Genomic DNA, 144,179 nt, shown 5'->3' with positions numbered 1-144,179 from the left:
TGCTGCCTCATTTCCCGGTGTTTCTGGAGTGCTGGGCTCGGTTGCTGATGCTCAATGTGGTGAGAAAGGCCCTGAAAAAAAATGACTGAGACCTAGCTTAAAGCGGAGTTCCACCCTGGATTTGTTTTTTTTTTTTTTTTAATACCCCCGGGACAGTCAGGGCTAGTGCATTCCACAATGGCTAGCCTCTGATCTGTCCCGGGTTGCACTTACCTGCAAGACGAAATACTTACCTTGCAAACGTCTTGTCCAGCGCTGCCATCTCAGATGTGGGCAGCTTGAAGCCAGCGCGTCCTCTTCGGCGTCTTCTTCCGCCTTCTGTGGTCCCACGATGCTCTGCGCCGGCCCCGACGTCACTTCCGGGTCGCGCGCGTCACCCCTCCACAACTTCTGGGCATGCCCAGAAGCTGTTTAGAAGGGGATGACGCGCGCGACCCGGAACTGACGTCGGGGCCGGTGCAGGCGCAATGATTCCTGGGAGCTATGACGTCCAGCTCCCAGGAATCATTGCAGAGCCAGGAAGTGACGACGGGCCGCGGCCGAGGAAGGAGGAAGAAGGAAGTAAGGTAAGTATATTTTCTTCGCTACGAGGTAAGTAAAAAAAAAAAAAATATGCGATTATCCATTTCTTTTTCAGGTGACCCGGAGCGAGAAGATGGAGGTAAGTATAAAAATAGGGTGGAACTCCACTTTAAAACTCCCAAGCATGGAGAGCTGCAGGTAATGCATACAGCTGGCTGTAGAAGTATATGGCTGTGAGTGTTTGTACTTGTGTAAATGCTAATGCTTTTTTTTACATCAGTGTTTACTATGTATGTGTGTGTAATGAAGGCCTCTTGACCCCTGTAGGGAAAGAGAGCCTTGACTGATGGGGGCATGGCCAGAAGTTGGGACCAAGCAGGAAGATACATGGATCAAATGGATTGGACGGAGCCTTGGGTATGGGGATGGGCCTGAGCTCAGTTAAGAGGACCTTCCCAAGGAATTCTGGTCCTTTTGAGAAGAATCGCGGTGAAGAGCTGCAGCATGGACACTGCATTCCTGCTATCCAGGGTCCGGGAGCTGGTGGATCAGGGTCAGGCTGAGTGGCTGGCTTCCCTCCTTTCCCCTGCACTGTCTCCCCCTCTCACTGCCCCTCCACCTGTGTCCCCCGAGGGGAGGCGTACGGCCTCTGGTGCCCGGAGGCGCTCCCGCCCCCCATCCCGTTTGAGCCCCAGTCCTCCGCGGTCTCGCCGCGGGGAGGGGGGCTCCTCTCTGCATCCCGTTGCCACTGGCTCCGCCGGGGCTGGCACTGCTTCCCGCACATCCACCCGCTCATCCACCCGGCGTGGTTCTTCCCGGCGAATCCCTCCTCAGTCTGGGGCTGTCCCTGCTCGCACTGCCCGCTCCAGAAGGCCTAGGTCCCCCCCCCTGCTGGACCCAGTACCTGCAGCTGTCGGGTCTGCGCCGCCTCCTCCATTGTCTCCGCTTCCCTCTGTGCCACTTCCTTCTTCTGCGCTGCTCCCTGCGCCCTGCTGGGCGGGTGCTGTCCCTCTGGTCGCCGCACATTCTCCCCCTCAAGTGCCTGGCTTGGGATCGTCTGTCCCCGGGCTGCATCCAGCTTCTTCTACCTGCTCTGCTTGTGTGGAGCGTTCCTCGGCTGACCGGACAGCGCCACCTGCTGGCTGGTCGGGGAATTGCACCTCCTCACATCTCCCTGCGCCCTGCAGGGCGGGAGATTTAAATACTATGCCCTCTACAGTGCTCCTGCCACATTTGTCTATACCATCTGATCTCCCTGCGCCCTTCAGGGCGGGAGATGCGCCTGCTGACCATGCATCTGGATGTTCCAGAGTGACCAGTGCTCCTGTACCTCTCCCTGCACCCGGCAGGGTGGGTGAGGTAAGGGAGTCGCATGCAACTGCGAGTCGCTTTGTTGCGACAGCTCATCCGCATCTCCCTGCGCCCGGCCGGGCGGGAGCGTCCCATGCCACCCATGATCCTGCTGGGCTGGCGCTGCCAGTCTACCCTCCTCCTGCGCCCGGCAGGGCGGGGGATGACCGCATGTCTGCTGACCCTTCCCGCGCAGTGGTTCCTGCTGCACCTGCCCCGGGTCCCACTGCTTCGGACTCTGAATGCTCCTGCTCCTCTGCAGCTCATCGCCGCCTGGGCCCGCCGGGGCCGCCAGCTGGACCTTCACCTCTGGATCTTTCCCTACAGCGTCAGGTTCCGATGGATGATGGATGTCATGGGCGTCTAACGGCCCCACCCTCCGATGGGGCACCCAGGCCATTTGGATCTCGTGATGGGCAGCCCGCCCTGGCACCTCCTCCGCAGCTCAGTGAGTATGATTGTGGGGTGGTTTGGGGTAAGTCCAGCGATGCTGCTGTATCGGGCCCGCCAGACGAACGCATTTTCGCGGCGGTCAAATCGGTTTTGTCTCGCATGGGCGTGTCCGCCCCACCTACTGGTCCGGGTGTTTTTTCGAGTGGACCATTGTGGGCGGTTTCGTCGACCGGTGTTCACCTCCCCGGTGAGGTGCGGGATAAGATTTGGCGTCGCGAATTCGTAGATTTTCTAGCGCTGGTTCCTCCTGACCGGGAAACAGTGGATAAATCTCGGCGGGTCGACGTTGTGGTACAAGGTGACAAACCCAAACAGCTTCCCCGCACTTTCGGGAACTGGCTGCAGGGTTTCTGTGCTTACGCCGGGGTGCTTTGCGAACGTTTTCCAGAGTTAGGTCCTTCCCTGTTCTGTTACCTGGACCTGATTTGGGGTGCCTACAAGGTTTATGGGGGCCAGTGTTGGTTCCATTACGATACTCAGTTTCGCCAAAAGATGGCGGCACGGAAAGAGTTTCGTTTTGATTGTCAGGATGGGAGCCTGTGGTTGCTGCTTATGTGTCCCCACAGGCCGTCGTCCTTTCCATCCCCGGCCGGCGCTTCCTACGGAGCGTCGGCTGCCCCAAAGAAAGGTGTCTGCTGGCTTTTCAATGAAAGCCATTGCAAGTGGTACACCGCGTGCCGCTTTAAACATGAATGCTCGTTCTGCGGAGGTGCTCACCCCGCCGTCCGGTGCTTTAGGAAGACCAAGCAACCGCTTGCAAAACCCGGGGCCAGGCCTGACGTTTCTAAACCGGAGGACTCCGGTGAACGTGTCAGAGATGCTTCCCTGGTTAGACCGTTACCCTCTGCTTAGGGAGGCTTTGATATTGCGTGATGGGCTGGTCCATGGTTTCTGGATTCCCTTTACATTTTCGGACGAGCCTACCATGGCATCGAACTTGAAATCGGCTTTACAGTTCGAGTCTGTCCTGGCCGAGAAGCTCCGCAAGGAGCTGGAATTGGGACGGATGGCGGGCCCGTTTGATTTTCCCCCGTTTCACAATCTGCGCGTTTCTCCGCTGGGTGTGGTTCCCAAGAAGGAGGCGGGCAAATTCCGTCTTATCCACCACCTTTCCCATCCTGCGGGCTCCTCGGTCAACGACGGCATTGATAAAGAGGAATCCAGGGTACAGTACGCCTCTTTCGACAAGGCACTTTGTTTGGTGAGGTCTGCTGGACCGTCAGCCTTGTTGGCCAAAGCGGATGTTGAGTCCGCCTTCCGCCTTCTTCCTGTTCACCCGGAGTGCTTCCACCTGCTGGGCTGCTACTTTCGAGACAGCTACTTTTTCGATATGTGCCTCCCCATGGGCTGTGCGATTTCCTGTTACTACTTTGAGTTATTCAGTAGCTTCCTCGAATGGGTGGTCGCCCAGTCGGCTGGTCTGCATTCCCTGTTGCATTATTTGGACGATTTCCTTTTTGTTGGTCCGGCCGGCAGTGGACAGTGCCAGCGGCTCCTTTCTATTTTTCAGTCTACATGCGAGCAGTTTTCTATTCCGCTGTCGGCTGACAAAACGGAGGGCCCTGTGACGGTGTTGTCTTTCCTGGGCATCGAAATTGACACGGTGGCCATGGTCTTTCGCTTGCCGGGCGACAAACTGGATAAGCTGCGCTCCCTGATCTCTTTGGCCAAAGGGGCCAAAAAGATCCGGTTGAAGCACTTGCAGTCCCTATTGGGCCATCTTGTCTTTGCCTGCCGGGTTTTCCCCATGGGGAGGGCCTTTTGTAGGCGCTTGTCATGGGCCATGAAAGGTGTGTCTGCCCCCCACCACCATGTTCGTATTACCAGGCCCATGCGGGATGACTTGGAGGTTTGGCTCTCGTTTCTCCAGACGTATAACGGTCATTCCTGTTGGCTGATGGAGGAGGTCCCGAACTCGCAGCTGGAGTTTTACACGGATGCAGCAGGCTCCTGTGGCTTCGGGGCCTTTTTCCAAGGGGAATGGTCTGCTGCGCGTTGGCCGGCCTCATGGGCCCAACTGGATTTATTGCGCAACCTTACCTTGCTGGAGCTTTTTCCTATTATCGTTGCCATCGAGCTGTGGGGTGAGAAGTTGCGTAATCGCCAGGTCATTTTTTGGTCAGATAATATGAGTGTGGTGCAGGTGGTCAACCGCCAGTCTGCTAGATCTCCTCCTGTCGTTTCCTTACTGCGTTTTCTGGTTCTAAGATGTTTGCAGTTTAATGTATGGTTTAGAGCTAAGCATGTTCCTGGGATGGCTAACGATATTGCTGATGCTCTCTCTCGCTTTCAGCTCGATCGCTTCCGCTCCCTGGCTCCTTCTGCGTCCCTGGAGGGTCTGCCCTGCCCCCCCTTTTTGTGGAACCTCGTTTCCGACGTTTGCTAGACCTTCTACAGGCATCCCTTTCGCCTCGGACGTGGTCGTCGTATCTCCGGATCTGGGATGAATGGGTGTCCGTTTCCCGAGGTGAGTTTCTCCTTACCTCACATTATGATAGACGCCTTGCTTTATTTTCTTACCTCGTGCATTTACTCCACAGGGGTTCTTCGGGTTCCACAGTCGCTTCTGCCATGTCCGCCTTATCTTTTTGGTTCCGTCTCCTCGGCTGGGAAGACATCACAAAGGATTTTCCGGTGCGGCGGGTTTTGCAAGGCTGGCGACGCACTACTCGTTTTCCTGATTCCCGACGACCGGTTTCGCTCCCCATTCTTTCTGATATTCTGTCCCTGTTGCCGTCAGTGTGCTCCTCCCCTTTCGAGACCCTTTTGTTTAGAGTGGCTTTTTCTTGGGCCTTCTTCGGCGCCTTTCGTATCAGCGAGCTGGTTGCGAAGTCCAGAACTTCGACTGGTGGCATCCGCTCGGATGACGTGTCGTTTTCCGACCATTGCGTGACGGTTTTGCTGCGCACCTCAAAAACAGACCGCCTCGGTAGAGGCAGACGGGTCGTTTTGTATTCTTGCCGGGGCCCCTTTTGCCCGGTTTCATTATCGTTGCACTTCCGGTCGGTTCGGCCCTCGTCGCCCACTTTTCTTGTTCATGCTGATTCATCCTCTCTCAGCAGGTTTCAATTTTTGAGAGTTTTTCGTCTTTGCCTTAGCAAGTTGGGCCTCCCCGCATTGGATTTTTCGACGCACTCTTTTCGTATTGGTGCTGCTACTGCGGCGTCTGGCATGGGTTTTTCCGATGCAGAACTGCAGCGCCTGGGTAGGTGGGAATCTTCCCGTTTTTCTTTATATGTTCGCCCACACCTTTTGTTTTGATTTCAGGCTACCTCCCCTCCTTGATATGGATCATCGGGGATTCCTTTGTGTACTGGGCCTCCCGTCGGTCTGCGGTTCGGTGCGCTGGACAGAACTTGGGCTTTGACGATGCTGTTGCCAGAATCCGTTGGCGTGGTTTGCGTGGATTACGCTGGTCCCAAGTCCTCCCGGAGTGCCTGAAGCTTCGTTCACATGTTTCCGGCCCTATTATTCTGATCCTGCATGCGGGTGGGAACGATGTTGGTCATTCCCGGACGGTTGACCTCATCTCGGCTGTTAAGCAGGATATGGCTCATTGCTATGCAATTTTCACCAATTTGGTTCTCGTTTGGTCCGAGATTGTGCCTCGCCTACTTTGGGCCCGTGACATTCCGGGCCCTTGCCTGGAAGGTTCCCGCCGGAAGATCAATGCCCAGGTGTCAAAATTTGTTCGACAACTGGGTGGAGTTGTGGTACGACACAGGGACCTGGAAGGTGATAATAGTGATTTGTTACGCCCGGATGGGGTGCACCTTAATGATATTGGCCTGGACATTTTCAACCTCGGCCTTCGACAAGGTGTGGAGCAGGCGCTGGCTTCGGTGGGGCGCACGTCAGTTAAATCCTGACGTGCTGGTGGCGGTTTTGACCTTGCCAGCGCTAAAGTTCCGGTAATGAGTTACGCCATTGTTTATAAATTGGGGGGTAGGCTGTCTGTCAAGCACTGATGGTAAGGACAGCCCCTTCCCCCTTACCCCTTTTTGGAAGTTATGTTAATGACTAAGAGTTCTCACAGTACAACTGTGACTGGCACTGGTCTAGACGTGTTCTGGTTTATTAGTGGAAAATAAATAAAGCTGTGGCCTTGCCCTTTCCAACTTAATTGTGGTAAGCGTGGTTTTTTATATGGGGAGGGGGCAAGGGGGTGTTGGGTCATTATGTTAACTTTGTTTCTGGGCCTATGCGCCTCAGCAGTCATGAAGGCCTCTTGACCCCTGTAGGGAAAGAGAGCCTTGACTGATGGGGGCATGGCCAGAAGTTGGGACCAAGCAGGAAGATACATGGATCAAATGGATTGGACGGAGCCTTGGGTATGGGGATGGGCCTGAGCTCAGTTAAGAGGACCTTCCCAAGGAATTCTGGTCCTTTTGAGAAGAATCGCGGTGAAGAGCTGCCCACCCCCCCACCCTGACGTTCGGTCGGTCTGTCACAGCTTTCAGGGCGGTTTTGACCTTGCCAGCGCTAAAGTTCCGGTAATGAGTTACGCCATTGTTTATAAATTGGGGGGTAGGCTGTCTGTCAAGCACTGATGGTAAGGACAGCCCCTTCCCCCTTACCCCTTTTTGGAAGTTATGTTAATGACTAAGAGTGCTCACAGTACAACTGTGACTGGCACTGGTCTAGACGTGTTCTGGTTTATTAGTGGAAAATAAATAAAGCTGTGGCCTTGCCCTTTCCAACTTAATTGTGGTAAGCGTGGTTTTTTATATGGGGAGGGGGCAAGGGGGTGTTGGGTCATTATGTTAACTTTGTTTCTGGGCCTATGCGCCTCAGCAGTCAAGTATATCCTGAATGGGAAACTTGCTCGTTCAATAAAATACATCATACGCACATGCATGGGTAATTGTTTAGACAAGCACACAAGTGTATACAACCATGCATTTCTTTGGTCAGCTGTAGACGCCACATGCAGCTCCCCACATGTGTGAAAATGCCAGGAGTGTAGTAGCAATGTTACCTGGTTGCTGTAAACCACAAACACAACAAATATACACCATATTACCAAAAGTAACGGGGTGCCTACCAATACACACGGCAATGGCATCCCACTCTTCGTCCATAGGATTCAATATTGAGTTTGCCCACCTTTTGCAGCAAACAAGGTTTAGAACTGTCCATGGGAATGTTTGACCATTGTTCCAGAAGCGCAAATGTGAGGTCAGGCACTGATTTTGGACAAGAAGGCCTGGCTTGGGGGGTGGAGTTAAGGACTCTATGCAGGCCAGTCAAGTTCCTCCATCCCAAACTAATTCATCCATGTCTTTAACCGGTTGCCGGCCGCCGCACAACTATATACTGCGGCGGTCAGCCCCGGCCAGGCAGCGTGACGTAGGGGTACGTCAGTTGCCTGTCACTGACTTGCGAGCCAATTGCGGGCGGGTGCGCGCCCGCAGAGGTGCGCGCCCGCCTCGTTCACAGACAAGTCAGTGCGTGTGACCGGCGGACCCGATCATCCGCCGGTCACTCACGATCGCTCCGGTGAAGGGAGAAAGGCAGAGCGGCTTATGTAAACAAGCCGTCTGTCATTCTCCCTGGTGTAAAAATGAAGATCAGACGGTTCTACTATGTAGGACCGTTGATCTTTGTTTTTACACCAATAGCCATGTCCCTTTACAGTTAGAAACACGCCCCTAGGACACACTTGACCCCTCCCTCTCCAATACAGTTAACGCCTTCCCTGCCAGTGTCATTTTTGCAGTAACAGTGCATATGTATAGCACTGATTACTGCAGTAATGTCACTGGTAACCCCAAAAGTGTCAAAAATGTCAGTCAAGGGTCCAATCTGTCCGCCGCAATGTCGCAGTACAGCAAAAAAAAACCGCAGATCGCCGCCATTACGCATTAAAAAAAAAAACACCAAAAATGACAAAAATCTTTCCCTTTGTTAGTAAACGCGATAACTTTTGCGCAAACCAATCAAAATACGCTTTTTGCAATTTCTTTTTACCAAACATATGTAGCATAAAACAAATTGGCCGAAAATGTTAAAAAAATTTAGATTTTTACATTTTTTTTTGGGGAATTTCATATAAAAAAATGTGAAAAATATTGTTAGTTTTGCAAAATTGACGCTCTTTTTTTGTTTATAGCGCATGATCAAAAAATCGCACAGGTGATCAAATACCACCAAAAGAAAGCTCTGTTTGTGGGAAAAAAAGGACGTCAAATTCGTTTAGGTACAGCGTCGCACAACCGCGCAATTGTCCGTTAAAGTCACGCAGTAAAAAATCGCAAAAAAAAACCCTGGTCTTTTGGCAGCCAAATCCTCCGGGGCTTAAGTGGTTAAGCGCCCTGCGTTGTGCACTGGTGTGAAGTCATGTTGGAACAGGAAGGGACCATCCTCAAACTGTTCCCACAAAGTTGGGAGCATTAAATCGTCCAAAATGTCTTGGTATGCTGACGCCTTAAGAGTTCCCTTTACTGGAACTAAGGAGCCAAGTCCAACCCCTGAAAAATAACCCCACACCATAATCCCCCTTCCACCAAATGATTTAGACCGGTGCCCAAAGCAAGGTCCATAAAGACATGGATGAGTGAGTTTGGGGTGGTGATACTTGACTGACCTTTGGGATGAATTTGAGTGGAGACTGTGAGCCAGGCCTTCTCATCCAACATCAGCGACTGACCTCACAAATGCTCTTCTGGAAGAATGGTAAAACATTCCCATAGACACACTCCTTAATCTTGTGGACAGCCTTCCCAGAAGAGTTGAAGCTGTTATGGCTGCAAAGGGTGGTCCAACTCAATATTAAACCCTACGGACTAAGACTGGGATGCCATTAAAGTTCATGTGCATGTAAAGCCAGGCATCCCAATACGTTTGGTAATGTAGTGTATATAAAATATAAGATTTACGTGCATACTGTAACCTTTTTCTTGGAGTCCGGTTTGATTTTTATATCAGATTGTAGAACTTTTCATGTCTACTATAAGCAGGGACAGATCTCATTGCCAGCAACATCATAGTTGCCAACATTTGAAAAAAATTTCCAGGGACACTTTGCAGCGCAGCTATCAATTACTTTCCCCACCCACTTCCCTGAAGCTCCGCCCGCTCCACATAATTAATCTCCGCCTACTTATCAGATTATAGGGTCTACTTCATAAAGAGAGAATTACAGGAATTGAAAAGGGAATTGAAAACTTGAGGCCAAAGTAGCAGAGTTGGAATAATTCTCCCATTCAGCTGCACTACTTCTGCCTAAAGTTTTATATTCTAATCACAATTCCCTGCAATTCTAAAGTGTGAAATGTGCTCAGGTGTGACCATACAAAAAATGTAATATGGAAATATAAAGTGCAAGGTGTAAATAAGTATGATTATACTATCTGGTATAATTAGGTTTTATTGTACTTATTTACACCTTGCACTTTATGTATATTTACATATTCCATTTTTTGTATGGTCACACCTGAGCACATTTCACACTTTATTCACCTGTCTTTGAATTCAGCCCTCTGTAGGGTAATCATTTTCATTTACATAAAACAATGTTGCATCCTTTCCTTCCTAACACATTACCCAGTCCATACCAGTATAGATCCTAACACATTACCCAGTCCATACCATCCTCACACATTACCCAGTCCATACCAGTATAGATCCTAACACATTACCCAGTCCATACCATCCTCACACATTACCCAGTCCATACCAGTATAGATCCTAACACATTACCCAGTCCATTCCAGTATAGATCCTACACATTACCCAGTCCATACCAGTATAGATCCTAACACATTACCCAGTCCATACCAGTATAGATTCTAACACATTACCCAGTCCATACTATCCTAACACATTACCCAGTCCATACCAGTATAGATTCTAACACATTACCCAGTCCATACCATCCTACACATTACCCAGTCCATACCAGTATAGATCCTAACACATTACCCAGTCCATACCAGTATAGATCCTAACACATTACCCAGTCCATACCAGTATAGATCCTAACACATTACCCAGTCCATATCATCCTAACACATTACCGAGTCCATACCAGTATAGATATCCAGCATGAGATTTTTCCCATTGAGGATTGAGGTCTGTTTTCACTTTTTTGAGCTATATATATATATATATATATATATATATGCACACACATACACATACACGGATATATACACACATTTATCTAGAGCTAGAAAACTATATATATGTATCAATTAACAGGTGTAAAAATTATATCTATAAAAAAACATTATTAATAGTAGTAATTAATGGAGTGTGAGGCCTCCAGCTTGTCGGAAGGTGCTCTGCCTCCCCCTGCTGGCGGATTTTGGAAAGTGCACCATGCTGACACCCTGCCTCCGGTGACACGTTAAATTTGCGACAGACGGGAAGAGTGAGCGGGCACAGAGAGAGAGAGACAACCTGCTGCCAGAACTATAACACCTAGCTGGGGTGAGAGCGACACTGTGTGGCACAAAATAAAAAAAAAAAAAATATATATTTTTTTTTAAATGATTTACATTGTCCCTGATTAACAGGGACAATGTAAATTACCTGGGACAGGCTCCTATTTGCCGGGATTGTCCCGGGAAAAACGGGACAGTTGGCAGGTATGCAACATGGATCTGTGTGCATGTGTATGGGCAGTGGAAAAGGTGAATGGGTTAGGATTCCAGCTCACAGGCAGGGCCGGTGCAAGGATTTTTGACACCCTAGGCAAAACCTAATTTTTCCGCTCCCCTCCCTGACTCCAGCCCCTTTGCCCTGTCCATGTATACAGTGAAGGTGGCAGGTGGCAGGGGTGGAGATTTTTGCAACTCTTCTCCACCTATTTCTTCAACCGTGGTCCACAGGCCCGCATCTAGTTCATAACACTTGTGACAAACATGTGAAAACAGGCAGACATTTGCAGATGGGTTGGAGACATGTTACTTAACAGAAGTGGTGCGGAACTCCCAAACCTTCAGCCACAAAAAAGTAGAATATTAACTGCAAAAGATTTTCAATTTGTAAGTATTACGTGTATATCTCTGAAAAATGTTTACTTTGTAAATAGGTTTTATACATGTGCATACTCAGTGTGTACATGTTGCAAATGTAACAATGTTTGTCATACCCTGGAAGTCTACATCAAAAGACTGGCACATGCAGATAACAGGCAGAAAAGGAATATAAGTGAAAATGAAATTCACATGCACAGAGGAGGTGTAGATGCAGTACGAATATTGGATAAGAGCTGCTTTAACCGTATAGGATCATTATTTTTTTTTTTTACCGTGCACCACAATGCCCAGAAGAATAAATGGCACCACAGAGTAATACAGTCGACGTGTTGCATTACAGCAGCGGCAACATATAAATCACTAACACTTTTTAAAGTCCATTTGAAGCCTCTCTTCTTGACTTTCCTTCTGAGTAATTAACAGGTGATTTCCAGGCAAGTTAAAGTGGTCCATATAGTGAACTTGGTGTACAGTTCTTTACTTTCAGGTCATTACAAGGACAAGGGGGACAAGGGGGCACTCTTTATCTGGAGGAAAAGGGATCTAAGTCTTATTCACATGGGGCACTGCAATAATTACACAGGGCTGTATCTGCCCGCAAGGAATGCACAGATGTTCCATGCATCCTCGTGTAAACAGTCCCATTCATGTCAACTGGGATGCAGCAGCTGCACGGACACAGCCGCTGCTCCACATTTGGCATCCATGCAGGTGTTTGTGTGCGCCCCTGAACACACAGAGCCTGCAAACATCAATTTGAATGAGGTCCTAACCGCCACATGCAGAGAGGCTTCTTTACAGTAAGAGCCATGAAAATGTGGAAAAGACTCCCTCAAGAAACAATTTCTGCCCAGTTCATAAAATCCTAAAATTCCTAAATGCACAAAGTATAACTGGACATTAACATTTACACGCACCAGTCACTTTATTAGGTACACCTGTTTAATTGCTTGGTAACACAAGTTGCTAATCAGCCAATCACATGGCAGTAACTCAATGCATTTAGGCATCTAGACATGTTGAAGACGACTTGCTGAAATTCAAACTGAGCATCAGAATGGGAAAAAAAGGGAATTTAAGTGACTTTGAACGTGACATGGTACCAGACAGACTGGTCTCAGTATTGCAAAATCTGCTGATCTACTGTGATTTTCTTGCACAACCATCTCTAGGGTTTACAGAGAATGGTCGGAAAAAGAGAAAATATCCTGTGAGCAGAAGTTGTGTGGAGGAAAATTCCTTGTTGATGTCAGGGGTCAGAGGAGAATGGGCAGACTGGTTCAAGGTGAGGGAAAAGCAACAGTAACTCAAATAACCACTCGTTACAACCAAGTTATGCAGAATACTATCTCTGAATGCACAGCACATTGAACTTTGAAGTGGATGGGCTACAGCAGCAGAAGACCACACCAGGTGCCACTACTGTCAGCTTAGAACAGGAAACCGAGGCTACAATTCATACCAGCTCATCAAAATTGGACAATAGAAGATTGGAAGAACATTTCCTGGTCTGTTGAGTCTTGATTTTAGCTGCAACATTCAGATGGTGGGGGTCAGAATTTGGCGTAAACAAAGTGAAAGCATGCATCTATCCTGACCTGTATTAATGGTTCAGGCTGCTGGTGGTGTAATGGTGTGAGGGATATTTTCTTGGCACACTTTTGGCCCCTTAGTACCAATTAAGCATCATTTAAATGCCACGGCCTACATGAGTATTGTTGCTGACCATGTCCATCCCCTTATGACTATAGTGTAAGCGTCTTCTGAATGCTACTTTCAGCAGGATAATGCACCTTGTCACAAATTCCAAATCATCTCTAATTTTTAGGGACTCATTAATGACCGAAATAGTACCACTGGTAGGGCCAATGTGGTGCCCATATTTAAAAAGGGATCAAAGTCTTTACCAATTAACTATAGACTTCTATAGTCGGGAAGATACTGGAGACTTTATTAAAAGACCACATAGATGAGTTCTTGCTGGAAAAAAACATTTTAAGCAACAGACAGCATGGATTCATGAAAGACAGAAGTTGTCAAAGAAATCTGATTTCTTTTTATGAGGAGGTAAGTAATACCTTGGACAGAGGGGTGGCTGTGGATGTAGTATACTTGGATTTTGAAAAAGCATTTAAAAACAGTTCCCCACACACGGCTAATGTGTAAGGTAATGTCTACAGGCTTGGAAAGATCAGTTTGCAAATGGATAGAAAATTGGCTAAAAAGTAGAATTCAGAGAATAGTGGTTAATGATTCTTAATCTGAATGGTCTAAGGTTTTGAGTGGTGTACACCAAGGTTCAGTATTGGGACCCTTATTTTTTAATGTCTTTACAAATGATATCGGGTCTGGGATTAAAAGTACCAATTTAGCTTTTTCAGATGACACCAAGCTTTGCAATGAAATAACTTCCTTACAGGATGTCTCCAACTTACCAGCTGACCTCAATGCACTGTTTCATTGGGCAACTATGTGGCAAATGAGATTTAATGTTGATAAATGTAAAGTTATGCACTGGGGGCTAAGAATATGCATGCATCATACATACCAGGGGAAGAACTGGGGGTTTTGGTAGATTATAAGCCTAATAGCATGCAATGCCAAGCTGCGGTTTCCAAAGCGAGCAAAGTCCTTTCTTGTATTAACAGAGGCATGGACTCCAGAGAGAGAGAGATATCATTTTGCCCCTGCACAAATCATTAGTAAGACCTCATCTGGAATATGCAGTTCAGTTTTGGGCACCAGTTCTCAAAATATATCTGGGAACTGGAAAAAGTGTAGAGAAGGGCAACCAAACTGATAAGAGGCATGGAGGAGCTCAGCTATGAGAAAAGATTAGAGGAACTGAATTTATTCTCTCTTGAGAAGAGGAGATTAAGGGGGGATATGATCAACATGTACAAATATAACGGGGTCTGAACTTGGCATTGAGTTATTCACTTTAAGGTCATCACAGAGGACAAGGGGCACTCTTTACATCTAGAGGAAAAGGGATTTCATCTCCAAATACAGAAAAGTTTCTTCACCATAAGAGCAGTGAAAATGTGGAATAGACTCCCTCCAGAGGTGGTTCTGGCCAGCTCAGTAGATTGCCTTAAAAAATTATTATTTTCTAAATGTACATAATATAACTTCCTCTGAATCAACTGTGGGTAAAGGAATGTGTCTATGGAAATGTACAATTAAGCAGAGGTCCCCAATCACCCAACCCCAACTGGTAGCGGGCCATGGACTCCCTGGAGCCGAGCTGCAGGTGCGGCGGGCAGGCGAGCCAGTGGGCCAGCGGGCAATCGAATGGCTGGCCGGCGGGTGAGCGAACAGGCCGCTAAACAGGCATGTGAGTGAGAGAACGAACAGGCCGGTAAATGGACGGGTGGGCGAGCGAGCAGAGAAATTACATCTCTCACCACCCACCCTGCATCATTGCAGTTCCGCCCTTACTGTGCAGCAACGGGCAGAAGAGAGATTACATAATTTCTCACTGCCCGCCCTAACACGCGCTGAAAGACTGGGGAGAGAAGCCTCTTTCTCTGCTGTCACTGTTGTTGGATAGTGACAATCTGCATCTGGTGCCAGGCGACGTGGCAAGTGACAATCTGAATCTGGTGGCAGGTGACGTGGCAAGTGAAAATTTGCATCTGGTGGCAGGTGACATGACAAGTGACAATCTGCATCCGGTGGCAGGCGACGTGGCAAGGGACAATCCGCATCTGGTGGCAGGCGACATAGCAAGTGACAATCCGCATCTGGTGGCAGGCAATGTGACAAGTGACAATCTGCATCTGGTGGTAGGTGACGTGACAAATGATAATGCACATCTGGTGGCAGGTGACGTGACAAGCTGTATCTGGTGACAGGTGACGTGGCAAGTGGCAAGCTGCATCTGGTGGCAGGTGACGTGGCAAGTGACCAGTTGCATCTAGTGGCAGGTGAGATGGCAAGTGACAATCTGCATCTAGTGGCAGGTGACATGGCAAGTGACAAGCTGCATCTAGAGGCAGGTGACGTGGCAAGTGACAAGCTGCATCTGGTGGCAGATGAGGTGATAAGTGACAAGCTGCATCTGGTGGCAGGGGACGTGGCAAGTGACAAGCTGCATCTGAAGGCAGGTGACGTGAAAAGCTGCATCTAGTGGCAGGCGACGTGGCAAGTGACAAGATTTATCTGGTGGCAGGTGACATGGCAAGTGACAAACTGCATCTGAAGGCAGGTGACATGACAAGCTGCATCTGGTGGCAGGCAAGGTGGCACACACTGATTCTTTATTATGGCGAGTTGAACTATTTAATTTTATATTACAATGTACAGTATCTCACAAAAGTGAGTACACCCCTCACATTTTTGTAAATATTTCATTATATCTTTTCATGTGACAACACTGAAGAAATTACACTTTGCTACAATGTAAAGTAGTGAGTGTACAGCTTGTATAACAGTGTAAATTTGCTGTCCCCTCAAAATAACTCAACACACATTAATGTCTAAACCGCTGGCAACAAAAGTCAGTACACCCATAAGTGACAATGTCCAAATTGGGCCCAATTAGCCATTTTCCCTCCCTGGTGTCATGTGACTCGTTAGAGTTACAAGGTCTCAGGTGTGAATGGGGAGCAGGTGTGTTAAATTTGGTGTTATCCTTCTCAGTCTCTCATACTGGTCCCTGGAAGTTCAACATGGCACCTCACAGCAAAGAACTCTCTTAGGATCTGAAAAAAAAGAATTGTTGCTCTACATAAAGATGGCCTAGGCTATAAGAAGATTGCCAAGACCATGAAACTGAGCTGCAGCACGGGGGCCAATACCATACAGCAGTTTAACAGGACAGGTTCCATTCAGAACAGGCCTGGCCATGGTCCACCAAAGAAGTTGAGTGCACGTGCTCAGCGTCATATCCAGAGGTTGTCTTTGTAAATTAGAGCTTTGAATGCTGCCAGCATTGCTGCAGAGGTTGAAGGTTTGGGGGGAGGCTGTCAGTGCTCAGACCATACGCCGCACACTGCATCAAATTGGTCTGCATGGCTGTTTTCCCAGAAGGAAGCCTCTTCTAAAGATGATGCAAAAGAAAGCCAGCAAACAGTTTGCTGAAGACAAGCAGGCTAAGGACATGGATTACTGGAGCCATGTCCTGTGGTCTGATGAGACCAAGATAAACTTATTTGGTTCAGATGGTGTCAAGGTGGCAACCAGGTGATTAGTACAGACAAGTGTGTCTTGCCTACAGTCAAGCATGGAGGTGGGAGTGTCATGGTCTGGGGCTGCATGAGTGCTCTCAGCCCTGGGGAGCTACAGTTCATTGAGGGAACCATGAATGCCAACATGTACTGGGACATACTGAAGCAAAGCATGATTCCCTCCCTTTGGAGACTGAGCCACAGGGCAGTATTCCAACATGATAACGACCCCAAACACACCTCCAAGACAACCACTGCCTTGCTAAAAAAGCTGAGGGTAAAGGTGATGGACTGGCCAAGCATGTCTCCAGACCTAAACCCTATTGAGCATCTGTGGGGCATCCTCAAATGGAAGGCGGAGGAGCGCAAGGTCTCTAACATCCACCAGCACTGTGATGTCATCATGGAGGAGTGGAAGAGGACTCCAGTGGCAACCTGTTATGTTACAACACCAAGAAGAATTAAGGCAGTCCTGAAGGCAAAAGAGGATTCAACCCGGTACTAGCAATGCGTGTCTCATTAAGTGGCTGGTGAATGTATAGGTGATAGCAACAGAGATTGCTGATCCTGGGAATATCTGATTGCCTCCTTGGGGGATGAGGAAATCATTTTTTTACCCACTGGAGCAAATTGGGCCATGCATTCGTGAATTGTTTTTGCTTTTCTCTAGATAAACTGTGGGTATAGGTTTGTGTATATGGAGGTTTTTTGTAACTATTGTAAAGGTCACCAAGGTTGGGTCCTGGACGGGTGATACATAGTACCAATATTTGGGCTGTGGTCCCTTTAAGGGAAGTATGGGGTTCACAGGAAGGCAAGGGTTAAGCTGTCTCCCAGAGAGATCAACTCTTGAAGACAGGAAGTAGTGTCAGTGGGTGTGGGGAGTAGGAGCTGGTTACACACCTGGGAGACTGAGCTGGTGAAACAAGTGTTTGTGTGCTGCATGGTGGCTGGAGACAAGATGCTACCTGGGACTGCTTACCTGGAGTAAACCCCCCGCCAGAAGCCAGTATTATATTATATCTGCCATTTATGCTGAAGTTAAGCAGACTTTTATGGTATGCCTGTTTTTGGACTTTTTGCTGCTGGAAGACTTATTTCTGTTGTGGAATTAAAAAAAAACACTTTTGCTTTAAATTTACCCGGCTTGTTCATGTGATCCCTTGGAGGTATCATCCCAAATATTACACTATGTAACTATTCAAAGTTGGCATATAAGGTGGGGTTCACACTGTAATGTTGCAGCAACATGCAAGAACATGCATTATTGATCTCTTGGATCACAGACTTAAAAAATGTATACGATTTGCAAACATTTTATATATATTTCATGGTTAAATAATATGTCTTGGATTGTTTAAAAGGTGCTAGTTTTTTGATTTTCTATTCAAATGGTCACCCTTAAAAATGCATGTTAATGCATAACACACTGCAAGAGTATAAATCCAGCCCTAATGTTCGTTAGTGTTGTAAATCTGTAAAATTGGATTTCCCCTGCATCTTGCTAGACAGGTCTAAAGAGGATGGGAGGGACCAAACAGGGCTTTTACAATATTTCCTGAAGCTCCAGCAAATAAGCTATGTGTGGCAGGTCACTGATCGGGCTATTAAAGGTGATCATATGGCGCTTTTCCACTGCATGGAACCGTACCGGGTCAGCACGCTTTTGTGTTTTTCCACTGCGGTACCGCATGGTATAGGGTCGGAACGGTTCGGTACGGTACGGTATAGGTTTGCTTTTCCACTGCATGGAACCGAACGGTACGGTACGGTACGGCTCTGAAAAAACAGTACCTACTCGATTGTGGTTCCAACAGGTACCAAACTGGTACCATATCCCACAATCCTTTGCATGCAGTCACTACTAGCCATTGATTGATCAGAGAATCACACCCACCCCGTTGTTATCCCACCCACTTAACTTTAGTACTACTTTAATGGAAAAGCAAACCTATACCGTACCGTACCGAACCGTTCCGACACTATACCATGCGGTACCGCAGTGGAAAAGCAAACCGGGCCAAGCAGGGCCGAGTAGAGCCGAGCCGGTACTAGCCGGTACTTGCAGTGGAAAAGTGCCAATAGACAACCTGTAGAGAACTTAAAAGGACCTTAAACAAAAAGCAATCTGTTGTCCCCTTAAAAGTTATTAGAGGGGTGGTACCACCGCATAGAGATCACTGCTATAAGGGACAGCTGGTTACCAGCTCCTCCAAGTACAGATGAAGTTACGTTACGTCTTTAGCGAAACGCGTTGACGGCATCAGCGTCACGTAATGCCACACTTGACTGGGATCCAGGGCCGTGCTGAAACCGGCATAGCCGCATACCAGAGGATCTAGCAACCTCCCGAGGGGTGGATAAGCAGCTGGGGTGACTGTTAAAGGAGCAAACAGGACAGAGCTTATGGCCTTCATGAGTGACACTTGATGCGATAAAGTACTGCCTGTCATTTCATCTCTTCGCCTAGCTCCAAGAAGGCTGTATTTAGCACACTGTTGAGACGGACTGATTGCTGAACTATAGGGGACGGGTGTTATAAAAAATCTGTTTTGTTTACCATTAGGATTACCTTTCCCAGTCCTACGCTGCTGTGCTGGGCTGCTGACATTGCACTATTGTCTTGCCGAGCCAGTATAGCTAGCAGTGATGCTGTTGCATGTCTTAACCATAATCACCAGCTTGATGTTATGAATAGTTAACTTGTGTTCATGCTTTATATCTTATAGCTTCATCATAGAGCTACCACTGGCTGGCTGATGAACTGTTGCTTTACCATCCAGTAACTGCAGCATTTCTTCTATTGTCACCCTTTACTTCAGATATAATTATCACGGTTTCCCCACAGCTCCACTGAGCAAGAGAGGAACTTCCCATTGTTCATTTAGGGTAATAGACTTTCAAGTGTGATCTTTCTTTTGTTTTGTCCATCTATATCCAGCCAAGCACTTTACCTAACAGGGAGGTTGTCTTCAAGCTCTATTCCCCAGGGGCTCTACACGCATTGACTGCTACTAATAATACATTGGCCTTGTACCATATTCATTTAATGGGCGATATTTATCACATAACAGCCCATGCATATATACTGTAGATATTTGGCATCCGGACGACAAGAATATTGTTTGTTATATGTTTGTGTCTTTTCTGTTTGTGAGTCCTGTATGCACCGTGATCAGTGGTGCCTGTTATTTATCTGAGTGATCTTGTGATGCTGGAAATTAAATGTTTTTAGAATACAAAACATTGCAATATAGTTACAATAACGTTTACATTATTGGGGGGGCGTGGCCGGATGTGAGCGAGGGTAGACGTGCCGGACCGGAGCTCTCTGTTCATCCTGCAACTTACCTCCGTTTTCGGTGTGCGGTGGGGCTGCTCTCCTATACCATCTTGTGGAGGAAGCTCTCAGGTCTCCAGCGATGCCATCCTCGACCCCAAAACCCGCCCGGCAGCCGCCACAGGACCAGCGCCAGACCCGCTCCGTCAAGAGCCAGGGCTCGGGCTCCGCCTCCGCCATCTTGGCGCCAACGTCTTCCCGGAAGAGCGGTGGTACGGGTGCAGGCATGGAGTCTCAGAAGCCTACGGACCCCGTGCTCTCCGGCACTTCTCGGGAACAGGCTCAGGAGGTGGTCGCGGACCAGCGGGCGATCACGGCCCCCATCCTGGAAGCCATAGATGCTTGCAAAGCGGCATTGATGGTGCGCATAGATCACCTGGCATCGGAGTGCACGCTCATCCGCCATGACCTGGATAAATTCAGGGGGAGACTCACTGCTGCAGAGGATCGCATCTCGGAGGTGGAGGACAGCTCACACTCCCATGGCGCTCAGCTGGCTGAACTCCAGAACATTGTGAAATCCTTGCAACACCGAGCTGACGATGCGGAGGATAGACAGCGCCGGAATAATGTAAGGGTGGTGGGGCTTCCTGAGGGGCTGGAGGGGAAAAAGCCTGCTACATTTGCGGAGCAGTTCTTCAAACAACTGCTCTCTCTGGAGAATTTACCCCCCACGTATGTGGTAGAAAGGGCTCATAGAGTGCCAACTGGGGCCAGACCCCCTGGAGCCCCCCCCCGTCCGTTCCTGGTGAAGTTCCTCAATTACAGGGACAGAGACATGCTCCTCTCGGAGGCGCGGAAACACCCTGAACTTCGCTTTGAGAACGCGCGTGTCATGCTATTCCCCGATTTCTCGGCGGAGACACAACGCCGCAGGCGTTCCTTTACGGATGTCAGGAAGCGCCTAAGGGCCAAGGAACTTATCTATAGCATGCAATATCCTAGCAGGCTCAGAGTGCAGTACAAGGGCTCGGTGAAATTCTTTGACACTCCTCAAGAGGCTTCGGACTGGCTGGATGGCGTGTGATGAATCCTGACTGCCAGTGCTCTCGGCTGGCTCCCCTTTGGATGTGGTCCGTTTTTTCTTTTTACTTTTTTTTTTTTTTTTTTTTTTGTTTTCCTGTTGTACGCTGCCCTGCTGTCTTTCTCCTCCTGTACCATTTTTTCTGGATATCTACGGCTTGTTGATGGTTTAGGAATGTCTACTTTTGGGGTTCCCTATCCTGCTATCTGGAGACTGGTTATTGGAGGAGGGGTGTGTCGTGGCGCCCTCCTTGCACACCGGGTGATCCGGTCTCAGAGACTCCATCGGAACTGTAAGAACATCTTCTTTACCGGACTGTTGCTCACATTGGAAAACTGACGTGCGTCACTGTTTTTTTTGGGCAGTTTGGGACTGAAGCCGCATACCAGACTACGTTTTTCACGTTTTGGGAAAGCTCGTTTTTGTTCAACTTTCCCTTTTTCTTTGTTTGTTGGGGGGGTTGTTCTGGTATAATGGCATGGGGAGTTCTGCACCAGCACCTGTTTTTGTTTGCTCATGTATATTTTGAGGGGGTTATTTATGGGTCCCTTTTTTTTCTCATCCTGCCCATAGCCCTTACCTGGGCTCTGTGTAATTTTTTTCTAGATTCCCATGGCTGACAATATAAAACTTCTCTCATGGAATGTGAGGGGCCTGAACAATAAGTTCAAACGTGCCAGTGTCTTTCAGTATTTAAAGCTCATTAAGCCACATGTCATCCTCCTGCAGGAGACCCACCTTGACGGGAACCTGATTTTGGCTCTCCGTAGGCCGTGGATACAAAGGGCGTTTCATGCCACGTACTCCACCTATGCTAGAGGGGTCTCCATCCTCATTAGTAAATCTATCCCATGTTCGATCCAGCGGGTGATCTCTGATCCAGGGGGCAGATATGTGGCTGTGCTTTTGGATATGTACTCTGTTACCATGCTGTTGGTCGCTGTTTATGTGCCTCCACCTTTTCAGATACAACTGCTATATGATTTAACTGATAAGTTGGCTGAATATTTGCATTTACCTGTACTGTTCATGGGTGATTTTAATGCCATCCTGGATGCTACCTTGGATACTTCCAACCCCAATAGACCGCCCTCGGTGGATCTGCTCACCTGGGCTTCCACGGTGGGCTTGACTGAACTTTGGAGATGGAAGCATCCGCTCTTGAGGGAATACTCTCACCTGTCCACCGCTCATCGTTCCTCTGCTCGCATAGATCTGGCGTTTGGTACTGCCAGAATGCAATCCCTTTTGACTGCCTCGGAATACAGGGCCGGGGGAGTGTCTGATCACAACCCGCTACTCTTGACAGTGAACCTCCAATTGGGGGCTGGAGTGCGGGGTTGGCGCCTGGCTGCGGGCTGGCTCCAACAGGATCAGGTCGCTTCCCACCTTGAAAAGTCGATCCAGTCATATTGGCCGGAAAATGTGGACTCAGCTGATCAGAGAGTGGTGTGGGAGGCATTTAAGTCAGTGGCGAGGGGAGAGTGTATATCGGCCATTAAATCCGCTAGGAAAGATCACAATGAGGAGGTGAGGATGTTACAGGAGATGGAGCGGAGATGTGCGGAGGAGAACGCGGCCTTGCCGTCTGATTCCAGCTATGCTGCATTGCTGGAGGCGAGACGCCTTCTCTCTCTTCACGTCTCTGATCTTGCTCATACAGAAGCTAACAACCTACGGGCTTCTATATTCGCACAGGGCGATAAGAATGGCAAGTTCCTGGCACTGCTGGTGGCTGACCAGCAGCCGCCAGTTAATATCCCGTTTATCAGGGCCGCTGGGGGTGTGCTCAGGTCGGATCCTCGTGACATTTTGGAGACATTTACTGACTATTTTGAGGCCCTGTACGCCCCGCTACCGGATAGTGACTCTGTGCACGCGGATGCCCTCCTGGAGGGAGTTGACTTGCCATCCTTGTCGGCGGAGGATAGCGCCCTCATGGATGCTCCGATAACAACTTTAGAGGTGGCAAGAGCCATTGCGGCCTTCCCACCACATAAGGCCCCGGGTCCTGACGGTTTCCCTGCTGACTTTTACAAACAATATTCCGAACATTTAGCGCCTAGACTTAGCTCTCTGTTGCAGCACTGTTTGGAGGTGGAGGAACTTCCTCCCTCTATGATGGATGCCTATATGGTGCTGCTTCAGAAACCGGGTAAGGACCCCCTGGACTGCTCCTCGTATCGCCCTATCGCCCTTTTAAATATGGACCTTAAAATCCTGACGAAGGTCCTGGCCACTCGTTTGGCTGGGGTTATTCACTCATTGATAGACCCGGATCAGACGGGCTTTATGCCGGGTAAATCTGTGGACACTAACATTCGGCGATTGTTCACCCATCTTCAAATTCCTGGGGAGGCGTCGGGGCAGCGGGTGGTGGTCTCAATCGACTTTGAGAAGGCCTTTGATTCGGTCGACTGGGCCTTTATGCACAAGACGCTGGATCGTATGGGGTTCGGACCCAAATTCAAGACCTGGATCCGACTCCTTTACGCAAGCCCTAGAACAGCCATAAGATTGGGCTATCTCACTTCTCCATATTTCCGGGTGGGGAGGGGGACGAGGCAGGGGTGCCCCCTTTCCCCATTCCTGTTTGCCCTTACCCTTGAACCCATCGCGACTGCACTGCGCAGCTCCCCGGCCGTGGGGTCGATTAAAGTCGGCTCTATTAAAGAATGTCTGGCGTTATATGCCGATGACATGCTGTTGTTCCTGGAGGATCCGGGTCCCTCCTTGAGGGCGGCCCTGTCCATCCTGAATGATTTTGGCAGGTGCTCAGGGCTTCGCGTTAACTGGAGTAAGTCCTCCATTTTGCCTCTCGATGACGGTGCTCGACCTGCTGCGGCCGGGGACCTGCCCCTTCGTTGGGTGGATAGCTTCACCTACTTGGGGATCAAGATAACTAGGCGTCCCCAGGATTATTTCTCGTTGAATTTGGCTCCTCTATTGCCTAAACTCCAACAAAATATCCAAGCTTGGAAGCGTCTACAACTTTCCTTATTAGGTCGTATTAGTGTCCTTAAGATGAAATTTCTGCCTGTAGTCTTATATTTCCTCCGCAATTCTCCGCTATGGGTACCACTGACCTTTTTCCGGAAGTTGGACAGCCTCGTCTGTTCATTCCTCTGGTCGCCCGGGGTTCCCAGGATTGGCCTTCGGGCCCTCCAGGAACCGTGGGGTAATGGAGGCCTGGCACTGCCCGATTGGCGCAAGTATTATTTGGCAGGGCAGATGGTGTTTGCGCGGCGCTGGCTGCGGGCGGACGGGGAGGATTCGGCAACAATCTTGGAGGCAGCCCACCTGGGCTCCTTCGAAACCCTTAGGTTGGCGCTGTTTAGGGGTCTGGGCTCAGATCTCCCTTTAACGCTCTCCATGAGGGCGACTGTTAGGGCTTGGGCCCAGTCATTGAAGTTGACATGCCCCAGTTATGTTGGATCCTCCCCGTCCGAGCCGTTGTGGATGAACCCTACCTTTCCTCATTTTCGTCACTTACCTGATTTGATGTTGTGGGCGACGCGGGGTATAAAAACCTTGGGTGATATAACAGCGGCGGGGGCTCTCTTGCCGTTTGACCGCTTGCGGGAGAAATTTGACTTGCCTAGCGGCTTTATATTCAGATACCTCCAATTGCGGCATGCCTTTCAGGCCCAATTTGCCTCATCCTCTGTTGAGCTGTCTCCTTCGGACTTAGAATGCGTGTTGACATGTGATACCACACTCAAAACTCTCTCCACTGTGTACAAGGATATGTTCCGACTTACACCCCCTGGCATAGTTAGATGTAGGGAAAAATGGACGGCTGAGGTGCCGGACCTACAGGGGGAGGACTGGGATGATGTATGGACGGAGCCTTTCAAATATTTAGTGGCTGCTAGGGACAAACTAATTCAATTTAAATTCCTCCACAGGATTTACTATACTCCGGCCCGTCTGGCCAGAATCTTCCCGACTTCGTCTGCGGAGTGTTGGCGTTGTTCCGCTTCCCCCGCAGATGCAACTCACATTTTTTGGGGCTGTGGCCAAATTCAGCAGTTTTGGACTGCGGTGACGTCCTGTCTCGCCGAGGTGCTGCTGACTCCGATTCCGCGAACCCAGCGAGTCTGTTTGCTGGGTTTGGTGGAGGAGGTGGTCCCCTCGGTGGCCCACAGGACTTTGCTGAGTGTTCTTCTATTCTATGCCAAAAAGGCTATTTTACTACATTGGAAGAAGGTTTCCCCGCCATCCTTACTGTTCTGGAAAGGCCTAGTGAATGCAATGCTACCCCTATACAAAGCCACCTATGTCTCACGAGGTTGCCCGAAAAAATTTGACAAGGTTTGGAGGGCGTGGGTGGACTCCTCAGACACTGTGGGCTGAACTGCATATGGTGTAACTGTTATGAAGCTGGTGGATTGAACGTTCTATAGAAGTGTACTTATGCTATCTTGTATTTTAGCTTTGTAGTCCTGCAAGAACAGCCAGATACTGGGTCTCTTTAATGTTGAATTGACATGTGTTGATCCCGGGTAGGGGGGAGATATGGGATGTTGTTTATGAGAAGGGACCGAAGGTTGTTTACTCCGGAGGCCGGTGGTAGGTCGTGCTGTCCTTGGACGGTGGCCTGCGCTGACCCCCTGACCTCGACGCTCCTGGTCTTCTCGGGGTGCTGGTGGTCGTTTTTGGGTGGGTGGGGGGGGGGGGGGGGAGGTTGTTGTTGGGTTATTGTGTGCCTTTTTTTTGGCTGCTGTGTGTGTCTGTTTGTGTTACTCTGTTCTTTCTTTAAAAATCAATAAAAAGAATTTTTCAAAAAAAAAAAAAACGTTTACATTATTCTATAATGAAACCCTAATATGACCCTTCTGTTACGACAGTAACCCCTTTTGCTTCCCGGGTAGTCTGTTACCAGGATTTTGTATTATATTAAGGGTGCCAACATATAGGCCACTGCAACAGCAGTAGGGGTGACAATGTTGCAACGATTTCACTGCAGATGCAAGAATCACTTCATCAAAGGTAGTGCCTTTTCAAATGCTCTACTGGCAGGATCAACATGTATCCACTAATAATTCCAAGGGGGACTAAACACAGAGCCAGGTCCTACTGGTATAATTAGCTTACACCACTACTGTAGGTGCTTTTTTTTTTTTCTTAGTTTGATCATTCTATCTTATCCCTTATATACATACTTAAGGGTAGGAAGGTTGTTTATCTTAATGCATTCTATGCAATGAGATAAAAAGCCTTCTGTGTGCAGCAGCCTCCCCACCACCCCCAAATACATACCTGTGCCCCCTCTCTGTCCAACGATGTCTACGAGTCCCTCAAGCGTCTGGGACTCTCCCTCCTGATTGGCTGAGATACAGCCATTGCGCCATTGGCTCCTGTGACTGTCTTAGCTAGTGAGCCAATCAGGAGAGGGGGGGGGGCAGAACGGCAGAACTCTGTGTCTTAATGGACACATGGAGCTGCAGCCCTCAATAGGAGGAAGGGGCCAGGAGCAGGAATGAGGGGCCCGAGAAGAGGAGGATCCGGGCTGCCCTGTGCAAAGCCAACTGCACGGAGCAGGTAAATATAATATGTTAATTTAAGAAAAAAAGAGCCTTTACAATCACTTTAACTTTAAAGCCCCTCCAAAGGAATATGTTGCTTTGTGTCAACCATTTTTGCAGGAATGGGAACATGTTCCATTTTTTTTTACTTGAATTGGAGGGTCTTTACTTAAACTATATTTAATAATGCCACTTTTATTTGGTCTGTAATTGTCTCATAGTTTCCGTGCTTGTCACTTTTTTGTCTCTCTAGTCAAATACTGTAATGTAGAAGGATGCACAAGGTGGCTTTAATTTTTCCTGTTTTTGATACTTCATAGTTACAGTAGATTTGATTGCCTTGTGCAAGAGTGCAGTGTGGGGGGTATAACAGCAGGTAGTATGTACAGTAGAGTATAACTCAGGGTATGACAGGGCAGTATGTGCAGGAGTGGGGTGTGGAGGGTATGACGAGGTAGTATGGGCAGGAGTGGAGTGCGGAGGTTATGATAGTGTGGATTGTGGAGGGCATGACAGGGGTTGAAAAATCAGGAGAGGAACGTAGAGAGTATGATGGGGGCAGCATTTGTAGGAGTGAAGTACAGAGGGTACGACAGTGGGTAGTATCTCAGGAGAGGGTGTGACAGCGAGGAGTTTGTGCAGTAGTGGAGTGCGGAGGGTATGACCGCAGGTAGTATGTCAGGAGAGGAGTGAGAAAATATGACAGGGGGTAGTATGTGTAGGAGTAGAGTGCAGAGGGTATGACAGCGGGTAGTAGGTTTGCAGAGGAATTCAGAGGGAATGACGGGCAGTATGTGCAGGAGTGCAGTGCGGAGGGTATGACAGCGGGTAGTATGTTAGGAGAGGAAAACAGAGGGAATGACGAGGCAGTATGTGCAGGAGTGCAGTGTAGGGGGGTATGACAGCGGTTAGTATGTACAGTAGAGTATTGCTGAAGTTTTACGTTTTGAAAAATATGTGCGCACAACTACATATAGGTGGCGGCTGTTACGCGTATATGGCGGTTTCTGTTGTGCAGACCTAAGGGCTTAAATATACTGCAGCTGTGGCATCTTTTCACAATACCAGTCATATACGTATTTCAAGAACCGATAAGGTGGCATTTGAAATCAGCTGCACTGTGAACACTGTACAGAAAAAAACAGTTTAAATGTTTTTGACCCAACAGCTTATTTGCAGATAGGGTGGAGATAAAATTTCATTCTTAAAGCACTTTTAAGGTACAAACAAGGAAGAGCAAACACCATAAAAACATGAATCTTAGAGAGTACAGTGGCATGATTTTGCATACTATTCTTCCTTGTTTGCACAAAGTTATCAGAAGAATATATTTGATCTACTAGGATTTGCTCTGCTCTCAGTTTTCTAGATCTTAATATAAAAACTGCAGGTCGGTTTATCTGCCAAAGATTAGTAGCTGTAGAACTGCTAAAAGGTTTCTTTGTGATTAAGAAGACCTATACAGAAACAGATTGCTCTGACATGCTCCAAAACCTCAACAGCATTTCTGGCACCCAAAGTGGGAGTTTATCAAATCCGTAGTAGCTGTGCACAGTTACCAATCCGCTTCCCTACCCACTTATTCTTACATAGTAATATCAGGACTATGCTGGTTCTTATGTAAACAGGGAAGCCTCTTCAAGCAAATGGATAACCATGGCAAGCACGAAAAAATCTTGAAATCAAATCAACTGTAACTATGAAGTATCAAAAACAGGAAGAATAAAAAAAAGCCACCTTGTGCATCTTTCTACATTACAGTATTTGACTAGAGAGACAGAAAAGTGACAAGCTGAGGGTATGACAGGGCAGTATGTGCAGGAGTGGAGTGCGGAGGGTATGACGAGGTAGTATGGGCAGGTGTGGATTGCGGAGGTTATGATAGTGGGTAGTGTGCATAGGAGAGGAGTGCAGAGGGTATGACGGGGCAATATGTGAAGGAGTGAAGTCCTAAGGGTTTGACAGTGGGTAGTATGTACAGGAGAGGAGGGTGGAGGGTATAACATCGGGTAGTATGTACAGAAGAGGAGTGCCGAGGGTATGACAGGGAATATTCTGTGCATGAGTGGAGTGCAGAGGGTATAACAGTGGTTAGTATGTACAGGAGTGGAGCGCAGAGGGGTTTGACAGGGCAGTATGTGCAGAAGTGGAGTACAGGAGGTATGACAGTGGGTAATATGTGCAGAAGTGGAGTGCAGAGGGTCTGACCGGGGGTAGTATGTATAGGAGAGGAGTGCAGAGGGTAGGACGGGGCAGTATGTGCAGGAGTGGAGTGCGGAGGGAATGACAGTGTGTAGTATGTGCAGGAGTGGAGTGCATACGCTCTGACAGCGGGTAGTATGCACAGGAGAGAAATGCAAAGGGTATGATGGGGCAGTATGTGCAGGAGTGGAGAGCGGAGGGCATGACAGCAGGTAGTATCTCAGGAGAGGGGTGCAGAGTGCGTGACAGTGAGGAGTTTGTGCAGTAGTGGAGTGCGGAGGGTATGACCGCAGGTAGTATGTCAGGAGAGGAATGAGAGAATATGACAGTGGGTAGTATGTGTAGGAGTGGAGTGCGGAGGGTATGACAGTGGGTAGTATGTTTGGAGAGGAGTGCAGAGGGTATGACAGGGGGCACTATGTGCAAGAGTGGTGACAGTGAGGAGTTTGTGCAGTAGTGGATTGCGGAGGGTATGACCTAGGGCTGAAACAGCTAATCGATTAATCGACAACTAATCGATTATAAAAATAGTTGCCAACTATTTTCGTAATCGATTAATCGGTCAGCCAATTAGTTGTCCTGCATACAGAATGCATTATTTGTTTACATATCAGAAAATACAGTGGAACGCACATGCAGCTCAGTACACCATCCATGCATGTATGTAGATGGCAGAGAACTTGTGAATGTGTGAGGAGCAATGCCTCATGGAAAATGTAGTCCTGGGCAAGAGAAGGATCCAAGTGAGCAGGAGGGGCCAGAAGTGGCGGGGGGGGGGGGGGGGGGGACAGAAGAGGAGAATCAGTGCTGCTCTGTGCAAAATCAGTACACAGAGAGGGTGAGTATGACAAGATTGTTGTTAAAAAAAAAAAAATTCCAATGTTTGTAATCACTTCAAGGGCTCTGTGCAGGGAAGATGGGCATCTGAACCCAGAGAAGGTGGAAGCCGATAGACTAGAGATGATATAAGGCATTTTACAATTACATTTAAAATAAAAGTTTACTAGTATTGTGCATTATATTTAAAATTATTATATCCATGAAAAAAAAAGTCTCAGCTTTTAGTACTGCTTTAATATAAAAATGTTATTTTTCCCCCACCCCACTTCATATAGCTTCATGTCTGACTCCCAGTTAAAATATCCTGCATATCAGACTTCTGGGCATATTTTTTTACATACATACACATGATACAAGATATCATACTTTCACTGTTTCACAGTAATAATTATAATTCTATTCGTTTTACTATAAAGGGCTATTTTTTTTTTTTTAACCACATCCTGACAGGTGATAAAAAAAAAAAACAAATAAAAAAAGCATGCTGCTGCTACTAAATGTCTTCTGCTGTCCATACATGTATTGGATTTTTGGACAAAATATTTGCATCTATATTTGTACAAAAATTAATTGTATATTCGTTGAATGGACGAGTGTGGTTTGAAAATTCTACTTGCTTTAACATACAATTTTAAAATGAATATAACTTCTGAGCAAAAACCACATACACTATTTGGAAATTTGTTTGATCGAGAAGTTTTCTATTCTGCTCCTTCAAATTTTCCTGTCACTGTGGTTGACACACGGACACCAAATACACTAATGGTTCGAAAAATCGGATAAATGTTTTTAAAAATTTTCTAAAAAAAAATGTAGTTTGTTTATGGCCAGCATAAGTGACAGCAGGCGTAGGGAGCTTGTATCAAGCTACCTGCCTATTAATAAGGGAGTCTATCATGAATATTATATACCAATCCGGTCTGAAAATTTGCAAACAGTGTTTTAGGTCTTTTAAAAATATTGATCTCTTAGTCTGATATGTACCACATTTAAACCTCTATATCTGTCTCAGAGTGGATTAAATATCCAACTATATAGCTGAATATTTATATTTACCACTATGTATAGATATTCAAGAATATTAACTAAATTAAACACCCTTTTTTTTTTTTTGGAGGTTTTTATCTGATTAGTTACTTCTCTGATGTGGCAGGTGATGACATTTTTGATTGTAAACTCTGTACACAATACACTAGATTTAAAGCTGGATGTTTTTAAGGTTTTTGAATTAAGACAGATCAGGGCCGTCTTTATTATTGATTGGACCCTGGGCAAAATTTTTCCTGGGCCCCCCCCAGACTCAAAATGAGTTTTTACTGCAGAAGATCAGGCATCGATTGTGATTGGCTGCCAGAGGTTACAGCACATCATTACCACTCACTGATTAGTTGCCAGAGGTTACTGCACATCATTACTGCTTACTGATTAGTTGCTAGAGGTTATTGCACAGCATTACCACTAACTGACTGGTTTCAAGAGGTTACAGACCATCATTACTGCTCACTAATTGGTTTCTAGAGGTTACTGCAAATCATTATTGCTCCCTGATTGGTTGCTGGAGGTTACTGCACATCACAACCTCTGCATCAAATTACGGGTGTGGCCAAACTGCACTAGCACTGAGGGGTATACTATGTACAGGGTGCAGAGTTGAGGGGTGCACTACATAAAGAGTGCATAGTTGAAAGGTGTGCTACATACAGAGTTGAAGGGTGCACTATGTACAGAATTCAGGGTTCAGGGGTACCCTAGGTACAGATTGCAGGGATTTGCTATGTACAGAGTGCAGGGTTGGGGGTTGCGCTACGTGCAGATTGCAAAGTTAAGGGATGCGCTATGTGCAGAGTGCAGGATTGAGGGGTGCAATACATGCAGAGTGCAGGATTGAGGGTGTGATATGTATAGAGTGCAGGGTTCAGGGGTGCGCTAGGTACAGAGTGCAGGGTTCAGGGGTGTATTACATGCAGGGATGCGCTGTGTGCAGATCGCAGAGGTATGCTAGATGCAGGGGTGCGCTATGTGCACAGCGCAGAGGTGAGCAAGGTGCAAAATGCAGGGGTGCACTAGGTGCAGAGTACAGGGGGTGAAGTAGGTGCAGAGTGGAGGTAGGTGCAGAGTGCAGGGTTGAGGTAGGTATAGGGTGGAGAGGTGAGGTAGGTGCAGGGCGCAGAGGTGAGGTAGGTGCAGGGTGCAGAGGTGAGGTAAGTACAGAGTGCAGGGGTGAGGTAGGTACAGAGTTCAGGGGTGAGGTAGGTACAGAGTGCAGAGGTGAGGCAGGTGCAGAGGTGAGGTAGGTGCAGGGTGCAGAGGTGAGGTAGGTGCAGGGGTGAGGTAGGTGCAGGGTGCAGAGGTGAGGTAGGTGCAGGGTACAGGGGTGAGGTAGGGGCAGGATGCAGGGGTGAGGTAGGTGCAGGATGCAGGGGTGAGGTAGGTGCAGGGTGCAGGGGTGAGGTAGGTGCAGGGTGCCGGGGTGAGGTAGGTACAGAATGCAGAGGTGAGGTGGGTGCAGGGTGCAGAGGTGAGGTGGGTGCAGGGTGCAGGGGTGAGGTGGGTGCAGGGGTGAGGTAGGTGCAGAGGTGAGGTGGGTGCAGAGGTGAGGTGGGTGCAGGGTGCAGAGGTGAGGTGGGTGCAGGGTGCAGAGGTGAGGTGGGTGAAGAGTGCAGGGGTGAGGTGGGTGAAGGGTGCAGGGATGAGGTGGGTGAAGGGTGCAGAGGTGAGGTGGGTGCAGAGTGCAGAGGTGAGGTGGGTGCAGAGGTGAGGTGGGTGCAGAGGTGAGGTGGGTGCAGGGTGCAGAGGTAAGGTGGGTGCAGAGGTGGGTGCAGAGGTGAGGTGGGTGCAGGGTGCAGAGGTGAGGTTGGTGCAGGGGTGAGGTGGGAGCAGAGTGCAGGGGTGAGGTGGGTGCAGAGGTGAGGTGGGTGCAGAGGTGAGGAGGGTGCAGAGGTGAGGTAGGTGCAGGGGTGAGGTGGGAGCAGAGTGTAGGGGTGAGGTGGGTGCAGGGTGCAGAGGTAAAGTGGGTGCAGGGATGAAGTGGGTGCAGGGATGAGGTGGGTGCAGGGTACAGGGTGAGGTGGGTGCAGGGATGGGGTGGGTGCAGGGTGCAGGAGTGAGGTGGGTGCAGGGGTGACGTGAGAGCAGAGTGCAGGGGTGAGGTGGGTGTAGGGTGCAGGGATGAGGTGGGTGCTGGGATGAGGTGGGTACAGGGTGCAGGGATGAGGTTGGTGCAGGGTGCAGGGATGAGGTGGGTGAAGGGATGAGGTGGGTGCAGGGTACAGGGTGAGGTGGGTGCAGGGTGCAGGGATTGGGTAGGTGCAGGAGTGAGGTGGGTGCAGGGATGAGGTGGGTACAGGGTGCAGGGATGAGGTGGGTACAGGGTGCAGGGATGAGGTGGGTGCAGGGTGCAGGGGTGAGGTGGGTGCAGGGTGCAGGGATTAGGTGGGTGCAGGGATGAGGTGGGTGCAGGGATGAGGTGGGTGCAGGGTGAAGGGATGAGGTGGGTGAAGGGATGAGGTGGGTGCAGGGTGCAGGGGTGAGGTGGGTGCAGGGATGAGGTGGGTGCAGGGTGCAGGGATGAGGTGGGTGAAGGGATGAGGTGGGTGCAGGGTGCAGGGATGAGGTGGGTGCAGGGATGAGGTGGGTGTAGGGTGCAGGGATGAGGTGGGTGCAGGGTGCAGGGTGCAGGGATGAGGTGGGTGCAGGGATGAGGTGGGTGCAGGGTGCAGGGATGAGGTGGGTGCAGGGTGCGGGGATGAGGTGGGTGCAGGGTGCAGGGATGAGGTGGGTGCAGGGATGAGGTGGGTGCAGGATGCACAGCTCTCTTTTCACCCCTGGTTCCAGTATAGAGCTCCACTCTCCCCAAGTACAAGGCTCTCCGCTCCTCCTCCCCTCCTAATTCCAGTGCAGGCTTTTCTTCTGTCCCAAATGTTACTCACACAGCAGCATGTAGTCTGATGTCCGTGCAGCCTTCCTGTTCCAGACGCAGCTGTCCCGCCCCCTCCCTCCTCTGCTCTCATAGATGATAGATCAGTGTGTAGTGTACTCGAGGGATCAGAGCGGCCGCTGCGATGGGAGAGCTGTCACCTGTAAATGCAGAAGCAGCGCTTCTGTATTTACAAGTGATAGTAGCGAGCAGCCAGCATGTGACCAGCACCAGAGGTGGCCGAACTTTTTGCAGGCTCAAGGGGCCCCCCAGCAATGACTGGACCCTGGGCAGGTGCCCCTTTTGCCCTGTGTTAAAGACGGCCCTGAGACAGATATTGTAATTCCGGCATGGATAAAATCCTTTAACCACTTCAATACAGGGCACTTTTCCCCCTTCCCGCCTCAGCAAATTTTCAGCTTTTAGCGATGTTGCAATTGGAATGACAATTGCGCGGTCATGCAACACTGTACCTAAACCAAATTTATGTCATTTTTTCCCCCACAAATAGAGCATTCTTTTGGTGGTATTGATCACCACAAGGTTTTTTTCTTTTTTGCTACACAAATAGAAAAAGACCGAAAAGTTTGAAAAATGTTATAAAATTTTGTAAATAAATATGTTTTTCCTGCACTGGCAGGCACTGATGGGTTGGCACTGATATGCAGCACTGAGCCCTGATTGCCATCCCTGGGGGCCATAGTGGGCATCCCTGGGGTCATGGGTGGGCATCCTTGGTGGCTCTAGTGGCACCCCCCCCCAAGGGTCTGCATTGGTAATCAATGCTCTGATTACCTGAACAGATCCCCCCCCCCCCCTGTCAGGAGAGCCGCAGATCGCAGGCTCTCCTCTACTCGTGCCTGCCAGGCACAAACTGAGGAAAGCCAATCAACGGCTCTTCCTATTTACTATGTGACCAGCTGTGATTTGACACAGCTGGGCACATTGTAAAGAGCCTACATCAGTAGGCTCTTTACCAAGATCAGAGATGCGGTGTGTCAGAGTGACACACCGCAGCACCGAAAGCCGCTCTGCGCGCCCCCCGGGGGGCGCAGAGTGCAATATCCTGCACGCCATCATATGACGGCGTGTCAGGATAATACAACCACCTTCCTGCCGTCAATCGCCTATAGGGCAGGCGGGAAGTGGTTAAGATTACCAAACATTACTGGTTGTACAGGCTTATCTGTTATTAGGAACAACCATATCCCTTAGGGAACGTGCTCTCCCTAAAATTATGTTTGGTTTATCTGGAAGAGTAGGCCCCAACACTCTATCCTCTTTCAAAACTCTCCAGTGTTTATTAATGATCTAACTGACCCATCTATGTTGATTAGAAAAGGTTGTTACAAATGCTGTCTCAAATCTGGAGTTTTTCTCTTTCGCTTTTTTCTTAGGGATCAATAAATCCTTATGATCCAACCAGGAGTATATCTTGTTCCAATCTACCCTTAAGTACCTTGACTTGTGCATTATAATCCTCAAGCTTTGAACAGTTTCAGCAAATTTGTTTAAATTGTCCCTTAGGAATAGCACTTCCTCAATGGGGTGGTGACAACTATCTACAGAAAATAAACCATTTCTATCCGTGGTTTTAAAATAAGTTTTGGTAGAGAAACTGTTACCATCCCTTGAAATGACCAAGTCAAGACAATTGATGGGAGTAGAACTGTAATTAAGTGTAAACTTGATCCCCCAATTATTGGAGATGAGGTCATCCATAAATTCATGTAGGGAGTTCTTATCTCCTGTCCATAACCGCAGGGCATCATCTATATAGCTCCTCCAAAAAAAAGTGTAGAATCACTTTGTGCAAAGGTGGTTTTATCCATTCATAGTGCCATAAAAAGATTGGCGAGGCTGGGGGCAAATTTAGCCCCCATCGCCACGCCCGTCTTTTGTAAATAAAAATCTCCACTAGAGTAAAAATTTAGCACTGTCCCCATAAGGCCTGCTGTAAAATGACTGCCTCCTCTGATTACCAGCACACAGTCACTTGGGATACATTTCACACATCCCTCCTTACTCCCGATGGCTCGTCACACAATAAACAATCCAGGGGGTATTGGTTTTTAGTGTTTATTTTGGAACTTGGATGGGAGAAGGGAGTAGTGGGATACTCCAACTGTAACTATTCACAATGGATAAGGACAACTCTCACTTGGCCTCACCAGGTTGCTTGTGGAAGCAGCTGCACTGGAAAGGGTTAAGTCTCCTTGCTCTTTTTCTCTCCAGCAATAGACTTAGTGAATCTACATTATCTTCGGGAAACTCACTAGCATCCCCTTTACTGACACCCGTCCACTGACTCTTCTAGCTACAGGGGTGGTCCCCCTCAGGTCAGGCCCCTTGACACAGATCTGTACTCACTATACTGCAGAATCAGATCCTCCAGTGTCACCCCTTTCAGTCAGCTTCACTGGACCTTTGGGTTCAGTTCCTCATTAGCACTCTCCAGGCCCTCCAGGCTGCATGGAACCTCTACAGAGGAGGAGGCAGCTGCCCTCTCCCTCCGGGACTCCGCTATCCAGCTGAAAGATCCTGAGGACATGTACTCATGGCTTTTATACAGTATCCCAGCATGCACTGAGGCACTTTACCTCTGCCAAATCAACCAGGGCTGTATCAAACGCCTGTGCACTCTTTTGTCAGGTTTCTTCCCACTGTCCAATATGCCTCCCTATTGGACCAGTGTGAAACACTCTGCAGACAGAACGAGTTGCACCTGAGCACAATAAGCAGACATCACTAACAGATCCTTCTCTCTGGTAGGCAGAGAACAACATATTTACCTGCAGCCCTTCTGGTAACAAGACAGGACTAAAAGATGTACTTTCTCTGTAGCACCTACCTAGGAGGGTGCTACAAAAATAATTCTGTTCTATCCCAAAATCTAAAAGTTCTTGGATGAAAGTTTTCTGTTTTGGGGGAACCTTTTCATTAGGCCCTAGAAAAATGAAAGGGCCACATAACCTCTAGAATGTGGGATAGCAGTGTACAGGGAGGATATATCTGCAGTAACTAGCAGTACATCCTCCTCTACCTTTGGGTAGTATGTGCAGGAGAGGAATGCAGAGGATGTGACAGTGGGTATTATGTTAGGAGAAGAGTACAGAGGGTATGACAGGGGGCACTATGTACAGGAGAGGAGTGCAGAGGGTATGGCAGTTGGCAGTATGTGCAAAAGTGGAGTTTAGAGTATATGACAGAGGGAAGTATGCACACGACAGCAGTGTATAGGGTAAAAAAAAGGGGACAGTATGTGCAGGAGAGGAGTCTGGAGTGTTAAAAGATTGTCAGTGCATACAGAAGAGAGCGGGAGAAGAGGGGTGTGAAGAGGAGAGCAGTAATCAGCATGTGCAGGAGAGGAGTGCAAAGCCCATTACAGTGGGCAGTATCTACAAGAAAGAAGAGCATGTATGCTGGGCAGCAGGTGGACAATCAGCAGAGTCTGGCTGGAGAGCAGGCGAAGGTTGCAAAACTAACATGTAGTAGGGGTGCATGACCTCTGGAATAGAGTTTTTGGAGCAAGATCAGGATATAAAACAGATTTGAGAAGAGGTTGAGGACCCCATTAAGCTGAATGAGCATGTTTGTCCCTAGGAGGGATGGAACTTTTTAGGAAGATGTAGGAAGGTGTTATTGCAGTAGAGAAAGACTGGGGTGCTGAGAGTAGCAACAGCCAGAGCAGGAACAGACACAGGAGCAGATTGGCAGAAGGCTGGCATGGTAACAGGCTGAACTGGAATCATTGGCATGGAGATGAGAAGTACTTGAGTAGCTTGCATCGAAAAAGGCAGGAGCAAAGCAGTCAGTCCAGAGACAGGCTGAACTAGGACTGCTGGGACAGAGAGGTTGAGTCCTAATTTTAAAAGGGACCCAACTTGGCAGTTAATGTAGGACCCCCAAAAGCAAGAAGTCTAAGCAATGACTGGTTTTTATTAGAGCACTTCACAAGGAATGATGAGCCAAAGACCCTTGTGGCCGCCTGAATATTCTGCACAGGAGTAGGCTGGACTGAGATTGCTGGAACAGGAACAGGCTGGAAAGAAACAGCTGGCATTGAGAAAGTCTGGTCTTGAGCAGCAGGGATAGAAGCCATCTGGACATGAACATGAGCTGACAAAAAGCCAGGACTAGCAGGCAGGTCCAAGGCTGGCAATGATTCAGGCTTCATGGATGCTGGTGGTGACTTACACTGGTCAGAGGCTGGTGCAGTAGCATGTTGATCAGATTGAATGCCTGGAATTGGTAAAGAATTTGGCTGAACAGTGCTGAGGTAAGGGGTAGGACAGTGGCTGAATAGAGTGGGTAAAAAAAAAAAAAAAAAACGTCTGCTCCTATTTGGGTTTGGATGCTGGCCTTGTTCTTGTAATTGCAGGGAGCAATATAATTGTTTTGTTGGCAGGAGAGCTGCATTGTCCATAAGAAACAAAGGATGTTAGTAGCAGGATAAGTTGTCTGAAGGGTTGTTGTGGGTAACAGGGCTAAGGAGAGAGACTTTAGAGGACTAGTTACAGCATGATCAAGTACAGAATGCTCTGATATACTGTATGATTGGGACTGCAGTGTACTGAGTAGCAGCTGCAGTTACTATGGGTAACAGAGAAGAAGTTAATGGCTAAGGCTGGTGTCTAGAAGCAGGAATGGATTGGCATAAGTTAACCGAGCATGAAGATAAGTCAGAACAGGGCTTGGAGTAGGGGCTGAACACAACTCACCTCATAATTCCCCAATTACTTCATGAATACAATCCAGCAGAGCCTTTTGTGAATATACTGAATAATGTAAAAAAAATAGGGTTTATCATCTTCCATCACCAATCTGCATGCAATCTGAGGCAAAGTAAAGAGATGCAATCTGAGGCAAAGTAAAGGGAGGTGAAAAATCACCACAGTTAAAGTTGTCAGATAAGACAACCTCAGAAGATATCCGAATCAGTGGCTTCACTAAACGAAAAGCTGCCTTGATTAAAATGAGCTGCTCAAATGTCTTCCAGCAGCTTCTCACCAGTTAGGTTTTTAGTAGCAATAATAACTTTAATTGAAAGCTAGTAAAAATGAATACCATATCATGATGCATCTTAAACAACAACACAGCAACTATTAAATAAATAAAAAAAATCACATATCCCCTGTGAAGCCAATCTGGTCAATACTGGTTTCAGTATTATGTTAGAACACTATGCACCGGTATCCTGTAGAACAGGTGTGAGAAGATACGTGAACTGCATAGGGTAGAGAGGACTCAAACCTAAAGTGCAAAAAAGGATGAGATTTGTTAAGCACAAAACACAGGTGAGAAACAACTTAAACATAGCAACCTATAGAACACCAGTGAACATTTGTGCAAAGTACAGGCCACCTATCAACATAGGTGTGCGAACAGGGTGTGCCGGGTGTGCCCAGGCCCACCCTAATCACCCTCATGCCCTGCGGTCCTTGCGGTCCCGCCGCTGATTCTGCTCTGCCCCTGGGCTGGCTCACTGCTGGCTGGCTTCGGCTTGGCGCCGCTCAGCTCCAGACTGAATCCGATCCAGCCGGCGCCGCCCGCTGTGGAGTGGTGGGGGAGACGGGTATGCAGTGCGGAGAGGGACTGTCTGGGGGAGGGACTGCCTGTGCAGCAGCCGCCCAGCGCAACCAGTGCGGGAGAGAACCAGGCAGGAGACAGCAGAGAACGAGCCAGCCGGCGCGGCGAGGAGGACCAGACATCAATTCAGCATCAGCATTCCGCAAAGATTAAGAAGGAGGGGGAGAGGCCAGATAGAGAGCCTGAAGTGTGGTGACGTGACGGTCTGTGGTGCTGGCAGCAGGAAAACCTTGCCTGGGGAGTTGGCCAGGTGAAAAAAAAGGTAAGAGTATAGTACTAGTGACTGACTAAACCATGGTAACTTGCCCTATATCTGAACAGTTTAATCTTAGGAAAATTGAGAGCCATTCAATTTTTGTAATCTAATGGACCTCTGGCTGTATACCCCCCACACTGAGGCTGCTGCACAAGCAAATCATTTGTATTGCGTGACAATGTCTCTCTGTATGTGGTTGCACAATTCCTATAGTTATATTCTGGTAATCCCCTGCATGCTGACAATCCTTTTTTCAGTTAATGTTTAAAAAGTTTACAGATATCTATTTGAGTCATTTCTCTTAAAACATATTTTACAGCTATAGGTATACATCTAAGATAGACACAATCACTTTTTATATATGTCTTAATAACTCAGTGACAAGGTTTAGTCACCAGAAATCTGGCTCTGCCCCACAGCTAATATAATTTCACCTATTCTACTACAATAACAAGAGTCTCCTTGCAAACACTGCACTTTGTAAAGTAAAAAAAGTAATTAAATGAATAAATGATAATAAATAAATGATCTATTGAGGACACCGATAAACTATTGTAACGCCTGCAGCAGGTAGGTGAAGGTGGGAACTCCAGTGTTGAAATCTGACAATGAAAGCTTCAGTGAACTATAAGAAGCTGATTCATAGTTAGCCTACCAGTATCTACTCAAAGTTGTATGTTCAATTTTGGATAGATTGGTCTTTTGGGCCCTTCTCACACTGCTGTTCCATTCAAATCCCCCCTGTCCATTTTTCAGGTGATCGGATCAGAAGCTCAATGTTAGTCTATGGAAAGGCAAATGTATACAGATTTCCTTTACATATGATTACTTCCAAGTCTGTCTAGGTCTCATAGGCGTGCCCAAGCGTTTGCCAGTTGTGCCTAAGCAAACCATAATGCTGGGGTTGGCAACCCCTTTAATCGTGATCTACCCGTCGATTGCGGGCAAGTGACAGGTAAACCGCGATTTTTCCTTGCTGACCCCTAGTACATGAGCAGGAGAAGAAGCAGGGTCGAAAAATTTAGTGAAACTGATCTGTTTTTTCTTCCTGTGGCAGCTGAAAGTAGGCTTATCCTTTTCTTCCTCTTGCCAACATTCAGTTTCAACAGAAGGAAAATACAGGGGATCAGAACCAAAATATGCCAACCCTCCTGTCCCTGTTCCTCTTTTTTCTGCTGCCCGGGTCTCCACTGTGTACTCCCTTGCTCCCCCTCCCCCCATTGTTTCAGGATGGAGAGCGGGATAGAGGCTGGTAGATATATGTCACACATGCATGTGTGTTGGAGTTTTGAGGTGCACACCCTAATGCAATCGGCTGCGCACACCTATGCCTATTAATCCAATGTTACAAACTTAGTTACAAACTATTTACAATTAGGGAATAAGAGGAGATAAGATAAGCAGGGACAGGCAGGTACACAAGGAGCAGTGGGTAAAACAGGTCAGGAAAGAGGCCAGAATGGGCTTCAGAATCAAAGGGAGCAGGTACAGGCAGTAGGATAAGATCCAAAGGATTACATTGAGAAGGTACAAGCGGCACAATCAGGGTCATGGGATCCAAGGACCAGAAAGCATACACACAAAGGCAAGGGAGATAACTTTTAAGGAGCTAAATACTCTTCCAGCAGCCAGCAACCAATACAGGCTAATTTCTGGGGACCTGTTGGCCACTGATAAACTTAGGTGGGTTCAGACCTGAGCCTGAACCATCTTAAGCTATCCTGCCAGGAAGCAAACAGCCTGTCATAGGCAGTGGAGGCATTCCCTGCTCCACAGCTGTGCATATTTACGCCCCTTGCATACATGCCACTGTGAGGTAGGGAATGCCGCTGTGAGGTAGGAAATGCCTCTGCCGCCTATGATTGGCAGTCAGCTTTAACAGCTTCCTAGCAGGCTAGTTGAGGAGCTCATCCCAATTGCTGGCTGCTGGGAGACACGTGCTGCAGACACAAGAACTGGAATCTTCAAGTCTGGCGACCCAAGTGCAATCAGCAAGTGGAGCTCCTAACAGTATGGCAGTGGGAAGTATGTGCAGGAAAGTAGTGTGAAGGGAAAGACATTTGACAGTATGTGCAGGAGAGCAGTGTGGAGGGTATGGCAGTGGGCAATATGTACAGGAGAGAAATGCAGAGGGGATGACAATGGGCAGGTTGTGCAAGAAAGGAGTGCAAAAGGTATGACAGCAGACAGTATGTGCAGGAGAGGACTGCTGAGGGTATGGCAGTGGACAGTATATGCACAAGAGTGCAGAGGGTATGAAAATAGGCAATTTTTGCTGGATAGCAGTGGAGATGGTATGGCAGCTGGCAATATGCACAGAGGAGGAGTGCTGAAAGTTTTAATGGGGTGCTATGTGCAGAAGAGCAGTGTGGAGGGTATGGCAGTGGGAAGTTTGTGCAGGAGAGTAATGTGAACGGTATACAAAGGCAAGTATGTGCAGGAGAGGAGTGTGGGGGTATAAAGATGGTCAGCATGTGCAGGAGAGGAGTGTGGAGGGTATATTAGCGATTAGTATGTGCAGGAAAGGAATGCAGAGCTCATGATGGCACTCAGTATATGTAGGAAGCTAGTGCAGATTGTATGCCAGTAGGGCAATATGTGGAGCACAGCATTGTGGAGCATATGATACATAGGGGGTATATGTGCAGTAGAGGTGTTGTAAATGTTATAATGGGGTAGAAAGGGTATGGGTTTTGAATTCTCTGTGAGCTGGGGGACTAGTTTTGAGAGAAGTGCTACAGATCTCTTGTAAGTAGAAATGTCCCTGCTGGGAGGGATGTGCTGCACACAGAAGTGGTGGTTTGCACTGTAAGGTGGCAGGGTAGGAATGCATTTGCTATGAGCAGAGGATGAGAGCAATATAATAATAGAAGTATATACACAGGTAGGGGGTTAGTAGGCTGGGGATGTGCTTTGACCACTTTTAGTAGAGGGGGCATGATGGGGTATGTGCTAGGGGGCACTCTGGAGGGGAAGGGGGCCAGGTTTAGGTAGGGTAGGCTTGGTGTGCTTTGACATTATGACCAAGGCAGAGTGGGGGAAGGATGGGGATGCACTGAGCCCACTGAGGGGGGAAAGGGGGCTGGGCCTTGAGAAATGTGAGCAAGGATCCACTGTGAGGCAAATTTGGGTGGTGCTGAGGAGGATAGTGATGTGCTGAAAATCTGCTGTGGTAACCGGAATGTTGTTCCATGAGGGGTGCTCATGCAATGTCTGTTGGCTCCCATGCCCTTCAGTCTCTCCTGCTCACACTGTACTGGGATTTGGAATCTCTTGGAGCTGGCTAGAGGCACCAGCACATAGGTGCACAGGAGGAAGAGAGGGAATCTAGGATACTTGACAATTGTCTGTCTTGACTGATCATCCCCCCTCCTTCGCCACCACCAACACTTTCTGCCCTGGGAACTGCCATCTCTGCTTCTCAGTTAACATTTCCTTAAACTGATGCCAGTTCTGGAGGTTTTCACTATCAGGAAGGCCTTTCTGATAAGCTGGTGTCAGGGGGTCTCCAAGGCTGCAGCTACTACTCATCAGTGGTGAGAGCTGTGTTCTGCCTTATCACCTAACAGGCATGCTTGGACACCAGGGAGTTTTTGAATATGGTGACTGGCTTTTGACAGTCACTAACTGGCTGCTGCACCTTCATCTCACTGCTGCTGCACTTTTACACATACAAAGCAAGCCAAAAACCCTGCATTGCTTTTTCATGCAGTGTTGAGTCTCCTGCATGCCCACCCTGGCACCACCACTCCCAGGCTTCCAACTGCACACATCCTTGGCTGCTCTTTGTCAGAGCCTAGGACTTGTGCAGAAGGAACACTGGGAAAGATGGCAACCAAGTGGGCATGCTTAAAATCAGGTTTGCTATGTATTGGCGCTTGGACTAATGTGCGGGGGGCTCAGGGTCAGGAGTCATTTTTCTGCTCCCTGCTGCCAATGGGACTACTATGGACATGTTCCTGTTTCTTGGGATAGAGTACTGCTGCAGTGTTTTTGCCCTATCTCTGTACAGCTAAAACTTGCCAGGGAGACTAGCATGGATGCCCACTCCATAACATGGAGCTGTTGGCACTTAGAGGACTAGAGATTGAATTCCTCCATGTAGGGCTTTTAGGGACAGTAAAGGTGTTAGATTTTATGGGCCAGGTGAGGTGGGCGAGGGGAAATATCCATCACACCCCTGGGGGGATTCAATAAAGTAATAATTTTTCCTGACACTTTTTTGGTGGTATGGCCCCTTTAGCATGGGCTCTGTGAAAATTCCTGAAAGCTGTGTGCCAGCTGCAGTACCAGTACAGGCACATGTGCCAGAATTAGGTATTTATCACAGCCAGTTTTAGAATCTGTTGATCTGGACAGATTATACAAGAATTACCAGACATAGAAATACCAGTGCTCAGAGCTGGGCATATGTGCTGGAAAGCTGCCATTATTGTGACGGTTTCTCTCACAGGACACGCAGTCGCTAGAACGTTGGTGGCCACTGGTCACAGGACACGCAGTTGCCAGGACGTTGGTGCCCGCTGGCTTCCTAGCAACCAATGACATCACTAGCCCCATTCACTGCCAGCCGGGTGGTTCCCCAGCTGACAGCTGAAAGTAAAAATAGAGGTGGGGATGTTGGTGACATCTTTGTCAAAATATGGCAATGGCTTCCTGTCATTTTTGTTTACTTTTACCTGTCAGCCAGTGAATCAACCAGGTAATACAGTATACTGCATAGCATAGTCATCCATTGCTATAATGCTGTCCAATGAAAAGCAAACAGTGTGCAAGCTAATAAGGGGCTAAACATGTGCTGAGGATGGAGTTTCCATGGTGGTGGGGGCGGCTTCCAGTGCTGCAGCCTCAGCTACTACCATGTTTCCCCAAAAATAAGACCGGGTATTATATTAATGATGGGATAATAATGGGATGCCTTATTTACCTGGTTGATCCTGCAAGTTCCTGTGTCCCCCTGTCTTATCTCCCCCTCCCTTCCTGCCTGTCAGCTCAGGAGTCTGTAGCATTAGCTTTAGGAAGTCCTGTAATCCGCTGTGTTCTAGGATATTATAACGTGCAATGTGTGATTGTGTAAAATTATTGTGCAAAATACCTTATTTACAGTGCCGCTGGGTGCTCACATGACCCGCTGGAGCTCTTTTCCTTGCTCAGAGCACTGCAGAGGGAGGGGCCTAGATCCCCTGCTGATGTCAGCTGGGAGGAGGGGGGTTCCTAATGAGCTCAGCCAGGCGATTGCCAGACCATTATTCTTGATCTTTAAGGATAGTTTACAGACGGGTATGGTGCCAGCTGATTGGAAAAAAGCCAACGTGGTACCAATATTTAAAAAGGGGCCGAGATATATCCCGGGTAACTATAGGCCGGTCAGCCTAACATCAGTAGTCTGCAAAATTTTGGAGGGGATGATAAGGGACCACATACAAGACTTTAGTAATGAAAACGGTATTATAAGTAGTAATCAGCATGGATTCATGAAAAATCGTTCGTGCCAAACCAATCTATTAACCTTCTACGATGAAGTGAGCTGCCACCTAGATAAAGGTAAGCCTGTGGATGTGGTGTATCTGGACTTTGCAAAGGCCTTTGACACCGTTCCCCACAAACGCTTACTGTACAAACTAAGGAAGGTAGGTATGGACCGTAAGGTGAGTACCTGGATAGAGAACTGGCTCCAGGGTAGAGTACAGAGGGTGGTGAATAATGGGGAGTACTCGGATTGGGCGGGTGTGGAAAGTGGGGTCCCCCAGGGTTCTGTCCTGGGACCAATCCTGTTTAATTTATTCATAAATGATCTGGAGGAGGGGATATCGAGTACAATCTCAGTATTTGCTGATGATACTAAATTAGGCATGCCAATATCTTCTATGCAGGATGTGGAAACCTTGCAAGCGGACCTGAACAAAATAACGGGGTGGGCAACTACATGGCAGATGAGATTTAATGTTGAAAAATGTAAAGTAATGCACTTGGGGGCCAGAAACCAGAAAGCAAGCTACTCACTAGGGGGGGGGAACCTCTGGGAGAGTCTAGGATGGAAAAGGACTTGGGGGTACTGGTAGACAACAGGCTTGGCAGTGGCATGCAATGCCAAGCCGCCGCAAGCAAAGCCAACAGAATACTGGGATGTATAAAAAAGGGGATTCACTCCAGAAATAAAGAGATTATTCTCCCGCTCTACAAGACTCTGGTCCGGCCACATCTGGAGTATGCTGTCCAGTTCTGGGCACCGGTCCTCAGGAAGGATGTGCTGGAACTGGAGAAAGTCCAGAGAAGGGCAACAAAAATAATTAGGGGAATGGAGGACATCAGCTATGAGGAAAGACTACAAGCACTGAACCTGTTCTCTCTGGAGAAGAGACGATTGAGGGGGGATATGATATCAATGTACAAATACTGTACTGGTGACCCTAGCATAAGGAACAAACTATTCAGAGAAAGGAGATACAATAAGACACGTGGCCACTCACTAAAACTTGAGGAAAGGCGGTTTAACCTTAAAGTGCGTAAGGGGTTCTTCACGGTAAGAGCGGTAAAGATGTGGAATTCTCTTCCACAAGCAGTCGTATCAGCAGGGAGCATTGATAGTTTAAAAAAACTATTAGATGGACACCTTAAAGACCACAACATACAGGGGTATACAATGTACGGTTAAAAGCAAACACACACACACACATCATAGGGTGAACTGGAAGGACTGATGTCTTTTTTCAACCTCACTAACTATGTAACTATGTAACTATGTAAGGAGAGCAGTGGGGAGTCGTGTAAGTTTAAATAAGGTATTTTGCACAATAATTTTACACAAACACACACACTGCATGTTATATAATCCTATAACTGAGCTGATTAAAGGATTTCTTATGACTTTACAACCACTTTAACTGGGGCTTATTTTTGGGGTAGGGCTTATATTGCAAGCATCCTAAAAAATCATGCTAGGTCTTTTTTTCAGGGTAGGTCCTATTTTCGGGGAAATAAGGTAGGAATCCTGCTTCTCTACCTGTTGAGAGGGGAGGGAGAGGGGAATTTCAGCAGCACAGAAGAGTTAGTGTGCTCTTCTCAGAGCTGGAGTCTGTGCTGAGCAAAATATGCCCCTTCTCCCCTTCTGTAAAGGGTCAATAATACCCAGGACTGGGACAAGGTGTGGGTAGGAGTGGAACTGCCCTGGGCACTGTGGTATGTGTAGTGGGGGTGCCACAAGGAGATTGAGGGGGAGAAGATTTGTGTTGGCAGGTGGAATATGGGGGGCAGCAGAGGGTAAGTATTGTTCTAGGAGGGGAAATTTGGGGGGTGTTAAGAGTGGTGATCTAGGGGGACTTGTGTTGGGAGAGGGGATGAGGGGGAGATGATTTGTGGTGGGAGGGGGGAATTTGTGCTGTGAAGGAAGAGATTTGAAGTAGGGGGAAAATGTGTACTAGGAGGGGAAATTTTAGGGGCAGATGATTTGTGCTAGGAGGGGTGAATATTTATTGGGGGGGGGGGGGGTTTGGCATTTGAGCTGGGGGGATTTGAGGGATGGGGGGGGATTTGTGCTGAGGGGGGAATTCTTGAGGGGGCGGTTTTGTACTGGGTGGAGGGGGAATTTTTGCTTAGGGGCATGCAGACTAGTGCTTAGTTTTTTTGTGGGGGGAATTTTGCTGACACATACTGTTCATACATTTTGGGGTGGGGGGCAGTTTGGCATGTTCATCCTGGGCTCTAGATGATGTCCCAGCACTGATGCTACCTGAAAGACCTGCTAAGAGAAATGCATACATTTTTGAATGTTGAACGTCTATGTACTCCTTTTTCTCCTATGATGAACAGGCTGATACTGCAGGATACCAACACTTGGAACAGTGTGGTAAAGGCTGTACTGAACAAAGGGAAACAAGATTAAGACAGTTTGGTACATTATTTGGTGATGACAATGTAAGACATCTCGCAGTCCATTGCAGATCTGCTTTCAGTTCATTTTGTGCATGGGCAGCAAAGGACTGTTAGATGGTACTAAGGTTTCAAAAAGTTGAAATCTAGAAAATAAGCCCCTAATAAATGTAACTAGCCAAAACAAGAAAAAAGAAAGGGGGTGGGGGGGGGGGTACCGTCATCCGTCATAATGACAATTGAGAAAACTGGAGATAACCCCCAAATGTCCCCAGAATAAGTAGAAAAATATATTCTCTCTGTACCCAAGGACTGCATTAGGGGCATAAAAAAATATATATTTTATTGGTACTGAATCTAAGAATTCATATATCCAGATACATTGATAAAATAACATTTATCTCATATTCACAGAAAATGGGTTGAAACATATAGAAGGATATATCAGATTCACTGATAATATAACAACCTTCTCAGGAGAAGGTGTACATTAATCCTCGTAGTGTACAGTTAATCCTTTACATGTTTCTCAGACAATTCTGCTTCTTCAGGAGGAACAATTTAAAGTACTATCTGTAACAAAACATAACAATCAACTGATAATACATAATTCAAGATAAGTGATAAATACAATAACAACAGTACTACAGGGGGAAGCCACAAAATTGCTTACCAGTGAGAACCAGAGTCCAAGAGAGGCCAACATACCACCCCCACGGCAAGCACAGGTGGCAAATAGCAGGTGCACAAACAGGCGCACCACCTGAAAAACTTGAAATAAAAATGTGCGAAATAAAGAAAACTAGCTGTGCTGGAAAACCACCCAAGTAAGGAAAAACAAACAATGACCGCGAAAGCAGTGGAGGGGGAGGGGAGGGAAAAAAGGAAGGGAAAAGAGAGAAAAGGAAAGTAAGGTGAGAACGAAAGGAGGAAAAAAGATGGAAAAAGAACAGAGGGGGAAAAAAGAGTGAAGGAAAAGTTACAGGTAGAAGAAAGGAGGGGTAGGGGTGTTTGGGTCAGGGAGGGTGGGTTGTAATAGCCATAAACTGAACTTGAGCCAAGCAAGATGATGTGAGATACCAAGGGGGACATAAACAGATGGCCACCTCAGAAGGGTAGGTCGATCACCAATTTTTAAGACCATAAGCATTCAAATTGATAACCTCAAAGCGTAGAAAGTGCCTGCCTATAGTGTTGCTAGTGTTGCTAGTAGAAATTGATTAAAAAGCATTCTATTTCCTAAAAGCGCAGAAAATCCTATTCAATTTTTCTGTAACAAATGGCTATGCAATTTCAGCAGATTTATGTCTAATGCATGTTTGGAAGCAGAGTGCAGCTTCAAATTCTTGTGTGTATAGCAAGGGGAAGGTGAAAAGACCCAGAGTTTGGCTGGCACTCAGAGATGCTGCGAGGCTTTTTGGAGTACTGATATGGACTTTTCATGGATTAAGCTAAAACAGACAGGTTTATAGGCGTCACAGCAATTTACCAAGTTGCATTATTACACCAATAGACTTGAACATAACACAGAAAAATTCAGTTGAAACATACAATCTTATTTCTCTTCTAGTTAACAAGATTGCAGTATGGAGTATGACTTTGAACTGAATTGTCATTATGAAGAAGAACAACCAGAAAAGGTCAGTACTAAATTTATTGCTGCTATTTATACAGCATTGGCTTTTTTCACTGTGCTTTATTGTACATTCACATCATTCCTTGCCAATGCATATGTAGCACCCTTCTAGGTAGGTGCTAGAAGAGAGAGTATAGTTTTGGGGTCTTTCTGCTTACCAGAGAGATTGCCAGGTACATTTATATTGCTCTCTGTCTACCAGAGAGCAGGATCAATTGGTAGGATCTGCTCATGGTGCTCAGGTACAGCTCAGCTTGTCTGAAATGTTTCACACTGGTCCAATAGGGAGGCATAGTGGAAGGAAACCTGACAAGTGAGAGCATAGGCATTGTCACAGCCCTGATGATTGGCAGAGAAAAGTGCCCCAGTGCATGCCGGGATACTGTATAACAGTGGCGGCCCGTCTATTGGGGGCACAGGGGCGCCGCCCCCACATCCATGCGTCCGGCTCCCTAATCTACATGCAGGGCGCCGGACGCATGGATTCCAATGGGGTTTTTTTTTTTTTTTAAGCACCTGATTAGAGCCAGAAGCACAAAGCACTGCGCCCTGAGCCCACCCAGTTGTATGACAATAGCGAATTAATATTCGCTATTGCCACACGGATTCTCCTCCTGGGCCAATCAGGAAGCAGGTCCTGAGGCCTGTTTCCCGATTGGCCAAAAGGAGAAGGCATGCTAATGGCCAAGAAGGGGCGAAGAGATGGCCGCCGAGAAAGGACATGAAGGATCCTGAGGGGGATGCCGCCGCTGCCGCCTGTCATTCCGGAGGAACAAGGTAAGTAAACTGGCTGGCTGGCGGGTGGGGGGGAGAGATGTGGTGGTGCAGGCTGGAGTGATATGGGGGATTAGATCCGTCTGCCGCCCCCCCGACTGATGGAGCACCAGCTGCCACTGCTGTATAAATGCCAAGGGCACGTGTGCTTGGGGACTTTTAGCTTGAGAGCGGGGTCCCAGAGAGAGGGGGCAGCTGCCCCTTCTCTGTAGGAGTTGTCATGCCGCCTCAGTTGGTTGACCTGAGGGCCTGAGTCAGAAAGGAGCTGAACCCAGATGTCCTGCAGAGATGACCAGAAAGAAGACACTGGAAAGGATCTGAATCTGCCTACAGTGTGTACAGATCTGTGTCATTGGGCCAGTCCTGAAAGGGCCATCCCTTCAGCTAGAAGAGTCAGTGGACGGGTGTCAGTCAAGGGAATGCTAGAAAGTGTCCTGAAGAGAAAGTAGCTTGCATCAATTCTACTGCTGAAGAGAGCAAATAGACTTCATTCTTCCATACAAGTGGCAGTATTGTTAAACACTTGCCGACAGCCCACAGTATATTTACTGTGGCAGTCAGCCCCGTGCAGGCAAAGCGACGTCGCTCACTTCCGCCAGGCTGGGGCGCGCTCCCGCGGTCCCGCTGATGACCTGATTGGGTTCAGAACCGATCAGTCATCAGGTCCAGGCCAATGATTTTTGGCCTGGACCGTTTGATCGGCCCTGCCCAATCAGATTCTATGCTGAGCCTGTGTAATGTAAACACAGGCTCAGAAAATACCTGCTCTCCCCTCCCATGATCCCTTTTGGATTCATCGAGAGGAGAGAGCACATCTAACTGTGAGTACTGCACCAAGCACATACATACACACTTAGATAGGCACATTTCACCCCCGATCGCCTCTCCAGTTAACCCCTACACCCCTTGTCACAACACACACTGTATATAGCATTTTCCTATATACCCGTATAAGTGTGACTTGTGACCAGGTTTAGCGTTTGCGGCCCTTCCTTTTACACTTAAAATACCCGCCACCCCCCCCCAATAAAGATTTAACCCCCTGATCCCTCCTGATCCCCCCTGATCACCCCCAGTTAACCCCTTCCCCCCGTCACATTGCACACTAATACACACGTAATATAGTGTCTTACTGTATTTTGTATTAGTGCGATTGTGACTTGAGTTAGCGCTAGCGAGTTAGTTTCTGTCCCAAGGAGGTTTAGGGTCCCTGCCATTCCCCCCAATAAAGATTTAACCCCCTGATCCCCCCCTGATCACCCCTACACCCCCTGTCACAGCACACACTGTATACAGTATATAGCATTTTCCTATATACCCGTATAAGTGTGACTTGTGATCAGGTTTAGTGCTTGCGGTCGTTCCTTTTACCCTTAGGATACCCACCACCCCCCCAATAAAGATTTAACCCCCTGATCCCTCCTGATCCCCCCTGATCACCCCCAGTTAACCCCTTCCCCCCGTCACATTGCACACTAATACACACGTAATATAGTGTTTTATTGTATTTTGTATTAGTGTGATTGTGACTTGAGTTAGTCCTAGCGAGTTTCTGTCCCAAGGAGGTTTAGGGTCCCCGCCACCCCCCCCAATAAAGATTTAACCCCCTGACCCCCCCTGATCACCCCAAGTTAACCCCTTCATTGCCCTGTCACAGTGTCACTTTTATAGTGTACAGTTTTTTTTCTCATCACTATTATTAGTGACACAGCTAGTGTTAGCGTCAGTCTAAAATAGCACAGATCCCCGGCACATAGTTAGAAATAACCCCTTGATTACCACACACACACACACACACACACACACTTTCATTACTAGTATAGTGTTTGAACAGATCAGAGTCTGATCTGATCAGAACTATACTAGCGTCCCCATAGTTTAGGGTTCCCAAAATGCACGATCAGCACTGATTCCTGCCAGCACCTGCGTTTAACCCCTCCGCCCACCCCACCCCATCCAGGCAAGTGTAGTAATCAATACATTACTGTCACTTACACAAAACCGCTGTGTTAGCAGAGTCAGGCCTGATCCCTGCTAGCATTAGCAGTTTTTTTGGTAGCGGTTGAAATAGTTCTTTACAAACAGGTGCTTTTATTACCTTTGAGTCTCACTACTGTACCGGTAAATTTAGTTACTAAAATGTCCAAACGTTGGTACAGTAATGCAGAGGCTTACAGTATACTGACCATGTCAGATGAGAGCGATGGGGAAGCCTCACTGGCAGAATCAGGGTCAGTATACTAACCTGATGACAGCAGCGGCTCCCTGACAGATAGCTCCGATGACAGATGGGTCCCTGTTAGACCCAGGTGTACCCGACCCCATTTTGGAGTTGTTGAGATGCAGGAATCGCAGGGTGCTTGTATGGAGCAGAGTGTCGGTACTAGTGCCGCTCATCCTTCTGGTGGCCTGGCAAGCGCCAGCGGCCTAGTATACCCTGGACCTAGTACAACCAGCACTGCAGTAACACTTAGTGACGTGGCAAGTCCCATAAGTGCAGTTGAAGCTGGTGCGGTGGCTAGCATGAGTAGTGGCCCGAAGCCACCGCGTATTCAAAGACAGGCCTGTAGAGCCCATAGTTCCCTCCTTGATGCGCTGGCATATCCCAATTGGCAACCCACTGATTCTACAGCGCCAGTACTTCCCCCATTCACTGCCCAGCCTAGGCTCCACGTGGAGACAGCTGGTTTTACGCCCCTGAACTTTTTTGAGCTGTTCTTCACGGAAGATCTTTTCGGATCTATTGTGGATCAATCAAATTTATACGCACAACAATTTATCGCCGCCAACCCAAATTCGCCCTTGCCAGACAATTTGGCTGGAAACCTATAACGGTTCCCGGTTTTAAAATCTTTATGGGCCTTTCCCTGAACATGGGCATACCCAAAAAGAGTGAATTGCGGCTATATTGGTCCACTAGCCCACTTCACCACTATGCGCGTGTACTCTGCCTCCATGTCCAGGGCGAGATATGAGCAAATTCTGCGAAATTATGCATTTCCACGACAATGAAATCTGTCGTCCTCGGGGAGATCCTGAATATGATCGGCTCCACAAAATTCGGCCCCTCATAGACCACTTCAATCAGCGGTTTGCAGCCTTGTTTACCCCCGAAAAAGTTGTCTGCGTTGACGAGTCCCTGATTAAATTTACTGGCCGCCTTGCTATGAAACAGTACCTCCCCAGCAAGTGTGCCAAGTTCGGGGTCAAGCTGTATGAGCTCTGTGACAGGGCCACAGGCTATACTGTTAGTTTCTGGGTCTATGAGGGAAAAGATAGCTGTGTGGAGCCCCCCAACTGCCCAGACAACATAGGGAGCACCGGCAAGATAGTTTGGGACTTGGTGTCACCCTTATCCAGAAAGGGGTACCATTTGTACGTGGACAACTTTTACACAAGCGTGCCACTATTTAGTCACCTTCTCGATTTACAAATTGGCGCATGCGTCACCGTGCGACCAAATTGCCGGGGCTTCCCCCAACGGCTTGTAAATTCCCATCTTAGTCGGGGGGAGAGAGCCTGCTTGAAAACGGACAAATTGCTTGCAGTGAAGTGGAGGGATACACAGGATGTTTTCGTTCTGTCCTCCCTTCACCCAGACACGACAGTCCAAATTTCTACGGCAACTGGCGTTATGGAGAAACCCCTCTGTGTCCATGACTACAACCTTAATATGGGAGGGGTGGACCTTAATGATCAGCTTTTGGCGCCGTATTTAGTTGCCCGTAAAGCCAGACGCTGGTACAAAAAAGTGTCTGTTTATTTATTGCAATTGGCTATGCTGAACGCCTTTGTCCTATACAGGGCGTCAGGACGAACTGGATCCTTCCGAGAATTCCAGGAAGCGATCATCGAAGCCTACCTGTACCCAGGAGGTGTTCCTGTCCAACTTCCCCTTCCAGATGCAGTGAGCCGGCTGCATTAGAGGCACTTTCCACAAGTCCTCCCGCGTACCCCTACCCAAAGACACCCCCAAAAGAAGATGTCGTGTCTGTAGCAGGCGCAGATGTAGGCGTGACACCCGCTATTATTGTCCCGACTGTCCTGGCCAACCTGGTCTCTGCATCGGGGACTGTTTCCGTCGCTACCATACACTAGTGGAGTTTTAGTGTAGGGTACAGCACGACACAGTGTAGGGCACACAAACACAGGGTCTCAAAAGATGTTCGATGGCTATCGACATTTTGAGAAACCCAAGTTGGAAAATCGCAGTTCACAGAAAAAAAGTGTTAAAAAAAAAATGAAATAAAAAACCAAAAACAGTTGTCGTGTCAGTTATTTTTATGTTCTTCTACTCTTCCTACTGTACTTTTACTGTACTTATGTTTGTTTTTCATTCTTTTCTTAACCTGTTTCTCTTGCAGGTACCCGTCAGCTGCCACACTGATTTTATATATTCTGACACAAACAGCGTTTGCGCTCAGCATATATGGATACCTCTGATGGCAGCAGCTGTGGTAGGCTGATTATACCACTGCAGTTAAAATACCTTTAGGTATACGTGGAATATTGTAATGTATACCCACCATTAAATCAGTGGGTTTGGTTGTTCGGCGGTTAATGTTGTGTAATACTACACAATCTTCCTGTGGTGATTTCTGTTAGGTTCTCTTTTTTTTCGTTCAGCCCACAGGCTGCATGAAAAAAAAAAAAACCTACACTATATGCCAAACAAGGACCAGCAATGTACTGGTACGTTGCTGGACTTTGAGTGGTTATACCAGGATGATGCCTGCAGATTTAGGCATCACATTGGTATAGTTTTTTACAGCCAGCGGTCGGCTTACATGTAAAAGCAATTCTAGCAGATAATTGGCCGCTAGACTGCTTTTACATGCAGTAGGAGGGGACTCCCCCCCACCCCTACCCCGCCTTCCGTGGTTTTTCTCGGGCTCTCCTGTCCCACCAGTTAACCCGAGAGTGCAGCCGGTGGTTCAATTATCTAACCATAGAGCTGATTGGAGATGAGAATGGCTCCAATCACCTCTATGGCCTAAGATACCGGAAGCTACAAGCATTTCTTGACTTCTGTTTCGCCAAAAATAAACAGCGCCATTGGGAAATCGAGAAAGTATTTTATCACACCAATTTTGGTGTGGTCAGATGCGTTAAGGTCAGAGTAGAGATCTAGAGTCTAAAAGACCCCAATTTTTTTAAAAAAGAGTACCTGTCACTACAGATTGCTATCATAAGGGATATTTTAATTCACTGTGATAACAATAAAAATGATTAAAAAAAAAAAAATGAAAGGAAAGGTGTCAAAATAACATAAAAAAGCAAAAAAAAATCAAGCCCCGCCTGTCCCCCTGTGCTTGCGCGCAAAGGCGCACGCAAGCGTTGGTCTAGTGTCATATGTAAACCGCGATTGCAGCATGCATGTGAGGTATCACCGCGAACGCCAGGTCGAGGGCAGTAATTCTTGCAGTAGACCTCCTCTGTAAGTCTAAAGTGGTAACCTGTAAAGACTTTTTAAGGCTTTTAAAAATGTACATAGATTGTTGCCGCTGCACAGGCGTGCGTAATTTAAAAGCATGTCATGTTTGGTATCTATGTACTAGGCATAAGATTATCTTTTAAATTTTTCCAAACAATTTAGAATTATATGGTGTATTTGTGCATTAAATTTAAAAAAAATTTATTTTTTTTGCAGAAATTGCGTTTAGAAAATCTGTGCGCATATACCGTGTGACAAAAAAATTGCAACATTCACCATTTTGTTCTATAGGGCCTCTGCTTTAAAGACGTATAATGTTTGGGGGTTCAAAGTAATTTTCTAGTAAAAAAAATTTTTTTTCATGTAAACAAAATGTCACAGAAAAGGCTTTGGTTTTCAAGTGGTTAGAAGAGTGGGTGATGTGTGGCTAAGATTGAGCATAAAATGCCGGGACAGTTCAAAAACCCCCCAAATGACCCCTTTTTGAAAAGTAGACATATTGAGTCCATGGAGGATTTTATATTTTGCCCTAAGTTTTGGGAAGGTGACAATTTGTTTTTTTTTTTTTTTTGTTTTTTATTTACAGAAAGTTGTCACTAAATGATATATTGAATGTATTATGGGGTGTCATTTCACATATACCCATGGCATGTGTGAGCAATATATCATTTAGTGACAACTTTGTGTAAAAAAAAAAAAAATATATATATATATATATTTATATATATATATATTTCCCGGAACTTGTGGCAAAATATAAAATATTCCATGGACTCACCATGCCTCTCAGCAAATAGCTTGGGGTGTCTACTTTCCAAAATGGGGTGATATGGGGGGTTGTGCTATCTTGGAATTTTAGGGCCAGGTAGTGACAGGTAGTGCAGAGGCAATGGCGGCCCGTGCATAGCGGGCGCCAGGGCGCCACCCCCCTACCCCTGAAAAAAAGAAAAAAAAAAAAATGACAAATAAGTTTTACAAAAAAAAAATTGGGTTCGCCGGCCTTTGTAATGGAAGTGGTGGCTAGGGGGGGGGGGGGGGGTGGGGTTACGTCCCAGAAGAGGCGCCGATCGGCAGCCATCTGGGGGCGTAACCCGATCGCAAGTCCTTGCGATTGGACACCCCCACTTTCGGATATCCTGGCTGTGATTGGTCCAGTCTCCAGCCTGGACCAATCATCATCCAGGACATCCGATCCCTGACGTCACAATGGGGGCGGTGCCGGTGCGTGAGTCAGTCACTCACCGTCACCGCCGCTCGGAGGACGAGGGAGAAGCCGCTCTCCTTCCCGCCGCCGCAGAGAGGACGGACTGGATCGAGGAGGGAAGAACCCGCCGCCGCCTCCGCCAGGTAAGTGCATTAAATTGAAGGGAGCACACACGCTGCACTCTGCATTGATTGGGGGACAATGCTGTGGGCACTCTGCATTTATTGGGGTACATTGCTGTGGCACTCTGCATTTATTGGGGTACAATGCTGTGGGCACTCTGCATTGATTGGGGGACAATGCTGTGGGCACTCTGCATTTATTGGGGGACAATGCTGTGGGCACTCTGCATTTATTGGGGGACAATGCTGTGGGCACTCTGCATTTATTGGGGTACAATGCTGTGGCGCTCTGCATTTATTGGGGTACAATGCTGTGGGCACTCTGCATTTATTGGGGTACAATGCTGTGGCGCTCTGCATTTATTGGGATACAATGCTGTGGCACTCTGCAATCATTGGGGTACAATGCTGTGGGCACTCTGCATTTATTGGGGTACAATGCTGTGGCGCTCTGCAATCATTGGGGTACAAAGCTGTGGCACTCTGCAATCATTGGGGTACAATTCTGTGGCACTCTGCAATCATTGGGGTACAATGCTGTGGCACTCTGCATTTATTGGGGGACAATGCTGTGGGCACTCTGCATTTATTGGGGGACAATCCTGTGGGCACTCTGCATTTATTGGGGTACAATGCTGTGGCGCTCTGCATTTACTGGGATACAATGCTGTGGCACTCTGCAATCATTGGGGTACAATGCTGTGGGCACTCTGCATTTATTGGGGTACAATGCTGTGGTGCTCTGCAATCATTGGGGTACAATGCTGTGGCGCTCTGCAATCATTGGGGTACAATGCTGTGGCACTCTGCAATCATTGGGGTACAATTCTGTGGCACTCTGCAATCATTGGGGTACAATGCTGTGGCACTCTGCAATCATTGGGGTACAATTCTGTGGCACTCTGCAATCATTGGGGTACAATTCTGTGGCGCTCTGCATTTATTGGGGTACAATGCTGAGGTGCTCTGTATTTGTTGGGGTACAATGCTGTGGCGCTCTGCATTTATTGGGGTACAATGCTGTGGGCACTCTGCATTTATTGGGGTACAATGCTGTGGGCACTCTGCAATCATTGGGGTACAATGCTGTGGGCACTCTGCATTTATTGGGGTACAATGCTGTGGGCACTCTGCAATCATTGGGGTACAATGCTGTGGCACTCTGCAATCATTGGGGTACAATTCTGTGGCACTCTGCAATCATTGGGGTACAATGCTGTGGCACTCTGCAATCATTGGGGTACAATTCTGTGGCACTCTGTAATCATTGGGGTACAATGCTGTGGCACTCTGCAATCATTGGGGTACAATTCTGTGGCACTCTGTAATCATTGGGGTACAATTCTGTGGCACTCTGCAATCATTGGGGTACAATGCTGTGGGCACTCTGCATTTATTGGGGTACAATGCTGTGGGCACTCTGCAATCATTGGGGACAATGCTGTGGCGCTCTGCAGTGATTGGGGACAAGGCTGTGGCGCTCTGAATTGAAAGGGGCATGCACGCTGAACTCTGCATTGTGGGGGCACAGCACAGTGTTCATTGCATTGAAGGGGGCACAGCACAGTGTTCATTGCATTGAAGGGGGCACAGCACAGTGTTCATTGCATTGAAGGGGGCACAGCTTCAAAGTCACACAATTTTTTTACTGCGTTTTTTGGCGCGAAGCAATACCTATTACATTTTTCTTTTTGCGCCCCCCCAAAAATTTTGAGCACCAGCCGCCACTGTGCGGAGGTGAAATGCACACCATTAGAAAACCTGAGAGTGTTGATTGGTTTTCGGGCTCCTGTACACAGCTAGGCTGCCAAAATGTCTCACACATGTGGTATCCCTGTACTCAGGGGAAGCAGCAGAATGTATTTTGGGGTGTCATTCCACATATACCCATGGCATCTGTGAGCAATTTATCTTTTAGTGACAACTTTGTGTTAAAAAAAAAAAATAAAAAAAAAATGTAATTTTCCCAAAACTTGTAGCAAAATATAAAATATTCCATGGACTCACCATGCTTCTCAGCAAATAGTTTGCGGTATCTACTTTCCAAAATGGGGTCATTTGGGGGGGTTTTGTGCCATCTTGAAATTTCATGACCTCCGAAACTGTGATGGGTAGTGAGGAGTAAAATCAAAAATTTACGCCATTAGAAAACCTGAAGATGGTGATTGATTTTCGGGGTCCCGTACACAGCTAGGCTCCCAAAAAGTCTCACACATGGGGTATCCCCATACTCAGGAGAAGCAGCAGAATGTATTTTGGGGTGTCATTCCACATATACCCATGTCATGTGTGATAAATGTATCTTTTAGTGACAACTTTGTGTTAAAAAAAAAATTAAAAAAATAAAATTTAATTTTCCCAAAACTTGTGGCAAAATATAAAATATTCCATGGACTCACCATGCCTCTTAGCAAATAGCTTGGGGTGTCTACTTTCCAAAATGGGGTCATTTGGGGGGGTTTTGTGGGATCTTGACATTTCAGGGCCTCCTAAACCGTTATAGGTAGTGAGAAAATGCAATAAAAAATGTACACCCTTTGAAATTCTGATGGTGGGGATTGGTTTTCGGGGTCCTGTACACAGCTAGGCTCCCAAAAAGTCTCACATATGTGGTATCCCTGTACTCAGGAGAAGCAGCAGAATATATTTTGGGGTTTAATTACACATATACCCATGGCATGTGTGAGCAATATATAATTTCAATGTCAACTTTGAAAAATGACTAAAAAAAAAAATTTTTTTTTTTTTACACAAACACCTGTGACAAAAAAATTAAATATTCAATGAGCTCAACATGCCTCTCAGGACATTCTTTAGGATGTCTACTTTCCAGGTAAATTGGGGGGGGGGGGGTTGTACTGCCCTGCCATTTTAGCACTTTGTCAAATGAGATAGGCAGTCAGGAATTAAAGCTGTGTAAATTCCAGTATTTACACCATAGATTGTAGATTGTAGCTATAACTTTTGCGCAAACCAATAAAAATACGCTCATTTATATTTTTTTTGTCAAAGACATGTAGCTAAACACATTTTGGCCAAAATATATGACAAATTGAGTATATTGGATATAAGTTGAAAATGTCATATTTTTCTCAAAATTTTCGCTATTTTTTTATTAATATCATAAAAAATAAAAAGCACAGATGTGATCAAATACCACCAAAAAAAGCTCTGTTTGTGGGAAAAAAAGGACGTAAATTTCGTTTGGGTACAGCATTGCATGACCGCGCAATTGTCAGTTAAAGTCACGCAGTGCCAAGTTGAAAAAAGGGGTCTGGTCTTTGAGCAGAAAAATCCTCCGGGGCTTAAGTGGTTAAAGCAGTGTGTCTGCTTCCACGAAAAAAGCTGCAGAGTTAGGATGGATGTGTGAAAAATGCCCCTAGTGACTGTCTGCAGGTGATCAGAGGGAGAACCAAGAAGTCAACACACAGCAAGCTCCACAGGGACAGTGCTACATATACATACTAGGACATATTTGGATGGAAGCCAATTGGGGCATAGGAGGGAATGCATATAAGAACATACAAATCCATGCAGGTAGTGTCTTGGTTGGGATTCAAACCTGGGACACTAGTGCTACAAAGCAGGAGTGCTGATCAATAAGCCACTGTGCTGCCAAATGCCATGATTTGGAAATTATTTCTCACAAAAGATAGAAGAAGCTCAAATTTTGGCCATTAGCAAAAAGGTATAAATAATATTGTGATATGTAGATCTGAAATATGTGCCTCTAAATCCGTAATTTTTAGCTACCCCAATCCTGACACAAAGCATTTATACCTGCTTTGCTCTCTGCAGAGCAATCCATGTTACATGCATGTAAGTGCATCAATGCAACAAGGGGAATTTTTTTTATCAATAGACATTTAGGACGTGTATTTCTCATTTTTAGGGATAGTAATATACTGCGCCAACCTCAATGTAAACTTGTATACCAAAAAGCAGCTAACACAAAATCCTGAATAACAGATCATAGAATATTAAAAGTAGGTGTAGCGCTAAGCAGGTGACATATACAGTTCTTATATAGTCCACAGTGAAAATTGAGTGCAGAGACCAGTGTCCAACAAATCTTGACGATAGTGCTTAATTCAGAGACCACCACCAGCACCCAAGTATCGGAGCCTCTTACCAAATGAGACTGACCCTCGTTACAAAGGCCAATCAAAAAAATCCTGAATAACAGATCAAAGAATATTAAAAGTAGGTGTAGCGCTAAGCAGGTGACATATACAGTTCTTATATAGTCCACAGTGAAAATTGAGTGCAGAGACCAGTGTCCAACAAATCTTGACGATAGTGCTTAATTCAGAGACCACCACCAGCACCCAAGTATCGGAGCCTCTTACCAAATGAGACTGACCCTCGTTACAAAGGCCAATCAAATGCGGGAACATATAGTAGGAGTGCTCACAAACAATCCCCCTCGCGGTCCTCGATCGATAGCCAGATAATACCAATACCAGACCTTAGATCAGATAAAAGAGGGAGAGACTCCTCATAATGCAGTATGTATCACAAACGGTTTATTAAAAGATGGTAGGCAACTTACATACGAATTAGCAAGCAGGCTCTCGTGTATTGAGGCAGCTGGTTAGATAACCAGCAAAATGGCCTCCAAGTCCTCCGATGGTGTCACAGGCTCTACTATTTTGACGCTCTACTATTTTACATCAATAATCAAGTATAGCCCTTCAAGGCACAGATCAAATTATAAGCTGGGAAAACTCCGCCCTACACGTTTCATCATACAGACGTCATCTGGAACGGCGCCATCTTAGCGTACTCCCGGTTTTTATATAGCCGCCCCATGTCCTAGCAACTGGTAAAACGAAGGCGCCATATTGGTGCTCTAGTGATGCTAACCGGAAGCCATCTTGCTACTTTTACTGCATTATAATTGGACACGGGTGTTTTCGGCTGCTAATATTGCATCATGTGCTATCGATCCAATTATTAAGCATACTAAATGTATTTAGTATGTAAAAAAGAGGAAGCGAAGTGAAATTTTTGTAATGGACAAAGACAGAAAAAATTGTGAACTTTTTTTACTGTGAATATAGGTAGCAGGTATCACTACCTGATATTGCATAGAATAACAAACATATTTTTCACATAACTAAATCTGCAGTAAACTGTATCTGTAAATCTGTTATTCTTTGCAGTGTAAAAAATGATAATTTGGTCTTTCTGTTCTTGTCTACAGGATAATAAAGCAATTCCATTTGGTGTGGAAGAAACTGGTAAGTTCCATGTGTTCACCTACTGGTTACTAGTTTGGGTTTTGCTCTTTACTAAAATAGATTGTTGAAAATATCTTGTTTCTTTTATTTTCTTTTTCTCTTATTATATATTTTAGTTTCAATCTAAGGTGTGGTTGCTGAACCCCAGTATCCTCTGCTATTCTGCAAATACATTTTAGTTCACTAAATAAAATGCCATAATGAAGGAATCATTTCCCCTTAATCAAGGCCTTGGCTTCTTTCAAAGGAAACATTTCATGTGAGAAACATGGAGACAGCCATTATTAACTTTTCCTACTGCAAATGCTAGTTGCCTGGCTGTCATGTTTCAATACCCCTTTCTTCAATACCAGATAGTCACTAACCAAAAAAGTATTATGCAGCTCTAACTTTGCTCCTACTCCCCTGATAAGAATGCTTTAAAAATTTGCTGGGAGCTGATGGGTTGCTGCAGTTAACAAAAAATATTTCTTTAGAACAATTTTTACATAATCATATAATATTGCTTTAATTTGTGACAAACTATATCCCAAATAGCAAGGATAACTTCCCACATATTTGTGGCAGTGTTCAATTGCAAGTCTGTTAACTTGCTGTGCATTTTCATTGGAAAGTTGTACACTTGCAGAGCACTTGAAGTTCTAGTTGACACTTTTCCAATTTGTAGGAAGTTTGCGTGGCGAGTCTCTAGCAAGGGAAAGGTTGCAGTGGTGATTCTACAGCAACAGCTCTGCAAGTCTCTACAGCATGAAAATTCAGTCACAGTGACCCCTGTGGTGGGATGACTATTGCACAGCATAACTGAACCAGAACTTGCAGCAGACTTGCACAATGTTTGCAAAGAAAGTTGATCTGGAAACTTGTGAACCCAGGCAAGTCTAGCAATAGCTGAGCAAAACCTTTTCAAACTTGCAGCACAATTGCTTGCTATCTGGGATGCATATGTTGTATCTACTCTGGAGAAACACAAATGCTTTGTATAGTTGTTTGAGAATGTTTCTCTACTGCCTGGACAGGAAACATAGGCAGAAAATGGCCTGAGGGATATGTGTGATGGATTTTTACATTATCTGAGCACAGAGGGAGAGGCAGTGGGCTGTGTGAGACAGCTATATACAGAGCCAATGCCATATAGTCTACTTTACAGGCATCGGGAGGTACATGATTGTTATCCATGGCCCTGAATTTTAGTCCTGTAAGTAGATACTGACCTTGGATGATGACTGAACAAGAATGGCACCAATCTTCTGGCTACAGGCCAGCTTACATTATAAGTTCTTTGCTACCAGAAATTATGCAGACAATAAAGGAAGTGCAATATTTCTAGAAAAGGGCAATGGGGTTCAGTCTTCAAGGGCTTGCAATAATGGACTATATTTACTCATTAAAAGTTGATACATTGCAGATATTTATATGAAAAAATTTCTGCACTTTAGCAAATTTTGAGAGTTTCATATTTTTCTATTGCACTTTATTGATATTACTGTAATTGTTTTTGTTTGCACTTTATAAGTGGTTGTTGATTAATTTTTTAATTTGTCATTACTCTTGTAAACTGTTGATGTGTATATGCACTTTTCCTATAGCGCTGCTATTTTCATTTATAAATGATGGGTGTAGTGTAGCGCTACCCTTAAAGTGCTACATAAAATACGGTACCTTCATAAATAAGGTGCAAAGTTACATGGAAAACGATATATAACGTTGCCAAAGTAATAAATAGGATAAAATATGGAACCTTAATCAATACAGTGCAAAATCCCATGAAAATATATAGGATAACCATCATATTGACATAAAGTGCAAAAACAGTGCAAAACACATCTGCGAAGTGCACCGTGCAATGGTGCAAACTCAAAATATAAAAGTATATATGAAAAAATAAAAGCAAAAAATAAAAAACAGGGTATGTGCAAGTAGGTCCTCAAAAAGCATTCAGGTGTATCTATAAAAAATCAAGTATGTACAGATAAATCCTCTAAAAAACATTCAGGTGTATTCCTTCACCAGTGTTGGTTATTCTTATATGTCGCTCTTCTTCCCCTGCATGCCACCACTGTGCTCTCTAGCCTCCCACTCTATGAATCTTGGAATAAGCCTGTAGTGTTAAATCGTCCTTGTAGTGGCCATATACTTTCTTTTTCCACTAGGTGTCCTCTGCCCTTTTGTTTCCAATGCTATATTCAGCTCTGTCACTGGCTGGTGATCTCAGGGGCCTCTCAAATCACTTCCCACCATATATTGCAGCTTTTTTTTTTTTGCTTTTATTTTTGCATATATACGTTTTATATTTTGAGTTTGCACTTTGCAGATGTTTTTCGCACTGTTTTGCACTATGTCATTATGATGGTAATCATATATATTTTCATGGGATTTTGCACTGTATTGATTAAGGTACCATATTTTATCTCATTTATTACTTTGGCAACGTTATATATATTTTTCATGTTACTTTATTTATGAAGGTACCATATTTTATGTAGTACTTTAAGGGTAGCCCAACACTACACTCATTATTTGCATATTGTAACAGCTGAGGATAAGCATTTAAGTGTTAGCAGCAGCCCCTAATGGTTGTTTATTTTATGGTTTATGTATTCAGATATACTCTTAAATGATACACTGATAGTGCGAGAGTTTTAAACATTTACCTTATTTTAATTTATATTTTGTACATATTTGTATCACAGTTTATAGTGGCTGTTTTACACTTCTAATTTTATAAACTAGCACAGATTTTTTCAAATTTTTAATAACTTGGTAAGGCATCAAAGGAATAAGCTAAATATTATTACTACCATGGTTTCATAAACTATTGTATTCCTTGTTTATAATGAGTTGTGTGCATGAGTATTATGTAACTATGTTAATGTGTAAAAAGGTAGTACAGTAAATCTTTGGATTGCGAGCATAATTTGTTCCGGAAACATGCTTGTAATCCAAAGCACTCTTATATCAAAGCACATTTCCCCATAAGAAATAATGGAAACTCAGATGATTCATTCCACAACCATTTATTCATAAGTCCTTTAGTTTATAGTCCATATAAAAAGCCTATAGCAATGTGATAGGTTGTGTAACCATAAAATGTCCATCCACAAATGGCAGCCTCCACAAGGGGATTAGACGCAAAATCCAGCAGGAGCTACAGAGTATAAAACAGAAGAGAGGCGCCTCTAAGTGTAGAAATATGGTTACATTTAATGAAGGTTCAACATTTAACAACTCACATGGTTAATGATTAAAAGAGGCACATCTTAGTATACAGGCATCCGGGGTATAGCTGTCCACATAGACCATCCTCCTCACCGCCGGCTCTCACCACTGTCAGTCTGCAATCGTAACCGGGAAGACTACCCTGCAGTAGAGCGATCTGAAAGCGAGGCTTGAAGCACTCATGGAGCGCAATGTGGAAGGGATGACTTTGATGGCAGTGTGGAGTTGCTAAATGCTGTACCTTCATTACATGTACTTGGAGGTATCTCTCTTCTCTTTTTTACTCGTGTGACGTGACGCTACTTGTATATCAAGACGTCGCTTGTTTATCAAGTCAAAATTTATTAAAAAGTTTTGCTTGTCTTGCAAAACGCTCTAAAACCAAGTTACTCTCAATCCAAGGTTTTACTGTATTTTATATTTTCAGACGGAAGGCCCGTTACTGCAGAAAGCAACCAAAGCAACCAGCCCAACACAAGGAATACAATGCAACCTATTAAGCTTATTGTGAAGTATGGGAATCTGGAACAGCAAAAGGTAAACTAAAGTGCCTTGAATAGGGATGAGTAGTTCAAATTATTAGAGAGTGTATATAGTTCTATTAATTTTCACAAACCCTGCTATACAAGTCATTTTTAAAAGAACATTGTTGTACAATACAAAATACCTTGATAGGGCTCTTTTACATTTGCAGTGGCCTGCAGTACCCTCAGAAGATCGATCCTGGTTTACATTGCTTTTCAAAGGGCACTTGACAGGCAGTAAGGAGGCGTTATATTGCCTCCTTACAGACTGATCTAACCATGTAATGCCGCACTACTGTGCCACAATATCGTTTGTTGATCTCAATGGGCAAGTTTGACAAGCCATGCCGTGTCATGAAGCAAAGCATTCTGAAATAGCCCATAAAGCTCGGTAGATGAAATAACATGGTCTAGATATCACAAGATAATGCTTAGAGAAACGCTGTTTATGGCAAGGAAAACAATCACAGTTAAGTGGATTCAAGTGAAGCCCCCTGTTGTTAAGAACTGGATAAGAGCGGTAAATCAGATTTTACCATTTGAAAAAGTATTGTATATGCATAGAGGATGCTCAACGAAATATAATAAAATTTGGGATAATTGGAGTCAATCAACATTAACCAATGGTTGAATATAAGGAGATAACTAAGAGGATATAGAGGGATGCACATAGTATGATGAGGAAATAAATCTATGAATGCAATGGAGCAAGGGGTTGGGACACACCGGAACAACGGCGATCAATTAAGCTAAATGGATATACCTTGGCATAAAGAGATTATGAATACTAAGTAAACAGATAATTATTTGGATATTGTATAATTTTTTTATTTTATATTGTTTTGTCCCTTTGTTGAAAGGACGTTTGGAATGTTCGTTTTTATGCACATATTGAAATAAAAAGAATTTATAAAAAAATAAATAAAAAAAAAAGCTCGGGAAAATCTCACAGCATGTGGGAGTCTGTTCTTATGGTCCCTTTTATTTTACAAGCAATTAATTTACTTTAAATTAAGAGTGTCTTCTAAATAAAGCAGGATTTAATTACCATTGATTACTGCCAGGGAAACTGGAGGTACTTTAGAAAAAAAGCCAAACTCCAGTTAAAATGTTTTATTCAGTTTTGGTTAGAATGGGGAAAAGTTTTAATCTGTGTGCTTTTTTGCCAAAGGTAGTAATCTATCAACTGTTGATCAAATTATTTATGCGGTATCAACAAGCATCCTATAATGTAGTTGGTGGCTCATAATAATTAATACTTTTATCACTAATAATAATAATACCTAATAATACATTTTCTGCTCTTTTCAGGCTGATGTCCTCTCTGCTCCAATACCTGCAAGGAATGTAAACCTAAATAGTTTAAATGTAACCAAAGCTCTCCAGTATGCAGCAGGTGATAAGTTTTCGAAACTTTTTAATTTTGCCCTAAATGGTCGTACATTTCTGGGAGCAGGGAGTCTTTTTGAAATTCCGGTTGGTCTAGAAAGCTATTCATTGAAGTGTAAATTTGTTATTTTCATTGCTCTTGAACGGTGGAATGGAGCTAGAGGTTCTTCAGTCACGGTGAGGTTTGTTTGTATTGGCATGAATGTCCCAGTACAGTGCATGCATAGATATGAAAATATTTGTTATCAAATTTGCCATCTCTACCTGTATGGTAATAACTAGAGCCAGTAGCATAAATTAAAATACCTATGGTTCCTTTCATGTGGGCGCTGTCTGGTCTGATCAACAGGGAATCTGTGAACAGATCCAGCTGAATCGGAGAAGAGGAAAAAAAATAGGATTTTTGTTATATTCCTTACATTCATGTTTTCCTATGTTTAAACTCCAGAGTTTTCTGGGCCCATATTAGATCTATCAGCAGGCAAATTTGTGTCCATTTTCATCAGACTACCTCTGATCCATCACGTTTAGGTTAAAAAAACTGAAAAAGTACACAGACCTTTTCCATTTTCTCTTGACCTGGATGGATTTAGAAGTCATTGGATGTAAACAAATGCATGTTTGTTTCCATTCACCTGCCTACAGATTTACTTGGGAATTCTGATCAGGTCTACCTGAAAAATTGACAGACTAGATTGGACCACCTAAGCAGGAAAGAGAGGAACAGGGCAAAAAAAGGAGGGAGATTAACCCGCTGGGATGACCACCCAGCTGAGCAAGCTCCCATCCACGCCCTGTAAAACAGGACTTTAAAGGCTATGAGGTTGTCATAAACAAGTCAACTTAATATAAAATACATTTTATTGATACATAATTCGATTAAAACGTACATGAAGCATATAATATACATACATGATGGATTATCAGTAAAAAGTTTGAGCGGATACAGTGTTGGCCACAAATGTATGTGGTATAGGGTCCAACATGTTTCGCAGAGCCTTAGCTCTTAGAGCTGCTTCATCAGGGACCGCATACATTATATGCAAACTTTTACTACATACAACAAAAAGAAACATACAATAATGAACAACAGAAAAATAAAGATACAAAAATACCAAATATGCATATATTGGTACAATAAATTATATTTTAAATCTCGATTTTATTCAATAATTAGTAATATAACCTTTTTGAAACGTACTCCGTTCAACCGCAAAGGATAACCGGCGTCCCAATCAAAATCAATACATGGCAGGGCAAAGTGGGAAGAGGAAAGCTATATATCCACATAGGCGACAAAAAACCGCCAATGGGCATATATCCTTGATGGGCATCGAACCATACTGGTGCACCACTGGCAGGCAAATATATTGGGGACCATATATGAAGCCACTCTGTAAATAAAAATGAAACTGAATAGTATAAGGTATAAATTGCTCTCCCCAAAATTCAAATGAAATTCAAAATTAAAAAATAATGCTCAAGGGAATACAAGTTAAAAATAAATAAATAAATAAAAAAAAATTATTTTGCAGAGCCCAAGATCGAAATACTGGGTTAAATGGCATATTTGTAGTAATATTCATCTAGGGTAGAGTGTATTAGTCTCCCAATTCCCCATAAATATAGGCAGAACTATATACACGGAATGAAATCCTCTCAAACCCCCCTAAAAAACTGTGACAGACCTGTATCCCAGTAAGTTGTCCCATAGCTGCCAACCAAAGTCCCCCTAAGGTTACTCCATAAAGACATGTAAAAACATACCTTGATATTTAGAGAGAAGCCTTCGGCACCCTAACCACCTGTGGTGAAAAAAAAGGGGAAGGATAGCTGTTTAATGGTCCCACATCCAGACTGGACCGCCTGTAAAAAGGGGCCTAACTGAATGACATCCTTTGTTGTATCTTAGGCATGATGATCTCATTTAGCTTCATTGCAGCTACTTCCTCTGCCACCAAGGTCACTAGTAGTCCACTGGTAAAAGTGTGTTGCAAGGTGACAATGCAGAAGGACAGTTGGGAGACAAGGAAAAAGTATTGTTATGCTATAACTGTAAGTGACGGTTTTCTATTGAATAATGCCTCCCGTCGAAAAATGCATTTGACGAACTGTGCATGCGCAGTATGTAACGTCACTCCAGCTGATATTACCATCAGCTGGCGCGACGATGACACTGCGCATGCACAGTTACTCTGAGGCATTATCTGACAAAAGGCAAACCGTGGAGAGTGCGGAATCTAAATGTCAGATTCTGTCTCGCTCTCTGTGCATGCGCGCGACGGTAAACTATTCTTATTGGGCGGATTACTCTTATTGGGAATTTGTGGGAATATTGTCGTGAGTACAGTACATGTACACACAGCTCTGACGGGGACAAATAGAAGTATATCTGGTCACTGATGTAAAGGAGCACTCTGATGGTGAGTCTGATGTAAAGAGGAACTCTGATGGGAACATCTGATGTAAAGGGGAATTCTGATGGGGACATCTGATGTAAAGGGGCACTCTGATGGGGACTCTAATGTAAAGAAACACTCTGATGAGGACACTGATGTAGAGGGGCACTCTGATGGGAGCACCTCATGTAAACACCCTGTGAGATGTATGGCTTTCCCCCCCTCCCCCCCCAACTATACTTACGTAGGTGGGTGCTGCATCTGTCCCCCAGCACCTCTGCACTGAGAGCCGAGCGATTGAACACCGCCGATCGCTTGGTTCTGACAGCTTTCTGAGCAGAGAGCTGCTGACTGTCAGTTAGCAGCTCTCCACTCTGCCCCCTCCTCGCTCATTGGAGAGCTGGGCTGTGGATGAGCGGGGAGCCACCGGTTCATGCTCTCAGCAGCTTGCTGAGAGGCTGAGCTGTGTGTCTGTCCAGGCACCTGGCTGATCCTGACTTCCATTGTTCGGATTGACTTCCGTGGCGTGTCCGCTCTCTGCTGAAAACGCGTCCCAGGAGTGCAAAACAAAGTACAGTCAAACAAGCATTGGCTGTACATCTCCTTTAACACACTGTGCTGGATACAATGTGCTTTGTGTGTTCTTTTAAAGCTTATTGTGTTATATTCAGCATAATGTTATATATATAGCACAGTGCATTTTACATTGTACCATACATAACACAGTACACATTGAGATCTGTATAACACACTGTGCATTTGCAGTGACCACAACTGGACTGGTGGAATGTCCTACTAATGTCACTGCAGCAGCGTGCCGACTGGCTCCAATTATTTATATAATTATAGAAGTAAAAAAGTGACAGTCAGAAATTTACTTTCTGTTAAGCGTTTATTAAAAAATCGTATTTTTGCGATCTAGGCCAAGATTCTGCACCAGCAGACTAATGACATTTAATTTGAATGAAATGTAATTATTTTTCCTTTACGTCTACATGGATTATGGGTGTAACGGAACCGTGACCCACACTGTGTTTGTGGGCTTCCGTCAGTATACCGCTTCCTCCAGCCTTGAACATGGTTATCAAATATACATACAAAGCTAACCAACATTTAGCTTGTTCTGGAAACTTCTCCTTTATTGAACAGTCACACAGTTTATATACAGCATGGACATCCCCCCTCCAGATTACCCCATCAGGTCAGGGGTTGCCTGATTACATTATCATATGCAGATGAAATTGTATACATAAATAGAATTAACCTGAATTAATTATCTAGCCATCTGGACAGAAACAATATGTGAGTTCATTAAGAATTAGCAATGGGACTCACAGGCTTAACAGAATACACATCACACCTTAATACACAGACAATTGGAATTGTAAACACAGAACCAATTTGAAGCAATCCAAACCATATTCTCAGTTTCCATTACGTATCTAGATATTGATATCTAGATATCAAATATTCTAGCCGCCCCCATACAAAGCTCTGGAACATTCTCCTTTATTGAACAGTCTCACACTCAATATATTCAGACATGAGGACACCCTCCCTCCTGATCAAATTACCCCACCAGGTCACGTGTCTAATTACATTATCATATGCAGATGAAATTGTGTACAGAAATAGAATTAACCTGAACTAATTATCTAGCCATCTGGACAGAAACAATATGTGAGTTCATTAACAATTAACAATGGGACAGACAGGCTTAACAGAAAACACATCACACCTTAATACACAGACTGGGGGCTCAGGCAGCTCTACATCCTGTCAGGAACCCGCTGAGAGTTGTAGTCCAGGTAATTATGTAAAGAAGGAGAGGGTTGGGTCTTTAAATGAGGTTACAAGAATTTTGTACCTCCACCCCTGTATATATGGAGACAAGAAGAAGGGGTTTGGGACTTTGAATGAGGCGTGTGGCCAGGCATGGCCATAAGACCTAAACCAGTCCATAGTCCAAGTAAATATGGAGATTCTTGTCGATTTAATTAAACTTGAAATTTTCATTTTTTTATTTTGTTTCCATGCATTGATTAGCTGTCTTACACATGAATTTCTTTTGCAGGATCCACTGTGGGGTTTATGAGGAATCTTGGTGATCATCTCAAGCCTAAGAAGGAATCTGCATTATCCCCCGAAACCTGGCTTTAATATCGCAAAGATAAGGATCCAGCTCCCTATCACAGTCCCTCTATCACACTTTCTCTCACACTGTGTGTCCCTCTCTCTCAATCTCTATGAGATTGAGAGACAGTGTCTGTGTCTTATTGGGAGTTTATCAATGGAGTGACACAGAGATTGTTAGAGTATGAGTAGTACAAAGAGTGTGTGTCACTGTGTCTCACAGAGTGTGAGAGTGAGTGGCTTAGACATTATGGTGGAGCGTGAGTTACACAGAGATTATGAGGAAGGGAAACGGACACACTCTGCGTCACGCACAGTGTCATTTCACAACTTTACTGACACACTCTCTATAATACAGAGTGAGTGAAATGGAGCCACTGTGTTATGCACTTACTGTCACAGAGAGTGACAGAGTGTGACTCCACTGTCTCTATCTCTGTCACTCTCTCTCCCACTCTGTTACCCAGAGATTGAGAGAGAGGGACACACAGTGTGGGAGAGAGTGTGATAGAGGGACAGTGATAGGGAGTTGGATCCTTATCGTCACGATATTAAAGCCAGGTTCCAGGGGCTAATTCAAATTCATTCTTAGGCCTGAGATCATCACCAAGATTCCTCATAATCCCCACAGGGGATCCTGCAAGAGAAATTATGTGTAAGACTGCTAATCCTTGAAACAAAATAAAAAAATTTAAATTGCAAGTTTAACAACTTTAAGACTGGAAGGATTTGCCCCCGTAATGACCAGGCCACATTTTTCAACTTGGCACTGCTTGAATTTAACTGACAATTGCGCGGTCGTGCGATGCTGTACCCAAACAAAATTTACGTCCTTTTTTCCCCATAAATAGAGCTTTCTTTTGGTGGTATTTGATCACCTGTGCAATTTTTATTTTTTGCGCTATACACAAAAGAATAGCAACAATTCTGAAAAGAAAAATCAATATTTTTCACATGGGAATGGCAGGCATGATGTATTTACCTCAATGTGTACTTATAAATAAATATATAAATAAAACCCATTTTTTTTTTACTTCTAATAAATAAAAACACCACATGATACTGGTTTGGAAAAAAAATTAGGCTGCGGCTGTTTTATAAGGCTCCGTTCACATCTAGGCGTTTTGGGGCGTTTTTCTGCTCTAGGATCAGCTCTCAAAACGCCCAACAAGACAAATCCTATTCATTTCAATGGCCCCTGTTCACATCTGAGCGTTTTGACGCTGTATACAAAACGCCCAACGCTCAAAAAAGTACATGAGCTTCTTTTTGGGCAGATTACAGGCATTTTCCATTGATCTCTATTCAATCTAAAAACGCCTGCACAAAAATCGCGGTAAAAATCGCGGTAAAATCGCGGTAAAAAACGCCGCAAAAATCGCGGTAAAATCGCGGTAAAAAACGCGCAAAAAACGCTACGCTCAGGTGTGAATGTAGCCTTATTAGTTTTAATAACTACATAAATAAAACTCAAACTTTATTTACACTTGAAATAACACACGTAAACAACCTAGCCACTACGGCTCAGGTTGACAATATAAACATTAACTTTACATAACATTATCCGACCAAACATATTTCAAATCACATTAACTGACGTCCACCAAAGCACTTGCGCTCAGGTGACAGTAGTTACCAATAGATAATAACTGGCCGCGACAACCAAAAGGGAGGGAGGGGAACGCTATGAATCAGTCCTGAGGAGGTGAAGTGACCCGGAGCCCCGCGGTCGCTCTTAAATAGCCCCCCTAAGAACTGGTTAGGGCTAGATGAGAGCTAAAGATCGGGAGATTTGAGCGGGAGCGGAGCTTCATACGCAAATCTTCCCAGAGACAGCTGAAATCAGGCGGGAAGGCCACAGCTGAGCTCAAAACTTGCTCAGATACCCGCAATTTTGAGCGGGAAGTTTGAGGGAGAGTGACCAGAAGTCAAAAAGTCACTGACCCTCGTTACCATTACCAGCAGGCTAAACCACCTACACTATTAACTTAACATGGTTCACTAAAGTTCATAACCCAGCTAGCTGCCCCTGCCACCATCCCATATAGAAAAAGGGGGCTATTACAGCCCCTTTTTTCTATTCATGGGAATGGCAGGCATGATGTATTTACCTCAATGTGTACTTATAAATAAATATATAAATAAAACCCATTTTTTTTTTAACTTCTAATAAATAAAAACACCACACGATACTGGTTTGGAAAACAGGTTAAGCCGCGGCTGTTTTATTATTGGTATAAATAACTACATAAATAAAACTGAAACTTTATTTACACTTGAAATAACACACGTAAACAACCTAGCCACTACGGCTCAGGTTGACAATATAAACATTAACTTTAAATAACATTATCCACCAGACAGGCGGAAAATTTCCGCCTGCCCCCAACAGCCTGCTCAATACAAGTTCCCAAATTGTTGTTAAAAATGTCCAAACCAATATCGGACAGGTGAATGCCATCCTTCCAGTATAAACCTACTATACCCCCTTCTAATTCCATATGCCTAAAGGAAAAGATCCCTATTTTAGCTAGCAATTTGGAGAGACCCCTATTAAGCCTTTTCCTCATTTTTTCAAGGGGTTTCAAAGATTGGTACCTAAAAGACACCAATCTCGGAACAACCTCAGAAAAAACTAGGGTCAACTCGGGAAAACGAGAGACTGAATCAACTCAAGATCATCCCTCATTTGAAAAAGAAGGTCCAGAGTTTTAAAACGACCGATATCATTACCGCCTACATGGACAACTAAAATATTAGGGGGGTAAATAATTGAAAAAGCCTAAAAATTTCAGATTTAAGCTCCGCCCAGACCATTACACGCTTACTAAACCAGAAGACCTCGAATTTTCTAATGTCCAAGCCAAGGTTTTCCGTGTAGACCCTCTTATTGGCCCTCTTTTGGGCCCAGTGAATGTACGAGGTGCCCAATATCCACACTGTAAGCTTGGTCCCTGAAAATTAAATAAAAGCATTAGGGCGAATATAGGACCGATAACAGTCAGATTTCCATCTACCAATCCTTTTGACCGAATCACCCTCTAAACCTAACCTGGCTGCCTCGGTTGCAGCACCTATGCGAAAAGAATCAGTGGTCACCTTAGCGTCACCTAAATTCAAAAATTTCAAACATATTTTCAGAACAGAAGAAAACTGGTATCTAGAAAGCGGTTTACTTGACTCATGTATAAATAACACATCGTTTTTACAGGGTCTCTGTGACATAAAATTCTTTAGCAGGAAAACTGGGCAAACTGAGGAACTTTTAAACTCATGAAGGATTACCTGCTTACCTAAGCCGAACTGATCTGTTTTGGAATGTGAAATAAAAATACTGACCCTAAAAAAAAAAAAAAAAAATACTGACACTAGCAACAGAAAACTTCTCTATAGAGAAGTTTTCAATATCTCTAAACCAGAAAAACCAAACTTCTTGTTAGGGATTAACTCAGAAATCCTAAGTGCAGCAAAGAACATAACCGCAAAAGCAGCTTTAAAGAAGTTAGATTCATATTTAGAGAAACAAACACTTTCTGTGGCCAAACAAAGGTTGACCAGTAACTTAACAGAGATGGGTTTCCTATCATCAATCCTGGTATCCTGCTTCCTGTATCCCTTCATGGCCTGTCTCACAGAGAAAAAGGAAAAGCATGTAGGCAGATTAGTCAATTTACAAAAGAATGACACTCCAGCAAGAATTTTGTTGACGTGAGACCAGGAGAATTGTTTCCTGAACATGGAATTTAAAAAGTAACAAAGTCTCAGAAAAAGATTCCGTGGGCACACTGAGACGCTGCAAATGCTGTAACCCTAGCAACAAAGCTGATTGATATCCAGTGAGCGTCGCCGGGGCTAAGGATAGTTTAATATTTTCTGTAATGCAGTCTAAATCAGCTCCCAGAGGTGAACAGGGCAGGGGTGTCCCGCTGTATCTGCTTCCGGTAGAAGATGAAAAAACCGTTCCATCTGGAAGCGAGATAAACAGTCTGCCAACACGTTATCTTTACCGGGCACAAATGAAGCTTTAATCGAGATGTTAAAATAGAGACATCCAGCTACTAGATAACGAAGCATAATGGTGACTGGTGGGGATTTAGACGACAAACAGTTGATGGCAAAAAGCACACCCCTGTTGTCAGTTCTTGCCATTATACCCTTATTCCTAAAACAGTGGCCCCATAAATCTAGGGCCACTATGATCGGAAACAGCTCCAGTAATACAATATTACGTGTAAAGCCTAAAGCCCTCCATCTGTTGCACCATGGTGCCGCGCACCAATGATTGCTCCGTATGGCGGCAAACCCTCTAGACCCCGGCTGCATCTGTGAAAAGCAAAAATTCTTTGTCTAGCACAATCTGTTGCTGCCAAACTGCTTTCCCGTTGAAATAAGAAAGGAATTCAATCCATACCAATAAATCCTTCTTCATATTCATATCACCCGATATTCTCACGTGAGCTGAAGGCGATTTAAGGCCGGAGATAGCTGCACAAATTCTTCTGGAAAATAGTTTACCTACCGGTATCACCCTGGAGGCAAAAGCCAGTAAACCCAGTAAAGACTGTAAGTCTTTCAGACAAACCTTTTTCCGGCGTATTACTATTAACAGGGATCTTCGCATTTTCTCAATTTTTTCTTCCGGCAATCAGAACTCCATCTGACCAGAATCGACTGTGATACCTAAGAAATCTATGCATGTTGAAGGAAGAACAGTTTTTTTCCAGGGCCAGAGGGACCCCAAAATGATCACAGATTTTTATAAATACGTCAAGTAACGACGAACAGGTATTAGAAGAAGGAGGTCCCATGAAACGGAAATCATCCAAATAGTGAACCAAAAAATTAGAGCCAGACACCTGCACTACTACCCATTCTAAAAAAGTGGAAAAACTTTCAAAATAAAAACAAGAAAGGGAGTAGCCCATTGGGAGGCATTTGTCAAAATAAAATTGGCATTTGAAATAAAAACCCAATGAATTGAAACACCTGGGGTGTATGAGCACTTTTGCCAGTAATGCCCCCTGACCTACCACTCTAAGCTTCTCTAAGGCATCTTCAAAAGTAGAATATTGGACTGATGCCAGGCTGTCACTGATGTCGTCATTCAGAGAGTCACCCTTAGGGTAAGACAGATGGTGTATTAACCTATAAGTGTTCGGTTCCTTCTTCTGTACAATAAGGAGAAACTCTGAAATCCAAAAAGGGGGGTTATGAAAAGGGGCCAGCAAATCTTCCGTCCTGTAATTCTTCTGAAATCTTCTCTGCCACAATGTCTTGCAGGCCATCCACTGATTTCAGATTGTTGTGAACAACATATCCCCTCCCCTTAAAGATTGGCAAAGGAAAACCAAAAGGAAATCCGTCAATTAGGAGCTGCGCTTTCCCCCTGTCGAGGTAACTGAGGAGCCAAGGCAGCATTTCTGGGAGCTTCACCGGGGTGATAGCCCTTTTGAATGCCCCCTGGCTGCTGGTTACTTGCCATTTTCTTGAAGCACTTGGAGATGGGATGCGTCCCAATGCAGAAAGCACATTCCTGCCTAAATTTACAAGAACCGAGCCATCTACACTGGGATTCGTTGTAATTAAAGCAGACTCCCTTTCTGAATGTCTGCATTCCGGATTGTGACTGCTGGGGGTTGCTAGGCTGTCTGGGAAGAAACGACCGTTGGGGGAGAAAAAGGTCCAGCCATAGACCCACATCTTTGGTCCCCCATTTCAGAGATGGCTGCACTGCCAGTTTCTGCCTGAACGCTACATCATAGCTAAACCAGGCGGATCCGCCGAAATTTTAATATGTTTCCAAAACACTTTCAATGTGTTGGAAAAGTCCCACACTCCTATTGGGACACTTCTCACACAACACACTAGAAAAAAATCAAAAAAGCCTGCAACCAGTTATTAAAGGATTTAGTTATTGGTCTCCTCCTCTCTTCTTCATCTTTTTTGTCTGATTTGGACACAAAATCTTTGGCAGACGGCAGTAAGGATAATATGTCCACAAAAGCTCCCTGCCATATTTTCTCCTTCACATAATCGGAGAGATGGAAACCAAGAGGGGATATTTCACAGACTAAAGGTTCATTGGAAGACTCACCCAAACCAGGCAGTGCAGATGCCCCGACACGTGGGGATGGATTGGCTGGAACATCCCTGGTGGCTGCAGGGGTGAACCCTGTCCGACCAACAGGCTCTTTCCTGACAGCTGATCTCCTGTGCACAGGGGAATGGTGCTTCCGTGACGGACCCCCGGCTACGTTGCGACCTTGCTGCCGACCTCCTCTTCTTTGCGGCGATCCCCGCTGATTGGATCCGGCTTTCGGGGCATCCTCCTACACTTCGCCGGTGCCGCCTCCGCACCGGACGTGACAACGGAGATGACACTGCGCATGTCCGATAACCTGCGCACTTCCCTCTCGTCTTCCTGCGGACACAGCGGCACTTCACCAGCGCTTTCCTCCTCCGGCAGCCCGCTCACATCCGACATGGAACCCCGACCGGTAGCTGGGACTGGTGCGGCCCGCACTGCTTCTTCATCTGGCGAAAGAGGTAACTTCAGGCAGCAGCGTATCCAGGCTTCGCCGCCTTCCTCCCCGGCTTTTTCAATCAATTTCCGCAGCAGGCTCATGCTTCAGAATGGGGAAGAACCGGAGCAGGAAAGGCAACAGGGAACGCTATGAATCAGTCCTGAGTTAGTGAAGTGACCCGGAGCCCCGCGGTCGCTCCTAAATAGCTCCCCTAAGAACTGGTTAGGGCTAGATGAGCGCTAAAGAGCGGGAGATTTGAGTGGGAGCGGAGCTTCCCAGAGACAGCTGAAATTGGGCGGGAACGCCACATCTGAGCTCAAAACTGCCCAGATACCCGCAATTTTGAGCGGGAAGTTTGAGGGAGAGTGACCAGAAGTCAAAAAGTCACTGACCCTCGTTACCAGCAGGCTAAACCACCTACACTATTAACTTAACATGGTTCACTAAAGTTCATAACCCAGCTAGCTGCCCCTGCCACCATCCCATATAGAAAAAGGGGGCTATTACAGCCCCTTTTTCTATTCATTCTGCTATAGAACATTTACAAAAAAAAAATCAAAATCAAAATTTTTAAGGCCAATTTGTTTTCTGCTACATATTTTTGGTAAAAAAAAAAAACGCAATAAGCGTATTTCGATTGGTTTGCGCAAAAGCTATTGCGTCTACTAACTACGGTAAAGATTTGTAATTTTTATAGTTTTTTCCTTTTTTTTACTAGTAATGGCGGCGATCTGCGTTTTTTTGTGGAACCGCAACATTGCGGCGGACAGATTGGACCCCTGACTGACATTTTTTACACTTTTAGGGGCACCAGTGACATTACTACAGTAATCAGTGCTTAAAATATGCACTGTTACTATAATAATGACACTGGCAGGGAAGGGGTTAACATTGGGGGTAATCAGGGGGTTAAATGTGAGCATAGCGGAGTGATTCTAACTGTGGGGGGGGGGGGGTTACAAGGCTTGTGAATTGACCATGGAGACCTGTGTTCCTATATAGAAGGATCTCAGGGGCTCTATGATCATTCCAGAGAGAAGAACGGTAAGCTGTGTTTACAACAGCTGACCGTTGTTCTCTCTCAGCGGGGAATGACGGCAATCGGAGCCACCTGCCCGCTGCATCGGTTTCCCCCCTGATGAGCAGGGGCGGGAGTGCGCCAGCGGCAGTGCCGGTTCGCCCCCTAGCCTCCTGCTCGCGACTGACGTACAGTTACGCTGATTTGCGCAGGAGGGGCTGCCTGCCACAGTACATCTGCGGCGGACGGTCATAATGAGGTTAATTAAATCGACAAGAATCTCCATATTTACCTGGACTATAATTCTCAGTGGGTTCCTGACAGGATGTACAGCTGCTTGAGCCCCGAGCTCCAATCACCTTGTAGACGTAAAGTAAAAATGATTACATTTCATTCAAATTAAATGTTATTAGTCTGCTGGTGCAGATTCATGGTCTAGATCACAAAAATACGAATTTTTAATAAACAGTTAGCAGAACATAAATTTCTGACTGTCACCTTTTTTACTTCTATAATAATATAAATAATTGGAGCCAGCCGGCACGCTGCCACAGTGACATCAGTTGGACATTCCAACAACCCCTAATTATGTCCAGTTGCGGTCACTGGTAATGCATTGCACAGCATGTTATACAGACCTCAATGTGTACTGTGTTATTTACAATGTATAACTCACTGTGCCATATACTGTATAACATTGTGCGGAATATAACACATTAAGCTTTAAAAGAACACAGTCAGCACATTGTATACAGCACAGTGTGTTAAAGGAGATGTACAGCCAAAGCTGTTTGACTGTACTTCTATGGATCACAAGAGTGCAATTCATTTTCAGCAGAGAGTGGACTGAAGTCCGCTCTCTGCTGACATCACTGAAGTCAGTCCAGCCATGACCATGGAAGTCAGGATCCGCCAGGTGCCTGGACCGACATCCAGCTCAGCCTCTCAACAAGACGCTGAGAGCCTGAGCTGGCTGCTCCCCGCCTCTCCACAGCCCAGCACTTAAATGAGCGAGGAGGGGGCAGAGCGGAGAGCTGCTGACTAACAGTCAGCTGCTCACTAGTCGGGGAGCTGTCAGAACCAAGCGATCAGCAGTGGGGGAGGGGGGGGGCAGAAGTAGCATCCACCTAGGTAAATATAGTTGGGGGGTGGGGGGAAAGGCATACATCTCTTAAATATCACACAGGGTGCTTACATCCGGTGTTTCCATCAGTGCCCCTTTACATCAGTGTCCCCATCAGAGTGCCCCTTTACATCAGAGTGCCCCTTTACATCCGGTGTCCCCATCAAAATGCCCCTTTATATCCGTTGTGTCCCCATCAGCGTGCCCATTTATATCCGTTGTGTCCCCATCAGAGTGCCCATTTATATCCGTTGTGTCCCCATCAGAGTGCCCCTTTAAATCAGTGTCCCCATCAGAGTGCCCCTTCACATCAGTGTCCCCATCAGAGTTCTCCTTTACATCAGTGTCCCCATCAGAGTGCCCCTTTACATCCATTGTGTCCCCATCAGAGTGCCCCTTTACATCCGTTGTGTCTCCATCAGAGTGCCCCTTTACATCAGTGTCCCCAGCAGAGTGCCCCTTATATCCATTGTGTCCCCATCAGAGTGCCCTTTTAGATCAGTGTCCCCCTTTACATTCAGTGTCTCCATCAGAGTGCTCCTTTACATCAGTGTCCCCATCAGAGTGCCCCTTTACCTCCAGTGTCCCCATCAGAGTGCCCCTTTACATCAGATGTCCCCAACAGAGTGCCCCATTACATCAAATGTCCCCATCAGAGTGCCCCATTATATAAGGTTCACCCATCAGAGTGCCCCTTTACATCCAGTGTCCCAGCCAGAGTGCCCCTTTACATCCAGTGTCCCCATCAGAGTGCCCCTTTACATCCAGTGTCCCCATCAGTATGCCTCTTTACATCCAGTGTCCCCATCAGAGTGCTCCTTTACATCAGTGTCCAGATATACTTCTATTTGTCCCCGTCAGAGCTGTGTGTACAGGTACTTTACTCACAATAATATTCCCGCAATTTCCCAATAAAAATAATCCATCCAATAAGAATAGTGTTCCGTCGCGCGCATGCGCAGAGACCGAGGCAGAATCTGACATTTATATTCTACACCCTCCCCTCTCTCCGCAGTTTGCCTCTTGTAAGATAATACCTCAGAGAAACTGAACATGCGCAGTGTCGTCGTCACGCCAGCTGATCGGGATAACAACTGGAGTGACGTTACGTACTGCGCATGCGCAGTTCGTCAGATACATTTTTTGTCTGGAGGCATTATTCAACAGGACACCTACACAAGGGTCTTTATGGCAGGGTGAACAGGCATTACTGTAAAGTCCATCTTTAGGCAATACTTAGACCATCTCCCACCATCTTCTCGGAGAGTAGCTTTAATAAAAACTACAGATTTAAAAATATTGAAAATTACTTTGGAAATTAAAATAATATTCAAATCTTAGCCCCCTTTCACATGGCTCTATTTCTTCAATGGAGCCATGCTGCTCAGCGGGGGATTGTTCCGCCGATCCCCCGCTGAGCAGGCGGATGACAGCTGTGTCTCCGCTCTGTGTGCGGAGACGGAGGTGTCAGATCCCTACTGTCCTCTATAGGGGAATCGCATGAGAACGGACCGCATGTCCGCTCTCATCCGATCCCACCCGATCCACTGGACAGATGTAAAATAGGGTTTCCATCTGTCCTGATTTGACGGACAGGATCAGATCGGATGGCAGCGGGTGTCAGCGGACATGTCTCTGCTGACATCCGCTGCCCCATATAGATGCATTGGGCATCCGTTTAGATCCGCCTGAAAAACTGACAGGCGGATCTGAACGGTCCACATGTGTGAAAGGGGCCTTATAGTTTTTAATTATTGAAACTACATATAATTGAAGGGGGTCCTCGGTGAAAGATATGAGTCTCCCCGTACTCACTACTTTAGACCTAATATTGGGCTGCAAATTACACCAGATTGCACAAAAAGTAGCGTATGCACTACTTCTGAAAAACGCGCCACACCAAATTGCATGTTACTGTGGTACAATCTAGAGCCCACAAATGCACTGCATTTGTAATCTGCATTGGAGGTCCCAATAAGAACAAATTTCCACCTGCAGCAGATCGCAAAGGCAGTGCGGGAATGCACACAGAACTCACCTTTCCCGCACTGCATTCTGGCGTGAACCGGCCCTTAACTGGGAAAAATGAAAAACATCTGTATCAAATTTAGACATTTCTCTTTATCTCCAGGTGCAGAGTTGAGCCATGGGCATACATTATGTCTGCTAACATATACAAACCATATACTAATGGAGAGGGAGCAAGCCTTGTTTGGATATATGTGATGACTAGCGTTAATCAAATTAAATAATAATTAAAAACCAATAAAAATTTGAACCAGGAAGGAGTTAAACTTCAAACAAACACATAAAATAAATAAGGATTTCCTAATTGTTAGGGTTTGTTAAGGTTTAGATAAAGATGATATCACATTTAAAAGCTATTATTTCTGGAGATCACTTTATAGGGGTTTTCTTGCAAATGTTTGTGTATAAAAAAATCATGTTGTATATGTATGTATTTTTCAGGACCTGAGAAAGGGGATTTGTGATTTACTTGTAAAATGCAATTCCAAAAATGTTAAATCTGTGACCGTGCCTGCAATAGGTACTGGCATTGCTTTGGCTTTTCCCCCTGAAGTTGCAGCTAAAATAATTGGAGAAGAACTAAAAAACTTTGTAGAGCGAAATCCAAATACTAGCATCAAACACATTCAGACTGTAATCCAGCAGCTACCAGAAAATAACACCATTTTCATTGTAAGTATATAACGTGTATTTTACCCTAAATATTCTTCTTCTTTTTCATGTATGTGTTCACATATGTGTATTTTATAAATCATAGTCTCTATAATTTTCATTTCATGTAGTTTAAAGTACCTGGCTCATCCTGCCATTCACCTTTCTTTTTTGTTCTAAACTGACAACACATAGCACAGAAGCTGATCTGTGTTAGGTGGTCAGTTGGCCATATAGAGGTACAGGACACTGTGCAAACACACAGCATGAGTGTGTGTTGGGTAGTTTGTTCAAATGCCACACCCCCAGCCAATCACAGCCTGCCTCTTGGACACACCCTCTCCCAATCACAGCCTGCCTCCTGAACACACCCTCAGCCAATCACAGCCTGCCTCTTGGACACACCCTCTCCCAATCACAGCCTGCCTCCTGAACACACCCCCAGCCAATCACAGCCTGCCTCTTGGACACACCCTCTCCCTATCACAGCCTGCCTCCTGGACACATCCTCTCCCAATCACAGCCTGCCTCCTGAACACACCCCCAGCCAATCACAGCCTGCCTCTTGGACACACCCTCTCCCTATCACAGCCTGCCTCTTGGACACACCCTGTCCCAATCACAGCCTGCCTCTTGGACACAGCCTCTCCCAATCACAGCCTGCCTCCTGAACACACCCCCAGCCAATCACAGCCTGCCTCTTGGACACACCCTGTCCCAATCACAGCCTGCCTCTTGGACACACCCTGTCCCAATCACAGCCTGCCTCTTGAACACACCCCTATCTTTCCTTAGACTGAACAGACTATGGAATACAGGCATAGCGAGTGTCTGCACAGTATCCTGTCCCCCACTGTCAGCAAGAAGATGTACATGGTCACATCACAGAACATTTTACCTTAAAAAAAAAGAAAAGAAAGATAATTTCTGAAATTAAATAAAAGTATTTATAATTTTCTTAGAAAGTGTGCATGACATACTGTATGTTCACAACTACTTATTCATTAGCACACAAACAGCTGAGTATATTTCAGTGCTTACCTTGCAAGAAATGTATTGGCTAAATTTTACTCATTTTGATTGACATGCTAGCTTAGATTTTGTTATGATAAACTCTGGTGGTACAAAAGGGTTTCCACCACTTGCTGTCTGCAGCCTGACACAGTAGAATCCATTTATAAGTGCTGAATCATCGGTTTAAAAAATTATAACTAGATCCTTTTTTTTATTCCTGTTTCAAAAAGAGAAAAATGTAAATAAGGACCCATTTACATGGGTGCAGATAGCCGTACACAATGAAAAAGGAGCATCTCTCTGAGCCTGGGAGTGACAGACACCTGTACAAATCAATCACAGGCTGTGGCTGTACGCTGGTAACTGCACATCCTAGTGTTTAATTACATTCAGGGACAAATGTGCGCCTCTGGACGCAGATAGTTCACCCCCTGTACGCACAAAAACACTTGAAGGTGCGGTTATCAGCAAACAGCCGCAGCCTGTCATATGCAAACACCTGTCACTCACAGACGCAGATATATGCTCATTTTTTCATGGCGTCATGTAAGGGTAAACACTTGAAAGGATATTTATAAAGCAGGGACTTGAACATTCACCAAACTTTTACTGCAGGGGAATCTTCCAAGATCATGTGTTTTAAGTGAGTCATCGATTCACCGCCAGTAAATGCTTGGTGAAAGTCAAGCTTTTCAATCTGCTCCATCTAAGAATAAATGATTGTGATGCATAACACAAATAATTTAAAGCAGATCACATTATTCTGTTCTATCAATATTCTAAAGCTGGATATACACTATACAACTTTTGTTGTTTGATTTCCTTTATTTAGATTTACCTTCAACTATGTAGTGCAAAGGCCTGCCTGATTGCATACAAATTGAAAGTGTTTAGGTCTGACCTCATATTATATGGTTTTGGTGAATCTAAAGGAAAAAACCTATAGAAAATTTTATAGTGTGTATCCAGCTTCAGGCTCATGCCAATGGAGCACTTTGATTTACATTTCTTCACGCTGCTTACTATACATACATAGACCTTTAAAGTGGATTTAAACCCTAACATATACCCAGTGAAGTGAACAGCCTCATATGATACACAGAGATTAAACCAATCCTCCTACATAAGTTTTATTTGTATATCTGCAGTCTTCAGCTTTCTACACTGTTTAGAAAGTCATTATGTTAGAATTATTTCTTCCTGTTCCAGCACTGGGTGTGGAGTCTTGCCATATACTGTGTGACATCCGATTGTAGGAAAGACACCCCACCCCCCTCCACATAGGCAGAGGAAGGAAGAAACATGCAGAGCTGGGCTGTGAATAGACAAGCTCTCTGCTAATCTATCTCTATGCACCCACCCCTACATAAAGCTGCTTTTATCTCCTGTGTCGGAGAACTTGTCAGGAGTTATCATGCTGATAACAGAGGAACAGAGCAGCAGAAAGACACGGGACTTAGGGTTTTGGAGAGAGATAAGTAAACACTACAGACATATGTGCCCAGGTCAGATTTCATGAATGGGGTTTACATCCACTTTAAAGATGAATTTTAAGCAGATATAAATTATATTATTTCAGTTCTTTAGTCATTCATACAATCATTAATAATAAATTATTCATTTTTTTCATTCATTATTCTTAAATAAATTTTAAAAGTGATCTGGACAGCAGCACATAATTCATAATGTGTCCACCATCAAGCCCTAGCCTCTATGGTTCCTGGGCTATCCTTAACCTCCCCGAAGCTCAGGATAACTAGAAATGGAGGAGCTCAGGGAACATTCCTTCTGCAATCTGTAAGCTCTGAGCATTTCCAGGTTAAGAGCTGTCATAATTTAATTACACAGGTTCTGTGGCTGATTAAGGTGGTAATTAAACTCACTTAGTACCTTATCTGCATTAAATTAGCCTCAGAACCTGTGTAATTGATATGTGTTCAGGTTTAAAGGGATGAGGTGGCAACCCTAGTGTGTACAGCAGCCGGTCCAACAGAAGCCTGTTGAATGTCCAGCTTCTGTTGAAGAATATGACCAAAAAAGGTCTGCTGATCGGCATCCGATCAGGTAGTTAGTACAGGATCTCCTCCCAAGCGCTTACGTTTTTTTTTCGCTCTGCCTGCTGGGTTGAACAAAACAAAACAAAAAAAAAAACGATAGTGTGTACTAGGCATTACTCTAAACTGATGAGTTGTAAGGGACTTTAGTGCCATCATTTGTCACCAATTTCAAGACGCATGTAGTTGACATATGCTGGGGCTGCGGTTCACAGCATGGGGTCCGGTGTATCCCTGTTCACCGAATCGGGTGCGAATCAGGTCCAAATTTGTGCCTGAATTCGCACCTGTACTGGAACCAAACACGCACAGGACCCTTTTTAAATCCAGCCGTGTCCACCCTGGAGCTGTGTGAACCGGCTCCATTGAGAGCCAGTCACACTCTCCTGGTTTGCAAATTGGATGTTGGGAAACCTGCATCCAATTCGCATGTGTGAACCCAGCCTTAGAAATTAAATTGGGTTTATGGGCACTAAAATTCATTGCAATGTGATGTTTCCTAAAAATATAGCTTTCATAAACGATTGTACAAATAACGTACAACATAAATTGCAACTGCCATGTTTTTATCCTACAGGGCATCTGCATTTAGAAAATATATAATGTTCTGGGGATTTTAACCACCTCCAGTCCGTGCTTTTTCTGATACTTTTTGTTCACATGTTAACAATTAGTATTTTTTGCTAGAAAATTATTTAGAACCCCCAAACATTATGAATTTTTTTTTATCAGAGGCCCTAGAGAAAAATTGGTGGGTTTTGCAATTTTTTATGTCACATGGTATTTGCCCCATGGTTTTTTAAACACAATTTCTCTTACGTCCTCCGACAGTCGCCGCCCCTTCCCAAGTCTTCACCACTGGGTATTGACCTTTGCTCCACAGGAGTAGCTAGGCACAAGATTTGTTAATAACAAAAGCTTTTAGCATAGACACACCCCTAGGGGCTGTCCCCTTAGTCAATACCTCCCTGCACCAGCATTCCCAACTCAGTTTCATCTTGCCTAGCTTAGGAGTAGCAGGCTTTCCTGTGCTGGGGCTTCAGTCTCAGCCTTCTACCCTTTTTTGATTTTATTTCAAGTATTTTTTCTTTCTTTACTAGCTGTTATTTTGTCAGCTTTAGTTTAGGGATCTTCGGATGAAGATGATCATGCGGAGCTGGGTCTCGGACTGGCCGCCCTGGATCCCAGGGCTGAGGGCCAGATGGATCCCCAGCCTGCCATCGAGCGTTCAGCTATGGTTCGCCCTGGCGCCATGAACGACCCATCCCTGTTCGCTGCAGAGATGCTGCCTGTGAGGTGGCTACCTCACTGGACGCCATTCTGCAGTCTCGTGCTGCAGTCCACTGCGTCCTGGCTGCGGCACTCTCTGTCATCCTGATAGCGGTTTGTCGCTTGAGACGGCTCCCCACGCCATCCGGTACGGTAAGCACCTTCTGTGTGGGGACCATCTGTGTGGGTGTCAGTCTGTGGCTGTGTGTACCCCCATGTCTGTGTACTATGCGGGCTCCCTGTCAGATCCCTGTATGGATGCATGCCTTGGTGGGCTGCGAGGGGGGGGGCCCTCCCGCTCTGCTGTGAATTCTGTGGGGCAGATTGGACAGACATGCTTGAGCGGCGACCGCTGTGCGGCCCGCCATTTTTTTGCAGAAATTGCTATGGACGGCCCTGTCCCTATACAGCGCTGTGTTTTTGGCGCCAATCGCCGCCATTTTGGCGGGCCGCGCTCGTTCGAGCACATGTCGGTGCCATTTTCTTGTAGCCTCGATCCCATTTTTGCGGAGCCTTCATAGGCTATATAAGTCAGCCGGTTCTTGCATCACTTCCTCTTTCTCTGGGACAGCGATCGGTGGCAGCAGCCTGTTTGTGCTCTCTCCAGGTTTTTCCTTCATTGTCCTGTCATTCCTTGCTCAGTGTTCTCTATCCCTGCGGGATCGGTGCATACAGTAGTGTACGGTGGGCTTCGCTCGCCGTGGTGTTAAAGGGGCAGTACCCTTTTTTTCCTTTCATTGCTGTGGGCATGGATTCTCAGGATAGCAAGTTTCCCCCCGCCCTGGTGGGGGACCAGGGGGCTGCTGCACCCCCCCGAGGGGGTTGATCTGGCCACGGTAGTGGCATCATTGGTGTCTCAGGTGCATATGCTGATGGCTGAACGATCCGCAAAAAGGGCCAGGTTATCCATTTCCTATGATTCAGAGGGCGATGTGGCTGCTGTGGCTGGCGTGCCCTTCTCAGGGTCTCGCTCATCTCTGGACCTCATGGGGTCTGAGGGGGAGGCGGAGGTGGAAGGGGTTGATGCTTCTCCCCCTGGCTTGCCTGAAGAGCTTGCACTCATGGATGAGCTGATCGCCTCCATTAAGGATACTTTGCACTTGGAGGATGAGCCCACTGCTCCTGCTAGGGTGTCCTCCTTTGGGACACAAAGGACCCGCAAAATCAGCGCAGGTTTTTCCCTGCCCTGCTGAATTTCACCATACTGTTAATGAGCAGTGGCGCAATTTAAAGAAGCCCTTTACAGTGCCGAATAAGTTTAAACTGCTTTATCCATTTGCGCCATCCACCGACGAGCGTTGGTGTGTGGCGCCTCAGGTGGATCACGCGGTAGCCGTTTTAAACAAAGCTACTGCGATTCCTTCTGAGGATACCCCGGTTTTCCGGGACCCTACGGACAGGAGGTTGGAGTCTCTTGCCCGTCATGCCTATATGGTTGCTGGTTCTATGCTAAAACCTATTTTTGCTTCGGTTATGGCGGCCCAGGCGGTTGCCGATTGGACGAAGGTGCTCAGGCGCACCCTGGTGGCTGATTCGGCTCCGCCTACCACATTGGCCATGGTGGATCAAATCCATCAAGGCGTTATGTACTTGTGTGATGTGGACTTGAATTTAGCTCCTTTGGCTGCACGCCTGTCTGGCGTGGCGGTGCTCAACCATCGCCTGATATGGCTGAAGAATTGGTCGGTGGACCAATCTTCTCGCAAGACGTTGGCGGATTTTCCCTACGTGGGATCTCGCCTTTTTGGCGAGGCTTTGGATACTCTGATTAAGGGTGTTACTGGGGGCAAGAGTACTCTCTTACCCCAGAATCCCAAGCACAAATCTTTCCGTGGCAAACGGAATTCCTCGTTTAGGCCCTCCCAGGGGTCCTTTCGTGCCTTTCGGTCACAATCCAAGGGCAAGCCCTTCAAGGGCCAGGGCTCCCAGAAGAAGCCGTGGGCGGGTAAGCAAAAATCCGGCCAGTCCGGTTCGACAACCCACGCCAGTTCCGCCTGAAGGGGCGCCCTCACCCGTTTCTGGGGTGGGGGGACATCTGCGCGGTTTCCTCCAACCTTGGCTGATACGCATTCAGGACAGATGGGTTCAGGAAATCGTTTGATCTGGTTACAAGATCGAATTTCTCTCTCGGCCAGCGGGCAGATTTTTTCCCTCAAATCTTCAGCTGTCTTCGGAGCGTCTGCAGGATCTGCATCTGGCGGTGCGGGACCTGCGGGCCCAAGGAGTGGTGGTTCCGGTGCCTCATCGGGACAGATTTCGGGGGTTTTACTCCAATCTGTTCACTGTGCCCAGAAAGGAGGGCAAGGTGCGTCCGATTCTGGATTTGAAAGCTCTGAACCGCTTTGTGCGGGTTCGCAGGTTCCGCATGGAATCCCTGCGCTCAGTGGTGGCTGCCCTGAGTCCGGGGGAGTTCATGGCCTCCATCGATCTGAAGGATGCGTACCTACACATCCCCATCTTCGAGGGTCATCAACGGTACCTTCGATTCGCCATTGCGGAGGAACACTACCAATTCGTGGCGTTACCTTTCGGTCTCGCTTCGGCTCCGCGGGTTTTTACCAAGGTGCTGGCGCCGGTCCTGGCCCTGTTGCGGGCCCAGGGCATTGCGGTCTTGGGGTTTCTGGACGATCTCCTCATACGGTCCAATGCCAGCCAGAGCCTGATGGCCGACCTGTCCACCACGGTGCAGACGCTGCAAGAGTTCGGTTGGACCATAAACATCCCGAAGTCGACTCTGTGTCCTTCGGTTCGCTTTCCCTATTTGGGGATGGTTCTGGACTCTGTTCAGGCGAAGGCTTTCCTTCCAGAGGACAAACTCCGGACACTTCAGGACGAGGTCTGGGCCCTCAGAGACAACCAAAGCTCGTCCCTCCGGACATGCATGAGATGTCTGGGGTTGATGGTCTCAGCCTTCGAGGCGATTCCCTTTGCCCAGTTTCACACACGGGGTCTCCAGGCGGAGATTCTGGCCAAGTGGGACGGGCGTCCGCAGTCCTTGGATCTGCGGATCTCGTTGAGTCCCTGCACCAGACAGAGTCTGCTGTGGTGGCTCCAGTCCCCGACGGTGTCGGGGGGCAAGTCTTTCCGTCCGTTGTTGTGAACGGTAGTCACCACGGATGCCAGCCTGTCGGGCTGGGGTGGTGTCCTGGGCGTTCTGTCCGCCCAGGGGACTTGGTCGGAGGAGGAGTCCTCCCTTCCGATCAACATTCTGGAATTGCGTGCGATAAAGCTTTGCCTTCGGCATTGGTCGGAACGGCTTCTGAGCCGTCCAGTTCGGGTTCAGACGGACAATGCCACCGCGGTGGCCTACATCAACCATCAAGGGGGCGCCAGGAGTGCCCGAGCGGCTCGGGAAGTGGCCGACATTCTGTCTTGGGCCGAGACGCACGTCCCGGCGATAACGGCAGTTCACATTCGGGGGTGGAGAACTGGCAGGCGGATTATCTGAGTCGCCAGACCCTGGACCAGGGAGAATGGTCCCTTCACCCGGATGTCTTCCAGATGTTGTGCGCGAAGTGGGGTTCCCCAGATGTGGACCTGTTCGCGTCTCGTCTAAACAACAAGGTGGAAAGGTTCGTGGCAAGGATGCGCGATCCTCAGGCGGACGCCTCAGACGCGTTAATGGCGCCCTGGCATCAGTATCGTCTGATGTATGCCTTTCCACCGGTTCAGCTGCTGTCCAGGCTCCTTCGCAGGTTAGCCTCGGAACCGCACACGGTGATTCTGGTGGCACCGGACTGGCCTCGCCGGTCTTGGTACGCAGACCTCGTCAATCTGGCAGTCGACGCTCCGTGGTGCCTGCCGCTTCAAGAAGACCTTCTGTCTCAAGGGCCGATATTCCATCCTGCTTTACAGTCGCTGGCTTTAACGGCCTGGCTGTTGAAAGCCAGGTCCTGAAGGACAGGGGTCTCTCCCCTGAGGTCATTCCCACTTTGATCAAGGCTAGAAAAGCCTCTTCGGGAAAGATTTACTACCGTACTTGGAAAGCATACTTTGCCTGGTGTGAGTCCAGGGGGTTTTCCCCTCGCTCATACTCGGTGTCCAGAGTGTTGGCTTTCCTCCGAACTGAAGTGGACCAGCGTTTGGCGCTGGCCTTGATTAAGGGCCAGATTTCTGCGCTGGCCGTTCTTTTTCAGCGCCCTGTGGCGTCAAACTCGTTGATCCGCACCTTTGTTCAAGGGGTGCGCCATTTGGCCCCTCCACGGAGGGAGCCTTTGCCTCCGTGGGACTTGAACCTGGTTCTGTCCGCATTGCAACATGCTCCCTTTGAAAAGATCAGGGAGATCTCGTTGCCTCTGTTGTCCAAAAAGGTGGCCTTTTTGGTGGCGATCACGTCGGCTTGCAGGGTGTCGGAGCTGGCGGCTTTGTCCTGCAGCTCTCCCTACTTGGTGATCCACAAGGATAAGGTGGTCTTGCAACCTAACCCGTCCTTTCTGCCGACAGTGATCTTGGATTTTCACCTTAATAAGGAAATTATCTTGCCTTCGCTCTGCGCGAAGCTGAAGCATCCTAAGGAGGTTGCCTTACATTCCTTGGATGTTGTCCGGGCAATCAGGGTTTACCTGTTGTCCACTAAGCCTTTTCGCAAGTCGGATTCCCTCTTTGTCCTTCCTGAGGGACCTCGGAAGGGCATGGCGGTGTCGGCCGCGACTATCGCCAAATGGATTAGACAAACCATTGTGCAGGCCTATGCCTTGAGGGGGAGGGTTCCTCCCTTCCCTGTAAAAGCGCACTCTACCAGGTCTTTGAGTACGTCTTGGGCTTTCCGGCATCAGGCTTCTGTGGCCCAGGTGTGTAAGGCGGCGACTTGGTCGTCCGTTCACACCTTCTCAAAGTTCTATAAGGTGGATGTTCAGGCATCGGCCGATGCCTCCTTTGGCCGTAAAGTTCTCAGTGCGGCAGTACCTTAGGGACCCTTATTTTTGGGTCCTTGGCTGTTGGGGTGTTTTTACCCCTGGGTTACTTGTTTTTTCCTGGGTTGTTGCTCCTGTTGAGCACGTTTTCCTGTTGCCCAGTTGGTTCTCTTACTGTGTGTAAGGTTCCTTTCTCTGATGTGGGTACTGCGTTGCTTTTTCTGCGGCTGCGTCTCCCACCCCTCAGGTCTACACTGCTTTGGGACATCCCATTGGTGAAGACTTGGGAAGGGGCGGCGACTGTCGGAGGACGTAAGAGAAAACTGAATTTTTGTAAAATCTTACCGTAAAATTCCTTTCTCTGAGTCCTCCGACAGTCGCCGCCCCCCGCCCCTCTTTTGGGGTTTTTGTGTACTCTTACTGCTATGCTACCAAACTGAGTTGGGAATGCTGGTGCAGGGAGGTATTGACTAAGGGGACAGCCCCTAGGGGTGTGTCTATGCTAAATGCTTTTGTTATTAACAAATCTTGTGCCTAGCTACTCCTGCGGAGCAAAGGTCAATACCCATTGGTGAAGACTTGGGAAGGGGCGGCGACTGTCGGAGGACTCAGAGAAAGGAATTTTACGGTAAGATTTTACAAAAATTCAGTTTTTTGGGGGGAAAAACACGTTTTTTTTTTGTTTTTTCTTTTTAATGCACAAAAAAACAATAGATAACTCATTTTTTTGTAAAATATAAAAGATGAAGTTATGCCAAGTAAATCGATACCAAACATGTCACGCTTTAAAATTGCGCACACCCATGCAACCGCGACAGACAACGAAAATTTTACTATCCATAGGCGACACTTTAAAAGCCTTTAGGTTACCACTTTAGATTTAAAGAGGAGGTGCTAGAATTACTACCCATGATCGGACATTCCCGGTGATATCTCACGTGTGGGACAATCGCTGCTTGCAACTTACAATTTATTTATTTTTTATTTTTAAACTGTTGCTTTCATATTTTTTATCTTTTTTATTGCTATCACAAGGAATGTAAACATCCTTCTTAGAGCAATAGGCATGTGACAGGTACTTTGTTTGGAGAGATCTGGGGTCTATAAGACCCTAAATTACTCTTCTGTTCTTAAAAGCATTCAAAAACACCAAGATGCTTTCAGTTTTCAAAAAATGGTGCAACCAATAATGGAGTAAACCAGAAGTGATGTCATCTCATCGCTTCTGGGCTACTATTAAGAACAGCTGCTCAAAGCCTGAACCCGGATGTGCCGACTGGTTGCGTCCGAGAGCCGCAGAAGGGGACATCGCCCTCCCGCTGGTTGTAATAGCATTCAAGCAGTGGTGAGTTGCTCCAATCGCTATTACAAAAGAGAGCCAATCATCAGCTCTGAAAAACTGTAGCAGCCATCACCCAGGTATAACCACTCAAACTCCAGTGACATATGGAAAGTGGTTAAGTAATAAAGTCAAAAGGTTGATTTTAACATGTATGTGAACAATGAAAAAAGTTGCGCCAGAGGGGAAGTGATTAAAAGCAAGCAGTGGAAAGTACCTGAATATGACCTAGAATCAGCTTCTTGCAATCCCTGTCTAGCAGGGCTGGAGTGCGAGAGAAAGAAAAAGTACAAGAAGCCAATCAGTTCTTGCGCTGATGTGCTGGCAGAAGGTGACAGAGAGATGAGCTCATTACTTTGTTGCTTCTCCTTTCACTGTCCAGTCACAATGTGCTCAGAGGAAGAGGGTTATATGGTGTTGGCCATCAGATCGAGGACATCTAGTAGAAGAAAAAATGCACAGGGTAAATCTCTGGATTGAAGATTAATATTGCAAAAAAAAAAACAGGGACCATGTGTTTTGCTATGTGAAGAGCTGAAGCTCTGACTCAGAGTGTGATGGACCTTTTCAGAGAGACCACTGCTTCCACTCAGAAACAAGAGCCATTTCCAATGCCTGTGCTGACAGTAAGCATCCTTTGCTACTCTAGATGTGGCTGGCTTTCCAAAGAAAAAACTTTTTCGTTTTGAGGCCCCTGAATTTTACTTGATTAGCTGATTTAAACTGAAAGTTTAGTGGGACTTTCATTTAAAAGATATTTGGTGAAAAATAAGCATCTGATTAAAAACTCCTACCATGAAACCTGTGCTACATTGTTAAATCAAAAAGCTCCATCCCTCAAAGTGGAACCAAACTCCCTCTCCACCACTAACATCTTTGCCCAGTCTTTTTCTGGGTTTGGTCTTTGGCTATCTTGATTAGCTGGCCTGGCGTGCAGTACCTGGCTTTGCACAGGATTTAAGTCATCCCAAAACAAAAGAATGCTACACTGAGCTGTGCAAGTGTGGCATAGTGTACATATACAGTAGAAGCATTGCAAGCAAACAGGTAAGATGTGTTTATTACACAGAAGACAGTCACAGTCTCTTCTGAGAAAAAAAAATGTAAAAAACACCCGTTTCATTAAAAGGCTAAGGTTCTACTTTAATTTTAACAATAGTGAACATACAGTATGTCCCTGAAAATGTGTAAAATTTGTAAAGTAATGCATCCTCTAATTACTTACTTAGTCCTACCTGTCTTTAAATTTGGATCATTCAAGCAGCTGAAATTTCACGTTGGGTATATGAACAGCCTACTCTACACAGAAAAGATGAATGTGGCAGAAACACAAGAAAATCCAGTGTTGTAATGTTCTACTGCATTTTTTATATAGGCCTTCAGAGAAACACTCCGTGCAATTGATTTTGGAAACCGAATCATTGTGTGCGATGAACAAGGAGGTATGTTCTAGTGTGTGTGTATAAGGTTTTTTAAAAAAAGAAGGAACCTGGTAGGAATGGAGGGAGTTGCTCAACAGTTTAACCCTTAGCTTATCTGTTGGGGCACAATAGGAAGTTTATGTATATAAAAGTCCTAAGCATTCACATGGGAGAAATGAATGAACTCTGCATTTATTGTACTTTGAATATCTCCTATGATAGTTGGCTCCAAATAGTGGTCATGATGGGGTATTTTCCTAAAAATACCTAATTAAAAATAGTACATTTCGAGCACTAAATGCAGCTGATCATTCGTTGCACAAATTTTTACATAGACCCAAAGAGATTCTACGCTGTTGAGGCATAAAGATTATAATTAGGACTAAAAAAATTAAATAATTTGTTCAACTAGTAAAAATTAAATATTCTAATATTCTATAGATTTTATATATATATATATATATATATATATATATATATATATATATATATATAGTACAAAGTCCAGAGAGATTACTACACATAAAATTATTATTTTGAAAAAATCAAGATAATCAAATCAAAGGTATCCCTAAATAACAGTGTTGGTCTTTCATGCTCACGCCCTTCTTCAGATAGGAATACATAATGTGTACCTATCTGAAGAAGGGTGTATGCATGAAATACCAAGCATTGACTATTTGACCAAACAGCCTTTGAGTCGGTGCTATTCCAGACTAACAGACCGGAACGCTATGCCAAATATACCAGTTTCTATTACAGGCCTCCTATCCAGCTTCACCCCCTTTCCTTTCCAATTGGGAAGAGGAACTAAATGTATCCACTGATGATATAGAATGGAGTAAAACACTGGCACTTTCTTTTAAGCTGTCTAAATCATCCCATGCCCAAGGTAGGAATTACCGAAATGTGGTGGTGGTGGTATCGCTGTCCTACTATTCTGCATAAAATTGAACCTGCTGTACCAGATACTTGCTGGAGATGTTTACAGGCTCTCTGCACCATGACACATATATGGGTCACATGCCTGCTCGTTATCCCTTTTTGGGATAAAATACTACACCTATATGATAAACCTTGTAGGGGACAAATTCCAAAACGAACTTCGCATAACCATACTTTCCATGTTGCTGGGGCTCCTATAAACAAATAAAAACAAGCTTAATTCGCCACTTTCTTACGGCTGCCCATTCTGTTATCGCTAGATTTTGGCACCAGCAGACAATTCCTTTCTAGTGGATTGGGCTTGTGAAATGGACAAGATTGAACACCTAGAACGTATGATGGCCTGAGACACTGATAAGAGTGAAACCCATACATTTATATGGACTGTGTGGTTAAACTTCCGGTTTTCCTCTGCTTTTGAAGCTTTTGTAGCTGATACATTTGATAGTGCTTCCCCTGGGACCTCCCATGTATAGGTGGCCTTTCCCTTCCTTTCTTGTACTTAAATCTCCCTTTGTCCCTTTCCCACTTCTCTTTTTTCTCTTTACATTTTCTTCTCTCTCCCTTTCTTCCGTTTCCACTTTGCTTTTTCTACCCTCCATTTTTCTCCTGGGTCTCTTATTTTTATGTTTTATTACTTTGGATTTAGTACTTGTAGTGCCAATATATACTCATGACAAATTTGATATGATCTTTAACATTACATTAATAGTGGTCTATGGCACTAATTTTTCCATACACATTTTTTTTTGTTCTTTAATATACTCACTTTACCATGCCTTAGAGTCCTTTTATTTTATAATGATGTTTGGTTTCTTATTACTATGGTATTAAGGTTTACTTATACATCCAATGAAATAGACTAATACTCTCATGTTTCTTCTATGTACTGTTTGAAACCTAATAAAACAGATTCAACATAAAAAAAGAGGAGGTAGAGAAAATTCCAGCATACAACTAAGACATTTGTACATAAGGAAGGTTTGACATTTTGAAAAGAAGCACATTAGAAATAAACAAACATTCAGGTTTCTTCGTCAAGCCATGTCTCCAGTCCAAGATGATGGCCTGCAATAGTGGGTAGGGCAATGTATAAAAAATGATCCGCCCAAAAGTACAAGGATAAGGATCAATAATCCACCATTTCATAGGCCTAGGTGTTCAATAGTAACAGCTAATAGTCTGATATGGGTGTGTGAAAATGAAAACTGGCTTTAGTAAATATATAAGCAGATAATAAGCCTAGAAGGAAAGAAAGGGAGAGGTAAGAGACTATGAACATATTATATTTACTATTTTCAGACAGCAGGAGGACCTCTAAGCTTTTTTACTACATACAGTATAAACATATTAGATTTATTATTCCCAGCAAGCAGGTGACCCTATATGCTTTCCAGGCTAACCTTACCTGCTTTGATGGAAAAATAAATCCTGCTTACAGACCTGAAAAGCTGAAGCTCAAACGACAAACACATTTCTAAAATTAAGATGTAATACAAAAAAAAATGCGTCTATGTAAAAACATCTATGTATAAAATAGAAAAAAAAAAAATGCTTCAGTGGTCTGTTAAAAAGTGGCCAGATTTAAACATACCTTGTGATACTTGGGCTATATACACCTGTGTGTTCTCTCTAGTGAGTTACATGTGCTTTTTGATGAGATTTTCAAGTCAAATTGAACAATATGAAAGAGAATAAGGACATACTGTACATACAAGTCCTCTCAGTGTCATCTGAGAAATGTGGCGGGTCCCAATGCTGGAATGACTGTAGCAGATAATATCATTCTTGCATAAATATCTGCCCATCTGAAGTAAAAATGTTATATTTTTTGTTAGTTTCTACTTTTCTGTATTTACATGTGCATGTTTTTGCAGTACCTTTTCCCAGAACCCAACTCGGAGATAGCGTGCAAAGGCAAATAGGAAATCTGTCAGTAACTGTGGTTTATGATGACATTCTGAAAGAGACTTCAAATGCCATTGTTAACTCCACCAACTTTAAACAGTGGAATGAAGGAAGTGAGTACATATCATCTCTCCATATTATGATGTCATGTTGTGCAATGTTTAATAATAGTTTAACAGTTAGTAGTGTTTTTGTACATGTTCTCTTTAAAGTACAGCGTGTATGACATTTATGTAAGACAGTTTAATCACTTCAGCTCAGAAAAAGATTTACCCCCCTTCATGACCAGACCACTTTTTGCGATATAGCACTGTGCTCATTTAACGGGCAGTTGTGCGGTTGTGCGATTTTTGTACCCAAATAAAATGTTTGTCCCTTTTTTTTTTTTCCATAAATAGAGGTTTCTTTTGGCAGTACTTGATCACCGGTTTTTATTTTTTTTCGCTATTAACAAAAAAAGACCGACCATTTTGAAAAAGAAAAAACAATACAGTTGTATTCAAAATTATTCAACCCCCAATGCTGTAAAGGGTTTTAGGGAATTTAGTGTACATTTGTAATTGTATTCAGAATGAAATCCTACAAGGCCTTCTTAAAGAACCGTATGCAACTAAAATGACATCAATTGGTTTTGTAATACAGTAGAAAATGTTTCTTTTGTGAATTCTTCATTGACACAATTATTCAACCCCTTAAAGACTACCACTCTGAAGAACAGAGGTTCATTGAAGTGTTTTCAATCAGGTATTGAAAACACCTGTGGATGTCAGGGAGCAGCAATAAAGCCTAATAAGCACCAATTAGGCAGCTTTAAAATGACTGTGATACTCAGCTCCTTCTAGACATTTACTGGTGTGGTTATAAACTTGGTGAAGTCAAGAGAATGGTCCAGGAAGACAAGAGAAGAGGTGATTACTCTTCACAGGAAGGGCAATGGCTATAAGAAGATTGCAAAGATGTTAAACATACCAAGAGACACCATAGGAAGCATCATTTGCAAATTCAAGGCAAAGGGCACTGTTGAAACGCTACCTGGTCATGGCAGAAAGAAGATGCTGACTTAGACTGCTGTGCACTACCTGAAGCGTAAAGTGGAGAAAAGTCCCCGTGTGACTGCTGAGGAACTGAGAAAAGATTTGTCAGATGTGGGTACTGAAGTTTCTGCTCAGACAATACGGCGCACACTGCGTAATGAAGGCCTACATGCCAGAACTCCCAGGCGCACCCCCTTGCTGTCTCCAAAGAATAGGAAGATTTGACTGCAGTATGCCAAAAGTCATGTGGACAAACCACAGAAGTTTTGGGATCGTGTTCTGTGGACTGATGAAACAAAATTAGAACTGTTTGGGCCCATGGATCAACGCTATGTTTGGAGGAGGAAGAACAAGGCATATGAAGAAAAGAACACCTTGCCTACTGTGAAGCATGGCGGGGGGTCAATCATGCTTTGGGGCTGTTTTGCTTCTGCAGGTACAGGAAAGCTTCAGCGTGTGCAAGGTACCATGAATTCTCTTCAGTACCAGGAGATATTGGATGACAATGTGATGCAGTCTGTCACAAACCTGAGGCTTGGGAGACGTTGGACCTTTCAACAGGACAATGATCCCAAGCATACCTCCAAGTCCACTAGAGCATGGTTGCAGATTAAAGGCTGGAACATTTTGGAGTGGCCATCACAGTCACCAGACTTAAATCTGATTGAGAACCTCTGGTGGGACTTAAAGAAAGCAGTTGCAGTGCACAAGCCTAAGAATGTGACAGAACTGGAGGCTTTTGCCCATGACGAATGGGTGAAGATACCCATAGATCGCTGCAAGACCCTTGTGTCAAGCTATGCTTCACGTTTAAAAGCTGTTATAACTGTAAAAGGATGTTGTACTAAGTACTAAGATTGAATGCCACTTGGGGGTTGAATAAAACTGATAATGATGTGAGCACAGAAAAGACATTTGTGGTTATTTCATTATAAATGTTATGTTATATTTGTCTGACCTACACGTGCCTTTTTGATTTAATTGTAAGCACTAAGCAGGATGACTGAATGATCAAAATCAATGTCAAACTGGCCAAAACAATCAATTTCAATGGGGGTTGAATAATTTTGAATAGAACTGTATTTGTTACTTTTTGCTTTAAAACATACCCAATAAAAAAAAAAATGTAAAAAATCTAATTTCTTCATAAATTTAGGCCAATATGTATTCTGCTACACATTTTTGGTAAAAAAGAAAAAATTCCAATAGGCGTATAGTGAGTGGTTTGCACAAAAGTTATCATGTCTACAAACAATGGGATATGTTTTATTTTTACTAGTAATGGAGGCAATCAGTGCTAAAAAATATGCTCGGTCACTGTCCTAATGACACTGGCAGGGAAGTGGTTAACATCAGGGGCGATCAAAGGGTTAAATGTGTTCCTGGGGAGTGCTTACTAACTGTGGGGAAGGTGCTTTGACTGGGGAAAGGTAAAGATCAGTGTTTCTGCTTAGCAAAAACACAGGATTAGTACATTCCCCTCTCACAGAACAGCAGACTGCCTTGTTTACATAAAACAATCAGAGGGTTCTGGCAGACATCTCGACCGCTGGACCCGCTGTGATTGGACACAGTGGTAGCGGGTCGCTGTCAGGGGGCGCTCATGCCCCACACCCGGAAGTGTCCGATCATGTACTAGGTTCTGTATGTGATCTGGCACAGAGCGCCCCACCCTGCCACAGTATGTGCGTGGGGCGGTCCGCAAGCAGTTGAACAAGCACCAAATTCAGTTCCTATGTGATGCATAAACGCATAAATCTTATAAAATATGCAAACCCCTTCCTTTACCTTCCCTGACTGAGCCAAATCCTCCTTCAATTGTGTCTCACTCTTTTCTCTCTTCTAGATACTACAGCTCATAGTAGGAAGTTTTTAGCAACAGAGGCAGTTTTTTTTCAATTCAGAAAACAGTAAGCAGAGGCACAGTAGGTGAAGCCAGGTGTCGATCCTAAAAAATTTTGGGAGGTCAGAAGATGGGAGGTCAGCAAGGCAGTGTACAGGGGGTCAGCTGGGCAGAGGACAGGGCCACCAGTTTTTATTGCAATATACAGAGGCCATTAGATTGTAGGGCGATGTACAGGGTCAGCAGGGCTGAGGACAGGGGCAAGTAGTAAGTATGACAGAGTTCAAAGGTCAGTAAAAAGTGAGGCAGAGTTCAGAGGTCAATAGTAAATGATGCAGAGGAAAGATTTTGTCTAACAATGGGAGGGACTTAGAAGGGGGTGATTAACAGAATCGGTGCCTAGTAGTATATAGTGCACACATATACCACAGTTGTACCCACAAAATACTCCTACTCACTATGTCACAAGTGACAGTCTCAGATACACAAACCCCAGAACGAAGTATCATTTTTGCACGTTTTAACATTTCCATCACATATGCTTTCCTGCACACAAAAAATTATCACATTGTCCCCCCTCTACATCAGAGTCCTCCCCATTACATCAGGGTCCCCAGAGTTACCGCCCTTATGTCAGGGTCCAAAGAGTCATCCTACCTAGCATCAGCATCACTAGAGCCCCTCTTACATCAGGGTCCCCAGAGTCACCCTCCTTGCATCAGGGTTCCCAGAGTCATCCTCCTTACATTATGGTTCCCAGAGTCCTCCCTAACATCAGGGTCCCCAGAGTCCTCCCTAACATCAGGGTCCCCAGAGTCATTCCCCTCCCTTATGCCAGGGTCCCCAGAGTCACCCTCTCTTACATCTGGGTCCCTACAGTCACTATCTTAACCGCTTCTGGACCGTCTGCCGCAGATATACTGCGGCAGTCAGCCCTCCTGCACGAACCGACGTAGGGCTACAAGACACAAGGTAGCTATACTGCATCAGCATGGTATCTCCTTGGCAAAGATTTCAAAGCAGACCGGGGTTTCACGATGTGCTGTTTAAGCTCTTTTAAAGAACCACAAAAACGGGCATCGTTGAGGACCACAGATGCCATGGTCGGCCAAGGAAACTTAAAGAGGTTGTAAACTTCCAAAAAAAAAAAACCTGAAAGACAAAGGCATAATGAGCTAGTATGCATTACATACTAGCTCATTATGAAATACTTACCTTAGAATGAAGCCCCCGCAGTGGTGTCCGCTCACCTCTGGCATGTTCATCCATCTTCCTTCTGGGTTTGCGTCCTCTGGCCATCTGATTTGCCGGAGCCACAATGATGTCACTCCCGTGCATGCGCACGGGAGCTGCTGTTCACGACACAGGGCTCTGAAGGAACGGCCGCCTGCGCATGAGCCAGTGATGTCACTGGCTGCACACAAAGTAAATATCTCCTAAACGGTGCATGTTTAGGAGATATTTACAGTACCTATAGTTAAGCCTTATCATAGGCTTACCTATAGGTACAAGGTACAGAGGAAACGTCCTCTTTAATGCAGCAGGTGAACGACACATTATGCTTATCTCCATTTGACAACAGAAGATGTCCAGCAGTGCCATCAACACAAAACTGGTGAAAACAAATGGGACCCAGGTACATCCATCTACTTTTCAGAGAAGCCTGGCCAGAAGAGGTCTTCATGAAAGAATTGCGGTCAGAAAAGCCATACCTCAAATGTGGAAACAAGGCTAAGTGACTCAACTAGGCACAAAAACATATGAAATGGGGTGCAGAAAAATGGCAGTGTGTGAGGTGGCATTTCTGCAAATGAAGTTGGAGATTTGGTCAGAATCAATGGTGTCCTGCTGAAAATTACAGACAGATACTTACCCATCATGCCATACAATCAGGGAGGTGTGCGATTGGCCCCAAATTTATTTTGCAGCAGGACAACGACCCCAAACATACGGCCAACATCATTAAGAACTATCTTCAGCTTAAATAAGGACCAGAAATTATGGTTTGGCCCCCACAGAGCCCTGATCTCTACATAATCAAGTCTGTCTGAGATTACATGAAGAGACAGAAGGATTCGAGGCAGTCTACATCCACAGAAGATCTGTGGTTAGTTCTCCAAGATGTTTGGAACAACCTACGTGCTGAGTTCCTTCAAAAACTGTGTGCAAGTGTTCCTAGAAGAATTTATGCTTTTTTGAAGGCAAAAGGTGGTCACACCAAATATTGATTTGATTTGGATTTCTCTTCTGATCATTTACTTTTTATGTTGTTAACTGATCGATCTATCTATCTATCTATCTATCTATCTATCTATCTATCTATCTATCTATCTATCTATCTATCTATCTATCTATCTATCTATCTATCTATCTATCTATCTATCTATCTATCTATCTATCTATCTATCTATCTATCTATCTATCTATCTATCTATCTATCTATCTATCTATCTATCTATCTATCTATCTATTCTACATACACACTGTATGCTATCTCAAAATGGTTACCTTTTAAAAAGTTTGTATTTTTTCGTTATTTTTGGATTGAATACACTTTATGTGCAGCAATCCTGTTTGAACTTTCTTTATATGTGGCCTGTGGGGTGGCCCTGCACAGCAAGATTGCAGAGGTGCTGATCACCACACCTGTTTTGGAGATATGTGTATATATATATATATATATATATATATATATATATATATATATATATATATATATATATATATATAGATAGATAGAGATATAGATATATAGATAGATATATATACAGTATATAGAGAGATATATATAGATGCTGCGGAAAATTTCGAGCGATCTCAAAAAATGGGACAGGGGCAGGTTCTCATTGTTCGGTAGGGCGGCTATTGTAAAAATGACAATATTACCCAGATTGATTTACCTGTTCCATACCCTGCCGATCCACATTCCTGCCTCATTTTTCCACAGTCTCACCTCCCTTCAGCGTAGTTTTATTTGGGCTGGCAAGCACCCAAGAATAAACCTTTCTTACTTACAGAGAAACAGAGAGAGCGGCGGCATGGGAATCCCGAACTTTTATAAATATTATGTGGCGACCCATCTAACCAGAATCATAGACTGGTTTTGTCATGCGGAAACCAAAGATTGGGTTAACATCGAGAAGCACTGGTCCCTCTGCGATACTCATCACCTTTTATGGACAAACACTCGCTCCCTATCGACTGAGATCAAACAACATCCCTTGATTTATACCACCCTTACAATTTTCCAAAAATCAATGGTTAAATTTGGACTTTCATCTTCCCCGAGCCCAATCGTACCTCTATATAACAATCCTGATTTCCCACCTGGGGTACAGAATAGATCTCTGCAGGAATTGGCTGGCGGTAAGTCGATTTCCCTGACAGCTGCTCATTGCTTCTCAAAGGGCAAAATACTTAGCTTCCAAAATTTACAAAATTTGCTCTCCTAGACATCGCTTGACATTTTGGAACTACGTGCAGTTGCATGACTTCCTCCAGAATAACAAAGACAAAAACTTATTTTTTAGGGCGCCTACGGAATTTGAGAAATGCTGCTCACTCCGCACGCCAATGAGGAAGGTGACTTCCATAGCATACAAATGGCTTAACTCTTACCCCAACAGATTCTTCAGATCCTTTTAAAAATAAATGGGAAGAAAGTTTGGGTAAATCATTTACAGCTGCTCAGTGGAGATGGTCATGTATATTCGCGTATAAATGCTCTATAAGCACTAAGCTACAAGAAAATGCTTTTAAAATTTGGACTCAATGGTACAACACACCAGACAAATTGAAATACTGGTTCCCGAGCGTTTCAGATAAGTGCTGGAGATGTGGGGCGACACGAGGAAACTTTATCCACATTTGGTGGACATGTCCTAAGATAGAGCAATTCTGGAAAGCAGTTGCTTCTTGGTTGAAGCATATCTCCGGACTTGATCTAGATTTCGATATCCCAACCTTCCTCCTTCACATCAATCCCTTGCCATACCGCAAATATAAAATCTCCCTTGCCAGACACCTGCTAAATGCGGCAAAATGCCTGATTCCACTCAACTGGAACTCCATCAACCCCCCGCAAATCAGAGATTGGTTATTTAAAATAAGCCAAATTTATGAAATGGAAAAGACACTGGTAATGAAAACAGACTGAACCGAAAAGTTCCGTAAAATGTGGTCACCCTGGACACTTTTTACAGTGTCACCTGAGTACCTAGCACTAGTCTCTTAAATAACCTTACCATGCGTTCTATATCAAGAACTATACCCATGGGATAACTTCCTGGAATGGTCCTTTTGCATGAATATACATCCTACACACTCTCCACTATCCCTCCCCCCCACGCCTACTCCCCATACCTTTTCTTCCCCTTGTCTTTGTCGCATTTCCTTCATTCTGCCTTACTTTCATCCTTTCTTTCTTTTTGTTTCCTACTATCTCCCTCCGTGACCTTGTCGGATCCACTCCTTCCGACCAGGCCTGGAGGTTCATCTGTCATATCCTGCTTTGTTCCATGCCATTTTTCTATTACCTCCCACATGGTTACACCTTAAAAGCATACCATACAGTTGAAACTTGGATACCTTCAGATTTGATCCTTCTTCTTGCTGCATTACGTTGTATCCGTGTATCTGTTGCATAATATTGTGATACAAACTTTACCTGACTAAATTTTACATAGATTCTGTAGGCATTGTATCCTTTAATCTTATTTTGTCTTGGTTTGTTCAATATTTGATACATATGCAAATTTCATGTTAGTACGAATGTACTGCTAATTGTAACTTGTGTTGAATTTTCAATAAAGCATCTTTTTGTGAAAAAAAAAAAAATATATAGCTATAGAGAGATAATTATATATATATATAACATTTTTATTTTTTTTTCAAAATAATTTTTTTTTTACCTTGTTATTTATTGACAATTAGTGTTGAGCGAACACGGACTGTATTATTCGTGTTCATACCGAATAATTGGATTTTTGTTACCCGAACACGGACACGGACACTTTACTGTATGTTCGGGTAAAAAATCCGTGTTCGGTCGTTTTATTTCCGGGTTTTGCATGTTTTGGCGCTCTTTTCATGGCGGGCTTTCAACAGCCAATCAACAATCGTTTAACTGGTGTGCCTTAAGCTATCCCAGCCATGCCTGCAAATGTATGAGTAGCTGTGATTGGCCGTCTGAAGCATGTGACCAAGTCTTTATAAGTTCGAGGCAGCCGCAGCGGCGTCATTCTGCTGCTTAGCTCAGGGACAGAGCACACATACGTGCTGGCTGCTGATTAGGGAAAGACAGGCAGGGAAAACGAATTGGTGTCCGGATAGAATTTAGGGTCAGGTCGGAGTGTTTAGGCAGGGCGAGTTGTAGGCATTTTAGGGATAGAGTCTGCTGAATTATAGGGTCAGTGTGTTCTACAAACTACAATCGATATTGCTGTGTGGTGTGGGATAGGAGATAGGCAGGTGTCAGTGATCCACATCCATTTTTCTGTGTGTGGGCTGCAGTGAACACAATCTTTTTGGGGTGCAGTGAACACAATCCTTTTGGGGTGCAGTGAACAAAATCTTTGTGGGGTACAGTGAACACAATCTTTGTGGGGTGCAGTGAAGACAATCCTTGTGGGGTGCAGTGAAGACAATCCTTGTGGGGTACAGTGAACACAATCTTTGTGGGGTGCAGTGAAGACAATCCTTTTGGGGTGCAGTGAACACAATCTTTGTGGGGTGCAGTGAACAAAATCTTTGTGGGGTACAGTGAACTCAATCTTTGTGGGGTACAGTGAACAAAATCTTTGTGGGGTACAGTGAACACAATCTTTGTGGGGTGCAGTGAAGACAATCCTTGTGGGGTGCAGTGAAGACAATCCTTGTGGGGTGCAGTGAACAAAATCTTTGGGGGGTACAGTGAACACAATCTTTGTGGGGTACAGTGAACACAATCTTTGTGGGGTGCAGTGAAGACAATCCTTGTGGGGTGCAGTGAACAAAATCTTTGGGGGGTACAGTGAACACAATCTTTGTGGGGTACAGTGAACACAATCTTTGTGGGGTGCAGTGAAGACAATCCTTTTGGGGTGCAGTGAACACAATCTTTGTGGGGTACAGTGAACACAATCTTTGTGGGGTGCAATGAAGACAATCCTTGTGGGGTGCAGTGAAGACAATCCTTGTGGGGTACAGTGAACACAATCTTTGTGGGGTGCAGTGAAGACAATCCTTTTGGGGTGCAGTGAACACAATCTTTGTGGGGTGCAGTGAACAAAATCTTTGTGGGGTACAGTGAACACAATCTTTGTGGGGTACAGTGAACACAATCTTTGTGGGGTGCAGTGAAGACAATCCATGTGGAGTGCAGTGAAGACAATCCTTGTGGGGTGCAGTGAACAAAATCTTTGGGGGGTACAGTGAACACAATCTTTGTGGGGTACAGTGAACACAATCTTTGTGGGGTGCAGTGAAGACAATCCTTTTGGGGTGCAGTGAACACAATCTTTGTGGGGTACAGTGAACAAAATCTTTGTGGGGTACAGTGAACACAATCTTTGTGGGGTACAGTGAACACAATCTTTGTGGGGTGCAGTGAAGACAATCCTTGTGGGGTGCAGTGAAGACAATCCTTGTGGGGTGCAGTGAACAAAATCTTTGGGGGGTAAAGTGAACACAATCTTTGTGGGGTACAGTGAACACAATCTTTGTGGGGTGCAGTGAAGACAATCCTTGTGGGGTGCAGTGAAGACAATCCTTGTGGGGTACAGTGAACACAATCTTTGTGGGGTGCAGTGAAGACAATCCTTTTGGGGTGCAGTGAACACAATCTTTGTGGGGTGCAGTGAACAAAATATTTGTGGGGTACAGTGAACACAATCTTTGTGGGGTACAGTGAACACAATCTTTGTGGGGTGCAGTGAAGACAATCCTTGTGGGGTGCAGTGAAGACAATCCTTGTGGGGTGCAGTGAACAAAATCTTTGGGGGGTACAGTGAACACAATCTTTGTGGGGTACAGTGAACACAATCTTTGTGGGGTGCAGTGAAGACAATCCTTGTGGGGTACAGTGAACACAATCTTTGTGGGGTGCAGTGAAGACAATCCTTTTGGGGTGCAGTGAACACAATCTTTGTGGGGTGCAGTGAACAAAATCTTTGTGGGGTACAGTGAACACAATCTTTGTGGGGTACAGTGAACAAAATCTTTGTGGGGTACAGTGAACACAATCTTTGTGGGGTGCAGTGAAGACAATCCTTGTGGGGTGCAGTGAAGACAATCCTTGTGGGGTGCAGTGAACAAAATCTTTGTGGGGTACAGTGAACACAATCTTTGTGGGGTGCAGTGAAGACAATCCTTGTGGGGTGCAGTGAAGACAATCCTTGTGGGGTGCAGTGAACAAAATCTTTGGGGGGGGGGGGTACAGTGAACACAATCTTTGTGGGGTACAGTGAACACAATCTTTGTGGGGTGCAGTGAAGACAATCCTTGTGGGGTACAGTGAACACAATCTTTGTGGGGTGCAGTGAAGACAATCCTTTTGGTGTGCAGTGAACACAATCTTTGTGGGGTGCAGTGAACAAAATCTTTGTGGGGTACAGTGAACACAATCTTTGTGGGGTACAGTGAACAAAATCTTTGTGGGGTACAGTGAACACAATCTTTGTGGGGTGCAGTGAAGACAATCCTTGTGGGGTGCAGTGAAGACAATCCTTGTGGGGTGCAGTGAACAAAATCTTTGGGGGGTACAGTGAACACAATTTTTGTGGGGTACAGTGAACACAATCTTTGTGGGGTACAGTGAACACAATCATTGTGGGGTGCAGTGAAGACAATCCTTGTGGGGTGCAGTGAAGACAATCCTTGTGGGGTGCAGTGAACAAAATCTTTGGGGGGTACAGTGAACACAATCTTTGTGGGGTACAGTGAACACAATCTTTGTGGGGTGCAGTGAAGACAATCCTTGTGGGGTACAGTGAACACAATCTTTGTGGGGTGCAGTGAAGACAATCCTTTTGGGGTGCAGTGAACACAATCTTTGTGGGGTGCAGTGAACAAAATCTTTGTGGGGTACAGTGAACACAATCTTTGTGGGGTACAGTGAACAAAATCTTTGTGGGGTGCAGTGAACAAAATCTTTGTGGGGTACAGTGAACACAATCTTTGTGGGGTACAGTGAACACAATCTTTGTGGGGTACAGTGAACACAATCTTTGTGGGGTGCAGTGAAGACAATCCTTTTGTGGTGCAGTGAACACAATCTTTGTGGGGTACAGTGAACACAATCTTTGTGGGGTACAGTGAAGAAAATCCTTTTGGGGTGCAGTGAACACAATCTTTGTGGGGTACAGTGAACACAATCTTTGTGGGGTGCAGTGAAGACAATCCTTGTGGGGTGCAGTGAAGACAATCCTTGTGGGGTGCAGTGAACAAAATCTTTGTGGGGTACAGTGAACACAATCTTTGTGGATTACAGTGAACACAATCTTTGTGGGGTGCAGTGAAGACAATCCTTTTGGGGTGCAGTGAACACAATCTTTGTGGGGTACAGTGAACACAATCTTTGTGGGGTGCAGTGAAGACAATCCTTGTGGGGTGCAGTGAAGACAATCCTTGTGGGGTGCAGTGATCAAAATCTTTGTGGGGTACAGTGAACACAATCTTTGTGGGGTACAGTGAACACAATCTTTGTGGGGTGCAGTGAACAAAATCTTTGTGGGGTACAGTGAACAAAATCTTTGTGGGGTGCAGTGAAGACAATCCTTTTGGGGTGCAGTGAACACAATCTTTGTGGGGTACAGTGAACACAATCTTTGTGGGGTGCAGTGAACAAAATCTTTGTGGGGTACAGTGAACACAATCTTTGTGGGGTACAGTGAACACAATCTTTGTGGGGTGCAGTAAAGACAATCCTTTTGTGGTGCAGTGAACACAATCTTTGTGGGGTACAGTGAACACAATCTTTGTGGGGTGCAGTGAAGACAATCCTTGTGGGGTGCAGTGAAGACAATCCTTGTGGGGTACAGTGAACACAATCTTTGTGGGGTGCAGTGAAGACAATCCTTTTGGGGTGCAGTGAACACAATCTTTGTGGGGTACAGTGAACACAATCTTTGTGGGGTGCAGTGAAGACAATCCTTGTGGGGTGCAGTGAAGACAATCCTTGTGGGGTGCAGTGAACAAAATCTTTGTGGGGTACAGTGAACACAATCTTTGTGGGGTGCAGTGAACAAAATCTTTGGGGGGTACAGTGAACACAATCTTTGTGGATTACAGTGAACACAATCTTCGTGGGGTGCAGTGAAGACAATCCTTTTGGGGTGCAGTGAACACAATCTTTGTGGGGTACAGTGAACACAATCTCATACTTCTGAAGATTTGAGGGTGCTGCCTGTTTCATCCTCCTCCTCCTCATCCATCCTTTTAGGGGTACAAACAATAGTAATTGGGGCCTAGTGTGCTTCTGTACGTGTGAAAAACATACACTTTTATTTGATCATATTTCCTATTCCGCTATTCAATAAAAACCTTTGGGGATCAATTAAATTGCGGGATAGTCTGTGTCGGTACGTGTGAGATCCACCTTTCCAGGTTTTTGGGGTTCATCTCATACTTCTGAAGCTTTGAGGGTGCTGCCTGTTCCATACTCCTCCTCCTCCATCCTTTTAGGTGTACAAACAATAGTAATTGGGGCCTAGTGTGCTTCTGTACGTGTGAGATACATACACTTTTTTTGATCATATTTCCTATTCCGCTATTCAATAAAAACCTTTGGGGATCAATTAAATTGCGGAATAGTCCGTGTCGGTACATGTGAGATCCACCTTTCCAAGTTTTTGGGGTTCATCTCATACTTCTGAAGCTTTGAGGGTGCTGCCTGTTCCATACTCCTCCTCCTCCTCCATCCTTTTAGGTGTACAAACAATAGTAATTGGGGCCTAGTGTGCTTCTGTACGTGTGAGATACATACACTTTTTTGATCATATTTCCTATTCCGCTATTCAATAAAAACCTTTGGGGATCAATTAAATTGCGGAATAGTCTGTGTCGGTACGTGTGAGATCCACCTTTCCAAGTTTTTGGGGTTCATCTCATACTTCTGAAGCTTTGAGGGTGCTGCCTGTTCCATACTCCTCCTCCTCCTCCTCCATCCTTTTAGGTGTACAAACAATAGTAATTGGGGCCTAGTGTGCTTCTGTACGTGTGAGATACATACACTTTTTTTGATCATATTTCCTATTCCGCTATTCAATAAAAACCTTTGGGGATCAATTAAATTGCGGAATAGTCTGTGTCGGTATGTGTGAGATCCACCTTTCCAAGTTTTTGGGGTTCATCTCATACTTCTGAAGCTTTGAGGGTGCTGCCTGTTCCATACTCCTCCTCCTCCTCCTCCATCCTTTTAGGTGTACAAACAATAGTAATTGGGGCCTAGTGTGCTTCTGTACGTGTGAGATACATACACTTTTTTTGATCATATTTCCTATTCCGCTATTCAATAAAAACCTTTGGGGATCAATTAAATTGCGGAATAGTCTGTGTCGGTACGTGTGAGATCCACCTTTCCAAGTTTTTGGGGTTCATCTCATACTTCTGAAGCTTTCAGGGTGCTGCCTGTTCCATACTCCTCCTCCTCCTCATCCATCCTTTTAGGTGTACAAACAATAGTAATTGGGGCCTAGTGTGCTTCTGTACGTGTGAGATACATACACTTTTTTTGATCATATTTCCTATTCCGCTATTCAATAAAAACCTTTGGGGATCAATTAAATTGCGGAATAGTCTGTGTCGGTACGTGTGAGATCCACCTTTCCAAGTTTTTGGGGTTCATCTCATACTTCTGAAGCTTTGAGGGTGCTGCCTGTTCCATACTCCTCCTCCTCCATCCTTTTAGGTGTACAAACAATAGTAATTGGGGCCTAGTGTGCTTCTGTACGCGTGAGATACATACACTTTTTTTGATCATATTTCCTATTCCGCTATTCAATAAAAACCTTTGGGGATCAATTAAATTGCGGAATAGTCTGTGTCGGTACGTGTGAGATCCACCTTTCCAAGTTTTTGGGGTTCATCTCATACTTCTGAAGCTTTGAGGGTGCTGCCTGTTCCATACTCCTCCTCCTCCTCCTCCATCCTTTTAGGTGTAAAAACAATAGTAATTGGGGCCTAGTGTGCTTCTGTACGTGTGAGATACATACACTTTTTTTGATCATATTTCCTATTCCGCTATTCAATAAAAACCTTTGGGGATCAATTAAATTGCGGAATAGTCTGTGTCGGTACGTGTGAGATCCACCTTTCCAAGTTTTTGGGGTTCATCTCATACTTCTGAAGCTTTGAGAGTGCTGCCTGTTCCATACTCCTCCTCCTCCTCCTCCATCCTTTTAGGTGTACAAACAATAGTAATTGGGGCCTAGTGTGCTTCTGTACGTGTGAGATACATACACTTTTTTTGATCATATTTCCTATTCCGCTATTCAATAAAAACCTTTGGGGATCAATTAAATTGCGGAATAGTCTGTGTCGGTACGTGTGAGATCCACCTTTCCAAGTTTTTGGGGTTCATCTCATACTTCTGAAGCTTTGAGGGTGCTGCCTGTTCCATACTCCTCCTCCTCCTCATCCATCCTTTTAGGTGTACAAACAATAGTAATTGGGGCCTAGTGTGCTTCTGTACGTGTGAGATACATACACTTTTTTTGATCATATTTCCCAATCCGCTATTCAATAAAAACCTTTGGGGATCAATTAAATTGCGGAATAGTCTGTGTCGGTACGTGTGAGATCCACCTTTCCAAGTTTTTGAGGTTCATCTCATACTTCTGAAGATTTGAGGGTGCTGCCTGTTCCATACTCCTCTTCCTCATCCTCCCTTTAGGGTAGGAAAAAATTTAATCGGGCCTAGTCTGTGTTTGTACGTGTGAGATACACAGTTTTTTATCCTATTCCGCTATTCAATACACACCCTTTTGGTGTAAAAAACATTAAATTGCGGCATAGTTTGCATATTTGACTGTGAGATACACCCGTGCGATACTGTTGTTCTTTTGTTCTGCTATTCAATAAAGACCTTTCTAGGGCAAGATCTTAAATTTCAGAAATATGAGGAGAGCGTCAAATAGGGGCCGTGGCCGGGGTCGTGGTGCTGCTGCTAGAGCTCCTGTTGCAAGGAGAGGACGTGGTCGAACTGTGCCAGCTACACGCACAAGTGAAACACCTTCCTCAAGTGTGAGTAGGCGACAAAACCTGCAGCAGTATTTGGTAGGGCATCATACGCCTCTAGAAGTGATGAGGCCAGAACACAGAGAGGCGATAGTAGATTGGTTTGCTGCTGACAGTGCCTCCAGTTCCTTCACATTGTCTCCCACCCAGTCTACTGCAGAAAGGTCAGAGTTGGCACCTGCAGCCAATGTCCAACCGTCTTTCACCTCACCCCCTTGCAAATCAGGCAAGCAGTCTGAGCCCCAAGCCATACAGCAGTCTCTTATTCTTTTTGAGGACTCTGTCAGCAGGGTTTCCCAGGGCCATCCACCTAGCCCTGCCCCAGAAGTGGAAGAGATTGAGTGCAGCGATGCCCAACCACTTATTTCTCAAGATAAGTACATGGAAGGACCATCACAGCACGTCTCCGATGATGACGAAACGCAGGTGCCAACTGCTGCGGCGTTCAGCATTGTGGAGACCGACAGGGAGGGCAGGGGTGAAGACTGGGTGGAAGATGATGTGGAGGATGATGAGGTCCTCGACCCCACATGGAATGAAGGTCATGCAGGTGACCTGAGTATTTTGGAGGAAGAGGCGGTGGTCGCACAGAGCCACCAGCACAGCAGAAGAGGGAGCAGGGTGCAGAAGCGGAGCGGCCGTGCCCTAGACACTACGCCTGCTACTGCCCAATGCAGCAAGGGAACGAGCGCACCAAAGTCAGCTCAAAAGAGTTCTCTAGCGTGGAAGTTCTTTAGAAAATGTGCTGATGACAGGACACGAGTGGTTTGCACCCTGTGCAATCAGAGCCTGAAGCGAGGCATAAACCTTCTCAACCTGAGCACAACCTGCATGATCAGGCATCTAAGTGCAAAGCACGAGCTGCAGTGGAGTACACACCTTCAAAACCAAGAAAAGTCTCTGGCTCATCCTGCTTCCTCTTCTGCTGCAGTCTCGGCCGCTCCAGCCACCTCTGTAGTCATACCGGCACCTGCCACCCCGCAAACAGACGATCTGTCAGCAACACCACCACCTGGGTCACCAACAACCATCTCCACAATGTCCCGGGGAAGTGTTCAGCTTTCCATCTCCCAAACACTTGAGAGGAAGAGGAAGTACCCCCCTACCCACCCGCGATTCCTGGCCCTGAATGCCAGCATTTCACAATTATTGGCCTTTGAAATGCTGTCATTCCGTCTGGTGGAGACGCCCAGTTTTAAAAAGCTTATGTCGGTGGCTGTCCCACAGTACGTCGTGCCCAGCCGCCACTACTTTTCCAGGCAAGCCATCCCTTCCCTGCACAACCAAGTGGGGGAAAAAATCAGGTGTGCACTGCGCAACGCCATCTGTGCCAAGGTCCACCTAACTACCGATACGTGGACCAGTAAGCACGGTCAGGGGTGTTATATCTCCCTAACGGCACACTGGGTAAATGCAGTGGCGGATGGGCCTGAGGCGGATAGCAATTTGGCGCATGTCCTTCCACCACCGAGGATTGCAGGGCGCTTCAGTTTGCCTCCTGTTCCTAACTCATCCTACTCCACTACCTCATCCTCTACCGCCTCCTCATCCGGACAGCGTAATACCTTCACCACCAACTTCAGCACGGCCAGGGCTAAACGACAGCAGGCAGTTTTACAACTTGCCTGTTTGGGGGACAAACCACACACCGCGCAGGAGTTGTGGAGGAGCATGGAACAGCAGACAAATGAGTGGTTGCTGCCAGCGAGCCTCAAGCCCGGCCTGGTGGTGTGCGATAATGGGCGAAATCTCATAGCAGCTCTGGGCCTAGCCGGTTTGACGCACATCCCTTGCCTGGCGCATGTGCTGAATTTGGTGGTGCAGAGGTTCCTTAAAAACTACCCCGATATGTCAGAGCTGCTGCAGAAAGTGCGGGCCGTCTGTGCGCACTTTCGGCGTTCTCACCCTGCTGCTGCTCGCCTGGCAGCGCTGCAGCGTAACTTCGGCCTTCCCGCTCACCGCCTCATATGTGACGTGCCCACAAGGTGGAACTCCACCTTGCACATGCTGCAAAGACTGTGCGAGCAGCAGCAGGCCATAGTGGAGTTTCAGCTGCAGCACGCACGCGCGAGTCGCTCTGCGGAACAGCACCACTTCACCACCAATAACTGGGCCTCCATGCGAGACCTGTGTGCCTTGTTACGCTGTTTTGAGTACTCCACCAACATGGCCAGTGGCAATGACGCCGTTCTCAGCTTAACTATCCCAATTCTATGCCTCCTTGAAAAAACAATTCGGGCGATGATGGAAGAGGATGTGGCACAGGATGAGGAGGAGGAGGAGGAGGATGAAGAGGTAACATTTCAAAGGCTTTCAGGGCAGTCATTCGCAAGGGGCTCCGAGGGTGGGTTCCTGCACACACAAATGCCAGGGACACAATTGTCCAGCAGGGGCACAGTTCTGGAGGATGAGGAGGAGGAGGAGCTGGAGGAGGAGCTGGAGGAGGAGATGGAACCATGTTCACAGCAGGGTGGCACCCAGGCCAGCTCATGGCCATCACTGGTGCGTGGCTGGGGGGATACAGAGGACACGGACGATACACCTCCCACAGAGGACAGCCTTTCGTCGCCTCTGGGCAGCCTGGCACACATGAGCGATTACATGCTGCAGTGTCTCCACAACGACCGCCGAGTTGCCCACATTCTAACTTGTGCTGATTACTGGGTGGCCACGCTGCTGGATCCCCGTTACAAGGACAACGTACCGTCCTTAATTCACTCACTGGAGCGCGATCGCAAGATGCGCGAGTACAAGCGCACGCTGGTAGATGCGATGCTGCTGGCATTCCCATCTGACAGCGGGGCCACAGTGGAAGCACAAGGCAGAGGAGGAGGAGGAGGAGGAGGTCGCCAACGCAACCAGGGCACCGCCAGCACCTCAGAAGGCAGGGTTAGCATGGCCGAAATGTGGAAAAGCTTTGTCAGCACGCCACAACAAACAGCAGCACCAGCAGCTCAGATGGAACGTCTTAGCAGGAGGCAGCATTTTACCAACATGGTGGAGCAGTATGTGTGCACACGCCTACATGTAGTGAATGAGGGGTCTGCCCCTTCAACTTCTGGGTCTCCAAATTGGGCACATGGCCTGAGCTTGCCCTTTACGCCTTGGAGGTGCTGGCGTGCCCTGCAGCCAGTGTATTATCTGAACGGGTATTTAGCACGGCTGGGGGCGTTATAACAGACAAGCGCAGCCGCCTGTCCAGAGACAATGTGGACAAGCTCACGTTCATTAAAATGAACCAGGCATGGATCCCACGGGACTTTTCCGTACCTTGTGCAGAATAGCAATGGATACCGACCTTACCCACCCATTGTTCCATTTTTGCTCTTTCTCACTCTTTTGGGGTGTACCTCATTTAAAATTTGTGAAAAGAAGCAGTGTTGGCTACCTCGTCCTCCTCCTCAGGGCCAGATTAACGTAGGGGCTATTGGAGCTGCAGCTCCAGGCCCCTACCTTTTATATAGGCCCCGGGTTGGCCATATTCACTGTGACCGCTCTTCTGTCACTTGTAAACACAGAAGTCTGGCTTATATGCTCGCTTCCCCAGGCAGCACCCTCAGAACCTCCCCACACAGCGCGAAGGCCTGACAAGGAGGCACAGTTGCCGATGCATGGATGTGTTTATGGGCTTCAGAGACAGCATCCCATGTTGAATTAGGCATGCATGGCTGCACCCTTCCTCCTCTGGGTGCATGCCAAGGCACGGCCCTTAAGGCCCTTCAAAATCCTCAGCACCAAGACCATGATGCTCTTAATCCGGCCCTGGTCCTCCTCCACCGCCGCTTCCACCTACACCGCCCATAGGTGTGCGCAGCCTATTGCATTAGGGTGTGCACCCCAAAGTTGAAATACACATGCATGTGTTTGCCTACATGTACATGGCCCCGATACATTACTCTCCCTGCTGGCAAAGAGAAATAGAGCAGAGCAGGTCCGAGGGAGATCTTTCCCATCTCCTCACTGGCAAACAGAGCGATAATGCTATGTGCCCTAGGTGATTAGGGTGTGCCCAGGTACACCCGGCACACCCTGTGCGCACGCCTATGACACCGCCACATCCACCACCACCTCAACCTCCCTCCTACTCCATATGGGCCTCGTCCTTCAGAGATGAAGAACATTGTTTTATTTTTCTGTTTTTTTTTGTTGTTTTAAGTTATTTCCCTATCCACATTTGTTTGCAGAGCACTTGCCATGCTCTTAACTACGTTTTGCTGCCATTTGCAGCACTCTAGCCCTTTCCATTGGTGTTTTAGAGCCATTTTAGTGCCTTAAAGTTCGGGTCCCCATTGACTTCAATGGGGTTCGGGAGTCCGGGAAAAGTTCGGTAAAAGTCCGGGACACGGACCCGGACTTTTTTTTAAAGTTCGGCCGAACCCGTCGAACACGGACATCTAGGTGTCCGCTCAACCCTATTGACAATACATCCAGATGGGAAAAATGCGTGAATCTTGTGTGCGAACATTAACCACTTTACCACCGGAGGATTTTGCTGTCTTACGTCCAGGACACTTTTTGCGATTCGGCACTTTGCGAATTTAACTGACAATTGCGTGGTCGTGCGATGCCGTACCCAAACGAAATTTACGTCCTTTTTTTCCCACAAATAGAGCTTTCTTTTGGTGGTATTTGATCACCTGTGCGATTTTTACTTTTTGCGCTATAAACAAAAAAAGAGCGTAAATTTTGAAAAAATAACAATATTTTTCACATTTTTTTATATGAAATTTCCCCCCAAAAAAATTTAAAAATCTAAATTTTTTTAATTTTTGGCCAATTTGTTTTCTGCTACCTATGTTTGGTAAAAAAAATCACAATAAGCGTATTTTGATTGGTTTGCGCAAAAGTTATTGCGTTTACTAACTAAGGGAAAGATTTCTGTCATTTTTGGTGTTTTGGCGGCGATCAGCGATTTTTTTTTTTGCCGGACTGCGACTTTGCGGCGGACAGTTTGGACCCTTGACTAACATTTGACACTTTTGGGGGTACCAGTGACATTTCTACAGTAATCAGTGCTATAAATATGCACTGTTACTGTAAAAATGACACTGGCAGGGAAGGGGTTAATTTTATTGGAGAGGGAGGGGTTAATGTATGCCTGGTGCTTACTGACATGTGTGGGGGGAGGTGACTGAGTGACACAGGGACAGATCGCATGTTCAGCTAGGCTGAACCCTGCAATCTGTCACTGTTTGTCACTTAGGAGATCCGCCCGCTTTGTTTCCAAACTCGATTCCATCGACGATCGGGGAAGAGCGGCGGTGATCACCGCCGCTCCTCCCCTGGCCCAACTCCCGCTGTGACTGAAAACAGCGAGAGCGAGCCTCCGGCGGGGCGCAATGCCGCCCACAAGGGGAGGAGTCCAGCGACGTAGGTCTACGTCGCTGGACGGAATCGAGCCACTTTGCCGAAGTAAAGTCCCAGTGACTGGTCGGCAAGTGGTTAGTAAATAGACTATAATAATAATATGTCTTTAACTTTCAATTTTCTCAAATTAAACTCTGTTTAACCTCATCATCAGCAGTTATGTTTTAATGTTAACATTCCGTTTACTGTGTCAATAATTCCATTTTGTGTACATGACTTGTCTTCCACAGCTGTTGCGCACTCTATATTTTCAGTAACTGGACAAGAAGTTATTCAGGAAGCTCAGCGCGGTGAGTGTAAAGTTGTTTTTTTTTATGCTTTGCTTATGTCCCAGTAGTATATTGGCACTCTAAATTAGACTATCTAGTAAATGTATAATTAACCAAAAATATTAAAAGCCAATTCCATACAAATCCACAAAGGAGGATTGGTGCAGGGTGTGTAGTTTGTCAATTGTACACTTTTTTTTTTGTACTCCACCATCGCACCTGACTTGACTTGTTTCTCAAAAATATTTTCTACTCCTTTTTTGTATTGGATATGGGAATGTGAAAAGGAAGGCTACCTCTTTTTCTGGTGCTCTCTATATTTAATTGTTTTTGACATTCAATCTTAGATCTTTTTCAGCCACAGTAAAATATGCCTTAACAACAAACTGTGACACCAACATTGTTTTATGTGACTTTTATAATGAAATGTAATTGTTCAACATTTCTGTGACCCATTACATATATATTACCTCACTTTCTGTCTTTATGATGCCTGTACACAAAATGGGAGGTGTGAGTATAGACAGCAATGAAAACATTATTAGAAGTTCTGACTCTGTAGAAAATATGTTTTGTGGTGTGTTGGTGACGTTTTTCATCATTTCCTGTCTTGACAGGAAATAAGTGGAAATTCTAATTAATAGGAACACATATGGCAGTAAAAACCCAACAGATGTTCTTTTCTGGTGTAGCCAAATTAAAATAAACATTTTGGCTGAACTTAGGTTTTGCCCCTTCTAGTGGCTGGTGACAACGTACATAATTCCCAGATAAAAGAAAAAAAAAAATGCTTTTAACTGGGTATCACCTGCAGGCAGTGTTGCCAACCATCAGTATTTTTACTGGCACCCAGTAAAAAAGGGCCCTTTTCTCCTGTCCGTAAATGACACTCGGCCAAGACCATCCAAGTGCCTGCTACAGTGTGTTTGGGTGGCACTGGCAGGGGGGGGGGCAGGTCTGGTGGAGGTGGTGCCTAAGCATGTCGTGTGATGTCATGGTGCAAGGGAGCCAAGGGGTCTGCGAGACAGCAGCAAGGCAAGCCGGAAGCCGGACAGTCAGTGCTGTTTGGACTGAACTGAATGGACCACATGGCATCATGAGAGACTGTCACTGTCAGGAGGGGACGTGTCGTGTCGTGCTGCTGCACACTGCTGTCACTGCGAGACCCAGTTTCATATGTGTGACGCCCCCATTCTAGTTTCTTCCCTCCTAAGTCCGTTCCCTGAGCTACTTATTTCTTATTTTATTTTTGATATAGTAATTATGTTTTTTGCCCTATTATCTACCTTAAATCACATGGCTAATTGCATGTTGTACTAGTTTGTAGCCTAAATACCGAAATTTGCACTTAAAACTGTAATTTTGCAACTTTTGGAAATGCCAGTAAAAACTTGGCTGTGCCAGTAAATTGTGGGTGTTGTGCCAGTAAATTTCAATCTGGTAGGTTGGCAACCCTGCCTGCAGTTCTTCAGGCACATAAAGCTCTTTTGCGTTTACTTCTCTCACTGAGGTCTGGTTTATAATTTACGCGATTTGTGAACTTTCACTCTGCTTTTGACTTGCTTCTATATCCAGGACCATTATCATTCTTTGTGACCTGGCTACATATTTTTCAACTCAAGGCCTGGTAGCTAGACATTTTCCTTCAGAATTTTCTAATAAAAAGAGAACAGAAATTTAGATTAATCAGGACATGGACTTTTTAGGAAAAAGTTGCAAAAATGTTGGAACCGGTGCTACCACTTTAAATCGTGCATGTGCAAAATAGAAAAGTGCATATAGTGCTAAAAGTGCACGCAATAAGATATACGACACTTCTCGGTCACTAAAATAAAGGATAAGCCTCCATTGCGTCGCCGGCGAACACCTCTCAAGCTGACAGTGAACTCCCTAACTGTGAGTGGATGCTACGTTAATTCGGTTGACATAACATATGCTACGCAATGGAGGCTTATCCTTTATTGTAGTGACCGAGAAGTGTCGAGGCATCGGCCGAAAGAGTGTGGTAAGCAGCGGTGTTTTGGTGGGTCATCTACCGACGCCATACTTTGCTTGTTTATTTGGTTCTTTAATCACTACACGTGGTTTTTGGCATTATCAGCACTCGGCACTTTATATGTATAACATATGATGTTTACAGTATGGTACACTAAGCACAGCCCATAAACAGCACGTAGCACTTTATATTATATTATTTTATATTTTATTTTATATTATATCTTATTGCGTGCACTTTTAGCACTATATGCACTTTTCTATTTTGCACATGCACGATTTAAAGTGGTAGCGCCGGTTCCAACATTTTTGCAACTTTTTCTATTTTACTACCTCAGAGGTAGGTTGGAGGCAGCTTACACCACCATTTAAGCCTGATTCAGTACACATGAAAACTCCATAGCGCTGGTATACAATCCCTTTTTCTTTATGGACTTTTTAGGCACCAATCATATAAAATATACCTAAAAAATGTTATTCGGTTTCAATAGTTTATGTTCGGTTTTAACAAGTGATTAACATGCAAAAGTTCTGCCCACGAAGGGGCTAGCATTGAGGCTGAAACAGGTATTCTCTCACAAGAAGGGCAAAAATAAGGGGACACGTAAACAGAAAAAATAAGAGCTAACACAAGAGCAGTAAAAATAATTGTTAATGATTACCATCAGGACCAAGGGGTCCCAGAGAGGTTCTCCAAAACTACGGGGCACCCACTAGGCCCGCCAAAATCCAAAAGGTGGTGCAATGTACAGCCTAACCTGAACTGAAAAGGACAGAGGAGCGGAAAACAGAGGAATGTTAGACAGAAGGTGAAGCTGGAGGCAGTGTTAATTTCGTCGACTAAAACGTTTTCGTAGACTAAATTAACACAATTTTAGTCGACTAAAATACGACTAAAACTAAAACAATTCAGATGACTAAAATACGACTAAAACTAAAATGGCATTTTAGTCTTAAGACTAAAATACGACTAAAACTAAGATGGCATTTTAGTCAAAAGACTAACTAAAACTAAATCGAAATTTGCTGCCAAAATTAACACTGGTGCATGCTCAAAGCTCAATACCATAAATAATATTAGATTTTTCACTCCAGGACCAGCAGTAGTATATAATGAGTTTGGAAATTGTAGAGAAATGCTTAAATAATGCATTACAAATTACAATTGAACTACACCCATTCGATTATAGATGACTAAAATGAGTTATAGTCGACTAAAATGTACTGGAGTTTTAGTCGACTAAATACAACTAAAACTAAAACACTTGCAGAAGATTAAAATGGGACTAAAACTAAAATGCCATTTTAGTCCTAAGACTAAGACTAAAACTAAATTGAAATTTGCTGCCAAAATTAACACTGGCTGGAGGGAGGGAGGTTGCTCACCTTCAGACAGTGGCGTAGCGTGGGGGAGGGGGGCAGCCAGTCAGCTCGGGTGACATTGCACTGGCTCTTGCCAGTGACGCAGGCAGCGCCGCGGACAGCACACCTCAGAAAGAGGCGGCAGGAGTTCAGTGATCAGGAGGCGGGCCCTGGGGGAGGTCTGGGGACATGATCTTTGTCAGCAGGGAGCCGGAGGAGGAAGCGACCATCGTGCAGCAGGCGGCAGTGACACCGAACAGGTCTGTGCTATACAAAGTTGCAACACACACAGCTGTCATAGAGAGATCCTTTCCTCCATCCACAGCTATGCCATCCTGGATATCCCACTACACTGCACACCTCCACTACAACGCACGTCTTCTCTTCTACAGCAAGGATCCATGCTGGAGAGGACACACACACACTGTGCATTCCCACCATACATACACTCACACAGTACACACACACACACTGTACATTCACACCATACGTACATTCACACCATACATACACTCACACAGTACACACACACACTGTACATTCACACCATACATACACTCACACAGCACACACACAAACACTGTACATTCACACCATACATACACTCACACAGCACACACACTGTACATTCACACCATACATACACTCACACAGCACACACACACACACACACTGTACATTCACACCATACATACACTCACACAGTACACACACACATTGTACATTCACACCATACATACACTCACACAGTACACACACACATTGTACATTCACACCATACATACACTCACACAGTACACACACACACACACACTGTACATTCACACACTGTACATTCACACCATAGTCGGCCACCGGCTCTTTGGAAGGGACGGATTGCACCTAAATGGGGAGGGTGCAGCCGTACTGGGTGAGAAGATGGCCATAAAGTTAGAGGGGCTTTTAAACTAGGTGATGGGTGGGAGGGTACAGATGTAGAATTAGCCAGTGGAAAGCAAGATTCAGAGGGCACAAATGGGGACATTAGCGGTAGGGTGTTCGGAGCTGCTAAACCCAGGGTGGGTATGGGGAAAAATCACAAGAGCAGCCTAAAAACATCAAATGAGGATATATGTAACCGGTCAAAATGAAGAGGTTTGTATACCAATGCCAGAAGCCTGTCCAACAAGATGGGAGAGCTGGAGCTGCTGATGTTTGAGGACTAAGATTTTGTGGGGATAATAGAAACTTGGTTCGACAGCTCGCATGACTGGATGGCGACCATTCAGGGGTATTCCCTTTATCGCAGAGATAGAGAAGGTAAAAAAGGGGGAGGGGTATGTCTGTATATTAAGAACAGCGTGAAGGTAATTATGAAGGATGATATTAATAATGGAGCTATGGACGAGGTAGAATCCCTATGGGTAGAACTTCAAAGGGAAGGCACTGTGGGGAAGGTAATATTGGGCGTATGCTATAGGCCCCCCAACCAGAGGGAGGAGGGGGAGGCGGACCTCCTTTTACAGATAGGATTGGCAGCAAGGATGGGAAATGTCATTATAATGGGGGACTTTAATTATCCAGATATAGATTGGGCAGAAGGAACCGCACACTCAGCCAAGGCTCGGCAGTTCCTAAATGTTTTGCAGGACAATTTCATGGGTCAGATGATGAATGTACCGACAAGAAACAATGCGGTACTTGACCTACTGATTACCAACAATACAGACCTGCTCACAGATATAGAAATACGGGGCATCTTAGGAAACAGTGACCATAGGTAAATTAGTTTCAGTATTAATCATAGTAATAGGAAACATAAGGTAATATAAGAACACTGAATTTCAAAAGAGCCAATTTCCCAAAACTGCACTCTCTGCTAGAAAATATCAAATGGGATAGAACCCTGGGAACAAAGAACACGGAGGAAAAATGGGAGTGCTTCAAAAGCATACTTAACAAAGGGATTGACCAGTGCATTCCTAAGGGAAATGCATTTAAAAGAGCAAAACTAAACCCTGGGTGGCTAAACTCCAACATAAAAATGCATATTAATGCTAAAGAAAAGGCCTTCAAAAAATACAAGGCTGAGGGGTCATTGACAGCATTTAAGCATTACAAAGAGTGTAATAAGAAATGTAAAGACGAAATCAAGGCGGCTAAAATAGAACACGAGAGACATATAGCGGAAGAGAGTAAAAAGAACCCCAAGAAATTCTTTAAGTATATAAACAGTAAGAAAGCGAGGCCAGAACACATTGGCCCCATAAAAGACAATATGGGAGTTTTGGCCACAGAGGACAGGGAAAAGGCGAAAGTGTTAAATAATTTCTTCTCTTCAGTCTTCACAAAAGAATTAGGGGGCTACACTAACCCAGCTTGTAAGGCCGAACTAAATAACACATCTCAGGAAGTACCGCCATGGCTAACAAAATATAGACTTAGAACTAAACTAGAGAAACTTAACATAAATAAATCACCGGGACCGGATGGCTTGCACCCGAGGGTTCTTAAAGAGCTCAGCCAGGTGATTGCCAGACCATTATTCTTGATCTTTAAGGATAGTTTACAGACGGGTATGGTGCCAGCTGATTGGAAATAAGCCAACGTGGTACCAATATTTAAAAAAGGGCAGAGATATATCCCGGGTAACTATAGGCCGGTCAGCCTAACATCAGTAGTCTGCAAGATTTTGGAGGGGATGTTAAGGGACCACATATAAGACTTTAGTAATGAAAATGGTATTATTAGTAGTAATCAGCATGGATTCATGAAAAATCGTTCTTGCCAAACCAATCTATTAACCTTCTATGATGAAGTGAGCTGCCACCTAGGTAAAGGTAAGCCTGTGGATGTGGTGTATCTGGACTTTGCAAAGGCCTTTGACACCGTTCACCACAAACGCTTACTGTTCAAACTAAGGAAGGTAGGTATGGACCATAAGGTGAGAACTTGGATAGAGAACTGGCTTCAGGGGAGAGTCCAGAGGGTAGTGATTAATGGGGAGTACTCGGATTGGATGGGTGTGGAAAGTGGGGTCCCCCAGGGTTCTGTCCTGGAGCCAATCCTGTTTAATTTATTCATAAATGATCTAGAAGAGGGGATATCTAGTACAATCTCAGTATTTGCGGATGATACTAAACTAAGCATGCCAATATCTTCTATACAGGATGTGGGAACCTTACAAGCGGACCTGAACAAAATAACGGGGTGGGCAACTACATGGCAGATGAGGTTTAATGTTGAAAAATGTAAAGTAATGCACTTGGGTGCCAGAAACCATAAAACAAACTACTCACTAGGGGGGGAACCTCTGGGGGAGTCTAGGATGGAAAAGGACCTGGGGGTACTGGTAGACAACAGGCTTGGCAGTGGCATTCAATGCCAAGCCGCTGCAAGCAAAGCCAACAGAATACTGGTAGGTATAAAAAAGGGGATTCACTCCAGAAATAAAGAGATTAATCTCCCTCTCTACAAGACTCTGGTCCGGCCACATCTGGAGTATGCTGTCCAGTTCTGGGCACCGGTCCTCAGGAAGGATGTGCTGGAACTGGAGAGAGTCCAGAGAAGGGCAACAAAAATAATTAGGAGAATGGAGGGCATCGGCTATGAGGAAAGACTACAAGTACTGAACTTATTCTCTCTGGAGAAGAGACGATTGAGGGGGGATATGATATCAATGTACAAATACTGTACTGGCGACCCGAGCATAAGGAACAAACTATTCAGAGAAAGGGAATACAATAATACAGAGAAAGGAAATACAATAAGACACGTGGCCACTCACTAAAACTAGAGGAAAGGCGGTTTAACCTTAAAATACGTAGGGGGTTCTTCACTGTAAGAGCAGTAAGGATGTGGAATTCTCTTCCGCAAACAGCTGTATCAGCAGGGAGCATCGATAGTTTCAAAAAACTATTAGATGGGCACCTTAAAGACCACAACATACAAGGGTATACAATGTACGGTTAACAGCAAACACACACACACATCATAGGTTGAACTGGATGGACTGATGTCTTTTTTCAACCTCACTTACTATGTAACCATACATACACTCACACAGCACACACACACACACACACACTGTAAATTCATACACTGTACATTCACACCATACTTACACTCACACCGTACACACACACTGTACATTCACACAGTACACACATACACTGTATATTCACACCATACATACACTCACACAGTACACACACACACACTGTACATTCACACATTACACACACTCTACATTCACACCATACATACACTCACACAGTATACACACACACACACACACTGTACATTCATACAGTACACACACACACACTGTACATTTACACAATACATTCACACTGTACACACACACTGTACATTTACACAATACACACACACTGTACATTCACACAGTACACACACACACTGTACATTTACACAATACATACACACTGTACACACACACTGTACATTCACACCGTACATTTACACAATACATACACACTGTACACACACACACTGTACATTCACACAGTACACACACACTGTACATTTACACAATACATACACACTGTACACACACACTGTACATTTACACAGTACACACACACACTGTACATTCACACAATACATACACTTACACAGCAGGCACACACACTATAAATTCACACTGTACATTTACACACACACACACACACACACACACACACACACACACACACACACACACACACACACACACTGTGCACACTAACTGTACATTTGCACAATATATATACACACACAGTACGCACACACTGTACATTCACACATTATACACACACTGTACATTTACACAATACATACACACTGTACACACACACACACACACACTGTACATTCACACAGTACACACACACACACACTGCACATTCACACAATACATACACTCACACTGTACACACAGACACACACACACATACATATATACATATATATATATATATATATATATATATATATATATTTATATATATATATATAGATATAGTACCCTCCTAGGTAGGTGCTGGGGAAAAGCATATAATGGCCCTGTCTGCTTATTAGGGGAGCTGGATCTGTTAGTTGTGCTGTCACATGCCTCCAGGTGTGGCCTGTTGAGTCTGGGGAGTCTCCCCACTGTATCCAATGAGGGATCTTGTTGGACAGTGGAGGAAACCTAGCCACCAGGGTTTATAACTGTCGCAGTGGACGGGGTTTGCCGCAATGCACCCTGGGAATGGGAATAAATCTGTGGGGAGCATGTGACAGAAGGTCTTTTGATGGGAGCATCAATCCCAGGAGAAGGTGACGGCTGTCTTTCCTCCTGTAAATGTGAGAAAGTGGTCCAGGCAGTCGGCCTAGGGACCTGAGGTTGAGCTGGGCTACAAGGGATCCAGAGTTGCTGACCGAGTGGAGCTGCTGGGCAGAGATCTTCAGGAAAAACAGTATCGTGAGTACCCAAGATCTGCCCCGGGGTCTGCCTAGGAGAGGGGACCACTCCAGAGAGGTCAAAGGGGATCCAGGGGCCAGCTAAGCAGGAGTACACAGTAAAGGGGGTGCCAAGTAGTAAAGCCCTGAAGTTTGGGGAGTAAAAGGGGGCGCCAGGAAGGGCCCTGAAGTGTTCAGCAGTACAGTCTGCACTGCAAGTCAGCTACCTCACGAAAGAGTACCTTAGGGAGCTTAAAGGACTTTTCCACAGTCAGAGGTGAAAGTTTAGTAACTGGCCTAGCCGAGGTCAGCATCAGTCAGTGTTAACCAGCGTCAGTGAAGCGTTAACCAGCGTCAGTCAAGCGCTAACCAGCACCAAGCAGCATTTTTCAGTGTCCCTACCTAATTGTGCATAGTTCAGTTGTTGGAGTATGCCACTCATCCCTTCTCCCATCCAAGTTCTCAAATAAATCCTAAAAATCAAAGAAACTAGTCTGGTTCTTGTCTGAGGTGCTCACACTTGAAAACATGCTTAAAGGTACTGTTGTTGCTAGCGGTAACCCAGGGGCACCCACACTCAGCAGCTCCCTTGGGAGTAGTGCTATATACAGTGGGTACGGAAAGTATTCAGACCCCCTTAAATTTTTCACTCTTTGTTATATTGCAGCCATTTGCTAAAATCATTTAAGTTTATTCTTCTTCCTCATGAATGTACACACAGCACCCCATACTGACAGAAAAACACAGAATTGTTGACATTGTTGCGGATTTATTAAAAAAGAAAAACTGAAATATCACATGGTCCTAAGTATTCAGACCCTTTGCTCAGTATTTAGTAGAAGCCCCCTTTTGATCTAATACAGCCAGGAGTCTTTTTGGGAAAGATGCAACAAGTCTTTCACACCTGGATTTGGGGATCCTCTGCCATTCCTCCTTGCAGATCCTCTCCAGTTCTGTCAGGTTGGATGGTAAACGTTGGTGGACAGCCATTATTAGGTCTCTCCAGAGATGCTCAATTGGGTTTAAGTCAGGGCTCTGGCTGGGCCATTCAAGAACAGTCACGGAGTTGTTGTGAAGCCACTCCTTCGTTATTTTAGCTGTGTGCTTAGGGTCATTGTCTTGTTGGAAGGTAAACCTTCGGCCCAGTCTGAGGTCCAGAGCACTCTGGAGAAGGTTTTTGTCCAGGATATCCCTGTACTTGGCCACACTCATCTTTCCCTCGATTGCAACCAGTCGTCCTGTCCCTGCAGCTGAAAAACACCCCCACAGCATGATGCTGCCACCACCATGCTTCACTGTTGGGACTGTATTGGACAGGTGATGAGCAGTGCCTGGTTTTCTCCACACATACCGCTTAGAATTAAGGCCAAAAAGTTCTATTTTGGTCTCATCAGACCAGAGAATCTTATTTCTCACCATCTTGGAGTCCTTCAGGTGTTTTTTAGCAAACTCCATGCGGGCTTTCATGTGTCTTACACTGAGGAGAGGCTTCCGTCGGGCCACTCTGCCATAAAGCCCCGACTGGTGGAGGGCTGCAGTGATGGTTGACTTTCTACAACTTTCTCCCATCTCCTGACTGCATCTCTGGAGCTCAGCCACAGTGATCTTTGGGTTCTTCTTTACCTCTCTCACCAAGGCTCTGCTCCCCCGATAGCTCAGTTTGGCCGGACGGCCAGCTCTAGGAAGGGTTCTGGTCGTCCCAAACATCTTCCATTTGAGGATTATGGAGGCCACTGTGCTCTTAGGAACCTTAAGTGCAGCAGAAATCTTTTTGTAACCTTGGCCAGATCTGTGCCTTGCCACAATTCTGTCTCTGAGCTCTTCAGGCAGTTCCTTTGACCTCATGATTCTCATTTGCTCTGACATGCATTGTGATCTGGAAGGTCTTATATAGACAGGTGTGTGGCTTTCCTAATCAAGTCCAATCAGTATAATCAAACACAGCTGGACTCAAATGAAGGTGTAGAACCATCTCAAGGATGATCAGAAGAAATGGAAAGCACATGAGTTAAATATATGAGTGTCACAGCAAAGGGTCTGAATACTTAGGACCATGTGATATTTCAGTTTTTCTTTTTTAATAAATCTGCAACAATGTCAACAATTCTGTGTTTTTCTGTCAGTATGGGGTGCTATGTGTACATTCATGAGGAAGAAGAATGAACTTAAATGATTTTAGCAAATGGCTGCAATATAACAAAGAGTGAAAAATTTAAGGGGGTCTGAATACTTTCCGTACCCACTGTATATATGTATATATATATATATATATATATATATATATACATGTATATAGGAGAATAGGAAATAGAACAAGAAAGACAGAGAGAGACACGAAAGAAGGGTAGAGAGAGATAAAAGGGAAAAAAAGTAGAACAAAGAGAGTGGTACATCCTAAAATTTACCATATTAGTACTTAATACTGTACTAGTGGAAGGGCCAACGGCTGTTGGTTAGGGGCGCAAATAACTTGCCTTGCCCCGGGCACTGACAACCCAAGCTACGCCCCTGCCTACAGAGTAGGGAGCTAAAGAAGATATAGGGGAGTCTAGGAAAGAAAGGGAGGCCAGAAGGATAGAGGCGAAGAGATGGGGAAACTAGAAAGAGATTGGAAACATCAGGACCGTCCATCACAGGCGGCCCAAGCTAGCTGCGGGCTAAAAAAATGTATTCAATATCATAGACAAATAAAATCTTAAAAATCTATGACATATTACAAAGAAATAAAAAGGTACTAGGTATTGCTCCCCATGGGTCCTGGGTAATGGCATTCCCTGACTCCTTACTGTTACAACTTTGTTATACTTCGTGTAACCACAAATATCATCAATAGCCTGGAATTTCTCTGAGCCATGGGGAGCAACACCTAATACCTTTTATGTGTTATTTCTATGTAATACGTGATATATTTTTAAGATTTTTTAGGTCTATGATATGAAATAAAAATGTACGTTTTTAAGTATATTTTGTACGATTGGTGCCTAAAAAGTCCATGTCCTCTTTGATCTAAAATTTTGTACGTTATTTGGGACGCAGCGCTGTGTATCAACAGTGTACCCACAGTACCACCCTGTGGTGACACAAATCTTATGAATCTAAAAAAAAGAGAAATTCCTGATACCAAAAGTTTACCACGTAAATAAGCTTTCGTGTCTTCCATTTCTGCAGGGTGACTTTGCCGATGGGTCTCAACAGCCAGAATGTCCTGCAGACATTCCATGTTTGTGTAGGAAATCACTGCTCCTGAAAAAATGATTTTTTTTAATTTCTTTTTTGATACATGTCACCCAGGGCAGTACCCAGACCCCCATACCCCTTTTATAGCCAATTACTTGCATATAACCCTTCAAATTGGGCACTTTTGATTTTTCCTGTTATGCTCCCATAGGGTAAGAACATTTCCCCTGGTATGCTGCAAACTGAACATTGGGGGGGGGGGGGGAGTGTTTGGCTCACCCTAATATCTTTCTTCAGTCCTAACTTCACCATGGACATTTTTTTCTCCTATGGTCTTTAAAATATAATTTAGAGCATGTCATGTTGGGCCAATGTAAATGTTTGTTTTGGCAACTTGATTTCTGCTCTCATGTATGCAGAAAATATATTGTGGTCTGAGTGATATGCCTTTATCCGTAAATATACAAACATTACAAGATTTAGGTCATGGGGCTGTAAATGAGGCAAATCACTTCCAAAGCATTATATAATTGGTACACATGATTTCAAATGTATTGATAAAATACACGGACATATTGATTCCAAAATACACATGATAATAAATTTCATGTACAGTAAATACACACATTAAAATGTCAATGAGCTGATTCATAATGGATTGAAATTATAACCATATGAATTCATAGATGATCCTGGTATTCGTATACATGATATAATTTAACAGATAAAAATGCATGATTAGAAACATATAGCAACCAAAATTTCTTGACAAAACAAAATAGACTCCTAGGATGGTGAGGAAATAAAACAGAGAAAAAAAGTAGTGAGCCTGGTGTCTAAGGGGAAGGAATAAAATGAGTCTGTGGAAAGAACAAAAGAAAAAAAGAAAAAGGAAAAAAAAGCAGTGCGGAACTCAGATAATGAGCGTGGAAAAGAATACTAGGTAGAAGTGATAACAACTCTCTAACAACTAGTTTTTAAAGAAGGTCCAAAACAGTCCACCAGCAGGAAGGAGCAGGAAAGGTGGTCACCCGGTCAGCCTTAACCTTATATCGCAATGACGGGTCCGCGCCAACGTCATGCAGACAGTGAGCATGGGGGAATGAGGGGGGGGGGGGGGAATGGAGAGAGCACATCTACAATCCAGTAAAGATGCCAGAAATGAGACAGCGCCAAGAAAGTGATGGCATCAGATGGAAATGACAGCCTCAGTGTCGTAGCGCCATATGACGTCACGTGCTGGGCGCACTTACATGGCACCGATGCGCCACCCAGACCCCGATGATCCGGGGGGGGGGGGACATTGCGCATCACAGCCCCCCGGGATGGACAATACCACAGAAACCCTCACCCACCACAGAATGCTGCTATGAGAAAAAGGAGGGATGAAAAGGAAATATAGTGCCTCACATGATATAAATGTTGTAATCTGATGTAATAGTACCATAAATAAGATATATATAGTGCAACTGATAACTGAGGACCAAGGTGTCATCCACCCAATTAAACAAATATGCACATAAGATATTGTGGTCTGAAGTACGATGAGTGATATGCCTTCATCCCTAAATATACAAACATTACATTGATTTCTGCTCTCATAAATTCAATACATGAACATTTATCAGATAACATTGGTCCTAACATGCCAGTTTATATTTATCGGTGTACTGTAATAAGCCCTTGAATTACAGAATGATCTTTATGTCAACCGGGGCCTTCAGAGTTGGAACCCAGGAATAGTGGATGACCTCTTGTTTCACGTGTCGTTTTGTAGAACTAGGGTTTGGCCTAAAAAGGTGACACAGGGCAGAATTGTGGGGACAGAAAAACCATACAAAATATGAAGTGGACATAGTCGGCAAAATGTAATGATAGTCTTCAAGCAAGGAAACAATGCAGCTTTAATACATTTTGTTACGTGTAATTTGGGAGAACACAAATACTAGAAAAGTCAGTGTTTTTATATGTGATGACAACGTATTTTGTTTTAATAGGGTTAGATGAACTTTTGTTCATGTTTTTAATACTTTTGTCACAAATTTAAATCCTGTGATCTTATTAATAATTTAATTGAGGTATACCAATCCCAAAAGCTGAAATTAAAGTTCCAGTTGATTTAATGATACTTGCAAAATACAAAATGCGCAATTAAAGATAAATAGTTAACTGCACTATTAGCCAAAATGACAGAGAAAAGCAACTCACATTATATTTTGTTATACAATATATACAGTGTAAATGGTGCAAGTGTAATGATAAATCTCACCAATACATTACCACAATAATTGCCTAATGTGCATAGAAAAAAAAGTCATGGAAAAGTGATTTAACCACTTTACCACCGGAGGATTTTGCAGCTTAAAGACCAGACCCCTTTTTTCAACTTGGCACTTCGTGACTTTAACTGATAATTGCTCGGTCATGCAATGCTGTACCTAAACGAAATTTACGTCCTTTTTTTCCTACAAACAGAGCTTTCTTTTGGTGGTATTTGACTGCCTCTGCGCTTTTTATTTTTTGCGATATTAATAAAAAAAGAGCGAACATTTTGCAAAAAAATGACATTTTCAACTTTGTCTTTTAAAAAATATCAAATATACTCAATTTATGTCATTTTTTTGGCCAAAATATATTTAGCTACATGTCTTTGACAAAAAAAAAAAATCAATGAGTGTATTTTTATTGGTTTGCGCAAAAGTTATAGCGTCTACAAACTATGGTGTAAATAGTGAAATTTACGCAGCTTTAATTTCTGACTGCCTATCTCATTTCATGAAGTGCTAAAATGGCGGGGCAGTACAAAACCCCCCCAAACTACCACTTTTTGGAAATTAGACATCCTAAGGAATGTCCTGACAGGCATGTTGAGCTCATTGAATATTTCATTTTTTTGTCACAGGTGTTTGAAAAATGACTAAAAAAAAAATTATTTTTTTTTTACACAAAGTTGTCATTGAAATGATATATTGCTCACACATGCCATGGGTATATGTGGAATTACACCCAAAATATATTCTGCTGCTTCTCCTGAGTACAGGGATACCACATATGTGGGACTTTTTGGGAGCCTAGCTGTGTACGGGACCCCGAAAACAAATCACCACCATCAGAATTTCAAAGGGCGTACATTTTTCATTGCATTTTCTCACTACCTATAATGGTTTAGGAGGCCCTGAAATGTCAAGATGCCACAAAACCCCCCCAAATGACCCCATTTTGGAAAGTAGACACCCCAAGCTGTTTGCTGAGAGGCATGGTGAGTCCATGGAATATTTTATATTTTGCCACAAGTTTTGGGAAAATTACAATTTTTTCTTTTTTACACAACGTTGTCACTAAAAGATAAATTTCTCACACATGACATGGGTATATTTGGAATGACACCCCAAAATACATTCTGCCGCTTCTCCTGAGTATGGGGATACCCCATGTGTGAGACTTTTTGGGAGCCTAGCTGTGTACAGAACCGCAAAAGCCAATCAACACTCTCAGGTTTTCTAATGGCGTAAATTGTTCATGTCACCTCTGCACTACCTGTCACAGTTTCGGAGGCCCTAAAATCCCAAGATAGCACAAAACCCCCCCAAATGACCCCATTTTGGAAAGTAGACACCCCAAGCTATTTGCTGAGAGGCATGGTGAATCCATGGAATATTTTATATTTTGCCACAAGTTCCGGGAACTATATATATATATATATATATATATATATATATTTTTTTTTTACACAAAGTTGTCAGTAAATGATATATTGCTCACACATGCCATGGGCATATGTGAAATGACACCCCAAAATACATTCTGCTGCTTCTCCTGAGTACAAGGATACCCCATGTGTGAGACTTTTTTGCAGTCTAGCCGAGTACAGGTCCCCGAAAACCAACCCCCACTTTCAGGCTTTCCAAGGGCGTAAATTGTTGATTTCACTCCTGACTACCTATCACAGTTTCGGAGGCCCTAAAATTCCAAGATAGCACAAAACCCCCCCAAATGACCACATTTTGGAAAGTAGATACCCCAAGCTATTTGCTGAGAGGCATGGTGAGTCCATGGAATATTTTATATTTTGCCACAAGTTCCGGGAAATATATATATATATATATATATATATATATATATATATATATATTTTTTTTTTTTTACACAAAGTTGTCAGTAAATGATATATTGCTCACACATGCCATGGGTATATGTGAAATGACACACCAAAATACATTATGCTGCTTCTCCTGAGTACAGGGATACCCCATGTGTGAGACTTTTTTGCAGTCTAGCTGAGTACAGGACCCCGAAAACCAATCATCGCCTTCAGGCTTTCCAAGGGCGTAAATTGTTGATTTCACTCCTGACTACCTATCACAGTTTTGGAGGCCATGAAATGCCAAGACAGCACAACCCCCCCCCCCCCCAAATGACCCCTTTTCGGAAAGTAGACACCCTGAGCTATTTGCAGAGAGGCATGTTGAGTGTTTTGCAGATCTCACTTTTTGTCACAAAGTTTTGGAAATTGAAAAAAGAGGAAAAAAAAAGCATTTTCCTGTTTTTTCTTCATTTTCCAAAAAAAATGAGAGCTGCAAAATACTCACCATGCCTCTCAGCAAATAGATTGGAGTGTCTACTTTGCAAAATGGGGTCATTTGGGGGGGGGGGGGGGGGTTTGTGCCATCTTGGCTTTTTATGGACTTCAAAAGCGTGATAGGTAGTAAGGAGTGAGATCAACAATATACGCCCTTAGAAAGCCAAAAGGTGCGCATTGGTTTTCCGGGTCCTGTACGCAGCTAGACTGGCAAAAAGTCTCACACATGGGGTATCATTGTACTCAGGAGAAGCAGCAGAATGTATTTTGGGGTGTCATTTCACATATACCCATGGCATGTGTGAGCAATATATCATTTACTGACAACTTTGTGTAAAAAATAAATAAATAAATAAAAAAAATGTTTTTTCCCGAAACTTGTGGCAAAATATAAACTATTCCATGGACTCACCATGCTTCTCAGCCAATAGCTTGGAGTGTCTACTTTGCAAAATGGGGTCATTTGGGGGGGTTTTGTGCTATCTGGAAATGTCAGGGCTTCTGAAACTGTGACAGGTAGTCAGGGGTAAAATCAGCAATTTACGCCATTAGAAAACCTGAAGATGTGGACTGGTTTTTGGGGTCGCGTACACAGCTAGGCTCCCAAAAAGTCTCACACATGTGGTATCCCTGTACTCAGGAGAAGCAAAAGAATGTATTTTGGAGTGTCATTTCACATATTCCCATGGCATGCGTGAGCAATATATCATTTAGTGACAACTTTCTGTAAAAAAAACAACAACAAAAAAAAATAATAATTTTCCCGAAACTTGTGGCAAAATATAAAATACTCCATGGACTCACCATGCCTCTCAGAAAATAGCTTTGGGTGTCTACTTTTCAAAAAGGGGTCATTTGTGGGGTGTTTGAACTGTCCCGGCATTTTATGCACAATCTTAGCCACACATCACCCACTCTTCTAACCACTTGAAAACCAAGCCTTTTCTGTGCCTACGCGGATGTAGGGTGTCACGCCTACATCCGCGCCTGCTACAGACACGACATCTTTTTTGGGGGTATCTTTGGGTAGGGGTACTCGGGAGGACATAAGAAAAATGCCTCTCATGCAGCCGGCTCACTGCATCTGGAAGGGGAAGTTGGGCAGGCATGCCTCCTGGGTACAGGTAGGCAAGGATGATCTCTTCCTGGAATTCCCGGAAAGATCCAGTTCGTCCTGACGCCCTGTATAGGACAAAGGTGTTCAGCATAGCCAATTGGTAAAGGTAAACAGACACTTTTTTGTACCAGCGTCTGGCTTTACGGGCAACTAAATACGGCGCCAAAAGCTGGTCGTTAAGGTCCACCCCTCCCATGTTAAGGTTATATTCGTGGACACAGAGGGGTTTCTCCACAACGCCAGTTGCCGTAGTGATTTGGATCGTCGTGTCTGCGTGAAGGGAGGGCAGAACATAAACATCCCATGTATCCTTCCACTTCACCGCAAGCAATTTGTCCGTTTTCAAGCAGGCTCTCGCCCCCCGACTAAGACGGGAATTTAAAAGACGTTGGGGGAAGCCCCAGCGATTAGGTCGCACGGTGCCACATGCGCCAATTTGTAAATCGAGAAGGTGACTAAATAGTGGCACGCTTGTATAAACGTTGTCCACGTACAAATGGTACCCCTTTCCGGATAAGGGTGACACCAAGTCCCAAACAATCTTACCGCTGCTCCCTATGTAGTCTGGGCAGTTCGGGGGCTCCACACAGCTATCTTTTCCCTCATAGACCAGGAAACTAACTGTATAGCCTGTGGCCCTGTCACACAATTTATACAGTTTGACCCCGTACTTGGCACGCTTGCTGGGGAGGTACTGTTTCATAGCAAGGTGGCCAGTAAATTTAATCAGGGACTCGTCAACGCAGACAACTTGTTCGGGGGTAAACAAGGCTGCAAACCGCTGATTGAAGTGGTCTCCCCGAGGACGACAGATTTCATTGTCACTGAAATGCATAAATCGCAGAATTTGCTCGTATCTCCCCCTGGACATGGAGGCAGAGTACATGCGCATATGGTGAACTGGGCTAGTGGACCGATATAGCCGCAATTCACTCTGTTTAGTTATGCCCATGTGGAGGGAAAGGCCCAGAAAGATTTTAAATTCAGAAACCGTTATAGGTTTCCAGCCGAATTGTCTGACAAGGGGCGAATTTGGGTTGGCGGTGATGAACTGTTGTGCATATAAATTTGATTGATCCACAATAGATCTGTAAAGATCTTCCATGAAGAACAGCTCATAAAAGTTCAGGGGCGTAAAACCAGCTGTCTCCACGTGGATTCCAGGTTGGGCGGTGAATGGGGGAAGTACTGGCGCTGTAGAATCAGTGGGTTGTCAATTGGGATATACCAGCGCATCAGGGAGGGCACTATGGGCTCCACGGGCCTGTCTACGAATACGCGGTGGCTGCGGGCCACTACTTGTGCTAGCCACCGCACCAGCTTCAACTGCACTTAGGGGACTCGCCACGTCACCAGGTGATACTGCAGTGCTGGTTGTACTAGGTCCAGGGTGTACTAGGCCGCTGGTGCTTGCCAGGTCACCAGAAAAATGAGCGGCACTAGTAACCACACTCTGCTCCATACGAGCACCCTGCGATTCCTGCATCTCAACAACTCCAGAATGGGGTCGGGTACGCCTGGGTCTAACAGGGACCCATCTGTCGTCGGAGCTATCTGTCAGGGAGCCGCTGCTGTCATCTGGTTCGTATACTGACAGTAATTCGGTCATTGTAGCTTCCCCATCGCTATCAGATGACACGACCAGCATACTATAAGCCTCTTCACCACTGTACAAACGTTTAGACATTTTGGTAACTAAATTTACCTGTACAGTGGTGTTGACTCACAGGTAATAAAAGCACCTGGTTGTCAAGGACTATTTCAAGCGCTACCAAAAAAACTGCTAATGCTAGCAGGGATCAGACCTGACTCTGCTAACACAGCGGTTTTGTGTGTTGTGTTTTTTTGTAAGTGACAGTAATCTATTGATTACTACACTTACCTGGGTGAAAGGGTTAGACGCAGGTGCTGGCTGGAATCAGTGCTGATCGTGCAAACACCGCATTTTGGGAACCCTAAACTATGGGGGCGCTAGTATAGTTCTGATCAGATCAGATATTGATCTGTTCAAACACTATACTAGTAATGGAAGTGTATGTGCGTGCGTGTGTGTGTATGTGTGTGTGTGTGGTAATCAAGGGGTTATTTCTAACTATGCGCCGGGGATCTGGGGGGGGGGGGGTGGCGGGGACCCTAAACCTCCTTTGGGAAAGAAACGAACTCGCTAGTGCAACCTCAATTCACAATCACACTAATACAAAATACAGTAAAAACTCTATATTATGTGTGTATTAGTGTGCAATGTGACAAGGGGGAAGGGGTTAACTGGCGGTGATCAGGGGGGGGTCAGGGGGGATCAGGTGGTTAAATCTTTATTAGGGGGGGTGGCGGGTAATTCAAGTGGAAAAGGGGGGGTCGCAAGCGCTACACCTGACCACAAATCACACTTATACAGGTATATAGGTAAATGCTATATGCTGTATATAGTGTGTGTTGTGTCAGGGGCTGTAGGGGTTAATCGGGGGGGGCAATCGGGGGGTAAATGTGCCTATGGTGCAGTACTTACAGTTAGATGTGCTCTCTTCTCCAGATGAATCCAAAAAGGATCATGGGAGAAGAGGGCACGTCTTTTCTGAGTCTGTGTTTACATTTCACAGACTCGGAACAGGATCTGATTGGGCAGGACTGATCTACAGGTCCAGGCCAAAAATCATTGGCCTGGACCTGATGACTGATCGGTTCTGAACCCAATCGAGCCATCGGTGTCGGCGGGGACACGTGGGAGCGCGCACAGGACCGGCGGCAAGTAGCGACGTAGACCTACGTCACTCTGCCTGGCCGGGGCTGACTGCCACAGTAAATATACTGTGCGCAGTCGGCAAGTGGTTAACTTATAGAAAAAATACAATCCATATATAATTGGATGCACATTTTTACTTTAGATATGTATTATAATTTTGTATTAATGTTCATTAAGGTATTTTTCTATGCACATTAGGAATTGATTGTGCTAATAGAGTATTGGCAGATTTAGTGCTACACCATTTACATTGAAAATATAAAATGGGATGTCAACATTTAGGATGACATAAATGTAAATTCCTTTAATCCACACTCCAGATTATTTAAATACTATTTTATGCTCATTAAACTTGCAGATTTCAACTTTAAAGGGTAACCCCCTTTTCGTGGGGGAAAAAATAGCAAAGAAAAAAACATATGGCGATAAATTGCGACACAAGTCATGTTGTAATTAAATGTTATTGAAAATTACCTTTCTTTTTCAATCTTCAGCTGTTGTAATATTCTGAAAATGCAATGCAATATGGCTACCTAGAGATGTTCTGTACACAGAATGTATACAGAATGCCCCCCAGAAACCTAATTTCCTGCTTGTGTTATTGGTTCACTGATTTTCCCAGGGGTCTTCCCTAAGATACAAGTCAGATTTCAGGCATCCCCTGCAGCAAAAATTTCATTTTTGGTGAGATACTACCAATAGAAAATCACGTCTAAAGGGATGCTGGCCCAGCATCTTTCCTCATTAGTGGCCTGCAGGTGCACAGCTGATTGATAACTATTATACCACTCCCATTAGACTCACTTCCCTACATGAATACAGACAAACACACAGGAATTTCTTCAGAATAACAAAAAGGTAGGAATCTGTAACAAAGTTTGTTAAATCCCTACAATGTACATAGATCACCCAGAGAGAAAAGTTTTTTCTCAACAAAAGTGGAGTTGCGCCTTAAGTCAAAAATTTTAAGGGAACATATAAATTGTTTTGTTAGAATAAACAGAGAAAGTAGCTGGGCAAAAATAGCTGGGCAGGCCATATGCTTTTTTGGTTACCATTACTCTGCGAATATTTACTGAAAACTTTGTTTCTTCTCAGGTCACAAATCTGGAAAAAAAGTCATTATGACCAATTCTGCTAATCTGAAAAGCCACTGGATTTTACATTGCAACTGTGAGGGTAATATTGAAACTCTCAAACATCTCTTGGATGACATATTCAAATTATGTGATGAAACGGGGCTAAAATCTTTATCGCTTCCTGCAATAGGAACAGGTAATAAATGGCTTTTATCAGACTGGCTGGCTTCTAACTGGAAAATATGAGACTGATTTACTAAAGGAGTGTGAAAACAAATTCTTGTTTGCTTATTTCATTTGTACCGATGACTGGATAATTTAAGGTAATATTCGAGCAGTTTATTGTTTGAAAAGTCCATTCTCTTTTTAGTAAATAAGGCCAAAACTATTCAAAGCAATTATAGATAGGTATACTCAGCGCTGAATGACAGGAGGATGACAGCTGGTCTCCGCACGTGCGGAGACACAGCTGTCAGTTCCCCATACATCTCTATGGGGGAATCGGATGGAAACGGACCGTCGGTACGGTCTCATCTGATCCCATCCGATCCGCAGGACGGATGGAAAATAGGGTTTCCATCTGTCCAGATTTGACGGATCGGATCAGATGTCAGCGGACATGTCTCCGCTGACATCCGATGCCCCATAGGGATGCATGGGGGGACCGTTCAGATTTGCAAAAAAAAACGGACAGGCAAATCTGAACGGTCCGCCCATGTGAAAGAGTCCATCAGGTCAATCTTAACAAGGCCTCTAAAACAATTATACATACAAGTGCAGCGCAATCATAATAAAACACTTTTCCACACAATCAATGGAATACTGGATATAAGATGTGTATCAATCCATATAGATAAATGAAATGAACCTCAATAAATAATCATAAAGCCAAGCATGCCAAATGTAATAGAAATCAGATGTATATTAGTCCACATAGTCAATGAACAAAGCAGACTCCTCTCAATACAGGTTCTAAGTCAGGTAAGAGAAACAATTACCCAGAGTGCAGTCAAGGTGATGATGATCCATGCAAGTGATGATCAAAGTGTTCTTATGATCCAATCACCATGGCATACATATATGCTCACCTCCAAGATCAGACCCTGCAGGGTCAGACTACATATCAGATCACTAAAACTCCACTCTTCTTTACCTCTGGATGGCTGCTTTTTAAAATCCTCCGCAGTTTGTACATGCATGAAAAGGAAGCAGACATCTAACGCTCTCCGTTTAAATATTTTATTAAAAGGACTAAAAGTAATACACTTACAAAAGGCAGCGTTTTTCCAAGCAAGTAAACACAGCTGATCAGGTGTACTTCCACATAGTAGGTGTCCCAAGATGGCCGCGGGTCACGTGGTTTCCCCTGTACGTGTTACGTCCGGTTATAGGCGGGGACTCTGTCAGCGGGGATAGGAAACCAAAGAGAGACCCGGCTTATAAGCGCTGCAACTCTGCCTATTGGGCAGAGGTAAACATTAACAAGCCCTTCGTAGGAGCGCTCCACCCCCCAGGGAACCGCCTACACTCTCTAAACACAGATACTGGCGTCCCCGGGCACCTAGGGAACATACTCCTTCCCCCCTTCTCACATGGAATGCAATTCTCGGGCAGGTAAATACTGGATGTAATCATGGCCATGACACCATTTACAAAGCTGATATAGATATATAACGGAGAACAAACATTCTCATACCAAACCAGCTTATTAATTATTCTACTGAGAGATCATCTATACAGTGTAATTACCAGATCTCAAAACATATATATTCGCCATCAATAAACATTGTCCAGCAATTTATCACATATTTGCGATTATACATATGTTCTAACCTCATGTGACTCAGGCCACCATGGAAGCCACCATAATATGACCGAAGTACACCTTGTATATAAATAAATCACATAAAATATAAAATGTAATAGTGAATAAAACCCGAAAAAATAACCACAATGATAAACAATCATCTATCGGAAATAAAACAATTTAAATCAAAATCCACATTGAGTCCCAATGGAGTCAAAACCTTAGTTTTGTATTTCCAAAAGGACTCCCTGTGGCTCAACGGGCGCATAAAATTCCCACCCCTCCAATGATGGATCACTTTTTCAACTCCCCAGAATTTAGTCCGCTAGGGTTCTTTTGATAACACATTTTAAAATGCCTGGACATACTATGCGTGATCAGACCTTTTCTAATATTATTTACATGCTCGCCTACTCGTACGTACAGAGCACGGGACGTCCGTCCAATATATTGCAATCCACACTTGCACTCGAGCATGTTTACAACTCCTTGTGCAGTACATGTAATGAGGTTCTCTATTTTATAAACTTTATTTGTTTTATTTTTTAAATTGTTTTATTTCAGATAGATGGTTGTTTATCATTGTGGTTATTTTTTTGGGTTTTATTCACTATTACATTTTATATTTAATGGCATTTATTTATATACAAGGTGTATATGTATAATCGCAGATATGTGATAAATTGCTGGACAATGTTTATTGATGGAGATTATATATGTTTTTTATTTTGCATATTAATTAAATATATGAGATCTGGTAATTACTGGGTATATATGATCTCTCAGTAGAATAGTTAATAAGCTGATTTGCTATGAGAAAGTTTGTTCTCCGTTGTATATCTATATCAGCTTTGCTTGCATAGTTAAAATGTAGATGGTGTCATGGCCGTGATTACATGCAGTATTTACCTGCCCAAGATTTGCATTCTCTGCGAGAAGGGGGGAAGGAGTATGTTCCCTAGGTGCCCGGGGACACCAGTATCCATGTTTAGAGAGTGTAGGCGGTTCCCTGGGGGAGGGGGGGGGTGGAGCGCTTGGTAATGTTTACCTCTGCCAAATAGGGGGAGTTGTAGCGCTTATAAGCCGGGTCTCTCTGGTTTCCTATGCCCGCTGACGAAGTCCCCACCCAAACAGGACGTAACGCGTAGGGGGGAAACCACGTGACCCGCGGCCATCTTGGGACACCTACTATGTGGAAGTACACCTGATCAGCTGTGTTTACTTGCTTGGAAAAACGCTGCCTTTTGTAAGTGTATTACTTTTAGTCATTTTAATAAAATATTCAAACAGAGAGCGTTAGATGTCTGCTTCCTTTTTATGCATGTACAAACTGCAGAGGAATTTAAAAAGCAGACATCCAGAGGTAAAGAAGAGTGGAGTTTTAGTGATCTGATATACAGTTTGACCCAGCAGGGTCTGATCTTGGAGGTGAGCATATATGTATGCCATGGTGATTGGATCATAAGAACACTTTGATCATCACTTGCATGGATCATCAGCACCTTGACTGCACTCTGGGGAATTGTTTCTCTTACCGGAACCTGTATTGAGAGGAGTCTGCTCTGTTCATTGACTTTGTGGATTAATATACATCTGATTTCTATTACATTTGGCATGCTTGGCTTTATGATTATTTATATTGATTGAGCTTTATTTCATTTGTCTATATGGATTGATGCACATTTTATATCCAGTATTCCATTGATTGTGTGGAAAAGTGTTTTATTATGATTGCGCTGCACTTGTATGTTCACAACTATTCAAAGACTGACATCAAGCATTTCCAGCAATGATCATATGTCTAAGAAGTTCATAAGGCAGAACTATGTGATGGATATTAAAACTGATATTTTTAGATGACTGCATGCATATATATTTTTTTGTAAGAAAGATTGTTTAGAAGTCAGATTTTTTCTTTTCCTGTTCCCTATTGTTCATGATAAGCCATAAGCATGTAACAGGATATGTGTTTGCTTTTAGAACACTTTTTACTTTTGACTGTTTTTCTTGTCATGCCTGTACAAATGATGTAGGGGTGTTGATAACATTTTAAATTTGGCATATTGCTTGTGAAAGTCTACTGCATAATGTTTACACAAATATATTTGGGAGAATACTGAAGAAAAATACAACGTGAGATTGCTGTATTAATTCATTTTGAATGTTTTTTCTATCTGCAGATATTTTCATTGTTTTCTGGTTGCATATGCATTCTCTAATCTCTATAGACACAGTCTATAGAAATAATTTACTAAAGAATTTCACCGAATTCACTTGCAATGCCAGCTGCACTGACTTTCTGTGTCTATAGTATGAAGTTGTACTTGGGGAAATTGTGGGGTTACTACTTACTTTTTAATGTAAATTTATTACAGGCTTACTGTGATTTTGTATGTTTATTTTTCTTCCACTCTTCCACACAGGAGAATGCAGGTTATCCCCGAAGTGTGTTGCTGAAACTATGATTGAAGCCATATGTTCTTTAGCCAGAAAACAGAACAGATGCCTATTAAACGTTCGTCTGGTTACATTCACCCCATTTATTTACCATATTTTCGGCACTGAGCTTCAGAGGCTTTTCTGAGGAATGAATATAAATGAAGTGCCAAATGTATGGTATGTGAACAAAATTATTAGTAATCCATGTCAGTCATTGTCTGCAATTGTGTTATTAAAACCTATTTTTACCACTGCTACCGTGTTTCCCTGAAAATAAGCCCGGTCTTATATTCATTTTGGCTACAAAAAATTCATTAGGGGTTATTTTTGGGGGAAGTCTTATTTGTCCCCAGTCTTCTCTCACCCTCTCCCTCCCTGGCAGCTCAGTAGTCAGCATCTCTGTAATCTCCAAAATAAATTCTAGTTAAAGTCCTTGTAAAATAATTTAATCCTTTAATATAATGTTCAGTGT

At 44.9% G+C, this 144,179-nt stretch overlaps 2 protein-coding genes across 2 annotated transcripts; both read left to right on the top strand.

The window, feature by feature from the left end:
* Positions 1–3,250: 3,250 nt before the first annotated feature.
* Positions 3,251–4,711, top strand: LOC309547236 (uncharacterized protein; the record flags this gene model as incomplete). Its single annotated transcript, XM_082247054.1, has 1 exon — positions 3,251–4,711. One exon carries the CDS (start codon positions 3,251–3,253, stop codon positions 4,709–4,711), a length of 1,461 nt encoding a protein of 486 aa, XP_082103180.1.
* Positions 4,712–65,131: 60,420 nt separating this feature from the next.
* On the top strand, positions 65,132–143,881 carry LOC309560148 (protein mono-ADP-ribosyltransferase PARP14-like). Its single transcript, XM_082263710.1, has 8 exons — positions 65,132–65,210; positions 66,509–66,763; positions 82,253–82,483; positions 94,367–94,433; positions 97,235–97,378; positions 117,953–118,012; positions 139,481–139,657; positions 143,692–143,881. The coding sequence occupies exons 1-8, from the start codon at positions 65,160–65,162 to the stop codon at positions 143,850–143,852; spliced, it is 1,146 nt and encodes a 381-aa protein (XP_082119836.1). The 5' UTR covers positions 65,132–65,159; the 3' UTR covers positions 143,853–143,881.
* The last annotated feature ends 298 nt before the right edge of the window (positions 143,882–144,179 follow it).

This window comes from Pelophylax lessonae (assembly GCF_965119305.1).
Source record: "Pelophylax lessonae genome assembly, chromosome: 1".
Lineage (NCBI taxonomy): Eukaryota > Metazoa > Chordata > Amphibia > Anura > Ranidae > Pelophylax > Pelophylax lessonae.
The sequence above is the reverse complement of the archived record's forward strand: the minus strand, read 5'-3'. Positions and strand labels throughout refer to the sequence as shown.

Excerpts from the sequence above, each read along its gene's own strand:
- LOC309560148 (XM_082263710.1), top strand. The coding sequence starts at position 65,160 with ATGCAACCTATTAAGCTTATTGTGAAGTATGGGAATCTGGAACAGCAA. Across the intron at positions 65,211-66,508 it reads GGAATCTGGAACAGCAAAAG|GCTGATGTCCTCTCTGCTCC; the intron begins GTAAACTAAAGT and ends TGCTCTTTTCAG. Across the intron at positions 94,434-97,234 it reads TGTGTGCGATGAACAAGGAG|TACCTTTTCCCAGAACCCAA; the intron begins GTATGTTCTAGT and ends ATGTTTTTGCAG.